Below are 144179 nucleotides of genomic sequence, written 5' to 3' on the forward strand. Positions count from 1 at the left end.
AAAGGAGGAAACGTTGATATGCTAGTTTTTAACGACTCAATTCGTCCTGGATAAGCATTATTAATATGTTTAAATACTTTTTTATGTATATTTTAGACAATTTAAAAAATTGTTTAAAATTGATTGTTAATCTTAAAAATTAAGCGGAATTCGCAATTATTTGCTTACGGTATTATCTATACGCGAAATTATCCGCCCATGTTTACCTTCTCAACATATGAAATGTGTATCGTACTCAGTGTTTGTACATCGGCCCATGTATGGCGTTGCCGGTTATTCTCCACCTCTTAGGTTTGCTTGTTCAAATCAGTAGGTATTAAGCGTACAGTGCTTGACAAACCCATAATGAGAGCTACAGTGATCAAATGCCCAAAATTAGTCATGCCGTCTAAGTGGACAATTCAAAAATTTCTTAGTAGACAGTAGTAAGAAAGTGACTAGAAATTATTATTAAGTACAATTTTGCAACAATTTATTAGTGAGATTGTATTCTATAAATATCTCTTGAAGACTGAAGAATGTATTAGATTGTTTTTACAACTACTACTAAGTCCAGACAACTAATTCGTATGCAAGTTATTTAGGTTCGTAGAAGTTTAATATTCTCAACTAAGTATCATTACCAGAGCTAAGTTTTATTATTGTTCGTGTTTAATAACAACTATATTTATTTATAAACATCAACATATTTCAGATAGGCACCTAAATTAACAAACTATTAAAATGTTATGTTATCTAATACTCATAACTAACGGCGTGGCATGTAAAGGTTAATATTGTAATGCGATTTGTTTCAAAAAGTATTATTGATCTCGTCGACGAGACTTGTGGCTAAACGTTTAAGAAATACATGATTAATAAGTTACTACAATATTCACTTTTTTCTGTTTAATGAATAAGCATTTAACATATATCAATATAAAAGATAAGTAACTTTTTGCAAAACTGCTCTAAATTGCTAAGTTTAAAAATAAGCTATTTTTTCATTGAGAATAGTAAAATATACACATCAATTTATCAAAAGTAAATGTAATAATTTTTTTTAGGGAATCAAAAATAAATCAACCAATTATGTCTTAACATTTTGACGCGATGTTTGAAGTTTTTAAATATTTTTGATATGCAAAGCATTCATTCAAATTTTGTTAATTATTTTGAATCTTAAAATAAACATACATTTTTTGTTACTTCTATTAAAAGTGAAATTATTTTACGAAAAAGAATGATTAAAAGAAATGTTCAGTTAAGGTCAATATTTGGTCCTATAAATAAGTGAGTCACGCAGAGAAAACCTACTAAAATGTTATTACGGTGACTCATACATCATCACACGATGTACCACCAACCCCCGAAAACACAATGCTTATTTTGTCTGACCAAATTAAAAGTAAAATTAGGCTACTTTACAAATAGTTCGGATATAAAGGCATCAAGTAACAATTGGTATTGTACTTCAGTTATTAAATAAAATGGTCGACTAGAATTGAGTGGTTATTAAATTTATTAGTCAAATAATTTTATATATAAAAAGAATATTTATTTTAATGATTTTATTAACTATTAAATTTAGAATTCGTAGAAATAATTTCATCAATTCATGTTAAGAGTTTAAATTTTATAGCGTGTTTTTAGACTGCCATACTATTAAAAAAGTTTTAAACAATTTGTAGGCTTTTAATCCTACAAAATAATTATAAATAGTTACATAATAAAAAAATAAAAGAGCCTTTTTAATTATAACCGATTTATTAATCATGGTGTTATCAATAAGGACTTGTCAGTTGGGTATCATAACGTCAATTGTAATATGCTAATTTGAAAAGATAAAAGTACGGCCATGGCCACCAAACAGTTCATGGGCTACATGTAATTTAATTCCACATAATGCATTACACATAAAAACTCTTAAATACACATACATCGTTGAACGAATAATAAAAGATATCTAATAAGAATTAGGATGACTAAAATATTTTAAATATAATTCATAAAGTTCTTATGGTACTTCATTGTCTTTTTTTAATGCTAAGCATAGATCAAGAATCATCTTTGGTCGTAAAATGAATATATTTATTTTAATTCCTTCATTACTTACCTTTTTAAGAACGCATTTAGGAATTGTGATAATCTATGGAAGATCTATAATTTTTCTTTTGCTCTCAATATTTGTAAAGCAATACGCAAACAATTACATGTTTTAATATTAATATGTTAAATATTTTCTCCACCCTAAATCAATCGCAAGAAAGAACACATTTATTCAATACACAACCTATAAATGCGGCTCTTTTAAAACGACACTAAAAAAAATTACTCTTAATACTTTTCGACTACATTATTAAAAATATAATTATAAAGTTTGCCGTTTTATTAATTCACAATTATGTAAATCCACAATAAAATTATCAATATTTAAAAACTGCCCTTGTTTTATATACTGTAAATTATATATATTCGAAAATATTTATTAATCCATGTTACAATATTATTGACAATATATATGTAATAGAAACAATATATTATTTAAAAGTAACTTTAGAAGTTAAGACTATTAATACGAATAATAATTGTATAAATTTAATTTTTTTGGATAATCATAATATAATTTTACTTATATACGATAAATATTAGAGTAGCAACTGGGGAAATATTTCACGTGTTCTCAGCGATGACATCATCACATACCAACATAAAAAAGATTTACTCATCGCCATTAGTTATCGATATTTCCTTGTAAAGTAAAAATAATATATAATTGTTTATTGTTGAACATTTTTATGACTGAGTAGAGAAAGACAAAATGTTTATTTTTTTTTTTAAATAATGATATATTTATTTTAATTTTTACAAAACAGGCTTTACGGCATAATAGAAAAAAATATTTGTTGAAATCCTTTCAATCTAACCTTACATCCCAACTAATAAAATACTATTTTTGTATAATTTCATATATTTTCTAAATGAATAATATAATTTTACATTATATACAGTAGGGAGTATAATTTTTCTTTTATTTTAATTTCGATTCGAAGCTGAGAAGATATTAATTTTACTATGATGTGTTTATTTTTTGCGTCTGTCACTACTTTTTTTCAGCTCACACTAAACCGATTTTTCTCAACGATACGTCAAAAGACCACAAATCGTATCCAGTTGAACACATTATACTCAAAAATTGAAAATTTTTTCTCATTCCCGAAAATGGTGGAAATCCCTCAAAAACTTACAGTTTTTTAAATTGATAAATTTCGAAATTTTTTCACTTTTTTTCCCTAAAATTTGCCATAATTTATTAAACAATGAACAAATCAAAATAATTATATTTTATATTGAAACCTTAAGTAATTCCCTTTTATTTGATATAATATTTTTGAAAATCTAACCCTTTACCTGCCCACAAGAGGGGATTCAAAATAGAAAATTTTTTTACAAAACTCAAATTTTTCTACTTAACTTTTGAAAATGTTCCGGAAATACTGCTTCTTTCAAACATATGTCAAATTAATGCTTATGTTACTTACTATAAATTAAAAAAAAAAAATTCGTCCCGCGCGACTTATCTTATATGTGCAAACGTCTGCGGTAGTTAAAAAAACATGTTATTTATGTGTTCAAATTTAATTTTTTTTTGCTTATTTTAAAATACCTTATAAAGGTTTGCCATAGTAATGAATCCGCCAATACATATAAAATTTATATGAATCTAACTTACATTAAATATAAATTTATACTTATTTTGCCTCTTCAAAGTTAAAAAAAGCTTTTTTAAATTTTTGAAAATTTGTATATAAGGTAGAACTTTTTCAAATTAATTATTGAAAATGTTCCAGTTATACTGCGTCTTTTAAATATATGTTAAAATAAAGTTTATTTTACGTACTAGAAGTTCAAAAAAATAAAAATTGTACCGACGACCTATTTTCTATGTGCAAATGGTAGTCGAAGTAGAACAAAAAATAGTTATTTTTGCTTTTGGAATAATCCACCAATTTCTTAAAATTGAACACTATCTACAGATTTGCATCAAAGCGTTTCTTATGATGATAGTGATTATAATCACTAACAGATATCATATAAACTTGTCTCAACTATACCACGTTCATACTGTGCCACGACCACACTATGTTATCATTTATTTTCCTGTACGAAGGGTCAAAGTTAATGGCGATTTTTGCGAATGGATCAGGTCGCTGATTATAATATAGCATTAGACTGACAAATTTTAACTATACTTAATTAATTTATACTTTTGTTCATTTTTTAGTTATCTTTTATAGTTTTTGTCTTTATAATTACGTAAAAAACTATAAAACATCGAATAGTAGTGACGTTCATAAATGTTGTATATTCTTATGATTTATAGTTATTTAGATTTTATATATTTCTAAACCCACAGTAAATAAAATATCAGAAAAGATAAGATCTATTTAATATCATTTAAAATGCTTGACAAAAATTTTTATGTATATATTTTTTGATTGTATTTTCATACAAAATTTTCTTGCAAATGTTTATTCAATTTTCCCGCATTGAAGTGGTATAAAATTCAATTTAAAAGTATGTTTATGTAATCTTTGGATAAAACAGGGAACTATGATTTGAATCCTTAAATTTTTTACTTTGCACCTTCAATAATAGTATCAGAACTATTTAGATATTAAATATAATAAATACAATCATAATTATGTTATTATTTAATAATTAAATAACATAGAATGATGAAAAATCAATTTTTGTTAGCATTAGAAATATAGAATTTTTTTTATTTTTAGTACTCAATTTTTAATAAAAAATTGTATGAATAAATATTTCTTTAATTAATCAATTAATTAAAATTGTATTTTAACTTTATAAAAAATGTATAATATTGTAGGATCTTCTAGAGGGATATCTAACATAAAAATAATTCACTTAGATTATTCCATTTTAAAATGCAATTTTGATTTACAACAGGTCCGAAAAATCTCAAGATCCCGCACCTTATTAGTTTTAATTTTATTTAATTAATTTTATCAAAGAGAAGTTTTTCTTTTTTGTTAATGATATTTTTGGACCAACACTGTGGCTAATAGTTCTATTATATAAAAAAATTTAAAAACCATGAATACTCAACACGAAAAAACACTTTTGCAGCTGTAAAATAGAAGTATAAAAAACATTTGATTGTCAGATTGCACGCTAGTGTAATTTCTGCATGATGTGTCTCTAAGGCTTATGAACATTTTCTAATATACTTCTAATTAACTTTAAAAAAGCAATAGTAACATTTTTTTAATGAAGCAATAACATACAGCTATTTAGATTTTAATAATCAAAATTAGAAAATTCAAATGTTTACATAAATTAAAAAAAACTAAAATTAAGTAATTTCACATTGTAATCATGATGATCAAGTACGGTTTTAAAATTTCTTTTTTATTTAAGTATGCATATTATTTCAACAGAAAAAAATACATATTTTTTGTTTTAATTAAAAATTAATGATTTGTAAAGTATAGAAACCGTATAAAAAAGTAATAACGACTCATATAAAATTTAATAGGAAAGTTTACAAACTAGAAATGAAAAGTATATTTAGTTTCAAACAGTTTTTAAAGTCTTCATTGCATTTTATTATTTTGGAACGTATCTATTTAATACTAATTATAAATTATCAAAATGTTTCTTGTTATACTTTTATACTTTAAATATTTTGGTAGGCTTAATTTTATTTTAACAAATTTTTTTTTAGATGAAACATAATTTTATGAAGTCTTTTATATTTAAATATAATAATAATTGTAAAAAATTAGTAAATGTACATAATCGGAAATTCAATAACACTTAATAGAATTTCCTAATCTGAGCATAATGAAAAATGAATGTAATTAAATTTAAAAAAATTGTTTTAAGCTCATTAAAGATTAAAATGTGGAGTAATTTGTAAGCTTATGGACCACATACGTCCCGTACAAAACAAGACGGTCACGGTATGATAGCTTACCATTCCCGTAGGTCGGTCAACCAGTGTCGTTCACCTTGATAATAACTTTAATAAACATACAAATTCGTAAAACTTCTCGTATTTCAATTAATTAACTTAACGAAAAACTTCTCAATTACTAAAGAATTAATGGTTGTATCGGTAGGTATATACCTTATAAACAGAAAATGTATTCTCTGTGAACGGTATTTATATTCTACTTTTATGACTTTATCAATTTTTTTAATATTTTATAGTCATTGTTGTAAGAAGCCAACCAATTTTTTAAAAGCGTTTGCTTAAAATGAAATATAATAATACATATTTATGCGTAGTATTACTTCAAAAATTGTGAGAATATTTAATATTCTTTTTGTATGTATGTAAATTATATAATTTATAAATATATTAGATATTATATTATTAATTATTAAATTATATAATATAAAAATAATAAAAATTTAGTACGTCTATCTAGGCATTATGAATTGTTGACATCTAGTTGGATGACCAATACGGCGATACATAAGGATTGTGTTACTTATTGTTATAATAATAACTATATAAATTCAAAACTTTATATTAGCAATTTTTTAAATGTATTTATTAAGTCATTCAGCGTTCTATATAATTTTGTATTTCCTTGTAGCTAATCTCAATTTATTTAAACAAAATCAACGATACTGCAATCACATACGTACATATTGTTGCGAATGGTAATTTATAAATAGTAGGGCAGTCAGCTGTAAACGTACATGTATTGAAATTATGTTGATTAAAACCGCTGGTGGGATAAATGACTTTTCCTGTTTAATGTGATAACAGTTAGAGCATGAGATATATGCATGCCGATATACAAAGATAAAAAATTCAAAGATTTAAATGAATTCAACAATCACTATTTTCTTATTTAAAAAAGAACATAACAAATTAAGAAAAAAATTTAAAAATTTGTTTTTTAAATATTTTAATATTTGATAAAGCTATTCTAAATTAATTTAAATCTGATTTTGAAATTTTATTTGTAAAACAAATGTTTTTGAAAATCTCTATTTTACTCTATTAACAGTGAAAAGATCCCAGATTTACTTTTACGTGGATATTGAAGGTAATATTTTTTCACCTATTTTGTACTTATTTTAAAAACAGTTTCATAGAAAAAATTTTTTTTTTTACTATCTTCTTCATTATTCATATATTTTTATTTAAATTAAAATTGACCCCAATTTTTTTTAATTAATTGGTCATTGAAAAATAATTTTTTTTTTTTGATGTGATTGAATAAGCATAGTAACAAACATAAAAAAATTAAGTTCATGTGATTAAAAATTTGGCACAATTTATTTTACTAATATTGGTAAAGTTTAGCTTGAAAAATTTTTCTGTGGAAAATAATAGTTTTATCCTCTATTTTATAAGTCTAATATATAGCAATTTTGTATATATATCCAAACTTATTCACTTATCATAAACCACTAAATTAATAGAAAAATAAAATCAATTTCAATAATTTTTTTATTAGTTTCTTTAATTCAATATTTTTCTCAATTTATCAATTATAAAAAACATTTTATGTTCATCCCTTATGCCTTATAAGGGCATCAACTTTAATTTCTTATGTATTAACATACATAAATAGTTAGCTTATTTAATAGATATGATATAATAAAGAAAATTACTGGTCGATAACAATTTTTTGATCTGTATTTCGGAAGATATTGTCATATTTATATCTAGGTGAGAGAGTATAGCCGATAAATGTCTAGTTAAAAAAATAGTAGCGCTCATTCTTCCCTTTTGTTTGTAATTCATTAAAATTAATTTTTCTGGACAAATCAGCTTACTAAATAGAAAAAGGTAATTTGCAACTGGAGTAGATGTTACTATCTTTATAACAACTAGACATTTCTCGGCCGTAATCTCTCTCTCGTTTTAAATATTACTTGTTCAAAACGTGACAACCTTTTTAACAGAATACTTAATTTTTCTTATTTTCTAGTCTTTGCACAAGACTATTAATGAGTTGTCCAGTTGCAAAAAAACGTATGACCGAATCTTATTTTTTTAATTTTCTTTTTTTTATTTAATAAGTTAATTCGTCTAAAAAACAAAATTTTGGACACGACCTTTTGCAATTGAAATACTAAATAAACGTTAAAAATTATTTTTAATGAATTATAAACATTAACTAACAAATAACAATACAAATTAAATTTATATAATTTAGTAAATATAAAATACATACAATTTTTTTAGGGTATTTATAAATTTTTCTGGGAAAATGTAATATTTGTGCATACTATTTTATTTTATTTTATAATAATATTTATGTATACATTATAAAAATATATAAAAATAAAAATAATTTATTAATTTTTTTATTAGTTTCTTTTAGTTCAATGTTTTTCTCGATGTATCTATTGTAAAAAAAAATGTTCTATTTATCCCCTATGCCTTACAAGGGTGTCAACTTTAATTTCTAATGTAGTAACATACATAATTAGTTAGCTAATTTAATAGATATGATATAATATAGAAAATGATTGGTCGATAACAATTTTTCGATTAGTATTTCAGAAGATATTGACATATTTATATATAGGTGAAAGAATATAGCCGGAAATGTCAAGTTATAAAAATAGTAGCGCCTACTCTTCACTTAGATGTAAATATCTACCAGTCATTTTCATAATTAGATCATCAAATAAGCTAATTAATTATTTATGTTACCATTTAAAAAATTATCAAATAATTGTAAAATTTTTGGTAAACGTTGAATTATTAAATAAAAAATGAAGATTAAATTATAATCTTATCTATATATATAATTAGACATTATTTTTTAGATTATTAAAAGTATCTGTCTTGAATACTGATATTTTTTATTGTTATTACAAATCTAACATGATTGTAAACATACATCTTTAAATCTCTCTCTAAAAAATCGTTATATAGATAGTGCATCTACATTATTTTTAATTTTTAATCATTTTTTTAACAATTGAATGTGGTATGAGAGTGTTTCAGATTTTCTAAAACTTGAGACAATATTTAAATAAATAGCTCTTTTATTATTTTTTATTGAAATTATGTCAAGTTTTAACACTTAAAGCTTAGAATTAATGACTTTTTATATTCATTTTAAAGCTATGAACTTCGTATTTTGAAGTGTAATAAATCAACTAGAATCAATTATTTTTTGGATTAAATTTAAATAATCAGTTTTCATATTATTAAATAATCACATAATATAATGAATATTATTCTAAAATAGACTAAAATTTATCATTTTGTAACTTCCTTATCAAATTCTGAAGCTAACTAATATTATCTAATCTATGATTATATATGCGTAAATAAAATGTAATACTTATTCATTTTTAATTATATGATATGAAAAATAATGCAAGTACGTATGTTACAAAATAAAATAAATCTCGACAAAATCGAAAAATTATTTTATAAATAGAATAGTAACGGTAAACTTCTGGATAGGATATATAATTAAGTTTTGATGGTATTTATATATTTTTAAAGATATATTACTGTATTTTTAGTAAATTTAAGAAGACTCCAATCAATTTAAAATTTTTGCTATATCACTCCAAAGAAATTTCATTTATTCTTCTTTTTCTTCGCCTTTACTCCAACTACTTGTGGTCGACCATTATTGACCTAAACCTTCACTTGACATGATCATCTACATCATCTAGGCACACATCAACAGTCTTCATAACGCATTTAATAACATCTTCTTTTTCCTTCAACATTCATTTCTATAACTGTTCTCACAGCTTTCGATTTCTCTCTCTTCATAACATGATTAAACCATCTAAGTCTATTTTCTCTCATCTTATCCACAATTGACGCTACAACTATACTCCCTCTTATATGTTTATTCCTTATCTTATCTTATCTAGTAACTCTATTATCAATACTTTTTATACATCTTACATAATGATAATCTTTAGACCATTTTTCTTTTACTTTTGCTAGTCTATAGATTTCTTTCTCGCCTTTCTTTGTTCCTAGCCAATCATATAACTCATACCTCATAACATAAACAATCATACCTCTTAAACTTCGCCTTACTTACTGCACACTTGGTTTATTTACACAATCGTTTATACTCCATCCAATATTCTCTCCTATTGCTCTTCTGCTATACTTTGAATTATTTTTTCTTACGCCCTATGATTTTTTAAACGTCCTCATCTCACTACCAGGTTTCCTGGAATTTTACTCCTACTCTCACCAATAATCTCCTTTGCAATATTCTTTACACAATTAGCAAATATAGTCCACACATCATTTATGTCTCCCTTGACATTTCACATCGTTCTCTTTTTTACCATTTTTATAAACTCTTTTTCTTTTCCTCTTTTAATTACCACAACCGGATCCTCAATACTATTTTCTTTCTGTTTTTGTATATTCTTTTTCTATTGCACCACAATTCCATTGCCATCAGTCCATGTTGTGAAGTTACACTCATTAGTTAACTTTACAATCTTTTACTCGCTTTACGCTCTCTCTCTTCCACATAAAATAATTAATCTGTGATCTATTATTCCCACTCTTATAAGTTGTATAATGTTCTTCTCTTAAATAAGTATTAACCACAGCAAGATCATACGCTACTGTGAAATTTAGTATTCTTTCTCCAGCCTCATTCTTCCCATTTAAACCATATCCTCCATGTACTCTTTCATATCCTCCCTCTCATTGCCTACATGTCCATTCATATCTCCACCTATCACCACATCCTCATCGCCAGGTAATTCTTGCATCACCTCATCCATCTCACTCCAAAATATTTCCTAGTTCCTTTTCATCACATGCTACTTGTGGTGCATAGGCACTTATTACATTCAACACTTTCCCCTCGAAAATTAATTTTAGGACTATAATCCTGTCACTTTTCCTAGCTACTTCATCTATTTTACTTTTCATATTCGCATCCATTATTATCCCTACACAATTCTTTGTATTAGACTTACCTGAGTATATCTCAGGTAATATAATATATATAACAAATATATTATTTTATAGCCCTCGCCTATTTCCCTTGCTTTCTCTACCTTCCACTTAGTTTCCCTCACACTACTAATGTTAATTTTTCTCCTCATCAATACTTATACTAATTGTCTACTTCTACTAGCTAATGTTCCAACACTCCACGTATGTATTCTTACTTTGTATCTGTCTTTTTCACCTATACACGATTCCAGCTAAGGAAGACTAGTGTATAAAATAGTTAGAGCCTAGCAGTCTCTGACTACTTTATTTCCTCTAGTCTGTTATGCCCACGTACATCCAGGATGGCACCGCCTATGTTCTGTTCAGGACTCCTCATACTTTTTGATAAAATTTTACACCGGCTGTTTACCTGACGCAACCTTATTAATCAAATCTTACGACAGCCAGAAGAGTGGCCGTGAAAGTATTCTTATCCCCTTCTACAGGGAAACTACAGAGAAGATTTAATAAAAATACTGTGTTTTTATCATTAAACTTTTTATAGAAAATTATAGATAATCAAATACTTAATTTTTTGATTTAATTACATAATTAATAATGTATAGACATATTTCTTTATAAAAATAAAATAAGTTTACGACTTAAAATACTATGAATATTTTTGAGATAATATTATTATAATTTGAACATAGAGCTTATTCTTTTAATTAAAATTTAAAAAATTGCACTACTAAAAAACTTTTGTGTAACAATTGAAATTTTGTAAATATCATAATAATTGCTAGATTATAAAAATAATATGAATATAAAGTTATATTATAAATATATGACATGTAAGTAAACTATTAATATCTGTTGAAATCGAATCAAAAATATTATTATAAGTGTAATTATTTAATTTTTTAAGCCTTTAAATTTTAGTGACTAAATTTGTAATATTTTAATAATTAAGTTTTGCTGTTATTGTATGTTTTCTTGCTTTATTGTGTTCGTTTGTATTCAGGAAATTGTTTTGCTCGGGAAATCAATGTTACGTCATTTTTATTAAATTTACATTGCATAAATTTAAAAAAATAAGACTGTATTTTTGATAAGGTTTTCCAACACTTCTATAAAAATCTTTGATAAACAATATACGTAATCATGATAATTTATGATCAAACAATTAAATTTTCTATGCGTATTCATACTTTTATTTGCATAAGACAGTATAACAGTAGTACTTATAAGTACAACTTTAATTACATTTTTAATAGAGATAAAAAACGAATTATTTATTATTTTAAACTACTTGCAAATTTCCCTAAAAATATTGAATGTTTAACCTTCAAATATGATTAAAATTGTCAAAAATATATAAGGATATGCATGCTTTCATACATTGTTAAGTGATTTTTATTAACAACTTACAATAATCATATAATTAAAAAAAATCATGATCATTCTTCATGGTATAATCATTATTTGGAGGAAAAAAACATAATATCACAACTATACTTATTAACATAATTAACCATAGGAAAATGACAAAAAATAACATAAAATAACGTTGTGTATTTATTAATGAAAACTCTGTAAATCTAAATAAATAATGGAATTATGTTTAAATAAAACTTTCTATATATTTAGAAAAAATAAAATAAATATTTGTGGGTGATTTCATATACAGAGTGAAGATCTAACTAGTAACTTTTATAATTTTTGATACAATTAACATTTTGTTATAAATGCTTTTAAGCAATTTATGTATTTTTAGATTACGTTAAAATCATATTTTTTAACATTTATTTTTCATAATATAAAAAATAATTTTTTTTTATAATTAAAAATTTAAAAATAGCTAGTTTTTATTATATTTTTACAAAAATGATATGTAGATAAATAAAAATTTTATGACAGGTTATTATTGATTTTTCGAGCTTGTTAATACCTACTTATTATGTTAAATGATTGTTAATAGTATAATTAGCGTATATAGATATGATTTGAGTATATTATGTGCTGGAATAGAGAAAAAATAATGATAATTTACAAAATGAGGTGAAATTTTGAATTTAATTCGGATTGAAGACTTGGTTAGTTAGCAAACCCAATTATAAGCTTGCACAAAAATGACCAATTACCTTAAACTCAACAAAGGGTCTGATAAATAAATGCTATTTACTTTTTTTTACTTATCTCAGGGGCGTACTACCTTAGTGATCAAGGGGGTAATCCTGGGCCGCTATGAATATGCCAATAAAATATTGGTATATGCAATAAATATCATAAACGAGTCAGCTATATCTAAAAAAAAAAATATGCAAAACAAATTATAAACATTTATTGTTAATTACAAATATGTATGTGTATGTACTGAATTTTTATACTTATAAAAATAAGAAGATGAATTTTTAATTCTAATATGAAATTATAATTACAAGACGTTTTTAGAGCTATACGGAAATTTATGGAGCGAATAATTTTTGTGCTTGAGCCGTTGGCCTCCTAGTCTGTTTCTGACTACTCTATTGTATTTATGAGTATAAATACAATAAAAAGTTGTTTATAGTATAATACATAAATATCATATATTAACTCTTTAATTTTTACATCAGAAATTGTCGTCGAGGGTATGGAAAACGAATAATTAGATTTTTATTAAAATCGGTTAAATGGTGTAAGAAGTTCCTTCACATTTTATTTAAGATATATATATATATATGTGTGTGTGTATGTAAAATGCACTGAAAAAACTTTAAGAGGAGAGAAAAGTTGGGTTAGCTATTTCAACAATTCAGAAAAATTATAAGTATTGGTATGCAAAAATATTTTGTAGGAAGAAGAAAATCAAATTTAGTTTCCAAAAAACATGTACAAAATGAGACACAGTTTACTATTCGCATATAATTAAAATCATGAAACTTTTTTAGATAAAAGTTCATCAATTTAATTGTTGTATTTTAAAAATTAGGTGTGTAGATAAATAAGATATACGTTTGAATCTTACGCATTAAAAATTAGTTATACGTCATTGTATTTTTTATCTGTGCATGTAATCTAATTTTCTCAAGTTTTAAATAATTATTAAGATAATTGATGGTAATTTATATGTAAATAGGTAATGTAAAAAGAGAGTATTAGATAAGTGATCCCGAAAACCATTAAGCGCTACATTATACTTAATTGGCATATAGTACACATTCAACGGTAACGAGTTAAAGACAAGAATTTGAATAATCAAGACATTCCAAAAAAATCTTTAAAAATGTACAAAATTACAGAATCCGAAAATTTGCTAACTGTTAATAAAATAATCGACTTAAGAAGTGACACTGTGACGCGACCTGATATAAAAATGCGTCAAGCTATGTTCGAAGCAGAAGTAGGTGACGATGGTTATGGAGAAGATCCAACTGTCAACAGTAAATATATTATTTTACATTTTGATATAACTAAGCAAAGAATTATTCTTATTAAATTTATTACATTACAGAAATTAATTCAACATTATTTGACAAATGAAATATCTTTTGTTCTTCCAAATAATTTTCATTTGATTATTTCTTTATATAGCAATTTCAAATCATGCTCGTTTATTACTATTTTACAAATTAAAGCGCTGTTTACATAAATTCAAATCATTCAAATTAGCATTAAAAGCATTGTGATTTATTTTTTAAATATTGCTGACCTAAACAACAATTAAAAACCTATACTTTTTAAGATAAAATATATTTATTTTGATATGAATAGAAGTTTTTATTTTACTTAACGATTGTTTGTTCTTATTACCAAATTAAATATTACAGGATTAGAAAATAGAGCAGCTCAATTGTTTCAGAAAGAAGCAGCAATATTTTTACCAAGTGGTTTAATGGGAAATTTAGTATCAAGTAATACATCTTATTCAATTATATTAACGTAAATTGTATTCAATATGGTAAAAATAGATGCGTCAATTCAATTTGTGTTTTATTATATATGTAATAGATTTTAAATAATATTTTTTAAATAAAAACATTTGAATTATAAATTAATTTGTGAGCCGAATGATATCTTAGTAAAACTAAAGCATTGACTAAAAAACACTATAACAATCCTTTTAAATCTTTATCAAAATTGATAGGTATCACTAGCATTTAATTTTCATAGTTTTGGGCTATTCAATTTATAATCCAGAAAAATTATTTTTAAATTAAAGGTAATAAATGAAAATATCTTTAGACTGTGTTTAAAAAATTTTAATTGTATTTAAGTTTTTAAGAATCTATCACATAGACAAATTTTTCAATCGATAAGTTTAAAATTTTATAAAAAATAAAAAATTGTTTTCTTGTCTGTCGTATTTCTATAATTTCTATTTTCAAGAGTTAGTTCGTTTTGAATTAAAAATCCATCCTAAATTAATAAATAATAATTAATATTATGACGAATAATGAAATGTTTGTTCGTTACATTATAGTGATAGTTCACTCTAAACACCGAGGGTCTGAAGTAATAGTGGGTAGTAAGAGTCATATTCTCTTATGGGAACAAGGTGGAGCGTCGCAAGTAATATAAGAAAAAAAATGCACTTTAAAATTGTAACTATTTTAAATTTAAATGATTTTTTTAGATTGGTAGCTTACAACTTCGCGAAGTAAAAAATTTACCCGATGGTACTTTTGATATATTAGACCTAAATGAGAAACTTAGGCCAGAAAGCCCAGACCCTCATGAACCTTATACATCAGTGGTGTGTATTGAAAATACACATAATACCTGTGGTGGGACTGTATTACCACTCAAGTGGATAGATGAGGTACACTTTTTGTATATTTTATTTTGTATCTGTAATATGAATCGTTTAGTTGCAATAAGACCTGTCTAAAATTTTTTTATTTTAATTTTGTTTTTCCTAGTTGTAAACTAATTTGTCCAAAAATAGCAAAATTAAAAAAAAAAGAAAGTTTTTCGATACATCCTTTTGAAACTTAGCGACTTATATGACAGATAATAGAATCTAAGATTATAATATAAAATTTCAAGTAAAGATAGGATTATATTCATCATTTATTGATTAAACTTAAATTTCGCCAAGGCTATATAAGTAATTGTTAATAATAATAGTTATACTTGTAATAATATACGTAATTTTTACATATTTAGTTCCTTTCCTTTAAAGGTTATACGATTTTTACTTTGTTTTTTATTTTTTCATACTTTTTTTTTAATTCATGTTGTCAAATTCATTTATAAAAATTATTGTTAAGAACTCTTTTAATAAAAAATGTCACTAATATAATCTACATATATATATATATATATATTATCTAAAGAATTCCTATGAGGCTGAAAGGTAAGTTCTATAAGACTGCAGTGAGACCAGCTATGGTGTATGGTTCAGAGTGTTGGGCGGCTGATAAGAAAGTAGAGCAGAGAATGATTGTAGCAGAGATGAGAATGCTTAAGTGGATGAGTGGAGTGACTGGAGAAGATAGGATAAGGAACGAGATTATAAGAGGAAATATAGGTGTAGTGTCAATCGTAGATAAGATGAGATAAAATAGACTTAGAGGGTTTGGTCATGTTATGAAAAGAGAGGAATTGGAAGTTGTAAGAACAATTAAAGAAATGTATGTTGAAGGAAGAAGAGGTAGAGGAAGATCAAAAGAGATGGAGGGATGTAATTGAATGCGATATGAGGACGGCTGATGTGAGAGTTGTGATGGTGGTTGACCCCAAGTAGTTGGAATAAAGGCGAGGACAAAGAAGATATATATTTTTTTATCTGCCTTTTACTTGACACTACTGCTATTATAAAAAATAATTTACATTACCTTAGATATTTTTTAAAAAAATATATTTTTTGTTTTTTAAATAAAGTTATCAAATAAATTAAAGAAAGAGAAAATACCTTTGCACATGGATGGTGCAAGAGTGTTTAACGCAGCTGTGAGTCTTGGAGTCCCTGTCAGTCGTATTGTGCGTGACTGCGATTCTGTGACTTTTTGCCTTAGTAAAGGCCTGGGTTCGCCTATAGGTGCAGTATTAGTTGGCAGTAAATCTTTTATTCAACAGTAAGTTGTAACATAATATTTTTATCAATACCTACACCCTAATTTTTATAAAAATTAATGTATAGAGCTAGGAGAACACGAAAAGTACTTGGTGGTGCTATGCGACAAGCTGGAGTAATTGCTGCAGCAGGCTTGTATGCATTAGAAAACTGTGTTGAAAGATTAGCAGATGATCATAGGCGTGCAAAATCAATTGCATGTGGTAAGTTAATTTGCATGTTATACAGTTTAAAATAGGAAATGAACATTTGATGATGTATATTCTTGCTAAGTAGTTCTAAAAAATAAAAATTTTACAGCAATTCAAGAAATTGCAAGTCCAAATTTTACTTGCAACTTAAATTTGGTTCAGTCTAACATGTTAATTATAAATATAAACGTATCAAAAGTAAATGTATCAGATTTCATTCAGAAACTTCTCCTGGTAAATAAGAATTGTGTGCTGAGTTAAGACAAGTAAATATTATAATGTTTTATTTTTATTTTAGATTGACAAAAATGAGTTATTAGACAGTAATTTGAATAAAACACATTCGACTATTGTTAAAGTGTCACAATTAAGTAGTGATAGTGTTCGAATAGTATTGCATAAAGATATATCTGAGCAAGATGTCAATATTGCAATAGAGAAATTAAAGTATGTTATAAGTAGGTTTTAAACTACATAAATAATTTACCAAAGTAGTTTTAATTTAGTAATAATATATAATTATATACATAATTTTTTTTATAGTTATATTGATAATCAAAATTAACTCTGTAAGATAATTAATAGTTTTTATAGACAATATAAAATAATTATATATAAGTACAAATAGTATTAAAGTATACATTTTGTAAATATTAATTCATTATACATATTTTTTTTATATAAGTGTTAAAGTATAATCATAATAATGGTAATATTTCATATTTTCAATTAAATAAAAATTATAAGATGTAAAAATACAAATTTTGCTTATTTATGTTAACTAGTTATAACATAGTTAAATCAATATTTTTATTTCATTTATGAACACCATTTAATATATTTATTGCTTTTAAATATTTTATTATAAAAATTATAAATACTGATTTAATTTTGTCATTTACTTACAATTTCATCAAACACCATAATTTTTTATTTTGTAAAATTTCATCTAACATTCTGGCATACGAAATAGTTACTATTAGTAATCAAAATATATTAATTGAAGTTTCTAGTAGTATTGATTTGAAACAATAATTAATAATAAACGAGTATTTTTTTTTTTTTAAATATATCACTTATGGAAAAAAAGTTGTTAAGTCTACTGTTTTCAGGTTCCAGATCATATGATTGTTTTTTGCTTAAGTGTTCAATAATAAATATTGGCCATATACACAATATACTTTTAATCAATGTGTAATTGTTTTTTTAGCTTCGATGCGTTTTTATATATTATTAACAAGTTTATTTTATCTTTGTCGTTTTTGTTCTATAAATTTTAATACAATACAAACTCTAATAATTAACTATTTATACATACAATAAAAACAATTACAGTCATAAATACAATTTGCTCAAAACTTTTGATAAGAGTCTAATCATTTTTTCCCTCTGTGAAAAATATTTTCATGTATTAAATAAAAAATGGGCAAATATGATGGTCTCATTAAAAACCAGTAAAATTACATCTGTTTCAATTGTCTCTTACTACCACAATAGAGATACATTAAATGATAAAAGCACACATATGATGAAGTTGTATGATGTAATAAAATATTTTAAGTTCAGTTTATTTAAATAACTGAAATTTATTAATTTAAACAGTGGCACAACCAGAAACATCTAGTGAAGAGGTACTACTTTTTTTTTGCACACCAAAAATGTTTTTATACTCTTTATTGATATGAAGAAAACACAAACTAAGAAATAAACAGGTTATCAGGACTAAAAAATTTAAATAGTGCTAATAATTTCTGGGGGTTTGGGTAATTCGATATAGATTAATTAATTATACTTAATAAAATAGGTATAAGAAAAATGTCTACAACCTTAATTATTTCAGTTATTAGCCTTGTTATTTATAAATAGTAATTTAAACTAAAATAAGAGTTCATAACTGATAATTTATTAAAAATATCAAGTTAAATATCAAATACAAGATAATACATAAATTCAACTATTATTTTGAATTTATTTAAATTTATAAAACACAATTTATACTCTTTTTGAAATAATATAAAGAATACAATATTTTAAGGCTAAAGCACATATAATTATTTATTTGTTTATTTATATTTTTAAATAATTAGTTCTATGGATTTGTTGGTGTAAGAAGATCAGCTGGTATTGTTGATTTGATCTCACCTATAAAAATAAAATTTGTAAATTACTAAATTAATAATTGTAGAAGGATTAATCAATTTAATAGCTAAATAGAATTTTAAATGTTTTGAAGTATTAACTATTTTATTAATATTTCAACTTTATCTCATATTTTTTATTAACTATACTTTTCTAGACAAAAGCTTAATTTAATACTATACAACTTCAATTTAAAGTTGTACACTAGGAAAATTAATGTTAAGTAGATTTCTGGTAGTTGTCTATACAAGGAAAAAAATAAATACTAACTATTATTATTTAAGAAAAGTGAACTATACTGGCTTTTATTAATGGTATTATTTAATTATTTTTCATTTTTTGAATAACTTACTGAATTGAATTTTTCTAGTTTTGAATTCTACTAGTTTTAACTGATATATATTTAACATTAATCATTACTTTTAGGATTCGGAAACTAGAATAGAGCAAGATAGTAATTAAAAAAATGTTTCGTACACTATTAGTTTTAATATATATAATAAATATTAAGATTAACTTAAAAAATGAAACATTTCTGTATATAAAATAAGTTATGAAACACATTTTTTTAAAGTGTCGATTATTTTTCTCTAAAAATGAAGTTGAGTTTAAGTTTTAACATTAATGCTGGAAACTTATAGCAAATCAACAAAAGTATACCAAAATTCATGTGAAAAAGAGACATGGTACAGGATTAGAACCCGTGTATCCAAGGAGTCGTAGAGAAAAACCCTATCACAGGATAACTGGACACTTATGATTCAGATCCTGTTACACTTCCATATAGGTTGATAATGTGATGTGTAAGTGATAGAAACATAATAACATGCCAGTTTTATTCTGTAATAATCCTATTGACCTTCCAGAAAATAAAATAAAAAACTGATAGAAGTTTCTAAAATTGACTTTTTATTTAATTTGATTATATCTAATTAAAAATTATATATTTAAAATAAGGTTTATTTTAAAGATAGAATTATGCTATCCTTAAAAATTTGACGCATTTCCAAACATAACCACAAAAGTATACACGTAGATTCAACATCACAAATCACTTAATTGAAAAACAAAAAAAATATTGAAAACACAGCACAGTGGGGACGTGGCATTGTTGGATCCATTATAGATTTAATCTGACAGTGATTAAAATCACTATTATAAGTAACACTTCGATGCAAATCTATAGATAATGTTTAATTCTAAGAAATTGGTGGATAGTTATAAAAGCAACATCCTCAATTATATCCAGATTAGTAATTCTTAGATTCAAAAATATAATATAAAATTATATATTATATAATTGTTATATTGAATTGTTTTCAAATTATTATTGATATTGATATTTAATATGTCAAAAGTAATAATAATTATTTCGTCCTTTAAAGTGATAGTTTATAAAAAAAAAAAAAGAAAATGAATTTACTACCATAACTTTCAGCTCAACTTGCAAGTTTGAAATTGACACATAATTAAATAGAAAAAAATGAAATTGTTAAGATTAATGTAGTCAGGAAATTTTATAATTATTATTTACAGTAAATTTATCAGAAAAGTTCGATTTTTTTTTTTATATTTTTATTGTAATAGATATAATACAAATAAATAATAGGCGAATTTTTAGTTTTAAAATAATATTGTAAATATATATTTTATTTTGAATATTAATTAACTTATTTATTATATATCATGATCTATTAAATGATAATTAAAAAAATAGCTGATTGATAACAACTTTTTGACCACAATTTTGGAAGTTATTGACATTTTTATACTTTGAGGATAGTAAGAGAATGGTTTTTCATTTTATAACAAAATCTAAAAACATTTTCCATTTTTGCCCACCTATATTATTAAATATAACTTAAATAACTTGTACTAAAGAGTAATTCAGTTTTATCAATCAAATTATTTAACTGAAAATATTACAAAGTACACAACATATAATGAAATATTTATAATAATTATAGTTTTACTTAATTTTTAATATTATAAGTTTCTAACTTACCAGCATCTTCATCTTCATTTTCTTCATTGTCTGAATCAAAAGTGTTATCAGGAATATCATACAAACGAATGAGTGGCTAAAAATAAAAATATACAATATTATTTAAATTAAATTATATGATATTCAATTAGAAAAATTATGTAGGAAATAAAACTTTTTTTTTGCAAAATATCTTTATTTGAAAAACATGATTTTATAATCCATAAAGCTCTATATTTTTAAGCCAAAAATTTGTATTAAATTTAGATTAGCTGGACTAAAATTAGTATATATTTATTTATATAAATATAATAATAATAATTCATACTAAAAAAACTATAATATTACCTTATTTGGATCCTTCATAATTAGATATTTGCCATCTTTTTGTTTCATACATAAATCTATAATACATCTTAATATTCCCCAAGCATTATCCATATTAAGATTGATTTGAGTGGCAAATTCAGTTGGTTTATATTGTTGGGTACCCAGTATCACATGTTTAGATGAATCTCTGACTTGAACACGACTTACATAACCAAATTTAATGTAGTCTGAGCCAGCTAGCAAGGCTTGCACAGTCCATTTAGCAAGCTTACAAGCATTATTACGCAATTCTGTAGCTAAAACACCCCCACGTTGTACATCTAACTTATGACGCCAATCTACACCTCCTGATAGCTATTTAGAATAAAATATTTTAGTAATTAAAATTTATGTTAGAAAAAAAAAATTACTTTTGAGTCCCATTCATTTAAAGCTTTTATAGTTAAAAATTGTAGTTCTCCATTAGGTGTTTGTAATACAGCATCATGTTCACATCTAGCTACAAGTACGATTCCATTGTCTAAATTCCATTTGCGATATCTGTATGCAACTGATGCTATTTCTCCTTCAGTCTCATCATCAGATACAAAAGGATTGGGTTCATCAAATTTATAACGTGATTCTCCCTATAAACAATATTAAAATATTTTATATATTATATAAGATAAATCAAATTTAATTTTTAAGATTAGGAACTTAGTACCAGAGTATGGTTTTTATATACTTACTGTTTTCAGCACTTGTTGTGAAAAGTTATGATTAATAAATGTAGCTTCTAATGCTAAGTTTCTGGGTGAATTTAAACTATTTGCATCTTCAGTTGGTGGCTCAACTGCTGTCTCATTGACAGTAAGTAAATCTGAAAATTTTAACTCATTACATACTGAAGATTTTTATTTAATAAAACTATCTTACCAAATTCGGTATTATCTCTTTTATCAAAAAACAATTTATCACCAACTTTTTCAATAACAATATCCCAACTGTAGTTAGATCGAGTGCAACACATAAGACATGCCAATATAGCATCAGTAGCATAAACATTTCCAACAGTTTTTACCAGCTATACAAATTATAAAATTATATTTTATAATATATTTTATTTTATAAAATTTTAAATGTTTATAGTTAAAACAGTATTTCACAGTATAAATTTCATCTTATTTATCAAAACCCTAAAGTATTTTTAAATTATTTCTTTTATCATAAAGATAAATGTATTTTCTACCAAGGAAATCCAAACTAAGCAATTGATTCTTGGAAATTTTTTTTTAAGAAATGCATTTTTTACTTTTTGAACAGTAATTGTATTTAAATTTTATTAAGCAAAATACAAAAAAATTATTAATAAAACAGTTCTCTACACTCCTTAAAAAAATGTTTTTGTCTTATTTTTAAAAAAATCATGAAATATCTATATAAGAGAAATTTTTATTTAATTAATAACATTTTAAAAGTTCATATTATTACTAGAGCTTGAATTTACATTGATTTATAAATTTCATTAACTTATTTCGAACATACCATTAGCTAGTATAGTTATTAGGTATTTAGCTTGAAAACTTATTAATAAATTACTACAGAGGTTATAGTTTTGGGTGGATAAGGGGGCTATCCCTCTTTAAAATTAAACATATTTCCTAATATACAGAGTAATAAACAATATTAAGACAAATCCAAATATTGATTTGTTAAAAGATTGCTGACTATTATATGTGTGTCTATAACATAGATGCATAAACTTGAGACCTTTTAAAATGGCATTAATAAAATTTATAAATGTACTTAAATCCAGATTATTGTCATTACTCAATATTATCATATAATTAATAATGATGTTATGTCATCACTCATGCTTAACATGATAGTATAATGTTAATTTAAATACATTTAGTTGAGTTTAGCTAATACTATGTAATAATTAGTCCATAAATAACTTAAGATAAGACATTTTAACATCTTTATATTCGTTTAATTGAATAATCATAAATTTTACTTTAATCATAAATAACTAAAAGATTTTAAAACAATTTTAAATTACATACTTTTCTTATAACGGGATCATCAGTAGTAGTAACAGTGTGAAAGAGTCTATCTACACGTTGCAATGGTTTTTCATTTTTCACATTAATTCTATCATATGTTTTATCATAATATTCCAAGGAACCACAGCATACTCTAAATTTGTTTTAATATGTAAGTATTGAAACCTAAATAATTTAATATTAGACTTACAGATCTTCTGGTTCTTTAATAGACGGTAATGATAATTTTGAAAATCTAACAAAGTCCATCTCTTCAATTGTATTCCAATCAGCACGGACAGTGACTGAAGCATCACGACTTTTCATTTGCATATTATTTTTATTAGATCTTCCACCTTGCTGTTTATTCCATCCTCTACGAGCATTAGGGTTTTTACGGTCTCTGAAGGATAACATAAATCACAATATTTACTAGTAAAATACTAAGCTGACAATCAGGAATTTTAATTTAACAATAGTTTATACATAACACTTTGAACAGAACCAAAAAATTTTGCATCATTTTTTGAACCATTTAAAAAACAATGTCAAATAAATAAATAAAAATAATTGATTTTATGATAGTAATTTAAATTTAGTAACAAATTAATGTAAATAAGTTGTTTTACTTCATTATAATAGAAAACTTTTATTTATTACCTTTGTAATTTATTTAACTTTCCAAGTGATTGGAATTGATTAGAACCACCAGGTAAACGAGATAATCCGCCACGACCACTTTGGCCGCGCAACAGACGACCTCCTTGTCGAAAATGACGACCTCTTTGATATGGCGGTTTTTGAACACGTGCAGTATCGACCAAATGAAAAGTATTTTCATCTTCTTCATGATAGTAAGCATATTGAGTACCACCTCCAAATTGTGATTGATATTTGTCTAAATAAAATTTAAACATTATACTATATAATAATATATAACAATCTTAGTACTTACTCAAATATTTTTTATCTTGGGATAATCCTGTCCAATCAGATATCTAAGGTAATTAATAAGTATTAATAATATAACTAATATAACAGTAAGTTAATAGTTCTTACTTTTCCAATGCGGTCGCCTTTAGAGAAAGGCTGATAAGGCATATCCTTAAACTGATCGGGCATTTCACATGGTCCCCAACCCGTAGGATTATTTTGTATTTCGGGTGGTATAAAATGAGGTACTTCTTCTGGCATTTTTTGTTTCTTTAATATTCTTTTAAAAGTTTAATGACGTTTTTCAAAAAAACTACCACGAACGCAAAGAAAGTGAAAACCGGATTCTTTAACAACACGGTCACTATTTTAGATAATAAACACTTTAACCTCAAAATTTATAATCACTCGTATTCAAATATGTGTAAAGTTTACTGGTATTCTGGTAACAACTAGATATGAACAACAGCTCATATGATAAAAACCACGGTTATGCTATATAAGAACGTTTATGTCATATAATTATACTGCTAGATTGAGTAACAAGACTAAAATTTAGTTTTATGTTTAATACAAAACTTGATACCGGTGTATGTGTATTTATTGAGTACCATAAAAACAAGGAAAATTAATACAAAGCATTGTACAATGACAATTTTTTTGGTTTTCAAGCGAACCTCAGAAGGTAATTATTATTATTATGTGTTTATTATTTTTATTTTATTAATATGATTTTTTTAGCTTTTCATCTTCACATCGAAGTTATTAATTTTTCTATGTTGTGATTATTTATTTATTATTTTTATGTCTATCGCCTTTTTTCTCACCTTTCATCGGACTTGTTTTTTTTAACGACACGTTGAAAGATCATAAATCGTATCTAATTTAAGACATTACCGTCAAAAATTGGAAAATTTTTTATTTTTTTCCGTAAATATTGAAAATCCCCGAAAACTTTGGTTTTTAAAATTAGTCAATTTTGAAATTTTTTTCTTTTTAAATTCATAACTTTTTGAAAAATAAACAAATCAAAATAATTTTTTTCATTTTATAAAATTTTTTGAGGGGTTTAAAAAAGCGACATTTTCAAAATTTAACTTTTGAAAATGTACCGAAAATTCTAACACCTTTAAAGAATATCTTAAATTTAAACTTATGTAACATAATTTATATTGAAAAAAAAAATTTACTTCTAAACTTATGTGTTCATGGTAAAAACGGTAATCGTATAAAAAAATTATTTAATTTTTTGAATTTTTATTTTTAATTTGAACTTTGTTGTATTGCTATAACTTTTTGTTATAAAAAGTTTATTGATTAATTTTAAAATCATACAATATACATCATTTTGAAAAAAAAATTAATCTCTAGATTTTATCTTCTAAGTGTAAACAGACATCAAAGTTAAAAAAAAAAGTACAATTTTTGTGTAAAACACTCTAATTTTAAAAAAATTAAATAATATGTCGTACAATAACTTAAATGGTTTTCATGAAATCAGTGTTAACTCCATTTGCGTATTAAGAAATGGGAGACTAATCCTCCTGATGTTTTTTCGAAAGTATTTATTTTGACTTACAACTTTTTTAGTTTCGATGCGAAGCTGAGAAGGTATTAAATTTACTATGATGTGTTTATTTTTTAATATCGTTTAAATAACATTAAAAAAAACAGTAGCACACTGTGGATGTGGCATAATTGGGACAAGTATAGATAATATACTGACAGTTATTAAATTCACTATCATATGAAACACATCAACGCAAATCTGTAGATAGTATTTAATTTTAAAAAATTGGAGTATTATTCAAAAGCAACATGATCTCATATTTCCTTATTAAAATTTTTATGATATATAAGTATATATATTCATATATAATATATGAATAAACATTTAATAAATTTATTCAACTTTGAGTGCCATTTGCACATCGAATATGGATCGTCGGGACAAATATTTTTTAAAATTTATTGTACGTAATATAAACTCTAATTTAAAATATATTTATAAGACGCAGTATTTCTCGAACATTTTTAAAAGTTAAGTTGAAAAAATTGACTTTTGTGAAAATGTTGTTATTTTGAATGTCTCTGTGGGCAGGTAAATAGTCAGGTTTTCAAAAAACCTGACTATTAATCTGAAATACGTTAGGTTTCTATATTCAAATTATTTCGATTTGTTCATTTTTGAAAAAGTTATGGCAGTTTTAAGAAAAATTTAAAAATTGTATATTTTTTTTGGAGTATTTCCCCATTTACAAGGAACGGGAAAAATTTGTTCAATTTTTAAGGACAATCTCTTCAATTAGATATGATTTGTGATGTTTTGACGTATCTTTGAAAGAAATCGGTTCGGTGAGAGCTGGGAAAAAGTGGCTACAGACATAAAAAAATTATAACTTTTTAATAATACTTTAGTTATGTACTATTCAATTTATATCCTTTTTAAGTCTGACCCTTTTCCTGTCTGTAGGACAGTTGTTGTTTATTATTTAAATTACCAGTAGGAACTGAGTTCTATTCCTACTGGACCCATATTTCTAAATAAAAAGTCCAATAAAAAAAATTGTATCTAATTGTAGAAATTATTTTTTTATAAAATGAGGCATTGTAAATTATAATAAATTAAAAGGGAAAATTATTAAAAAAAAAAATATCAATTTTTAATCGAACTTGTCTTATTTCACTCAATATTATTGGCGTTTTTTACAATTATCTCAAAATACTTATACATTTACACTTGTAAATTAAGTGTCAATTTAACTATATGAATATTTTGGATCTGTCTGAAAAAAAACTTAAATATCGGTAGTGATAAACATATTTTTTCTAATTCCAATAGTCACCTCTAAATATTAGCCATCGGATAATCATAACAAATAACAGTTGCTAAAAGAGTTGTTTTTTCATGTTTGTTTTTTTGTACTAACATATATTGGAGAACTTGAATATTTTTACCTATCAATTCATAGTTTAAGAATAAATACCTGAAAATCGTGTAAAATAGAATGATAGAAAATTTCTTACGGTTTTTATTGTTAAACAAGTAATATTTTTTTAGGCAATCATGAAAAGAGTATTATGAAACCTACAAAAATAAAGTTATTCTTAATAAGACCGGAAATGAAATAATTGTTTATTAGAATTCGTGAATAACGTGTTTATTACCATTTGTAGGACACACTGCCATTACCTAGAAATAAAATATATTTACTGCCTGATTTAATTTTTCTTGATTAGGTATGTATTCCAAGAATAAGTTTACAACAGCTGTTGAGTAGTCGAGTGTCAGCTTGACAGACAAACATGCGTTATTAACCAACAGGAGTTATTTACAAAATAATTTTGTTGTATTGTTATATTTAACAGTTCCATTGAGGTAATACAAATAAATTATTTCGCTGTTATTGAGCTGAATCCAACGTTAATTATTCCTAAGTATCACTATTTATTTGTAGGTATTTAATACCTAAGTAAATAATTTTCCAAGACAAATTTAAATTCTACAAAAATTAAGAAATATTAAATTATTATTTTTTCAAGAAAACCTAGTTTCTAAAATTAAAGTTACAAATAATTTTAAGTTAGACATTAAAATTCTAGATGATCATATTAATTTAAAATTCAAATGGCAGACGCTAGACAATTTTTCTTATAATTGAATTTTATAATGATTGAACTAAAAGGGTTCATATTTATACAATAAGAATTAAGTTCATGTTCAAGTTTATTTCGTAAAATTTGAACGCGTTCACTCTGAACAACTAGAAGGGAAACTTGAGGCTCGGCAAAAAACAATCCACCATATCTGAAATTTTGCAATTATGCCAGTAAATATATAAAATAATATGCGGAATAAAATATATTCCGCATATTATTAACTTTTATGTAGTATTTAGGAATATTATAATACTATTATTATACTAACTTAAATTTAAAAAAAAGTGTTGATATTTTGAAATTAATTAAAAAATAAATGTTCAGTGATACACAATATAAAAAAACGAGCAATTTTTCTACAAATTGCATCACGATTAATTTCAAGACATATCGGACGTGCTTCTTCATAATTCCATAGCTGAAGCATTGTCATAAGATTGACCCCGGCAATTTTGTAAATCTGAATTATTTTCTTTCATAAGTTCCATGACACCATCAATAATTTCTTAAGCATTATGCCCTTAAATATGTAAGAATTTGAAAAATCTTTCAGCAGGATTAAAACCTTCCATGAATCGACATACTACAGTATTATTAATTTGTTGAGTCGCTATAATCTCATTATTTCATCGTTAAGCTAATCCATGTTTGCATAAAAATTGTATAATACTTTATTATGACTCTCGTCAAAACCATTTACCAATTTTTCTTAATCAATTTTTTTTTTTTTAATTTAATTTCATTACGTCCTAAAATATTCAATCGATTTTTGACTGCTATAAATGAATTCAGAAGATTTTTCAAATTTTCATGTTCAAGAAGTTGATCTTTAGTGTTTTTCCAATTGTAAAAACCATTAATATTAAACTATGTACGAGAAGAAGTTGAAATCATTAATTTATACATTACATAATAAACCCAACTACAATGTAGATATCACACATTTGATATGCATTCCTTTTTTTTTAGAGGAGTATTATAGAACTTGGCCTTTTTTCTTAGTTATGTTTTTGTGATAATAAATAACTAACATTAAAAAAATACATTTTTAAATACACTACCTATTTGAAACTATTAATATTTATTGCTAAATTAAAAAAAATTATTTTTAAAAATTATTTGTATGTAGTATTCAAAATTGTAAGATACATTAAATGACAACACAACAATATTGATCGCTATTAAATATTAAAAGTATTGTATAATTCACAAGATAATATGAAATCTGCAGTGTCATATAAAAATAAATGTTAACACAAACACAGTCAAACGTTTATTATTATTTTATTGTGTTCACCAAATGTTTTAATTACATTCTGTTGTGTTTACTTTAGGTCCCATATGTTAGAGATGCATTATAAAAATTATTTTATGAAGTTTAAATTTTTGTTTTTTAAACATTTTCTATAAATGAGATTAAAACTTTTTTTTGGTATCATCTTTTGGGGCTCCCAAAAATGCGGGTCACGGAACAATTGCCCTTAATACCCTCCTATCCGGTTTTGCTTCTGTGAGTGCGGAATTTCTATTTACAAGCAGTCTTTTGATCTGTATAAATTTGTTGAAAGCTTTAAGTTTTCTTAGGTTACACGGAACATAATGACGCTTTATCTTAAGTAGAAATAAATTATAATTATATTAATTTTCCAATATTCGGGTAATTAAATTTATAATCTAAAGTAAAACATTAAAATTGTTCACATAAATAAAAAACTGCAAATATTTGCAATTTAATTTAGAAATCTCTTGATATATTATTACAACTAAATCAGTATTTATGGAATTACTTAAAAAGGTTAGTCTAATCAATTTTATATAAAAAAATATTAAAAATAAATAAGTGTACATAATGATAAAATTAATCCTTTCAGCTTCGTATCAACATTAAAAGTTTCGGCAGGTTCATTAAATGTTTAATACCATCCGTATTTGTCACCTTTCGCGTATAAAATGCTTGAAAGTGCCAAGGAAATGGCGAATTTTATTTACATTTATAAATTAATATTTTAATTATTGACCAAATATTGATTTTAGCTTCAATGTGAAGCTGAGAAGGTATTAATTTTACTATGCCTTTTATTTTTTAATTTTTTTATTTTTGTGTCTGTTATCACTTTTTCTCAGCCTCAGCTATCACCGAACCAATTTCTTTCAACGATACGTCATAAGATCACAAATCGTATTTAGTCGAAGACATTACCCTCAAAAATTGAATAAATTTCCCTCGTTCCCCGTAAATCTCCAAAAACATTACAAATTTAAAAATCGCTAATTTTCGAAATTTTTTGTCTTACCTTTAATTTAATGTCTTTACCTATCATTTAATATATTTTTTTTTATAAATTTGACCTTTTATCTGCCCACAGGGGGGATTAAAAATGACAATTTTTCACAAAAAATTAACATTTTTAACTTAACTTTTGAAAGTGTTCCGAAAATACTGACACTTTTATATATACCTTGAATTAAAGCTTATGTAATATACTTTATTATGAAAAAAAAAAAAAAATTCGATTTTTTTTTGTCTTCACGGTGAAATTGGCTACCATATGCTAATTTTTGTGTTAAAATTCTCGATTTTATATTTTACATTTTTAACTTTAAAATGCTATAATTTATTGAAAAGTGTAAGGATCAATACAATTTTTTTATGAGAAATAATATTTATATCCCTCTTTTATTCGACATACTTTTTTTTTTAAATAACACCATTTCTCTTTATATATATTATATATTATAAATATATATAGATATTTATTTATTCATATATTATACTTATAAATCATAAAACTTGTAATCCGGAAATAAATAAGGAAATAGGAGATCATGTAGCTTTTGAAATAATCCATCAATTTTTCAAAATTCAACTCTATCTACAGATTTGATAGAGATTTTAAACTTTTTTTATGATAGTGATATTTATCACTGTCAGATATCATTATACTTCCTCACTGTGCTGTGTTTTTTTTTATTATTAGCTCACAAAATAATTAAAATTAGACGAATTACTGCCTATCCAATTACTATTTAATAATATCCTTAACTATATTAACCTATTTTTGAGATTATTCTACTAGAACCAATAATGTGCTGATCAACTTTAAAGTTCTATTGTGCTGTTATTTAGTTGAACAAAAAAATTTAAATAGCAATACAAGCCAAAATGATTTATTAAAATAACTTTCTGCTTAGAGTCGCCAATTATCTTTTGGTAACATTGAATATTTTTTGTTCTCCTAATGGATAACCTCATATTTTAGTGTCGAAAGTCAAAACCTTTTACACCTTTTAACACTTGAAAATTTAAAAAATCAGCAACTTGTTATATATTTTAGTAGCTATAGAATAAACGTAGAATATTGCTTAGACGAGAATTACTTGTTGTATTTTCTTTGTCTAAATATTCAGGAACACGTTGAGATAAATGTTAAAACTCTGCTTAGCTCTTGTTGATTCTATTTATTGTATAAGATATTTTATACAAGTTATAAAAAATTTATTGCACTAATTTATTTTTTATATATTTTAATTATACAATTGGAAAAACTGATTTATAATGATTTAGTAAAATTTATTAATAGTAATAAATTATAATAATATATCGTAAAAATTTCCTTTTACACATATGATTTTTAAAATTAGATGTAAATTTTATTAAATATTTAAAAAGTATGTTTATACTTTATTTATTCTATTCGTAAACACATATGGCTCTATCATCAGAATATGTCTCGTATTAAAAATAATGTACTTATTATTTATATATTTTCTATGTTATGTATAAATTAAAGAAAAATATCAATATTCCCGAGGTTTTATTCAATAAATGAAACGATATTTTACAAATATTTATAAATAATTGCGTGTACATTTAAATCTTCATAATAAATGTATTTTTAATGCAAATGGTAGGTTAATATACGTTTTAATTTGATTGCAGAAGACACGCAATTCTTCTTTTTGAAAATGGTTGTCGGTAGATAACGGTCGGCTTCGATCAGCGCTTATTTAAAAATCATTATTGAAGAAATAATTATATTCATTGTATGTTGTTTGTGCTTCTAACAATGAATATCCGAGAAAAAGTAGGCGTTTTCATTAAAAAGCTTACACCTAATCATTATCGCGATGTTTAATTAGTATAAGCTTTATTATTTATGAATTTCTAAAATTTGATAAAACAAAACTTGTGAAATATAGATTAATTTTAATTGCATACTTGATACATAGGATTAAAAGCTGAAGTACTATAGAAGTGCTTGAAGTGTTTATAATTTGTATACATTGTCAAATTATTATGGATGATATTCTATAACTAAAAAATTCTCGTTGCTATGGTTTAATAGTAGAAATTTTATTGTATTGAAACAATATTTTTTAAATAAATTTTGAAGATGACCGAGAAATATTTCTGTGGTTTAATGCAAGAAAGATTATCATTAATTTTTTCTATAAATTTTATTTGTATTATCACTAGAAGTCCCAAAAACTTAGCATTAGACAAATAATCTCAATTTTCTAAAACATGCAACTTGGGTTATTATTACACCAAGCTATTCTCTTATTACTTGTACACTTTAGGAGGTGCAAAGTTTCTCAAATTTCACTTTAAGAATATCATATTTTACTGAAACAGAGTATTAATAATAGGTTGGATCTGTATATTAATTTTAAATTAAAACTAAGTATAAAAATTTGGACCATTTCTTTAATATATTTTAAGTACTTAATTTTAAATAAAATGTTCAATAAGTTGATCAGATAAAAAACTGGATTATTCTCAACATTGTACTATATATTAGAGCTAATTAGATTTATATTTAATATTATACAGTTACATTTAATACTACAGCGGATTATAATTTTTAACATATAATCAAATGAGGTCCCCCTCAATTATACGGGTGGATATTTTTTTCTGGAAACTATTCAGCTTGTTTTTTATATATCTACTATTTTATACTGCTAAGAGATTCGTTCAAACATAAAATTGAACATTTTGTTCAATAAATATATTCATATTGTACACACGTAAGCTTTATTATTTCTGTAATGATACCATAGTGGTCGGACATTGTTACCCGTTCTTGGTATTACCGGTTAGGTTTTAGGATATAGACGTGTAATCTGAATAACGCATCGCATTCGTAAAATACTTGAATTAATAACGTCAAACTTTATCATAAAAATGTATAAAGTCCTTCATAAGGGACTCAAAGATCCTTTGTATACAGAGGTTTCACGTTTTACACTGTTTAATAAAATCGTTCGAGTCCAAAGAAATAGTTTTTACGAAATTGTCGAATTATACCACAATATAGGACGGTTCGTGATGTTTTGAAAAGTATAATAACTTTTGATCCATTTTTTAATTTTTTTTACAAAAATAATTAGTGGATTGATAACAACTTTAGTATAGGTAATTATTGAATTGCAAGCATTTTAATAGATAGAGTTGGTATGTAGCACAGGTAGGTACATCTCATACTATTGTATATATATTCCGCTTGTACTACACACCCACTCTATGTACTATAATGTCTAATATGTACTAATAAGTCAACAAATACTTTAAAAATTAAATGTTAATCTACATATTTTTATGAAAAAATCATTATTAAGAAAAAAAATGGGAGTTAGTGTAGTTAATAGAACACATTGTATAAGCAAAATAATTTTTTATTGAACTCAATATCATTTAAATGAGTGACAAAAATATTCATAGGTTTCCGTACAATGAATAAAAGATAGATAATCAACGATTCCTGGAAAAGGTGCAGCTGTTTAATGAAATTTAAATATCCGGTTATTTTCTTCTTTGATCATACATTATTATAATCATAAAAAGTATTATAGAATTGTGTTATACAATATACTAAATTGAATTGTACCGTTCGCTTAAAATTTTTTACTCTGCTTCGAAATTATAAACTCTGTGGTTTGAATTTCGGTATAAAAATTTAATGTATAGTATTACATGAGTTTGCTATAAAATAGTTAAAAATGTGAGGTAGAGTTTGGTAAATAATTTTGATATGTTTTTATTTAAAACTATAAATTACACATGAAATAAATACGTGATTTAAGAATGAACATTTTAAATAAACATGTTAAATTTTTTCTGTGTTAATCTATATACCTATACACATAGTTTCTATTAAACTTATAAGTCAAAAAATAATGGAAAAACGATTAGAAGTTACATCTATTTGGAGAAATAATACTTTAAATTAAAAAAATATATATATTGTCATGTAAATATATATTTTTCAAAGAAGACAAAAAAAAATTAATTTATTATTATATATGTTTTTTAAATTGCGCCTTAAAACTTAAGGAGTAATTAGGTACAACCTAGAATGGTATATTGATATGCACTGCAACAAAGTAGTAAGTAGTGTGGGAGCTTGATGGCTAAGTTCCCTAACCCCTTTATAACTATTTAGGTAATAATGGACACTATCTTCATATCCAATAAGAAGAAAAAACCTTATTCCAACCTTGTGTACAGAAGATGTAAGATCTAAGACTGTATAAGACCACAAAATATTTTTTTCTGNTGAAGATCAATACAATTTCTTTATATTTATTTTGAGTTAAAATTTATTTTTTATTTTAACAATTTTAATTTATAAATATTAAAACACGAAATTCGATTTCTTCGTAAATAAAAAATATTAATTTTTTCTCATTAAAATTTTATATGAAATATTGGCAATTGTATAATTTTGTAGAAATAAACACTAATTTTAAAGGTATTAAATTGCCCCTCCCTCCTGGTAAATGATGTTACAAATCTATTAGAGAACCTGAAAATTTAGTTCATATTGCGTCTATGAGTATTTTTAATTAAAATAATAATAATAATATAATAACAAAATGTTATAAATCTAGGTTAAACCCATATATTTTTCGAAATCATTAAATTATTGGTATGTGCACGAGTTTTATTAATAAGCATTAATACATTTGACAAAATAAGTACACTTTTGTTTTAACAGTTATCTAATATTATAATAAGTTTTTATAAATACACGATTTACATTTGGAGTTCAGGAATTTTCAAATAATGTGGAATAATATGTTTTTTTTTTTAATATTAATATAATTACATTTTATTGTTAATAATACCTTATATTTAAACTATGTAGTCTTTATGTCCTTCCCAGTGCACTGAGGAGAACTTGAATTAATTTTCTCCTACTACAATATTTTTATAAATCTGTGCATGTGACTTTTAGGAGGAAAGATTAAAAACTAGCCACCTACCAAAACTTCACATCGATGAGACAAAAGATAAAAGTTATCATTTTACTTTAGTAGCACGTCCCGAACCAAAATCCTGTACATGCTTATACACTTATATGATGTTATATGAATTATATTATTAAGTAATAATACAATTGTTTTTAGTGAAAAACTAAATTTGAGTTACGAGAGGTTACTTTCAGAACACTAAATTATAATTTATTCTGTATATAATAACCTATTAAAAACAAAAAAAATATAATACCCAGTTTCAATGGAAATCTACGATAGTAGGATTCCGCCTTGGTAGACTTCACTACAGATGGAAACAACTGCAGCATTATTAATAAATGACCTTATCTTATTATGACCTCGAGTTGAAGAAATGGGCTACCAATTTAATAGCCATTTGTAACAATTTGCCACAAGGTTATTGTTTGCTGGATGAATCTAATTTTGACAACAGCAATTCAAGTTTTCTTAAAATTCTCAGTATTATATCGGATCTTTGTTGGTTATGTGTTACGGTAAAATAATCATTCTATTAATGTAGTTTATTCTAAAATAGGTGTTATATCTACTATTTTCAGATTGTTTGACCCATTGGCTCTATTAGCTCCTGTTCTAATTTATGCCAAATGTATAATGCAGATAAATGAGAAAAAAACTGTCATAGGGTCGATTCTCTACCACCTGAAATCCAAACTGGATAACTCTGTTTTATTGAGGAATTACCAAAATTGGTCGAGGTGAAGGTGCCACAGGGACTTAAGGATCCGACTAATTCAAGTGTTACATTTAGTGGGATAATGAAAATGCATCATCTAGTGGTTATAGAGCAGTAGTCTATTTACATACTGTTGATGCCAATGGCAATGCTCGGCTTCATTGGCCAATCATAGGAGAGACTATTTCTAGAATAGAATTATATGCGACCCTTTGCTATCTAAATGGATGGTTAGATTGTATAATATTTGATCAATGCGAAAAATAGTAGTAATAATGTAAAAAAATATATAATAAGACGTCGTATTTATATAATATTGTATATAGTTGTCAGTCAACAACCGTTTTTTCATATCCAAAAGGGGACCAGGGAAGAAGAAAAAAAAATTGTTTTAATTGTTTGTCTATCCACCTTAGTACTGTACCTGTATAAAATTGCTTTTATCTAAACTTACTCTTTTCAAAAATTGGGCGATATAAATATTTGTATAAAAATCTATTTTGTAAGATCACTTTTTATTAAAAAATATGTTCATAAGTGCATTCCAAATTTTCGATTAATATAAATATGAATCAATTTTTTTTTAACGAAATATTAACGACAGTGTATTTATTTTTTTAATTTCGAAATGTGAATTTGAGAACATTATTATTTAAAAGAAATTTTCCAAACACTTATTATAATCACTTGGAGTAAGTCTGAAGAGTATGGCGGATAAGAAGAAAAAAATATCCCAATGAAAAATTTAAGTAGATCAATCGTCGTTTTTTTTTATGAAAGATTTTTACTAAGCAAAAGCACAATTTCGACAACATTTCATGTCATTTGTTTTGAAAAATTCTTCAAAACTTCACAATATCTGACAGCATTAATCGTCCCTCCTTAAGAAACAAATATAACATCTTGTTTTATCCTAAAAAATTGGGACCATTTGACAGCAGGAAGATCCTAATAATATAAAATATCGGCTTTTTTTGGAAAAGCATCTCCTTTTTTTGCCAAACCATGTTCTGCAGTGGCATATTTAGAGGGGTATAGGGGTACGTACCCCGCCCTATTGATCGAGTCATATAAATATTTTATCAAGCAATGATGATGTATAATATCATTAGAAAAAGTTATTTTTGGTTATCGATAATAACAAAAGTTTATGAAATGTTAGTCGTTATAGTTGTTTTGTGGAGCAAAATTTGACGCCCGCACAGTTGTCCCGTAAATGTTATCACCTATTTTTTAAGTATTTATTACGTAGAGATATACACTGTACGAAAAGAAATAATTGTATTAATAAAAATAAATTCAAAACAAATAACAAATTTTTTTACAAAAAAGTCTAAATTATGTATTTAATATGTATTAACTAAAATTATGAGCAAACAAATAGGTAGTTTTATGGTACCTTATTATTGAACATTTTTTGTGCCTCCATTTTAAATTTCTAAATATGCCATTGATGCTTTGTATTTTTGTTTTTGAGTCGTACTGTAGATCAACACTATTTTTCGATGCATTTCTATAGGACTCTACCTTTTTCTTATAGAAATAGGATGATGGAGCGCAATTCAACGGTGACATAATAAGAGAATAATAAGCCCTCCATGATTGATGGTAAAAAAACTATTCTGACTGATTATTATACTTAAAATAATATTCCTTTAAATTTTGAACTACGGAATAAATGTTTGGATTTAACAAGTTAGGGAAACTTACTTTTTGCACAACTTTATTATAAGACTTCGAAGATTTATCATTTTTACTAAAATTTTTAATTTTTCGAAACTGTAAAACAACGAAATTTTTTACAAGGTATACTAATTTGAAATTAACATACATGGTTTTTCAAGTAATACGTGATATTAAAAAAAACGTTGGGTAATCCACAGACGTGGCTTTTATAAACAACTTTTTTTGGATATTTTATTTTGGATCTACATGAAAAAATTAACTCTTCAAATTAAATTGAATTTACAAGTCACGTTTAAAGTTATGTGCGTGTCATTCTACTTATACATTTAATAATTGTGTAAAAAATAATACTTTACTTCAGTTTAAAACCATTACTTCAATTTTTATACACTTTTACATCTTATATTGTGTATAACATCAAATTCTTGGTGTAATGCTAATGGTTAATTAGATCATAAAGATTTAAACCATATTGTATAATAAATTGTTAACTTAATATACTATCCAAGAACAGGAGATGTTTAACAATGCAGGGACGTGGGAAGCAAAATCCTTGTAGAAAACCGCAATATTTTATATTCGCTTCAAGATTAAATCATAAATATACCATTATAACTACTAAGAAAAATATAAAAATTAATATTCTTTAACTTAATTGTTTTTTGACATTAACAAACAAGAACATTTTTTAATAACTATAAAAAATGTAAGAGCATATACTAACAGTTGTTTTTTATTGATTAATATTTTTTTACTTTTTATAAAATTCTATCTAAAAAACTTATGATGAAGTAGTACTAAAGAATTAATTAAATATTAAAAAATATTTTTCCTATTATTGAAAAGAAAATTTAATTTTATAAGAAAAGACTAAAGAAATTTATCATATTATTAAATCTATTCTACATTTAAAATATATGAGTCCATAATGAAGGAATCTGAATAGTTATTAATATAGTTTTCTTCGAATAGGGCGCGTAAGAGATTTTAATCTAGAAATGTAAAAGTTTCTTCATGAATGCAAATTCTGAATAATTTTGTGCGAAAATGAAGAAATTCTTACTGGCACTGAATGAAACTCCAATAAACTTTTGTTTTGTAGACAGGATCTCATGAATATGCTGACATTTATTAGTATTTATATGCGCATTTCATGGTCATTTATTATATCTGTCACTTATATAAAATAATAGGAAATAAAATATACTACATAAGAATTTTTTAATTACAATCCGATTATGCTTAAGAAAGGCACATACATCATCGATATTAAAATCCCATTATTAACAGAAAAAAAATCTTGTTTTGAAAATTTACCCAATACTGTACATTAAAAATAATCTACTCAATAACAGGTTTACAAGAAACGTTAGGGGGTAAATTAATTTTATTTATATCAAGACATTTTAGTTTTGTTGCTAAGGTTTTTATTTTGCAATGATGTTTATTTTTGTCGTGCATTTATTTTCATAAAACTGTGGCGATGACAATTTTTGTATGAATAATTTTAATGTAGCTAGTTGTAATGATTAATTAAGTAGAGAGTGTTTATTATAGTTTAAGAAACTGTTTTTAATTTCAGGATTCTGAGTAGCCTCAATAACCTTCATATTAAATATAAATATATTTGAGTCATATTGATTTTTGAATTTGGAAGGTTTTTATTTTTTTTTTTTATAACAGAATTTTTTTTTGAACTATTTACCTCTCAAAAAAAAAAATAAAGTGTTTACCTTACTTGCCATATTTAAAGTTTCAATGTAACCCTGACATCAGGGCATGTTTAGTGTGTTAGGTTATGTGAAATTTTAACCGTTGGTTCGTTTGTTAATTTATGAATTTATCTGTGTCCAATATTGGTTCATTAATAGGCAAAGACAAATCTAATCCATAAATTTGTTTGGTATAAATGAACATTTCAATAATTTATAATAAACAGAATAATTATATTTGCCAAATGAAGAGTACACGCATGAATACATTAATAAGTATTAGTGGAATTGATTGACGCGAGGAAATACCTATGATATAATGTAAAATAATATAGTGATATTATAAACGAGATTCAAATGAAGAGGTTATAACAAATTTTACATAAAAAATTAATTCATCAAATAAGTTTTGTGAAGCTGTTTATAATTATAACTGTCGTAACCGTAATCATAATTTGAGGAAATTCTATTGTATCAATCGAACAATTTTAAAGACATACAAATCATGAAATAAACAAAAGTTATGGTTATTGGTAAATTTGAGAAATGAATAGTGATAAGAATAACATAACTCTCACTTCACCTCCAGTAAACAATAAAAACGTTAAAACTTCCGAAATACTGGTTCAAAAATTGTTATCGACAAGTCTTTTTCTTAAGCAGATCACTCTCTATTGTATGAACTTGTTAATTACGTCTATTACCATTTTAAATAATACGTTAATATAGTTAGAAGGAAAAAGAAATGGACACTAAAATGATTTAATCATTCAAAAAATAAATAATAATTAAATAATTCAAAAGATTTTTTTTTTTAATTACTAGGTATTTTCGTAATTGTATTTATCATACAAAAATAATTATTTTGTTAATATTTTAATTCTATTTATTTAGTATACAATAAATAATAGTGAATTAAGCAATAACAAACATTCCTAAAAAATTATGTGTACTATGGCTTATAAATATTTTAGTATAAAGTTTCAATTAGGTTTTATAATGACTTTTTTTTAAATATATATACAAAATTATCAGATAACAGTCGGGATTATGAACTATGTGGACCCCGGGGCGCTCGTGTCCCTTTGATCCTGGATAACAGATATACTTAAAAAAATATTAATAACTAGATTTTATACAACAAGAAAATCTTATAATATATACAAATTACTATTAAATAATTTTAACTTGTAAAATGTTATTGATAGAAAACAATAGATAGATAACACTTTTTTGTTGATTAGAACAAATAATACTTGGAAAGTAATATAGATATCACAGTTAAATTGATTCAAGTTAATTAACTATGATAATGAAATTCTATAGAAATGAAAAGAATGATTTGAATCATTAACGGATCGCTGCCAATTAACAACTAAATGCTGGTAAAGAGTCTATTCTCGTTTAAATCCAGGTGTTTAGTTTATGTGCTTTATTCATTAATTCCTTCTCGCGGGATGGATCTTCATAAATATTAACATATACACAAAGCACCGGGAAATACATATTTTATCTCCTCATTAATATTTAATTTAGTTGTACAGATAAAGTATACAAATAGACAGTGAAGTACGTTTGCGCAGCGTCAAGAATACAAAAAAGGGTCAGAAAAGGATAATTGTAATATTTTACAAACTCAACAATTCTATTCAATTCGGGAAATAATACACCAGAGAGATTAGATTCAAGTGTACCACAATGCGGTATAAGTGTACTTTACAATAGAAATGCCAATAAAAACAAATTCCATCTAAAATCGATTTTTTTCGCCTTGTAAATTACATTTTCCTGGTGTAATTTTCTATTGCACGAGAATATATTTCTGCGATTTTAGAGTAGGTAATAGAGTAGTCTAGACTAATTGAATTATATAAATCTGTGTTCAATTCAGTATATTTTGTGTGTACATGATACCATTTGACTATATGTGTTAAATAACAGATTTAAATAACTTAGATTTAAGTACAAGAATAAAAAGCTTGTCATTCAAAAAAGAATTGTTCAAATCTTTTATAAAGGATAAGATTAAGCATAAATATTACGAGTTATCAATGTTTAATAGGTTTTTACATGTTGTATAAAGTCAATGAGTAAGTAAATGAATAAATGCCGTGCAATACTTAAGATGTTAGTTAATTGAATATGTCAATTGCACAGTTTTGTTACTTGTATCCACACTTAAGAAAACTGAGAACTTCCGCTTAGGCGAAGGACTTTTTAGAGTATTAAATCGAATACTTCAATGGCTGTATTAAACTTTATATAATATTTATCTTTTCGAAGAACTTTCGCTTTTGTGCAATAGAATTTACTCAAAATCGATTTACTTCTTCGCATTAATCATCACAAAAGTAAACCTATACAATTCAAACGCGAAAACTCTATTAACTCTCTATCCAGCAAATTCAATATATTCTAAAAAATAGATAAACTTCTAAAATGTCTACAGGTATCTTTTACCTAAAGACTTTCTTAGATAATATGTTATTTGTAGTATGTTTTAGCTTCCAAATTTTATTCTTTAATAACAATATGGAAAAATATAAAATGCAAGATCTGGAAGTTGCTTTCATATTATTGCTAAAAATTTCTACATAAAACTTTTCAGTAAAAAATTCACGTTTAGAAGTAATTTATAAAGAAAGACTTTTTAGTTTGAACTTAAAGTAAATATAATAATACATTGTCAGCTAAATAATCTAACTTTATCTGACACCTGTCACAAGAAACAGATGTTCATATGAGTTTACGGGAAGTTAAAGATATTTATAAATGTAGAAACCGTGTAAGGCAAATACAAAAACTACAACAGTTTTTCAGTTATGATTTCACCATTAATTACAAGTATTTTCATCTGCAAATTCCAATAAAAAAACGTCAAAGAATAATACATAGCATTAACATTTTCGAGATAATAGTTTATTTACCAAATCCCTCAAATATTAACTACTGACACATATTCCATTTCATAAACAGATTCAAATTGAATTAAAAATATATCTTTAACATCTTTAAATCATTTTCATTAGAGTAGAATCCTGATTTTCATTTCCCTCCCCAGGTTCATCTCTTCGTTATACGTAATTAGGTAAATAAAAGATTCGTAATTCTTCACTATATTCGTTATATATATATATATATCTTAAAAGTATTCATTTAGTTTTTAAGTTATCGTTAAAAATAATTTTTAAATGTATTTAGCTGTCCATTAGATTATATTACAAAAATATTATTTTTGTCCTTATTAATAAATTCAAAAACTTAAAGTTTATACAATCTTTAAAAGTTGTAAACCAACTTCAACAACTAAGAGCAAAAAAAAAAAAACGATGAAACGTGAAAAATAAATATACGTCTCTGTAGAGCATCTCTAATGATAGCCGTCTCTCGTTTCTAAAGTGAAAAAAAAACACCAGTTTCTCTGAGATAAAACTTAATAAGTTTCTTTACTTTAAATCAACTGTGTTGATTCCTTTATTATTATACTCTCATTATGGTTAGCAAGAAAAAGTTTAGATAAAAATTAGCCTCATTAATTATTTGTATTTTGGTGTAATTTGGATGAAAAATATACGTTTTAAAAGTAAATGAAAATTATGCATCATTCGTAATAAAGATACTAAAAAACTTTTTTTGTCATTAAAAATAATACGCAATATATTTGATCTACTGGGAATTACTCCTCACTTGCGACACATTATTTAAAATAACACTAGACGTGTTTTTCACGAGAAAGTATAATTATATACTTAGGTTTATTTTTTACAATTATACGCAAAAAAAAAATAAATAATAAACACTAGTAACGTTTTTATAAAGGGAGATAACCCTCTTTAGTTAATATTAATTGATAACTAGTTTTTTTTATCAAAAACATTAATAATAATAAAAAATTCCACACAGGTGTAGATTTGGGCTATATTTTAATAAACTCACAAATCTAGCCTACTTTGTGGATTTCCTAGCATCTAGACTGTATCATTACATACATTAAGTTTATTTCAACATATTAAACTGCAATTATTTAATTATTTTTTTCAGGCTAAAAGGCATTTAAAGACAATATTTTTTTATTTGTGTAATATTATGATTAAACATATATATATATATATATATATGTATTATTTACACTCATTTATAATTTACAGGAATTGTAACCCATCAATATAATGGGTGATCTACTGTTGCTTGTTCGTGAGTCGCAAAAAAGTATGTCAATTAGAGTTCTGCGAAAAGGGATGACTGTTATTTATGTGAAAAAAAAACATCTGTTATGTAGAAACGATCATCAAGCCGGACATGCCAAACTACTTAGTTTAGATGCGTATTGTTTATAACAGAAGTAAAATATTGAAAACTTATTAAAATATAATAATTTCAACAAAATAGACTATTACATTATATTTACTTATCTTAAAATATTTATTTTCATATTTAAGATGATAAGAACAACAAATTACCGTTTATCCAATAATAATAATAATAATAATAATAAATAGGAATAATAAAATGTGTGCAATTAAAATTAATTTATAACATGATATATATAAAAAAATGAAAACAAAACATTGAAAATATTGTGTGCATACGTAATACTAATAAATTCAATAACATAATTAACACTAGGTAGTCTAATTGTTGTTATTGGTATTGCCTAAAGATATTAAATATTCTACAATAGTATTAAATTATACATATTAATATGAAAGACTAATCTTTCAGACTTAATGAAAATAAAGAAAACGTTTTCTTTATAATTGCATGCCAATAATATCGACAAAAATATTCTAAGAGTATTAAAAAAGTTTCATAAAATCGATGACAATAGGTACCTAATAACTACAACACTAATTTATATAAAATAATTTAATAGAATAGAATATAATGTAAGAAATTATTAATTGAAAAAATAAATTATTACATAATCACAGGCTATACGGATATTGTATTAAATATTCAATCAGTTCATTCGGTAGTGATGTAGGAGTGATGGTGATCAGACACTTGTGTCTATTAATCACTAAACGAGCCAAGTGCTTCAGGGACGGGAACCCTTTAGCATCAGTCTTAATCATCGGTATTTGAAGATTCATCCAGGAGAAACATTGTCCTCGCCGATTAGTCCACGCGGGATACGGAAGCACTCGACGAGATGTATCGATACGGGACAGTCTTACGTAGTAGTCAATTAGTTCTATAGGACACCGAAACTTTGGAACTTGCAGGCCACCGGACAGTCTAGGCATTGAATCCAACCCGAACACGCCGTCCGAATACGTGAATCGGACGCTCAATTGTCCTTCGTCAGCCGTTTGAATATCCATTGTAAAAAGGTAGCCGGGGTGCTTGGAATCGCGCACGTAGAATCCTCCGGCAGGCATTTTAGTCAAAGAGTTGCTGGCTCGTGCTTGCGATTCAGCTCCTTCGTAATACCAACCGGACGCCCGCAACTTGTCCACGGCTGCAGAAAGGACCCGTAGATCTCGGACACCTACATCCACTCCCCCTGTGGTGGACGGAGAATTCCGATGGTATCTGTCGGATGGTGCGTGGCCACGGCCGCCAGGTTTACGCGACCTGGACGATACTATTCGGCCGCCTGCGAGAGTCAGTTTGGATCGTTCTCGAGACAGGGCATGGTTCATATACATTTGGTATAACACTTGGTTGCGCTGTTCGAATGCCCATCGATCCCATAAACGGATCCAGCATGCTTGCAACCATAGCGATTTGTCTAAATCGACCGAAGCGGCGTTGTCATCCCGCAGTTGATCACCACTGCCGACACGACATACTGTATTTAACATTTCGCCATGACTTGCCGCTATCAGTCTGTGTAGTACTTAGTCGAGCTGTCGAAACTAAAAAAAAAAGACAATAAATCGTAAGTAAAAAATTGTTATCAAACGTAAAACAACATTATCTTTTCAAACAAGTCATTTTCATACGTAAATAATATAAGGGAAGTCCCGAACAAAATGAATAATAGTTACAATTTGTTAGGTGAAAATTGTTAGTTCAAGTACTTTTTTTCGGCGGATTAAAACATGTCTCGAGAGGGCAAAAGTTTTGAAGAATTATTAATTAAAAATATATTATAATTTGATTTTTGATGTCATAAATTGTTAAAAGAAAACAATACTTGAGTATTGATTATTCTAATCGAGAGTGAGGAAGTGAAGCTTCTTTGTGTGTAAAAGATAAAAAAAAAAAAATGTTTAGTAGTTTTTATGAATCATGTACATTTTGTTAAAATAAATTGAAATCACTTTACTGAGGTAGTAAAATAAATGATTTTATTTTATTTTTTTTAATGTTTTAATATATTACAGATGAATATAAAATTAAATTTAAGAGCACAATTTCAAATTTAAGATCATTTTACAAAATTGTTACTTATTAAAAGATGTTTGATAACAATATTTCGTACTTTTTTTTGCTCTTAAACTTAATATAACCGCTTGCCATGGCTTTCCATACACTCAAAAAAAAAATATGTATACAAGTAGCACGTCCGAAAACTTTTAAAAGATTACTGTAGATACATTATAATCATGTTTAATTTAAGAATACAGTTTTAATGAGTATTAAACCAGAGTTACGTATTTATAACGNTGATAACAATATTTCGTACTTTTTTTTGCTCTTAAACTTAATATAACCGCTTGCCATGGCTTTCCATACACTCAAAAAAAAAAATATGTATACAAGTAGCACGTCCGAAAACTTTTAAAAGATTACTGTAGATACATTTTAATCATGTTTAATTTAAGAATACAGCTTTAATGAGTATTAAATCAGAGTTTCGTATTTATAACAAAAATTTTAACAGAATTTTCAGACGAAAAGATAATGAAATTAAAAAAAAATATATCACTTACTAAAATCAGTAAGTAGTCTTTAACATCCACTTAAAAAAAAATGACCGAAGCCCATAATTAAAGCTGAATTTTATGAGCTCTTGAATCTGACTACAAGGACGTCTCATTGACCGAGATATGTCAATAGGAAATGGTATGGTGACATATACCGAGAAACACTTATTGAATAATATTATATTTTAGTCGGTCGACTGCACGTGGTGCTGACCATAAAGTGTATAAACTGAAGAATGGAAAAGAACACCAGGGGAAATTATAAGAGTTTTCCATTGTGCGAAGCGAGTACATTGAATATCGTTTGTTCTTCTTTTCCGAATTTGGTCATCTGACTTACATAATTTTATTATTTTATCAATAGTATGCACTAAATGCAAACGATTAGGGTCTTTGTTTCGAAGAATTCGCATCGGCGTTACTATGTCAATTTACTACATCAAACATGAGAGTAAAAAATAAATAGCCGAAAATCGTTTGTTTATGTGTATTGCACTGAAAACTAATAAAACATAGTTGACCGAAATAAATAAATTACCAGCGAAAATGTGTCGGCGTGTATTACCTAAACGATTGGTTGACTTTATGTATCTCTTCTCCGTATACTCGTGTGTTATACGAAACGACCTTAAAGAAAAAATAATATTAATTTGATACTCGGAAAAGACGTTTTTCTTTCGATTTATTTAATCATACGAACATCTCGAGGATCAATGTCTTGAACAATCGAAAACGTATAAATGTATTGATTGAACCAGATTGTGTGGCGGCTGTGCGATTTATGGCAATGAATTGTCGAGCGTATTCACTGGAAAACTAAAAGCTACTTCTCGGTATGGGCCCGTCGAGGNGCTACTTCTCGGTATGGGCGCGTCGAGGAAAAAAAAGCAAATAATAAAAGCGAGACAAAAGGAGACAGGGAGGAAACGATATGGAAAACGTTTTTTAATGATATTAATTTTAACGTTATGATAATCCATGTTCACCACCGGTTACGATAACGAATCACGATTTGTTCTTTTTGTTTATTTAATATATTACAGTCCACCGTATAAATGGAGCGAAATATAATGATGGCATGTACACTATTCATATGCTAAATGGGAGTCACAGAAACACCGGAACAATACGAGCTCCGTTCATTATCGAATCCATTATTATCATCTCGCTCATAACACAATCGGTATAATTCCCAGAACGGTATAACGACGCTATTAACTGAAAACATTTTTTTTTTTTTTTTAACGCCGTTCATTATTTATAATATCGAATCGAAACGATAATGATGACTCTGCCCGCTAATCTATTCCTAATTATTCTGCGGCCCGCACTTTTCTCGACATCATAAAAAAATAATAACGTTCTTTATTACTTATACATATTTTATTATAGCCCAGTCGATGAACACGAAATGCCATCGCCTCGACCCGGATGCGATCGTGAAAAATTTAATAATAGAAATAAGCACTGAAAATCATTGTAAAATAACCCACACAAAAGACATAATCAGTCAAGTAACGATAAAATAAATTCATTCACTTCGTGTACATTGATGAGGGAGAGGCAGAATATGAGGGTGCACGAAAAAAGATCCGAATGGATTCGTGGAATAGCTAATGGAAATTAACAACCCTACTTATGGGCAAACGTATAATTTTAGAAGATGGTCAATGCCGGGGAAATTAAAGAGAGTTGTTCGGTGTAAATTATAATTTCCAAGTATTTTGCTTGGAAAAGCGAAGCTAAACGATGATAATGTGAACCCGAACACCAGGAGATCCTAAATGGGGTAGTAAAAAATATATATATATTGAAGCTTTGAATAGTTGGCGATTTCATTTAATGCGTTCTAGAAATTCAAATTACACACCAAACTCCTATCGCTGACTGAGAACATTTTCTACTACTCCACACGATGACACTATTTTCACATCATTAATGTAATTTCTAATACGCGCTAAAAGTTTCCGTCAATGCTCATCAACGTTATTTTCGGCAAAAAATTTATTAAAATATACACGACGACGACGAGACGAATTATAAATAAACCGAAACAAAATGCAAACATTAAACGGTATTGTTAAGCGGAATCAACAATCACATTTTTAGTTCTAGGAAAAAGAATCGTAAAAAAACACTGCGTTGTTAAGAAAAAAATAGCGGATTAAAACAAAGCTAAAGTTAGTTGTAAAATTAATAGTTCTCGGATTAAAAGGGCATTTCAAAAGATTTTATAAATAAATTAGTTAAAAAATAAACTGACAACGAAAATTAACTCACGTACAAATTATTTTACCAAATTTGTACGACTCGGAATCGGATATTAAAAAAAAAAACACAACTGGAAAGCTGTTCACATTTGGCTGTGACAGGTTTAGTAGCATATCCCAATTACGTAATCGTATAAATCGGATTTAGATAGAAAAAATTGGGACAACGTGCGTTTGAAAGGGTTTTGCTCTTTCTCAGAAATCTTGGTAAAAAATTCGTATAGAAGTAATTATACTGTTCGGACTAGCATTAAATAATGTTAATAACATAAAATAACATCTTACTCTTATGGCAATATTTTATTAAAAAAAAAAGTAATTTCAAACATAAAACACACTGTTCTGGCGGCGAATGCCGTAAAGTAGAAACTCTCTCGTGATTGGGTTACTCTCCTAGAAAATTTTCCCGGAAACCATGTACACCTATTTAGGCGATGTACACAGGCAATAGCAGCGAGTGATGAGAATAAAAAAAGGCTTTTTAACAAAATGTTTAAGCTTATTGCTAATTTGCATTGTTGTCGCATCAACAGTTAATAATATTAGCCGGAAAATCAAAGGATAATACGACGACGATGGTCTTGAATGCAAGTCAAGATGTACAAAAGTTTTGCGACCTCAAACACAAAAATAGTTTTCGCAGAACTGAACGTATCGCGTAATAATTAAAAAAGTTTCTTGGATAGGGTTTCAGCCAACATACAAACGCAATTCAAATCACAACAACACAATAAAAACAACTATGTTTGGCCGCGACTTAAAAAAATGTGTAAAAACCGATGTGATTAAAGTGATGAAGACGACGTTATAGAGGCGCAATTGATGTAGAAAAACGTCATAATATTCATAGAGTATACTTAAGACGACACAAAAAAAATTAGAAATAGTGAAATTTGGCAACGGACCATGTGAAATTCATGTCGTGACGTCGACTTGGTATTTCTCTTTTAAACGTACAATTTATAGGCGTTCGGGCAGTGGGAAAGTAACGAGTTGAAAATTAATTGTAATTAACAAGCGATGCTCAAGTGTCGGCAGCTCGAATCGTACTCATTGCAACATAAAAAATAGCAATTAATATCGTTGACTATCTAAAATAAACTACTAATTGTTAACTTAAATAACTATCGACCTTCTAAATTGGAAGGTCAAGAGTTTATATAATTTAAAATTAAAATTATATTAAAAATATTAATTTAAAACTAAAAAAAATATTCAACCACAAAAAAATTACTAAAAAATCGCGGATACACATGTCGGGAACAATGTTACTATTATCAACGTTAAACAAATACTGACTGTAGTATGATTTAAGTAGTTCAACATTTATAATGGTAACATTGATCCAGGGTTATCAATATTTATTGGAACTCCCAATAAAACATAAAAAAGGAGTATTTTGACTACTACAAACACATATACATAAAATTAGTTAATATTTCCACATGCCCATCTTTAATACTTGATAATTACTTTAAAAAAGTATTTTGAAAAATAGTTTGATGGTAAAGCTACAACTTATACTTCTCAACGACCGAAATTTGACAAAATAATTAACTATTACATTAAATCAAGACTCCCTACAAACATTTTAAAACCACATATATATTGAAACAATATTTAGGATTATGAATACACTCCAAACATTTCTTCATTTTATATGTGGTATTTTTATATTTTATTTTTAATTATTTTTATTCCGCGTAAGATTTTTCGTCCGTTTATTTGTTACAGCCAATCTATTTGATAATAATTTCAAAAATTCAATTACAATTTAGTATACAAAATTTAATGACAATCCAAAAATAAACATCTAAAACTTTTAGTGAACAAAGAAGAATTAATCTGTTTTCAATAGAAAATTAATAATTGAGTTTGTTATTAATCTAATTCAATATGTTGATATAGATAGATATTTTTAATCCAATTATAAAGTCGACCGAATTCTATACAATAAGATACAAAATAATTTGCTTGCAAACTAATGATCATAGCAACCCCTCAATAAAACTTGAAAAAATTCCAGAATGAAGCTCTTAATTAGTACTTTCAATGACATTAATAACGAGGTTTGTTAAGGAAAACTAAGGATTAAAAAAAAAATCGGATTTAATTATAATAGAAAAGGAATATTAGTTAAAAATACTGTTTCATAAACCTAATTTCATGAAGCCTGAATAAAAAAAAAAAAAAAACGTTAACGAGAAATAATTTAGATAAATAATACGGAGTTAGTTATATTATTGAGCACTCGAATGATAATGGGTCATATTCATTAACAATTCCGAGAAAGACGATGAATATTATTTTTTTAGAAAATTAAAAAACTAATCATAGTACTTTACGGTCGAAGCGGTTCTAAGTAAAAAATCTCTTCCGCCGATGTTGTGTTTTTCAATAAATATGTTTAAACACCTTTAAATAATAGTAAATAATTATAAACTATTGTCGACGCAAATATTGAACAATCAACGAGCTATTTTTGTTTTTGTCCCGAGAATTGTATAAATAAATAAATTGTAGTCATCAATTTACATTGTAATTGCATTAATGATGATGTCGAGTCCAGTTCATTAGCAACGTTATTATTGTCATGATATGTCAACTGTGTCACATTATTATTAATATAACAAACGACTGAACAACAACAACAACGTTTCTAGTCTATAATTATTAATTATAATATTGAAATAATGAACTTGGAATAGATATCTAGAACACAATACACAATCAACGGAATAAAGCCTATGTATGTTTTATAGCCTATATACGTCAGCTACGGGACCAACATTAATTACTTCTATTAATATGCTGAGTTGATGTGGAGTTGCAAATATAATTACAATGGTTAATTGTAAATGGATGGTATTAATTTAAAATGCTTTAATCAAGCCGGTATATTACAAATTACACAATGAATCTACCGTGAATCGTATCTGGAATAAAGTGCAAAATAACGTCGTTTAAACCAAATTATGATTATTATAAAAATATTCACAGTGCCAAGTTTATAAAAATAATGAATCAAACCGTAAGGTAGAAAATTGTGCGAAACAACTAAAGTGAACATAAGGGCATATTTTACATGAACTAATTGACAGTAAATTTACATAGTTGTAAGAGAGTGTGCGTCGATACGTAATAAATGTACCGAGGGCTATATGGATTTTAATTTTTATAGAAGAAAACTACTATAAGGTTTTTTTTTTTATGCTCTAAAATCAATAACGATTGCTATTCTTATGGTCTCTACCGAAGTTGAAAATATACAACTCGCATACATTCAGATATGAAAATTACCGAGAAACGCTCTAGTCATTATTTTACTCTCTAACGCAATCCGATAGAGCTTGGGAAAAGTTCAGGGGATTTAAACTGACGTTAAAATTGAAATTTAACCTCCCTAAATTTCCGTTATTTTGACATCGAATAAACGTATGAAATATGGGTTTTATTTAATTGGATTTAATTTCATACCTACACACGATAGAGAACAATTAACATACGCTTGATTATTATGAATTTGACAATTTGAAAATAGCAATAACGCCAAGGCCACAAACACAATACAAAATAGATAACCACTTTATTGTTAAATTGGTATTCGCGTTAATCTATTCTCTAACGTAAAGACATAAACTTAATAACAAATATAGTACACAATAAATTTTCTGCGAAGTTTAGATAGATGAAAATAATAGATTTGCTAATTTAAGGAGTTAAATATCCACTAGATTGGTACACGTAAACAGAATAATAGACAACGAAATTGCTTAAAAGTTTTCATTAAGATCATTATAAAAGGCACCAGCGGAACGCGTAAAACTAAAAACGTTGTTTTTCGCCGAAAAAGAAGAATTTTTGTATTCTGCCATTCATTTTGAATTTTTAATAAAGGTTTATGTAAATGTTACATTGAAGTCTACTTCTCCGGAATCAAATGTTGAACTCACGTGTATTTTAATAAGCAACGCCTACACTATGTTTACAGATCACGTCAATGAATACCAATTAAACAAACCATAGCCGCCACTAGTAGACCAATTATTTTTTTTAAATACACAATTCTCCCAATTGTATAATAATTATAGCTTAAATTACCTTCAAAGAGTTAACGTCATTAACAGTCCAAAACTTGCTTTGGATTATGAATTACTATAGTATTGACTTTTATTCGATTGACCTTTTGTCCTATAAAACACCATAATGAACAATTCATACACTACATTACAATGTAAGTAGGGTATCATGAAAATATAATTATTCACGTGTAGGGACGCCGAGCAACTTTATTACTAAATTATACGCATATTATGGATAATGGGTAAACATGTATTATTGTAAGTATCAATATATTTTATTTTAAGTAAATTACCCAAACGTAATACTCAGCTAGCCAATAAACACGAGTTAGGAGGTGTTTATAGTATTATAAATTATACTAGTTATTAAGAGTCCCAAAATGATACTTAAATGAAAGCACAGTCTTTTGAAACATATAGTTAAATATGCAATAGTAAACAAAATATAATATAATATGAAAAATATTAGATAATGTTGGATTCTATTGGAAGATGTATGTTCATTAAAAAAAAAATTCGTAAATATGTCACGGTAGATGATAATTTTATAAAGCAATCAACCGAAAATAACGAATAATACTATAGAGTGACGGTTGTTTCAAATAAAAAGTGTGTCATTCATATGAAACCAAGAAGTACAAAAAAATAATAATAATACCAAGAATTTCTTTTGACAACTATTTGTGCATAATACACATAACATGAAAATTCTTGAGAAGTACTGTTATTAGTTTAAAAAATAAAACAACACTTATGAATAACACATAAATATTTGAAAACAAAAAACTGAATGAATTTAAAATTAAAATTATAATCAAATTTGATAAATGATTTACAATTTATTTGATATTTTTATTTTTTACAGTTATTAGAAAAATAACATAGACAAAATATAATGATAAACGGTTCGATTTATTAAAAGTACTGCCCTCCTTCCATTATTTGACTAAATGATTTTTTTGTGATATACAGTTTAAAATTTGATTTGTATTTATGAACCATATTAAATATCAAGTTTGTTGTAAGAAAAAATATTTTTGAAGTTTAAGTTTTTTGCGGATAAATTTTGTAAGGTTAATGGGAACCTATAGTTTTCTTTAAATATTAAATAGACTGGATGGAATAAAATTTTTACTAATCGATAATCAGTTGTGAAAACTAGTTTTTAAATTAGTTATATTTTTAGTTATAGGCGGCGAGAAGGGTGTGCAGTATATATTTTTATGTTCGCTATATGATAAAAAGAGAGCGTCACTAAACACTACTTCGCGTTCGTCTCTTTTCTACATTTTTGAATACTATTATGTTATTAATTAAAATTACTATACTGGTTATAAACCTGTTAACATTTTATTAAATTTGCTCTACATTTAATTTTTAATTATTGTAAAAAAAGAATTATAGGTTCATATTTAACTTTCAAAAATTACCCCTAAAGTATTAATCCCCAGAAAATGTTTTTCTTACAACAAGCTTGATATTTACTACGGTTTAGAAACATAAATCTAAATTTAATGAAAAAATCATTAATTAAAGAAAAATAGGGTGTAGTGATCTTCTAAGCAAATCACACTATATCAACTATTGTTATACAGAGAAATTAAGGCCCCCCCCCTAAAAATTAATCCTGAATAGTTGCCTGTTAGGTCTTAATAAAATTTTTTAAGAAATTGAGAGAAGTAGCTATTGAAAAACAAGAAGAGATTTAGACTTTTCGTAGTCATCTACAATCTGCTACGATCACGAGTTTTTCATTTTAGAAAATGACAATTAATTGAGTGAAAACTTTCATTGGTCACTGTGAAACCGTTACGCGACAACGACTGTGTTAATAGATCTATTAACGTCGTGTTTTGATTTGATAAACACCGACAATTTGTGGAACAAAAGAGAAAAAGAAGGTAATATTTTAATAGACACTGTGATAGACAAGCGGAACATTATAATAAATCACAATTCTATGGAGCTGACGCACAGTTAAAAAAAAAAATTCATAATAGTTTTAGTGCGATTAGTAGAAAAAACATTGATAACGATTCATGTTAATTCGTTTTATTTTTCTAGATTAACTAATTCGATCACTATTAAGTAACCTATTTAAAGACCTGAGATTCACGTCGAACGTTTTATTTACTAAGAATTCATTAATACTGGCGCAACACTCATCAACACACCAACGTGCGTTTCGTTTTACGATTGGATATTTGAAAGTCTAAAAAATGCTCTTGTAATCATTCGGTTGGTTCGACCGAGTTGACATTGAAACAATTAACCACATCGCCTGACCCAGCAAATAGTAAATTTAAAAAAGCGTACAATAATCTAGAGAAGAACAATTTGTCTAACTCGTCGCATTCCACTAAAACTTTGTTGCGACGACTTTGACTGGGCATAGGTAGAAAACTCCACGAGGCCAATAAGTTACAAATTGATTGCAATAAGACATCGGAACCGCTTTATTGTTCTTTTCCAGTAAGACTGCTCCATTTAATTGCTTTCGGACATTCAATAAGACGTATTAATAATTTAAAGATGGTAATTTCACACACACAGGCAATCCCTTAGATATTTAACTTGAATAATTCAGTCATCGGTATAATTTTCTAACACAAAACCCGCATTTTGTATAACAACGCAATGATATTTCCAACAAAAGACTTACTGGTATGATATTCCGTATTTAAATCAACATAATCCTTTGGGGAAGTATTTGCTACACACTGCCACTATTAAGAGTAAAATAAAATAAACACGTTAATTCGAGTTTTTACTAAGTCATTAAAAAGATCACAGATTCAAAAAAATTAACGATTTAACAAGGCCGGCTTGTTACGAGCCAAACGCACACTCCAAAACCGCGAGCCGGCGGAGTACTGAAGGCAACGACGCCGACACACGAACAGCGCTCAACTAATACTGTGCGCGTTCAGTCGACTGTAAAATTCCGTAGGGATCCGTTAATCGTGGAAGGGAACAATATCGCGACCGATTCGAATAAGCTCGAGAGTTTTCGCTTATCAATTATCGCGTGCTGTGATCCGGCGGTGCCTGATCACCATCATCGGAGCGCGGCGCGGGCGCTTTGGTGTCTGCCGTACGCGTCGGTACAACCAGTAACATTCGTAGCGCCGTGGTGGACTCGTGGAAATGATAATGGCGGAGGTGATTGTAGTGGTGGGACGGAGGTGTGACGGCGAGTGGTGGTCGTTGTCGCAGCCGCTGCCGTCTGTATAGTTTATATGCATATGCCCATATGTCTGTGTATCTGTCGTGTGTATTTATACGACGACTATTCCCGGAACTCCTACGCACGCTCAGGAGACCTTCAGCATCTATTCTCGGAACTCTCGACCGCCCGTCGGCGCTGGCCCCTTACCACCACTCCGCTTGTCGGTGTCACGGTAGTCTGATGTTCCATTATTAATGCTCCGCTAGACTATTTAATAATATTAAAATATCGTGTACCATGTGAAAAGAAAAAAAGGCGGCCCAGGTGCTGTGAACATTCGCCGGGTGCGTGTGCCGTTGCAACGTGTAACCCCAGGACCGTCAGCTGTCTGAGAACAAACATGGGGAATATCGTGGGTAGCACTGGATTCAACTCGTTACGGGAAAGAATAGATTGCCGAGTAGGAGATGTGGGTGGAAGGTCGGCTGATTATCTTCGAACAGCCGCCGCCGTTCCTCATAACGAGCAGAACAAACAAAAAATTTATCCCGATCCAGGAATCAAGACAAAGTCACTGATTGTCCCATTAAACTATTTGCATATTCCTTGAAAATATAAAAATATATCTTTTTGAATAATAGTCGGCCTTATCGCGTCAGTGAACTTTTACATTATTTGAAATTACATTTTAAACACAGACCAAAATCCTTTTAGCAAAATATAAGCTTTTAAAGGATATTCCAGTAACCTTGTTTAGTACGCGAGCAAAATATAAAGATACGACCTACGTAAACTCTTACGAAAGTACGAGAGAAACAATACTTGATGCGTTAGTTATAAAAAATATATGAAAAAAAAAAATGATTCAAGAGCGAGGCTAAAAGTTTTTTTAGTGTTAAACTTAAAGCGAACAATAATACAAAAAAAAAAAAGAAGAAAAATGTTCAAAGTGAACTTAGTAGTAAAATTTACGGTAAATTAAATAAAATTTCTTAACGATTAGTTTTACTTTAAAAGTCGTCACTCGTTTAGATTTTCAAATTAAGATTAGTCAAAACAAAACCTTCATTGTATGCGAAGCCATCACAAAGCGAAAAATATGAAAAAAATTGTTTTTATCGACCGAGTAATTTTTTTTTTAATTGTGATAATTTTTTATTTTTATTAGCATATTTTAACATAAAACAACTGTGAAGTAAAGGGTGTGAAAACTCTACGCTCAATCTTGGGATGACTTTGATTATATGATCTTATTATATAACTGAACGAAGAAAAAAACACATTGTTGAAAAAATGAGGGTTGTTGTTACAATTTAAACACAACTTCGTAAAACAGCGTATAAATTTTGTAAATTGTTTATTTATGCTTTAAACAGATTTTTTTTTTAAAGAAGTATTCTTACAGTCCTGGAAAAATTACTTAGTATCCTACGATTTTCAACATTTTTTTTTCACTCGATCATGTGACTCCAGGAAAATTATTGGCAAAGATCAGAAAATTTTTGACGCTTACATGTGTTTTAAAATTTCGACAGCTTTCGAAAAACACGTTTGCTGACATTTTTGAACCCAACCCAACCAGCTTTTTGCGACTTAAAGTCTGAAATTTTTACCAAAGATATTTATGCAATAAAAAAAAATTCAATATGTTCATTTTGGAATGTTCTGTGTGCGTTTGTTTTTTAATTCCATGTGCATGTGTATAAGGGGCGTCCGAAAACGTATGAGTATGGTAATTTTACAAGGAGTTAATAAAATATTCATAATTCATTATAATCGTTTCTATGTTTTTATAATGATTTATTCCGGAATATCATTATAATGTTGTCTGCGTATGATTATTTTTCCATACTGGTTTATAGTGTTTAACTATTATCTTGGNGTTTTTATAATGATTTATTCCGGAATATCATTATAATGTTGTCTGCGTATGATTATTTTTCCATACTGGTTTATAGTGTTTAATTATTATCTTGATTTTTTTATATTATTTATTTATTTCATTTTTTCACACAATTATTTTGGGGCGTTAATCCAATATAACAATTTATAACACATAAGTTTAACAATAAAAAATTAATGGCAATGACGGTGGGACGGTTGTGGTCGAATCGGTAACGCGTCAGGACCTGATGCACACCGTCTCGGGTTCGAGACTCGGTCAAGGGAACTTCCATTTGTTGAACGAAACCATCAGTTTAGTGATTGGCCGTGGACTTAACCCCACCCATCCTGTAATATACATGGTTAAGAAACTTCCTCTTAGGGAAGGCCGCCCTCAAAGGGTTGTAAAATGTAAAAAATAAAAAACATTATTTAATGAAAATCATTTCAATATACAAGTAGTTCATAAAGTAAGGAAACGGGTCAATTATTATAAGTATACGTGGTGATTACAATCATTGTAACTACCATAAATTATGACTTATATATTTTTTGGATGTATTTTTAAGTTATTACAAATTTTCAAGTTATTTTAATAAATAAATATATGGGTGTACAGTAAGTAAGGAAACGGGTTTCTATTGTACTTAATGTTTGTAACAACTGACATGTTTGCTTACTTACTAAACACTCTGTATAAGAATTGTGGGAATGATATTTAACCACCAAGAAATCTAATTCGTTACTGTTAATTGGACTTGTATCTTTTTTTCAAATATAATCAAGTTAGTAAGATCTTACAGATAGCGTATTCGTGAGTTGGCTCTAACAAATTTAATGTTGGGTACGTCATTTTTGCTAGTAGTTATTTATTTTTTGAATATGTATTTATTTTTAAATGTAACTTCTTTTTAAGTATTTTTAATTAAGAAATATTTTAGACGATTAAAAAAAGTACGAATAATTAAAAAAAAAAATGTTTAACAAAGAGTAATTTATAAGCTCATTAAAGTTAAATTAAGTTATGATTTAATAGTACCTTACAATACATTTCGTTAGTGCACGCGACTGACAATACGATGGTGTTTTGTTTGTTTTTAAAATATTCCCTAAAAAACCTTAGTTAAAAATATGGTAGTAGCTACTATTCATGAATTATTTATATATGCATAAGAAAAAAGGTCGTAAGATACTTTGCACGACGTGTACATACATAATATAAAGCTGGTTTTCTTGGTACTCAGATTTAAAATTCAAATTCTCTGCTATGTAGTGTACATCAATTATTTATATAGGGTCACCGAATGTACTCGTCTGTATTGAACTACCCATTTTATTTAAAAAGAACTAATTGCCATTGTTATTATTTTTAACGAAAACGGTTATAAATATTTATTGGAGCATAAATCTTTTAAACAAGTGCATTCTTTAGACGCCAATTAACTGCATCGCAGTAGTTTGATTTCCGAAAAATCGAGATCAACTTTCGTACTGAAGACTAACCGGCGTCAGCTGGCAGATACACTAAAACAAATAGTTATTTTGCAAATACTAATATTATTACTATAACGAGGACCGCTGAATGAAATGTTCAAGACTTGGTATTTAACATTAACGTTCTACTGACGATAGAAACTTCCGAATGATGTGGTTGAACATTTTGCCAGATTTTATGTAAACACAAACTTCAAGGTAATCGCGAGAAAACCCTTAAGATATTTGAAATTTACATACGAAAGTACTTGTATATGAAAATTGTGACGCGAGTACGTTGATAACGAATAAGTTTTCATTAGATTCAAAGTACGCGTGAAAAATGTGTACAGTTTGCAAGTTTTAAAAACGAACATTTCCTCTGATTTATTATTTGAATAATCACAATAACTTAAAACCTCCGGAGAACCGGTAAAATAATTCAAAGCCAACATTTTAATGTCGAACAATCGAATTTTGTTTTGAATTTTATGTAGAGTTCTATGAACACTGTTCACCACGCACCATGTATAATAGACAATGAGCTATTTTCTAGGTACGCCTGTTGTAAATACAACTTGGATATTTCAAATCTGATTCATGAATTCCGCTGAAAAGGTTTCAACAAGTTGAGTTCGTGAACTATTAGAGTCAAGGCCTGACGAGCACCACCACCTCGGCGATGCATTAGGACATCATTAACATTTGAAAACGTTTTTTAGTAGAGACATTCGTATATTTTAACGGTTAGATCTTTTGTGCGCCGAACGCAATATAATGATCTCTTGGTCTCGAGAAAGTGCATTCACCTTTTATTGTTCCGGTTTTTTTTTATCTAGGAATAATCGTCTGACTGACCAAAATGAATACTAAGAAGTAGGAGTAATAAAATATTTAATCAATAAACAATGTTTTAACAACTAATATAACCACTAATTTAATCTAATAAATTCATATATAATTTCAATATTATACAAAAAAACGTACAACAGACGCATTTGAGTAATTTTCATATTTACTGTAAAAGTACCCAAACACGAGCAAAATGCATTGAAAAAATAAACTCTATTAATTGTTTCTCTTAGGAAATGAATCGTTCAAATAAGAGGAATTCTAAGAATAAGTGAATTTAGGTGTTAATAAAGAAAAATTTTACCATGAAATACATTAACTCAATTAGCTAAAAGTTATGCTAAGAACATGAGTTTTTTATTTTTGTGACATATAATTGTATAATAATATTTTATTATAATTTTAATCGAAAATATTTAAAAATAGTGACTCATATAAATCTTTTTGGGTATTTTTATATTTGTGTTGAACTATACTCATATGCGCGTATGTATAAGTGTATTGATTAAACGCCTAGAAATGAAAATATATAAAAATTAGCCCCCTAAAATTTCATAGCACGGCGGATTTTTATTATTTTATGTCCAATTTTTTTAACCAAATGATTACAAATTTACTTAATTTTTAAAAGTATTTTTTTTTTTTAAATTCTTTTTGAGCCGGAAAAAAATAAAAATTCGTTTGATTGAATAACTGCAATTTTCAATCATTTCTTTTTTTGACATTATTACTAATTTATAAAAACGAGTATTTATGTGTATTTTTTATGATACAGTTGAAATATTCCGAACTAAACTCTTAATAGTTGTATCCTAAAGTTTTTAAATAATTAGTAATAATATAAAAAATTAGTGGTGATAGAAAAAATCAAATTGCAAATTTGAAATTGGCATGAAAAATTGATTAATAAGAGTATATTTTTGACTCTGATGAAAGTTTTTGCAGACATTTGTTCATAATTAACAACAAGTTATTATCTAAAGAGTTTTGTGTCAAAATTTTTAATTTTTATACACGTTTGCCATAAAAATAATAACTACTTAATAATATTTTATAAATTCTCCGAAAAAATTACAATACTAAATTATTAAATATCAATCTCATACTAATTTAATTGCTATAATAAATATTTATTCATATTTTATACTTCTAAATCAAAAAACTAATAATCAGAAATAATAAAGGAAATAGGGTTTCATTTTGCTTTTGGTATAATCCACTAATTCCTTAAAATTAGACTATCTACAGATTTGCTTCAAATCGTTTTTTATAATAATGATTTTAATTACTATCAGATATCATCTATACTTGTCACAACTTTGCCACGTCCACACTGTGCTACCGTTTTTTATTTTATCGGTGTCCTTTAGATAATCGAATAGCGTCATATCATTATCGATTATGAAATAAATTTACTGTTAACTAATTTCAATTCGAATAAAACTTATATCATTTTAGATTATATAATTTTACATGATATTGTATTTAAAAAATACATCTTTCTCGTTCAATTATAACTATGAACAATAAATGTAAACTACAATGAATAATATTCATAGGAAATACCATTATAACTGTTATTAGTTTCTTAATTTTTTCTTAGAATTGAATTTATGAAATAGGCTGCATTGTACTCTGAACGCATTTCTAGGAGTATAACTAGAAGTCAAACTGTCAAGAATAAGTAAATAAGTTTAAAATATACTAATGATTATTAAACACTAACGCGATTATGAATTACGGCGTTCATTGGTGTTATTTTCTATTTCAAGTTATTCATTTTGACATTGTCTAATGATCTTAATTCTATGAATAAAAGTGATAGACATTCATTAAACAGTAGTAATGGGTATAAAAGTACTGGTAACGGCATTAGATTTGAATAACAAATTCTAGCAGACTAAAGTTTCATTTAATGAAACAAAAAAAAAGTGAGAGTTTTAATTAGTTTATTTAAGATTTAGATATATTTTATGATGTTTTTGTGTGTTAATTTATAAATATCTTTTAACATAAAACGTATTTAAGATAACAGTATCAATAAAAATGACAAGTTTGTTTGGCATTTTTCATACTGTAGTTATCCAATTTCAATAAATATACATTTAACGTTTTACTGTTATCGTTATAGTAATGTGGACACATGATCAATCCAACATTTGTTAATATTAACCTCGGATTTGTAGGATCAAACACAGTTTTTACATAATTTATAAATGGTCGAATTAACTGTTATGCGCCTAAGACCTTATAGATAAAAGATAAATTACGAATTTTCCTTGGTATTTATACTGTTTACAGAGTTTGCAAAGTGAACATTATCTTGGTCGTAAATAAATTTCTTTATTACTACAATTAGAGATTAATAAAACGTTTTACTGCATATAATACCTACGCTATATAACAAATGTGTTCAGTTAAAAAATAATTAAATTATATGAAATATATTCATTATAACGTTTATTATGGTATTGCATAATAATTAGACTTGAAACTACGAAGTGTCATTAGATAATTATTGGATGTTTATCATGATGGACGTTTTATTTTTTACGATGAAGGGCATAGTTTAACTTTTTTATAGGTTCTGGATTATATTATACCGGGTCATATGGGTGAAATATAAAATTGGAATAACTTACGTTACCAACTCGAAATTAAAGTTAAACATTAGATAATAATATTCAATAATATTTGTAATTAACATATTATGATTTGAAACAATTCCTCAATGAAGTATACCTGAAATCTTTGAAACATAAGTTAAATGAGGATTTAATATTTTTGAAGTTTTAGTATAATACAACATTTTTTATTTGGTAAATTTTTGCGAATTTAAAATCTTAGCAAAATTTAAAAAGTTAACATAAACTGTATATTAAGTAATCCGAACAATTCATCGAAATGATTGCAATGCTTAGATTTTTAAAAATAGTCGGCTTATAAATGTGTTAAAGCTTTCATAAATTATTGTAATACTTAGACTATTTACAAATATGTTTAATAATAATAGTCAGTTTGTCAATAGTCACAAAAATGTTTAAAGGATGTTATAATTTGTTTAGCTTTTTAAGATCTATTAAGGTCATGTGACCTCATTCACAGAAGAGGTTTCTTATTATTTATACTACAGATAAGTGGTTAGTCTGTTGTTGAAAAGAGGGATGTTGACTCTAATTACTATGCTGATCTCAAACTTAGTTAACGAGATCGCTCATGACAAGGCTCGAGACTTGGCAGTGTGAATCAGTCACTGCCGATTCAACCACACTGCTCCTGTTTTTTTAGTTTATTACCTAAAATATGAAAGTCTGTAATTTATATAATTTATTTGAAAATGCAAAAACATAAAAATATACATATAGATTAAACATAATACACATAAAATATTATAAAAGTATATTCATATAACAATATATAATTTAGAGTGATATCAATCAAATTTATATTCAATATAAATCATAGTGGTTTTTTAATTATATTAGATTTATTATAATGTATACTTTATTCAACTCTGTGGTTAATATACAATAATGTGTAGAGGAGAATGTTATCTGGAATGTGTTAAAAAAATTATAGATAAATTTCTTTGGGACGGTTTGTTTTTTGCAATCAAAATTTCCGTAAGACATTAAAAATTGTAATTATTTTTTTCTCTTTTTTCAAATATATCTAAAAATAACGTATCATTTTGGAATATAACTATAGACTCAGGCACGTAGATATGGGTGGGCCTGGTCCCCCTTAGATTTAATGTGACCCATGGCCGGCCCTCCCAAATTTAAAATTCAATTATTTTTACGAATTATCAAAAACGTGCTAGGCCTTATATACATTGAAATTATTATTAATTTGTAATTACTATTGGGTAATACAGTTATTATTATGGCTGTATTTTCATTTTTATATTCATAGAAAACGTTATTGGAAAAAGATAACGTTCTAGACGCAATAATAAATGGAATAGCAGTTACTCCAAACGTGGTTGTAGGTAAATTTTTTTTAACTCTGGTCCAACAAATGATAACAAACTACCAAGTATCTGTATTGATTAGAATCTAGTTGATTACAAAATTCTATAGAGTAATATTCTATGAAAATTTTTTTGATAAATTTTATCTTTAATATGTTTTTTTTTTATAATTTAGTAGTTGCAATAGGTAATTTATTTGTTTTTGTTAATTTGTTATTTGCGTGCTCTAAATAATAGTAATAAAAAAATGACTATAAAAGGCACGAGTTGTTTTTAATTTAAAATAAAATAAATTTTACATTGTTTATAATTTATATTTATTTTAAAAATTATTTATAACTTATTTGTTATTAGTATTTAGGTATAAATTATTTTTTCTTAATAGCTTAAAAGTTGAAAAATTAAATCAGCTTATGTTCACATCATTATTTTATTTATTTTTCACAATATAAAAAAATCATCCCGATAGTGAAGATGAAAGTATTATTTTTTTTTAATTATAGGTACTATCAATTTTTTATAATACTGTAATAATTAGTATACTTTACACGAAAACAATTTGTTTTTAACCAACCAGTGGTAAAATTTTGAATTTGTAAGATTCATAGTATGGGATACTGTCTAAGGAGGAGTGGAGGGAGCCCCCCACAAGATTTTCATGGGAAACAAATTATGGAAAATGATACAAGGGCTCAAAACTGTTGGCCCCTCCAATAAACATTTTCTGGCTACGTGCCTGTATAGACCTAGTTTAATACATAACTAATTTATTAGTAATGTATTAGCCTGAGTTTATTTATTAGCTTCGATGCGAAGTTGAAAAGGTATTAACTTTACTGTGATGTGTTTTTTTTTATCCCTTACCACTTATTCTCAGGTCTCAGTGGTCCGATATTGATGTACAATACGTCAAACAAATTGTTTTTAGTCCCAGATATTACCCTCGAAAATTATCATCATAAGTAAAAAAAATATTTATTAAGTATTGCATTAATCCCTTTAATTTTTATTTTAGATTTCGACTATTTTAATAAACCACCCCCTCCAAATGAGAAAATTCTTAAAATTCAACTAAAATTAATCTATTATTGTAATTTTTTTTGTTCAGAGATGATCTACCACCTCATCACACCATACTTACGTTTTTAAATTTTACATAGAAATTAATAATATTTCTTTTGAAATGATTAATTACTGTATGAATTTTTACGAACAAAAAAAAGATTTCTTTAATTCCTCCAATGAAAAACTTTATATCCGCTTTTAAACAAGATACTAAATATGTTATTTAAAAAATATGTGTTTATGATTTAAAAATTTATAAACAAATTCATAAGGAAAATAATTTTTAACGAGCAACAAAACAATTTTTTATATTTTTGGTGTAAGATAAGGATAGCAGTAATTATAATGATATTAAACTACAGATATGTTACTATATATATTCAAATATATGAATTCATCTAATCAAATTTAATAGCTTTCTTTATGAACTTATTAAAGTTTACGACATATTGATAAATGGTATTAGATAATAATAATAATATTTATTAAGATTTATTTGAAAACATTTTTTTTTACTAGTATTTTTCGTTGAGACTTATTTATTCCTAGGATTTAATTTCCGTTTATGAGTACAAGATAATTGAACATAGGAGATTCAATTTCGACTTATTTCCGGTCTTGTAAGTTTTAGTTGAGTGATTATGTTTCAATAAATATTCAGTCACAGGAGATTATCAACTTTTTGAAATGTAATGTTTTTTAAGNAACAAATTGTTTTTAGTCCCAGATATTACCCTCGAAAATTATCATCATAAGTAAAAAAAATATTTATTAAGTATTGCATTAATCCCTTTAATTTTTATTTTAGATTTAGACTATTTTAATAAACCACCCCCTCCAAATGAGAAAATTCTTAAAATTCAACTAAAATTAATCTATTATTGTAATTTTTTTTGTTCAGAGATGATCTACCACCTCATCACACCATACTTACGTTTTTAAATTTTACATAGAAATTAATAATATTTCTTTTGAAATGATTAATTACTATATGAATTTTTACGAACAAAAAAAATATTTCTTTAATTCCTCCCATGAAAATCTTTATATCCGCTTTTAAACAAGATACTAAATATGTTATTTAAAAAATATGTGTTTATGATTTAAAAATTTATAAACAAATTCATAAGGAAAATAATTTTTAACAAGCAACAAAACAATTTTTTATATTTTTGGTGTAAGATAAGGATTGCAGTAATTATAATGACATTAAACTACAGATATGTTACTATATATACTCAAATATATGAATTCATTTAATCAAATTTAATAGTTTTCTTTATGAACTTATTAAAGTCTACGACATATTGATAAATGGTATTAGTTAATAATAATAATATTTATTAAGATTTATTTGAAAACATTTTTTTTTACTAGTATTTTTCGTTGAGACTTATTTATTCCTAGGATTTAATTTCCGTTTATGAGTACAAGATAATTGAACATAGGAGATTCAATTTCGACTTATTTCCGGTCTTGTAAGTTTTAGTTGAGTGATTATGTTTCAATAAATATTCAGTCACAGGAGATTATCAACTTTTTGAAATGTAATGTTTTTTAAGAATTCTTTAAACCTGAACCCTATGTGTTCATTTTGTTTGTCCTACATAACATTTATTACAACTTTCACGTTGTATTTGATATATTTCTTGTGGCTTAACATTTATTGACACATAATCACTCCATTAAAACTATAAAACTAATTAAAAACGTAATTATAGTATTTAATAATAAGAATAATTTAATTAATTGGGATCTTGACTCACTACAATATTCATTATTAAACTTTTGTAAACTGTCAAAATGTGACAATCNTTTTTATATTTAAAGAGAACAAACGTAGAAACGTTTCAGACTATATGATAACATCAAGTGATTAGGTCATTAGGGTTATATAAGAGACTATATTTCGGTTAGGATGTCATGTGTTTAGCGCTAATGATAGTAAAATTGTTCCCTAAATATGCAAATGCGATTTTTTTCGTAATTTTTGTGTCTTTTTGAGTTAAATATTTTTACATATTTTAATTTTAAATAATATTAGCTAGAAGTGATCAATTCACGTTTATATATTTTAATATTAATAAAAAAAAAAAAAGAAATTAAACAATATTTTTATTTTTTTGTATTTTATGTGTCAATATCATTTGTACAAAAAATAAAAATATATTTTTATTATTATGACAGTTAATTAGATTAGTTTAATCAGAAAATTATAATATTCGTAGAAAAATTTGAAAATGGCAATTTTTTAAAATACATTGCAAAACTGTCAAATGTTTTGCAGTTAACAAAAATGTTGATACTCGTGTTAAACAGAATTTTTTTTTTAATTTGTTACATAAAAAATGTTTTTTTCTAATTTCTTCTATTCAATAATATTATATTAATTTAATTTTAAATTTATATGATATCAATTTATATGATTTCATATTAATGTTTTTATCATTTAATAATAATCTTATCTAAAATGAAAATTTAGTCAGATTCATGAACATTACGCTGAGAAAATATGTCCCTTATTTCTTCTTTTTCGCTTTCATTTAAGTTTGATTCATTGGAATTTTCTAAAATTAAATTTAAAAATAATATTAAATCATATTTATATGATTATACTTGTTTCATATATTTATTTAGCGAGAATAAGTAATAATTATTAAATCATTGGTTTTTCAATTATTGAATACTTGCAGTTAATATATCATTCTGTTCATATATTTATGCATAAATACTTAAATGCGAAGGATACTAGTGGATATAATCTCTAGTATTCAGTATTTCATTTACCAGCGATTTAATAATAATTCTTATTCTTATTAAATAAATACAATGAATATAACTACATAAATGAATAATATTCTCGAACAGTAGAAATTAAGTCTAATATTACCAACGGCCGTTAGTATTTAGGTTAACCTAAATATAAAATATAATAATCCCGAATTAAAATACTGAATTATATGGAAGGAGTTAAATTCGTTTGTATTTTAATTAATAACAATTCTTTTCAATCAAAATAACACGTATTTATGGGTTGTGTGTCGTTATCACACTAAAATGTTCTCTACCGCTCTTGTCTAATATATTTCTTGGCGTTAACTTCGATAAGAATATGTGAGCGACAAGCTTTAGCTTCTGAACAATAAAATATTTTAAAGGTTCAATAAGCTACTGTTAGTGCACATTAGTCACTGTTTATACTGACAACTGACGAGTACTTCGATTGTGTGTTTATTATACTGTTGACGACATACCAATAACTCATAAAATTAATCACACGAGCGTATTAGCTGTTAATACTTTTATCGATAATAATGACGTTGTATAGATAAACGGAATTATTTACGTACGTAGGTATTTACGAGAATTACAATAACCGAATGACAAGAGATCCGTCTTAATTAACTTTTTTTTCAAACGCATATGTTTTATTGTAATCCCATACCCTCCTATCTAGTCGATTCGCGGAATAACTACCTATCATAATTACAGACCGCGTGATCGGTCGATCCTCGAGACGTTTAGATTCCGTGAATCTTTCTACTTAATACGTAGAAAGCAATTTCAATATTAGAATTCAATTACAACTTTAAATGTTATTATCCGAGTTGCGTAATTCGACAAAAGCAAGAGACGGCTGTTCGAACGACTCTAAATAATTTTTACCGAGAAAACACCAACAGGCGTATCCGCAGTGTACACGGAGAAGTTTTAAAAATATTAAAAATAGTGTCTGTAATGGACGAGCGTATAAAGTGGATTTAGATCACTGTAGGGGGCGGGTTAATGGCTTTCGAATAAATTATACGGGCCGCCGGCAGTAGTTTTAATCGTTTGATTTAAATAATTCTTTTAAATAAAATGCCCGTTCAATGACCTTGGTACTTTCGTCGAACACGATGTACCAATTTTCGAAAACGTGTTGGTACTCGTTTAACAACTTTAACAACACGCACTCGCTAACAACCGAATTAACATACTATTATTATTATGAACTCGATAGTTGACATTAAATACTTGATGTTTTTACCATGCAAACTTTTTGAATCGCACTTGCTGTAGGTGAAAGGTAGTTGATCGCGAATTCCAAGAATTGATTCTAACACTGTACTTTCGTTTAAATTATATGAATTATATTATTGTAAATCCGTTCGGAAACAAAACGCGTGTCAGGATAAAGTAATCTGCAACCATAAAATCACAGAGCAATATCGATTAAAAAACCATTACTCTCGTTATGATCGACATTGAATACTAGACGTAGTCTTTCTACAGTGCACTTGTTAGCGTTTCATAGAAGTGACGTAAATTTACCCAATTTTTAGGAGAGTTATAAACTGACTCCCAATAAAAGGTTAATTTTCTCGGAAAATAAATGGAGTCTCAGATTTTAATTGGGAAAATTTTAAATTCTGTCCCGTTCCTACAACGTTTAGGTAGGAGTATGATAAATGACAATGATGCAAAAGCGACTGTTTATTTGTACACTTGTACATACATCGTAACATTGAAAAAGTTAAGACCTTAGAAGTTGTAGTTAAGCTCCATAGAGTCTTAACTGTTTTTATAAAAACAAAAATGTACACTTATGTAAAATGACCTTTCTATAGATGTAATTTTTTTTAAACCGACAAAAATACTAAATACCTGCGACATTTGAACATGGTAAAAATTGTGTCAACATTTTTATCTTTTCTCTTTAAAAATTGATAGTCAATTCTATGTTTTTCTTATTATTGAATTAAAGCCTTCAAGTCTTAGCGTTCAATGATAGTGATTTTAATCACCGTAAAATATCAATCTAAACTCGCCCTAACTATACTGAAAGTCTCCACTTTACCATGTTCTCGACTGTGTCAGGTGCCAATACAAGGGAGAGTCATAGGAGCGATGATGTCCTAAAATTTGAATTATTTTCTAAAAAGGTCCTTTTTTAAAAAATATTTTAACAGAAATGGTGATATGGGCCCCTACAAAATTTCAAAAATTCGTATCGATCCGCCCTGGACTGTGCTGAGTTTTTAATATTGGAAAACAATTTACACGTGACCTTTTAATTTTGGGAATCTACTTACATAAGACTAGGCAAGTTATTGATTATTTTCAATTTGTTAAAATTAAGTTATTTGAAAAGGTAACGAGTTAATAGTTAAAGATAATCCAATATTTAAAAAAATAAAACAAGTTAAAAGTTAAATTCGTACAATCTTATTAACTTAATGAGTTAAGTTAATCCAAGTGCTAGCAAAAGTATCATATTAATTACGTTTTAACGTAAAATCTAAAACTACGCTAAGTTAAAAAGTTTAACTTGACTTTAATTTATTAATTGGTTTATAGCAAGGCTTGAGTTTTTCATTAGTACGGGATTAAAACCACGATTCAGTTTACTTAAGAAAGAAGTAGAAATTCAGTCATTTACATAGTCATGCAAATGACTCCTTAAGAAAAAAGCGCATTGATCGCGAGCAAATTTAATAAAAAAAAAAAAACAAATTCTGCGAGTAAAGTTGTCCAGAAATAGCGTCATTTGGTTGGGTTTGTAGATTTTACAATATTGTCAACTAGTAACCCACTCCATTAATTTATAGAGTTTAACTATCGTTGCGCAGATCCGAAATCAAGAAGGTGAAATTTTGATTCGACGTTTATTAGTCGAAACGTATTTGAGCTCAGGTAGAATGAAGAGATGCGAGTTATTATCTATTTTAAAATTGAGGAGTGTTTAATTTTTAACTGTCTCCGAATAATATTATATACTAATTCAGACCTGTTTTGAATTACAAATTATGTACACTACTCAAACGTATATAATTTATCAATAAATTGAGTATAGCCAGTCAGAGTGACCAAGTTTATGTATATTAATTCAATAATAATAATATTCAATCTATTAATGTCTATGTGACAGGAATAAAAGGAAAATTGAGTTCATTTTTGTGACTCGTACTGTGTATAAATTTATATTTTTTGTAAGAGAACCCATATCGCCACTTTTTTAAATCTTATACATGTTTTTACAAAAAGAAATTAACTCGGCTTATGTTAATTTTTAATCAAATATTAATTACTAAGTTAAAAGACTGACATTTTTTTCAGTGTATAGAAAAGACTTCTTTAATGAACATGCTCACGTTCATTTTTAGTGAATGCCATTTGATTTTTTTCAAATAGAACATAAACGTGAACGACGTTTATATTCTCGATGAATTTGAACAGTTTTAAACCGTATTAAACAGTGAACAATAATATTGTACATTTTATTAGTTCATGATAAATTAGCATTATGGAAACGAATAAAATAAAAAAGTTTATTTAAGTAATAAAAATACACCCTTTATATGATTAGATAGTGTATTGACTAAAGTTTGAGTCAATACTTTTGGTTAAAGATAAAGCTCAGGCTCTATTATCATGCACGACCGAGTGTTCATGTAATTATTATTGCGAAGAGATAAAACCATCCACAACGAAATATATACGTAGCGAAGATATAACATTTTTTCGTTTGGCGGAATACATGAACATTTTTCTTATGCTCATCTCCAAACAAAACTTTAATTATGTTATTTAACGTATGACTTTTTTGTGTAGATAAAAATGTAATTAAAATTCAGTCGTTTATGTTAATAAATAATTTTGTAGACTGCAAGTAAACTATTTATAAATATACAATTAAAATATTTAAATGAACCACATTTTGAGCGCGAACGTGTATGTGATCATTTGACACACTTTTTTTGCCAAACATTAAAAAAAAAAGTAAATTTGAGTGAACAATCTTTTTTTTTTAGGCATTGAATGTGAATATGATCAAGTTAAATTTCTTAAATGCCTTATTAGTCAACCCCCTAGTCGTGTTTTTTTTTTTTTTTGACATTTTATGCACCTCAACTAGTTATTATTGTTGACAAATGTAAAGAAATGTATATGAGACATTTTATTTCAAAATTGTTTGAAAAAGGTTCAAAACTTTAATAATAAAATCCTATTGATGTAATCAGTATTTTTTAAGTGAGTTCCTTTAAAGATCCTCTCTTCTAACACGCTCTCGTATTAATTAATATTATACTATGTATTGTAAGTTTTATAATTGGAGGGTTACGTATGACATGGCCGTCGAGGAACGACAACCGACCTTTGAGAATGTATTGGAACTCATTAGCCGAAGAAAATTTCTATTATAGTTATTTAATAACTACTGCGTCAAGTAGATAAAGATATTGTATGATATTATCAGCCCTTTCTACGGAGGCACTTAATTAAAATGAATTTTCGCAGCCCTTACATTGTGATAACAAAATAAATTATTTTGCTATCATTTTAAATACTTTAGCAAATTTAGAGAGTTATTAACTTAATAGGTCTTATATTTTACCTGATGTGATATACACACTCAATAATGTTAATTATTTATGAAGTATATATGTTATAACATACCTGCTTGTATTTTTGCATTTGCCTAAGTAATAAAATTAATATATATTTTTTTTTTTAATATAATATATTAAATCAAATCTTTCAATAACATTACTCGCTGCTACAATATATTCATATTTTAATTTCGTTTTCGTTTTCGTATTTTGAGTTATAAAATATTTCTTTTAGGGAAGTTTTTAATAATTCTAATCTAAAAACAGTTCTGAATAAATTATAATTATGTAATAATAATTTTTAAATTATTGAACTTATTTATTGATCAAAACTCATATGCTGTTCAAAAAAAATTCTTAAAACTTTATAATGAAGTTCAATGTATAAAAAAACTAAGTTAAAAATATTGTTTAATCTGGATAAAATGGAAAGATTACAAAAAACTTGAAACAAATAGTATTTTCCTGAATTCGAGGGATTACATTAATTCGACCATTTTATATACCTGTATACATAAGAAATTAAATAAAATCCAAGAACTCAATTGAATGATTCTTAGAATTGGTACAACGTTGGAGTAATATCAGTAGTTGGAATAAGGTTTTCGTCCGGTTGGAGAATTAGTCTCTTGTACGCCTTGTGGTGAGGCGGTGATTGGAAATGTCTAGGGAAATTATTCTACGAATATCCGTCATAATTGAATCTCACCCATCTGCCACCTCACACCATTCTGTTTGGTTTGGAGACTTACGAGGGCGTTAGAACTATCGGTCATTAACCTCAACACAAGTAGGAACTATTTGCCTTTAAAAATTTTACACATTTTACCTAAAAGTCGAACGACTATAATATCCAAATAGTTAATTAATTTTAACAGATATACAATTATCATCATTATAATCATTTTTAGGCAAGATGAAAAAGGGTTTGTTTCTAGGTAGAGATAAAAGTAATTCAATCTAAAAAACTACATGTTTTTATAATTTTTTAATTACAGATTTTACTTGACCCGAGTGTAAAAAACCGCAATTCTATTCCAGATTATATATTTATGTGAAGTTTTTAGCATATTGCTGTATCCACTCAATAGATAATTAAAAGTTTAAAAAGTTGTTTCTGGTTTGTCATGTACAACTTATTGTACATGACATGCATACTGTATTTACGTGGAATTAAAATGCACATATTTAATGAAATTATGTTTATCATTGGGGAAATAACACGTACATACTCTGAGTAACTTTAATTATTAATCTCAATTTATGTAATTAGATCACAGATACATTTTGGTCTATAGTTCATCGCTGTTTTCAACACTATATATTTTTTCATCCTGAAGACGATTATCGTAACAGTGTTTTTGTTGAAGTAAAAGCCATTTAGTTAAAGCCCTTAATAAATTATTAAATATATTAAAAATAAAAATGATTCTATATAAGTTTTAATACTTGAACATCTGGCCTATATCTACTATCGTTGTTACGAATGTAGTATCATTTTATTCACACAGTGTATAGATTTTTAAGCCGGTAAAAGTATGTTTTGAAAAATTTTAATGTATATATAGTGATGACAATGTAATTATTATTATTCTATTAATTAGAATGATTTTTGTTAGCTAAGGTTTGAATGGCTTAGGTTTCTTGACTTGGAGACCACTATGCCCTTAACACGTAGGATATTTTTGGTATATGGAGCGAATACCGAAATGGCAAGTGTGTTATCCCTTATCGTTAAATTTAGTAGTAGAGTATTAATTCAAGAGTTCTTATTCTAGTGGAATATTTATAAGAAAAAAATTTACTAATCCCATTCAAGCGAAAAATATGAATTTTCGCAAGTAAATGTTTTTGTATTAGGAATATCTGACTCTCACATCCTTCTTTGTATTTAATGCTCAATAATTGAATTGGAGATAAGGCTTTTTACTTGTTAAAATTATATTATATTCAAACCATATTTGGCAACATAAAATGACAGCTTTTAATAGTATATTTACAGATTAGTTATTATTCCAATGAATAAAATAGATTTTGATAAAAAACTGGGGTTTATAAGAGAAATAGCCATTATTTTGATATTGCCCCAGATATTTCATTTAGAAATTTTCATAAAAAAGCGCTTTCCTTTCGATTTTATTCGACCACTCATGATAGACTAACTATTCTCCTTCTTATTGCAAGACCTATTTTGGACTTGAAATAGATTTTAAAGTATGCCCTTAAATCACAACATTGTCGACCTAGTTATTTTCTGTTAATAGCTCCATCACTTTGGTTTTATTATCATTTACATTCAGCCCTATGGTTTTTGTTTCTTTAATGAGGGCTGTGGTGCTCTGCGTCACACTCTCTCTGTCGATGTCGATACTATATTTATCCCTTTGTATACTTCATACGACTTTCTCCAGTGCAATATTGAATAGTAGTGGCGAAAAAGCGTCACCTTGCTTTAAGCCTGTTACCACTTGAAATTCTTTAGATAGTACGTTGTCGACTCTCACTTGATACATTGTACCATTCATGCATACTTTTGCCAGAGAAATAATCTTATTTGGAATTCCGAATTCGTACATTATATTATAAAGACTTTCCCGATGGATGCTATCATATGCCTTTTTGAAGTTGACAAATACCTGTCACATATTTTGCCTATATTCAAACTTTTTTTCTATAATTTGACTAAACACCGACAGCTTGAATTCCCTTTTTGAAATCCGGATTGGTACTCCCTTATACATTCATCTGTAAAGGGTTGTAATCTTCTTAGTAATATCTTTGAGAACATCTTATAAGCCGTGTTCAGCAGTGATATTCCTCTATAGTTGTTATAATTAAGTTTGTCACATTTCTTGTGTAGCGTTACATTCTTCTGGGAGTTCCTCGTCGTTCCATATTTTTGACATAACTCATATATTGATTGATGTAGTGCTTCCCCACCATATTTTATTAGTTCGGCCGGTATTCCATCTGTTCTAGGCGCTTTTCAGTTCTTCAGTCTGTTGATAGCTTTTTTTACTTCGTGCATGGATACATCGTTTATCTCCTGTTCCACCCTATGATCTATTTATACTGCTACTGGTCTCACTGGTACTTCACTACAAAGCAGTTTCTCAAAGTAATTTATTCATCTTATTACTTTCTCAATTGGGTCTATTAAAATGTTGTCATCAATATCCTTGACAGCTTTTAGATTCGGGTTAAATTGTTTGTACGTTTTAATCTTTACTAAAAAGTTCCTTATTCTACCTTGTGTGTGGTTCTATTTTGTCTCACGCAATAGTTCATTAATTTAGTTTCTTTTTTCCCTCTGCATGATCCGTTTACATGCTCTCCGTTCTGCTTCATAATTTTCTTCGCTTAACGGGATCTTAAGCTGGGAGTATCTTTGGGGAGTTTCACTTTTTTTTTCTACGGCCTTCCTACAATCACTATTAAACCATTTACTCTCTCGTTTTTTTGGTTCACCTTGTGTGCTGTGAGCTGCCGCTTCGAGTATGGTCTTTTTTATAATACTCCAGTTCATTTGTCTCTCCTTTAATTTAACTGTAATATATATTTTTCTTTTTTCTTCATCTTTGAGTTCTTCAATGTTGAATTTTGGTGTTTTTTATAAATACCTACTTGCTCTTTGTAGTATGAGACGGAAATTGCATATTACTTGGAAATGATCCGTATCACAGTCTGCATTTTTGTAACTTCTCACATCTGTTCATCTTAATACAATCTCAATATAAATCTGTTTTATTTCACTGGGTTCCTAGTCATGCTGATATTTTAGGAAATTAAGTAGTAGACCTTTTTTCTAATTTTACCTCACCTTTCTTTACTCCTTTGAGTTATAACATTCACGTTCTACTTTTTTGCACGTCTTTCAATAGACTATCATTAAAGATTTTGTTCTTTACATGATAACATAGTTTTATGTGACATTCCCAATCTCCTTTTTTATTTCATCATCCTAAGTTATAATAGAACTTCTCTATTTAACTAATTTGCCTCTCACAATATTCGTCATCATTCTACATATAATGTATAAAACTTGATAATCATCTCGTATAATTAGTATATTATATTTAGTTGATCAGCTAAATATTATATTAATAATAATATTACTAATTATAATTAATAGTAGGCTACACAATATTTTTAAAAATTTATATAAAAAAAAAGGCTATAATAAATTGATGATATTATGATTTATGGATATTTAAGTAACATACAATTGATTTAAATATTTCTAAATGAACAGCAATTTAAATAACTTACGTTTAAAGTGTACTTGACCTCCTACGAGGTGAATATTGTAGTGCAGTTGAAAGGTTTTTAAACTCTTAACAGCACAGATTCGAAGAACTACTGACTCAAATATTGACTACATGACTCATAACTTTATATAGTAAAATAGAGGTCTACTACAGTAAATTGTACATTAAATAGTGAATATTCATTAAGAGTACTGGAATTATATCTTAAGAGCCTAATTACAAATTATTTATCAGGTTTTTATAGGATTTCCTCTTTTACATTAAACCAATAATTATTTAAAATAAAAATTAATCTTTTTTTAGTGGGTAATGTCTTAAGTAATTATGATTTAATTTTATTATGTTTGCCTCCAAAAAACATATTTTACTTCATTATAGATTTTTTTTTATAATAGTTTCAAATTAAATTATATTTACATTTTTTCACTGAAAATTGTTGAATAGCATTTTAAAATAAATAATTACCTTTTTTATACTTATTTTAAAATTTTTATTTTCTATTTTTATAATAAATTTATCAAATCTTAGTAGAGGTAATGCTCTCTATGATATAATAAGTTAACTATTAGACTAATTGAGATCAGATTAGATAATTATCACTGTAGTGTTATTAAAAAAAATTATTTGAATATTCGTGGAGCCATGTTTTATTATTTTGAGGATACATAAAAAATTTACTAGAAATATTTTTTGAAAAATAAATAAATTCTTGATTTTGATAAGTTTTGTGTTATGTAATCACAATGATGAAAAAAATTATAAAGAATTCTTTAATTAATAATTTGGATATTTTTCTTACTGTTAGTACCTATTTGATTATTCTGTTTTATTTAATGTTATTTAGTCAATATTTAAAATATTTATTTACAATATTGTATGTAAAACCAATGATGTTTTTATGACAATGGTGATGTGGCAGTTACATTCTTCTTTAACTGACAAAAAACGTGATGAAACTAATATTAATTTCATTGGAATACGTGAAGGAAAAGTTTATTTATCTAAGTTTTCGAAGGCAAAATTCTTATTTTCTATGACCTTACCTTATATTATTATAAAAATTATTATCTCTAAAATTTTTAAATTAAAAATATGACTAAAAAAATATTGTATTACTATTAACTATTTTAATATGTACTATGGACTAAAAATAATTGAACTTTTAAATTTCACGTTTGGTTCCCTTTTAGTATAATATGGAGTATACATTTTCTAAAAGATTATCACAGTTAACAGAAAAGCAACTTGAATTAATGAAAAAAAAATTACCCCAAAAAAAACCAATCAAAGGAGTAGACAATATCATATTAGTAGCATCGGGCAAAGGTGGTGTTGGTAAATCTACAGTTTCTGGTAATTTTATAAGATTATTTTTAAATTAGAATATTTTTTAAAATTTATATTGTTTTAGTGAACCTCGCAACTGCTTTAAAATGTATAGCTCCTGATAAGGAAATTGGTTTATTAGATGCAGATGTTTTCGGACCATGTATACCACTTATGATGAATTTACAAGAAACACCTTTGCTAAACGATCGTATGTAATATTTATCTCATAAAACTCATTTTGAATTTTTTAAAACATAGTAAACTAAGACTAAATATTAGCTTTGTTATTTTAATTTCCTTTTGTTTAAAAAGTCAGAACTCTTAATATCAACTTAAATATCACAAACTATCATTTTTTATATTTGTTGTAGAAAATTTAATGATACCTCTTGTGAACTATGGAGTAAAATGGTAAATTAATCAAATTAATCAATTAGAAACAGATCTAATATTCCTGGTTATAGTATGTCAATGGGTAACCTGATTACAAATAATTCAGCAGCAATTTGGCGTGGATTAATGGTTATGAGTGCAATTGAAAAATTGATTAGAGGTGTCGATTGGGACCATACTGATTATTTAATAGTTGATACACCACCTGGTACTGGAGATACTCATCTATCACTTGCTCAAAATCTTCCTTTAAAAGGTACATAGATATCCAATAACTTTTGATCCAATAATCATTTTGCTGTACATTTTTTTAAAAAATTGTTTGCATTTTTAAACTGTCATAAACATATTTTTAATTATTTGTCTCTACTATGTATTTTTTTCTTAAAAATATTATTAAAAGTTATTGGATTTGTCATATCTTTGTAACTCATACTGAGTATACAGAGTGATTTATTAATTATACTCTTCATTTTTTAAATATTGATTTTTTCATAAAAATGTTTAAATTTAAATTTAATTTATTTTTATGGACTTTAGTAAATATTAAGTTTATTGTAGTGGAAATCTATTTTTTTTTTCTATTAAATAGAAAATGGTCTAAATAAAATTATTAATAATCGATAATCAGTTTTGTATTATTCATTTTTGAACTATTAGTACTATTAGCAACTATAAAGCTTTAGAGAAGGTGATTAGCAGGGTAGTGTTTAGCAACACTCTATTTTTACCATAACGCACGGATAAAAGTTTTTCCATACTGCTCACCTTATTTGCCTATAGTTAAAAATTATAATAACTCAAAAAGTAATAATACAATACTAGTTATTGATCTATCAACATTTATTTAGATCATTCTTTATTTAATGGTAAAATAATAGTAGATTCCTATTTAACTTTCGAAAATTACTTCTAAAATCTATCCTTAGAAATAATTTTTTCTTACAATAAATTTGATATTTATAATAATTTATTGTAAACTAAATTTTAATCTGTACATTTTTATGAAAAAATCATTATTTAATACAAAATAGGGGTAGTATGTTTAATAAGTCACTTTGTATATATAACAATGTTATAATAATAATTGTATTGGCTTTCTGGGTTTAGGAGTTTTGGTTGTTACAACTGGTCAGAAAGCTGCAGTCGATGTTACCACCAGAGGTATATCAATGTTTAGAAAATTGAATGTACCTATTATTGGACTTATAGATAATATGAGTGGATTGAAATGTACTAACTGTTCCCATATTAACAAATTATTTAGTAATACTATTCAAGAATTTGCTTTGAATGAAGGTAGTTTTATTCACTTATATTTATGTTCAAAGAATATTTATGTTTTATCTATGTATATCTAGGTATCAATTCATTGTTTTCTATACCTATGGAACAATCTATTATTGATTCTTGTGACAGTGGACAACCTGTTGTCATTTCTCATCCCAAATCAAAACAAGTAAATTTTTATTTAGAACCATTATATACTTATTGTGTTGCTGCTATATATATGTGCCACTTATGAATTTTTTGGTTACAGGCTGAAATATTTAAGACAATTGCTCAGTTTATCATAGATTGTGAAATTAATTGTATAAATAAAAAACCTGTTAATTAAGTTTATATTTTAAATTTTCAGATTAAAAATGTTTAAAAAAATTTATTTCATTTTTTTTTTTTTGTACTAGATTCTTTGTTAATAAGATATAGTGTTCAGTAAGTAAGAGATTGGGTTTATATTGTTCTCATTTGTAACAATACACTTGTTTCCCTTATTACTGAACACTATATATTTATGATAAGAGTAACTTCTGGATAGATAATTATAGTTAGTACCATTTAGTTGTACATTGTTCATATTTTAGTTAGATAATTATTAAGAATACTAAAGTGTAATTTTTTAACATAAACCTCATGATTAATTAAATATAATAATGTAGATAATTTTTTTTTGTTTTTAATTTCCATTTTTTTGTAAATTTAATAATCGTAAATAATTTAAGGAAACCCTTATAAAGCGTAAGGAGTTAATAAATAATTTACTTCATGACTTTAGAAAAGTATGTAATTAAAATACAAAAAAAAGTTAACAATATTATCATTTTTAATTTAGTAAGTGGTTAAAAGAATGATTAAGGAATCTTATTAAATATTTATATGTTATTTTTCATCCACTGCTTTTATAGAAGTTGATCATGTTTTTTTAAAAATAGTGGTGGTCCACTGTTAAGTTTAAAATTTATAAAACAGTATAATTTGTTGGTTGTGTGAGTAAATTATAACAAATCTATATTATATATATATATATATATTGTTTAGACTTATAAATTAGACTATAAAATAAGTCTGACATAACATTTTGTAAAAAAAAATATTTTTAAATAATAAAAATTAAAAATATTTGATATTTAGAACATTTTCTGAAATTTTACTGAGAGACGTGTACTTTAAACTTTTATTGTATAAAAATTTATGCTAGAATCATTCTAGCAATAAATGGGAATAATAAGTGTACTATTATCATTTATATATATATATATATATATTCAATTGATATTTATGTAGTATCAGTTGTATAGAAAATTTAAAATGTACCTCATTAATTTAAGACAAAGAGTACATATAGCTTTTGTAAAAAGATTTACAACATTTGGGACAAGATTTTTCTATACAATAATATATTTTTTAATACTTTATATATTTTCTATACAACTAAAATCATAGTTTTATTTCCAATTGTTATTTGAATACTGAAAATATTGAAATACTTAATACTGTTATATTAAGTATTTAAGTATAAATAACAAAACCTTGAAAATAAAATAGATTAGTTAAATTAAATTGTGAAAAAAAAAACTTAAAATTCAAGTGACTTTATTATGAAAATAATAAAAGCATCGATGGTTAAAATTCACAAGCAAAAGCAAATAAATAAATATATTATCATTCTCTTTGTTTACACTAATTTTCTAAATAAAAATAAAAATAAAAATAAAAAACAAATAATAGAATTACATATGTTATTAATGAAGTAGTTTTAATAAAAATCAAAAACGAATTTCGAAAAATTAAAATAAAAAATTCATTTTAGTTAAAGTTTTTAACACTCACAATAATAAAATAGTTTCATCTATGTAATGTTTATAATATAAAAGTTTCATTTATATTGCAAGTAAAACAATAATTTATAATATCTTAAGCTAAAAAATAGTTAGGTAAATATATTTATCATAATATAGAACTCTTTTAGTAGCTGTGTGCTTAATATACTAAAAATATTTAGTTTTGGAAAAGTGTTTTAGTGAATTCAATATAATCTAGTGCCCCAGTAATTGGTCGTTCAGTTTTAGAATCAACATATGGTTTCATACGGTTTACACAATAATCGGCCATGTCTTTAGTAAGATTCTAAAAAAAAGAAAATTTAAATATAAAAATGATTCATTAATTGATAAATTACATTAATTTTCTATTTAATATTTTATATCTTACAGCATATAACTCTTCTTTTGTGACATATGGTCGATCACCCGCTGTGATAGCTCTAAATGCATTTTCAATTTCTTCTGAACTTTGTACATTTTCTGTTTCTTTACTGATCATAAATGCCATATATTCTTGCAGTGATACATAGCCATCACGATTAGGGTCAACAACATCTTAAATAATATTTAGTAATGTCATTATCTATTATTAACTAAAATCACCAAATTTTTTACCTAAAATAGCTTCAAATTCTGGGTCTGGTTGTCCTTCTTCTACCATAGGTAAATCATAACCTAAAGCCCTTAGACAAGACTTAAATTCAGTCTTGTTTAATCTACCAGAACGATCTTTATCAAAGTGTTTAAACATCATTGAAAATTCTTTCAAGGCATCCTCACTGACTCCCGATTGGTTCCTTGCCTGAATTTGCTGTTCAAGGTTATGTTGCATTCGCATACCCAATTGATCTAATTGATCCCATTGCTGTGCTAGACCTACAGTGCTATGTTCAGTATATCTATTATCTAAAATCAAGTGTTCTTCAAGAATAGCACCAAGGTCTTCAATTTTTTTCAAATCTGATCGACGTGATCGAACTTCAGTAGCTTTTCGCTGAAGTTAAAAAATTAATTTAGTAAAAATATTTAAATAAACATAAAATATTTTATAATACTTTGATAGCTTCCAGTTGTTGCTCTAAAGATCCAGATCCTTCCATCATTGATGTTCTTAAAAATTGAAAATATACAGAAAAATTACATCATAAATAAAATAATAATAATAATAATTTTTTTATAATTCATAGTTAACTAAATTACCTAGTTTCAGTAAGCCATTGGTGGAATGTGTTAGCATGTTTTGCAAATTCTTTTCTTAATGTATCATTTTCATCTTGTCTTTGGGCTTCTTTAGTCAATTCAATATCTCGTTCTTTAATGATTTTTTGTAAATTACGCCATGTATCTTCTAAAGCTTCCATTGTAAACCATGTATATGGATTAGGACCCACATTAAAACTTTTGATTTGATGGTCTAAAGCAGCTAAAGCTTCAAAATCTGCTTGAGCTGATGTCAAAGAAGCCTAAGATAAAAATAAATACATTTTAATAGCTATTTTTATATAATATAAAATTAATCAAAATAATTACTTGGAATTGTGCATGAGCTTCTCGTAAAGCCTTTATTTCTTCAATAGAATTGCAGCGAACTGGATCTGTCAAATCTTCTTCAGCATTTTCAAACCATGAATTGAATGCAGATGCTTTCTTTGCAAATGTTAAATAGAGTTCTTCAATTTGGCGGAATTGATTTTGCATACGTAACAACTGTTGTTTTCTACCATCTGAATCGCCCAACAGTTTTTGCCATCTATATTAAGAATTTATTTAAGGTAAGATTTTTATATCTCATTTAATGTAACCTAAAATTATTTAATGATAAATTACCTAGCAATTACATCAGCATGTCTTTTTAATATTGCTTCAGATTGATCATGATTAGCAGCAATTAATTGATCTTTAAGAGAAGTAATGTTCTGTATTCCCTCATGTTCAAATGCATGAAGGCCTAAAATTTTTAAGTCATAATTATTATTTATTAAATAATACCTAAAAAGGCTATTGGTATAAATAATATACATAAAATTAAAAAGTAAAATAAATACACGTACAAAATAATTTATACAACTAAGATAAGTATAACTTGATTTTTAACATAGCTAAAGAATCATAAGGAAAACAAAAATTAGGAATAAAATGACATAAACATAACAAAATGGTTTAATTTTTTTTAGACTAAAATTTTACTTATGTTTAAGTAGATAAAATATGAATTTGTAGAAAGATCATAAAATCAGTCTGGTTTAAAATATAAAACTAATTTGTAATTAAATAACTTATGAAATTTAATAAAAATTGTATTAGTAATTAATTTTATCATATTTTTAAATATGGTTAACAATATTTTGTCACACCTGCATCAAATGTTTCTTGTTTAGTCAATAATGTTTGAACTGTGGACAAATCTCTACCATACTCTTCGGACCGTACATGAGTTTCTTTATCAGCAATCCATGACTCTACTACATCAGCTTTCCACATGAATTGCAAATAAGCTGAATTATCCATTAGCTTGGATTTTCGTTTAGCAGCCAAAGCAGATAAATTGTCCAACTTTATCTAAAAGCAAAAATAATTAATATTTTGATTAAAAAAAAAAATTGTTTCATAATTAATTTTTACTTGAAGTTGTTGGCAACGCTGCATAATACTATCTGCATGATGATTCTTGGAATCAGCAAGATCCATACCGCCATGGCTGATTTCTTCACATCTATCACGATGAACAGCAAAGTCAGTTTCAAAAGCATCATGCTTTTTCAAAAGCCCTTGAACTGCTGCCATAGTATCACCAAAATCTTCAACTGATAATAATTGGTGTTTTTCGCTGTAAAGTAAGAAAAATGTATTTGAGTTTTTTCACTACACCATTATATTATATAGTAAATTATTTACCTAATCCATGCTTCCTCTTCTTCAACTTTAGCTAAAAATTGTTGGTATGTTAATGATTCATCTAATTTTTTGCCTCTTGTTGAGGCCATTTGTTTCAATTCATCCCAAGCTTGGTTAAGTAATTTTAATCGCTATTTTTATGAATTAAAATTAATTTAAATTTTAATATGGTTTTAACTTTTTGATATTAATAAGCATTTTGCTCTTACTTGCTCTATCTCAGGAACACCTAAATTAGAAACATCCATTAACTTTTCACCAGCTTCTTGAACTGACTGAATAGCTGGTTCATGTGATGCCAATTCTGCTTCAAGTCGTTTGTGTTTCTTTTTTAAATTTTGAACACCTGTTAAATCTCGACCATAATCATCAGAGCCAACTAGTAGTTTTTTTTCTCTAAAAATAAAAAATAATTTTTTGTAGGAAACTTTTTATGTAGCACAATACAACAATAATATTTAATATAATTCAAATATAATTATCACTCACTTTATCCAAGATTCTTCATCAGCAATGTCTCTGAAGAACTGATGTAGAGTATTAGCTTCATTTAAACGAGCTTGTCGATGGGCAGCTAAATTCCTAATACGCTCATACCTTTCATTAATAGAACTACGCCGTTCTTGAATACTTCCAGTTTCAAATTGTCCACTTTCAATTAGAGAGTCAGCTTGTCCATTCATATCTGATATTTAAATATTATTTACTAATTCATACATATATAGCTTAAGATTACTTTTTATCAATTTATGAAGTTTTGCCATGATAAAATCAGAAAATGAAACTTAATTAAATTGAGAATGATTTTTAAGAAAACCAACTTCATTATTAATTGTAATAACACAAAATATTTTCCTGTGAAAGGGGTTAAGAATATTTTCATGGCCCCTTTTCTACCAGTCGTAAGAAAAATAAAGTTTTTGATACCAGCTGGACAACTTGTGTGGTAACTGTTTCACTAGTCATGTGTACAGGCTTACCTAATGATTGTAGTTCCAACAATGTAGGGACATCATCACTCAACTCTAGGCTGAATTTGTGAATAAGGGAGAGAGATAGATACATATTAAAAATAGTTACAAGGAATGTTAGAACATTAAGTGGTAGAAAATATTTAAGGGGAGGAAAATTAATATTTGTTGTGTGCAGAAAACTAAGTGAAAGGGAGAGAAAGAAAGGAAAATAGGTGAGGTTTATAAAATAATAAATTCAGTTAAGACCAATTTAATGGATGAAGAGATGAAAAATAAAGTAAAAGTAGTTAAGAAAAGTGATACAATTAATCATAAAATTAATTTTTGAGGAAAGTGTTGCATATAACAAGTGCCCATGAGAGGATATGAATGAGTACACATAGGGTATAGATTTAGTGGGAAGAATGAAGCTGGAGAAAGAATTCTGGATTTTACAGTATTGTATGATCTTGTTGGAGTTAATAGTTATTTTAGAAAGAGGGAAGAACATTATATAACTTATAAGAGTGGGAGTGCTAGATCATAGATTGATTATTTTATGTGAAAGAGAAAGTACATAAAGCAAGTAAAAGATTGTAAAGTTATCACAGGAGTGTAACTTCACAACATAGACTAATGGTAATAGAGTTGTGGTGAAGTGGAAAGAGAGTATGCAAAAACAGAAAGAAAATAGGAGGAGAATCAAGGGTCCAGTGGTGAAAATTGAAAGGGGAAAATGAAAAAGAGTTTTGAAAGCCGGTTGGGTTAACTGCAAAGAAGATTACAAGTGAAAGCAAGAGTAGAATGCCAGGAAAAAAGGAAACCGGGTGATGTGAAAAAGACATTCAGAAAATCATAAAGAGTAAAAAAAAGTAATTCAAAATATAACAGAAGAGCAAAAGGAGAGATTATTATAAAAAGAAGATTATTATTATTTAAAGTTACTCCTCCTACATAAGAGTGTGTGAGGAGTAATAGAAGAGTTTAGGGTAATATTAGGAGTGCACTAAGGTTCTGCTATAAGCCCTTACTTATTTTCTATAATGATGGATGAAATTACTAAAGAAATACAAGGAGGGTACCATGGTGCATGTTTTTCGCTGATGATTTAGTGTTAATAGGGGGGAAATTAATCAAAGGCTAGAGGTGTGGAAATCAGCTCTTAAAGGTAAGGAATTAAAAATAAGTAGGAGTAAGACAGAGTATATAGAGTACAAGTTTGACAAAGGAGAATACGAGGTAGGTGAAATGAGATCAGTGACATTAAGTGAGGATGTGATAGAAAATGTGGAAAGTTATAAGTATTTATGATCAGTTATGCAAGAAAATGGTGTTATTGACGTGGATGTAAGACACAGAATTAAGTGCGTGTGGGTAAAGTAAAGAAAAACGTCTGGTGTGTTATGCGATAAGAGAATCCCAATAAGGCTAAATAGAAAGTTCTATAAGACTAGTGAGACCAGCTATGATGTATGGTTCAGAATGTTGAGCGGTTGACAAAAGAGTAGAGCAGAGAATGAGTGTAGTAGAGATGAAAATGCTTGGATGAGTGATGTGACTAGAGAAGATATAATAAGAAATGACCATATAAGAGGTAGTATAGATGTAATATCAATTGTGCATACGATGAGAGAAAATAGACTTAGATGGTTTGGTCATGTTATGAAGAGAAAGAAATGCAAAGCTGTGAGAACAGTTATGGAAATGAATGTAGAAAGAAGAGGTAGAGGAAGACTAAAAGAGATGGAGGAATGTTATTAAATGAGATATGAGAACAGAATGATTGTGCATATATGATGTGGGAGATTGTGTCATATGGAAGTTTAGTATAAAAGTAGCTGACACCAAGTAGTTGGGATAATGACAAGGAAAAAGAAGAAAAATAGCACAAAATATATGAAGGTAAGTTCAGTAGACTTATTTAAAAACAAAAAATATTATAAAGTTGTTATGCAGGGTCAATAATTTAATAGTAGTAGGGAGATGGAATTATATATTAATTATAACTAAGATTATTTTATACCTCTTATGCGGTCTTCATGAGCTTGGATATCAGCTTCAACAAGTTGATGCTTTTTAATTAAATTTTGAACAGATGCCAAATCTTTTCCAGAATCTTCTGAAGTTAAAAGAGATTCGACTTCACCAAGCCAGAAGTCCAAGTCCTTAACAGCTGCAATGTAAGTACGTTGTTTATTTGCTTCTTTTAATTTTAAAGATTTTTCAGTAGTTTTTTGAGTTAAGTATTCCCATTGATCAGCAATAGAGCCTAATCTTGACTGAAAATTAATGAATTTAGTAATTGAAATTAAAAAAATATATTTCTATACTTTAAATACCTGGACAGCTTCTTCAGATCCAGCACATTGATGTTTATCAATTAAATTTTGTCCCATACCTAATACACTTTGAATACGATCAGCATTAGCAGCTAACTCTGCTTCAAATGCTTGGTGCTTTTGATGTTTAGATTGAATGTTTGCAGGATCTTTGTAACTTTCTTCAGTTGCCAATTGAAGTTTCTCAGCTATCCAATTTTCAATTTCATCTGCATCTCTACTGAATTGTTGTAATGTTTGTGATTCTCCAAGTTTAGATCTCTTTTCAATTAAAGCTTCTTTCAAATGACGCCATCTATTTAATACTTGTTGTCTTTTTTCATCAATTGGAGTAGCAGCATAGTGCTGTGCAGCCATAAGTTGATCTGCTAATGTTTGTAATGCAGCAATTTTCTCTTCCTAAACATAAATTATTAATTATAAAAACTATTTAAATTAATAGATAAAATTATTTACATGGGCATTAATAGCTTTATCAAAATCTTCATGTTTTTTAATTAAAGCCTCGACATTATCTCCTTTTGAATCAACTTCCTCTGAAGCAAGAAAAGCTTCACGAGCTGACATCCAATTTTCAGCTTGTTCACAATCTCTATAGAACAATTGCAGTTCCAAACACTGATCTAACTTCATACGACGGTTAATCCATGCTCTGATAATATAATATTATAGGGTTAATAAATATATTAAATAAAAATATTTAATTATAATTCTACGACATACTCTTCTAACTCTTGTCTTGCTTCAGTCATGCTTTCAAGTTTTTCTTGGATTTCTACACTAGCATAATGTTGAGATTGAAGTAACTGTTGACCAAACATCTCAAATGTTTGAAATGTACCAGTACGTGCATCAATTTCTGTGCGATGTTCCTTTAAAAATATATTTTTTCATTATTAACAATTTTTATAAAAATACATGATAAATATACATATAAAAGTGAACAAGTGAAAATAAAATATTCATAAAACAGATAATAATTGTTCAATTATATTTATATACAGTGATTGTTTAATTATGACTTACGTAATATCTTTAAAAATATAAAATATAAAAAATTTTTTTTTCAGAAGTTAATAGTATTTTTAATTTTATAATAATTATAAAACTTAAACTACTATTAACTTTTTTTTTTTTTAATTATTTTCAAGAAATTTGTTTCTATCCCTTTTCTTTAAATTTCAACTTTAGTTTTATAAATGGAAACACATATGGTTTAACAAACTTAACAACTAGAAAATTATGTAAGGTAATTATAAGGTAAGACCTTTTGGGATAGAATTTTAAAAGATATTAGCATTTCAAATCTAGACCAGAAGGAGTAGTAAGGTTCTAGAGATAAAAAAACTGACACATGTTTCACTTTCAGTCTTTATTTAAAAATAACTTCAGAAATACTGGTCAAAAAGTTGTTTTTGACTAGTCATTTTCTTAGATAGATAATTATCTAGTTTGTAAGTTGGTTAAACATACTAAACAGAAATATGTTTCTGTTGGAAAAACTTAGGTTGATAAAATTTTAAAGGGGAAAGTGGGGATGGAAACAAATTTATTTTGAAAATTATAGAACATAAGATACTATTAAATTCAATATAATTAAATATTGTGCGAGTCATAGTTAAACAATCTCCCTGTATGCTAGTAAAAATTAGTAATAAAATTCAAACAAGTTTAAGTTTGCAAGTGAAATTAATAGCCTAAAATATTTTATTAGTATACATAAATTATTATTTATAAAAACTCAAAATTATAAACATTTAAGACAAAATCTGTTATTTAAAATTGTTTGGTTAAGAAATAAAAGAAGTAAATAATTATATTAATTTGTTAGGACTAAAACTGCTGTTAAATAATAGAAAATTTACTTCTACTAAATGATTTCATCAAACTTTAAGCTTATAAAAATATTTTTTAAAATTTAATATAATAAAAAAAAAAATTTCTTTTAGGTATCAGTTCAAATAAAAATACTTTTATTATAAAAATCTCAACAAAATGTTTTTTCTATAATAAATTTTTATTTATTTACATATAAATTTAACTAATAATGTTTAATAATCTTATAATGTAGTATTATAATAAGTTGTTCAAAATTTTAAATAATTTTTGAATTATATCATTAAAAAAGTGTTAAAAATAAGTATAATCTTTTATGTGAGAACAAAACACAAAAAAATTCAAAGTGTCAAAGAAGAAGTGCAAATTTCAGTGGCATTTAATCAAAACCAATACTTTTCTCTATACCTGAGCTATACCATAACGATAGTCTATTTCTGCTCTCAAACTCTACAAAAACCATATGAGAAAATAATATGTAAATAGTTTAAATAAATAATTTGATAATAATTGCAAACTGACATATTTTTAAAAATAAAAATAAATAAATATAATAAGAACTAGTAATATTAGTTACAGTAACTGAAAAATCTACCTGATGACGTTCTAATAATGCTTCAGCACCTGTAACATCTGAAGCTAGTTCATCGCTGGAAACTAATCCCATCATTGAATTAATCCATGACATTAAGTCACGATAATCAGCCAAAAATCTTTGTAAATCATAAGAGTCCAAAAGTTTTTCTTTTCTTGAATTAGCTTTTACAGTTAGTTGTGTCCATTCTTCATTTATTTCTTTTTGTTTCATGTAAGTATTATCTCGAGATTCAGGATGAGTGTTCATTAAACGGTTAGCAGTTTCATCTAATTGGCGAATCTAGTAAGCCAATATTAATATTTCAATTAATGTTATTATGTAATATCTACAAAATATTAAACTACCTTATCTTGTAAAGCAGCTAAATCTCGTTCAAGGCCTTCGTGTTTACGTTGCAAAGCTTGTACACTTCTTAAATCTTTTCCAAGATCATCATTATTAAGAGCGTCATCTTTTTCTCGAATCCAATCACGAGTTTCATCAACATCTCTATGGAATCTTTGTACTTCGTGAGCTGAACCTAATTGTGTAGCTCGGGCTTGAGTAAGTTGTTGAAGTGATGTCCATTTTTCATTCAAGTCCTTAATAAATATTTAAATAGTTAATATAAAAATAATTATTTTACAGTTGAAATCATAATTAAGTATACTGACCTGAATTTGAGTATTGATTTTTAATGCTGCTTCTGTTTGACCTAAACTCATCAATTGCATGGCTATTTCGTTCATTTCCGCTAAACGTACTTCATTGGCTTTTAAATCTGATTGGAAATCATCAAATTTCTTTTGCATTACTTCCACTTGTTCTAAATCTTCTCCGACATCTTGAACTTGTGCATGGTTTTCCTATAGACAAGAAATATTTTCAATAAATTTTATTAATAAGTAAATTATAAATCTATATTTAAAACAAACCTTGTCTTTAATCCAAGTTGCTAACTCAGCAGCTTCTCTCACCAATACATACGCTTTAACAGTTTCAGCAAGTTTAGTTTGACGTTCTTTAGCCAAATTCAGTAATCTATTATACTGGGCTTCAATTTGTGCTTGTCTAGCAGCAATTGATCCACCAGTAGCTAAATGTTGCTGAGATGCACTTAAACCAGATACTTCAAGACGTTTAACATATGGAGCAGGCACAAATCCTTGACGATCATTTACTTCTACTTTCCACCATTCCTAATAATTTAAATTTTATATAGAAAATGTTTAAAAATTCCTAAATTTTAAATTATTATAAGTATATACTTTGTTATTAGAATTTAATAGAATCAAAACATCTCCTTTTTTCATTGAAACTTCTCTTGGAGATTTTTCAGTATAATCAAATAGAGCCATAACACATTCTTTTCCACTTACATCAACAACAGGCGTTTCTTGTTGCTAAAAATAATCAATTAAATTTAATTTAATTACATAAAATACTATATTTTTATAAATTACCCTGCAAGCAGCAGCTTGTTCAGAAAGTGATTCAACTGTTGTCTTAAATGCTTCTAAATCAGACAATAATGCTTCATGTTTTTTTAACAATGCTTCAGAAGAGTCTTCATCTCTTCCATAATCTTGACTTAGAACCATTGGTTCTTTTTCTTTAACCCAAGATTCTGCTTCATTAGCGTCAGCAAAGTACTGATGCGCTTGAAGAGAATCTTCTAAGTCTTGTTTACGCTGAAATCAATAAAACAATTCAATTAAAGCTCTTTATATTGTAAACTTAAAAAAAAGAATAACATTAATACCTGTAAGGCTTTTTCTTTAAGATGATTCCAATGTTTATTAAGATGAGCTAAGCGTTGTTTAATATCTTCAGATGCAAAGTGTTTACCATCTATCATTTCTTGACCAGCTTGTGTTACGCTTACTATTCGAGATTCATGGTTATTAATTTCAGCTACAACAGCTTGATGTTTTTTCATTAAATTTTGAACACCAATTAAGTCTCGACCTAAAAAAAATATATTAAAAAAAAGTATTTTTTTTTTAAACAAATAAAATATCTTAATAAATAAATTATGAAAACTAAAATGGCTCAATAAGAATCTTTACCCTAATAATGTAAAGTTTTTAAATAATTAACTTAACTGTAATTTTATTTAAATTATAATTTATATTTATATCTACCTCTATTAGTTGAAGCAGCAACTGGTTCTTTTTCACGAATCCAAGCTTCTTCATCTTCAATATCTCTAAATAATTGTTGTGCAAGCAATGAATCAGCCAAACGCTGTCTTCGTGTTTCCATTGGATGTTTCAATGATGAATAACGATCACATAAAGCCCCCTACATTAAATATTAATTAACAGATTATAAAATTATATACAAATGAAAATAATTTATAAATTAAAATAGATTAATTTTATTAAAGATAATAACCTGCTTAGCACGTATATTATTAGCATCAAAGTGACCTGAATCAACAAACTGATCTGCTGTAATTTTGACACCTTCAATTCTATCTTGATGTGATGCTACATCAGCTTCTAACAAAGTATGTTTTTTTTGAAGATTTTGAACACTAGTTAGATCCTTAAAAATTGATAATGAAAAGATATTTTAATTTAAAAAGTAAAATTTAATAAATTTACTTTTCCATAATCTTCACTGTGTAATTGCCCTTCAACTTCAGACAACCATAGTTCAATATCTTCCACAGTACGATTAAATTGTTGCTGTTGCGCTGCTTCACGTAACTTTGAGCCTTTTTGACCAGAGGCAGTCACTAAATTTTCCCAAAGATGAACAATTTCATCCATTTTTGTTTGAATACGATCTGTCAAAATGAAATTAGCTTTAAATGTATTTCTAATTATACATCATTAATAAAATTACTTAAAGCATAGTGTTTTGACTCAATGAGCTCATGACCAGTAGAGGTTATTTCTTCCATGCGTGATTTATTAGCATTTAATTCTTGTTCAAAATTTTGATGTTTCTGTACTTTACCATTAAGGTTAGTTGGATCCTATAAGCATTTATTATATATTAGAAATGATATATTAAGATTTGAGCAGTAATAAAAACTAACAAGGTAGCTATCATCATTAGCAAATTTAAGTTTTTCATTGATCCATCCTTTAGTTTCATCACAATCTCTTTCAAATTGTTGAAGTCTGTATGAATCTTCTAAAACACTACGTCTTTGAGAAGATTTTTCAAGTAAAGCAGTACGTCTTTCTAATAACTAAATTTAAAAATATAATTTATCATTAACTCTTTTTAACGTTTTAAGTAGAATAAATATTTTTAAAAATATTAACTGATTCTCGTCGCTGTGCAACATCTTCTGTGGCATAATGTTGTTCTTCAATCAATTTAGTAGCAAACTCATCAAGAGCTTTAATTTTTTCTTCTTGAGCTGCTAAAGATTTTTCAAAATCTTCGTGTTTTTTAATTAAAGCTTCAACACTGTCTAATGAGTCACCCAAATCTTCATTGGATAAAAATGCCTATTCAATTTTTAATTCAATAAAAATATAATATATTTGAACATTTTTAAATTAACACATTTAAATTCTTTTACCTCTTGCTTGGCCATCCATGTATCAGCTTGTTCAGTGTCACGGTAGAATAATTGTAAGTCCATACATTGTTCATATAATATACGACGTTCTTCCCATAAAGCTAGTAATGAATTTTTTTCACTGGCTAAATTATTTAAATTTTCACTCACTGTAGAAGAAATATTTTCTCCTTTCAAAATATGTTCACCAGACTCCATTGCCATTCGAAAACTATCTTCTCGGGCATCAATTTCTCCCTAATTTAGGAAGATTATAAAGTAGTCGTATAATAACAAATAATAAAATAGTAATTATTAATAAAAAAGTAAAATAAAATAAATACAAATTATTAAAATCATCAATTTATTAATAATTTCATAAAATTATCGAACTAAAACAACTATTTTACTAACTTTATGTTCTTGATGTCTTTCTAATAAAGCTTCAGCACCAGCAACGTCTTTAGCTAATTCATCTGCATATATTATTGCTTTCATGTCATTGATCCAAGAAGTTAAATCACGATAATCAGCTAAAAACCTTTGGAGTAAGTAAGATTCATCTAATTTTTGTTTTCGCTCTTTAGCTTTAGCAGTAAGTTGTTCCCAGTAAGCAACAATTTCTCCCCTTTTGTTATGTATTTGTGTACTATGGTCAGCATGAATTCCACATAAACGATCTGCCTCTTGTCCTAATATTGATACTTTATCTTCTAAAGCTGCTAAATCTCTTTCAACTCCTTCGTGTTTTCTCTAAAATTAAAATTAATAAACAATAAATATAAATAAATAATTTTGGTTGAATATTTTTAAACCTGAAGTGTTTGAACACTAGCTAAATCTCTGCCATAATCTTCAGAAGATAAAATACCATCTTTTTCAGATATCCAAGCAACTGTTTCATCTGCATCACGATTAAATCTTTGAATTTCATGGGCCCCAAATAACCGTTCTTGTCTCATAAGTGTTAGTTGTTTGAGTCTTGTCCATGATTCGTTTAATTCCTTTAATAATTAGTTAGTAAGATATTTATACACTTTAATTGGTAAAACTCAAATAAGAACCTCTTTCTTCTTAAGAATAGTTTCTCTTTCAGGATGACCTTCTAATACTAATTTAGATGCTAAATCATTGACTTCAGTTACACGATATTCTTGTGATGTCATATCTTTTTGAAATTCATCAAATTTACGTTGTAAAACTTCTACATGTTCTAAATCAGCACCAAATTCATCCGTAGTTACAAAGGTTTCCTAAAAATACAAAAAACAATTCAACAAATAATAATTATTTGATATTGAAGTTACTAATAGTCATAATAATAGTTTGCTTGCCTTGTCATTAATCCAAAACATAACCTCATCACATTGTCTCAAAAATTGAACTAAAACAAGTGCTTGTTGTAATTTCACCCCTTTTTCAGCTAGTTTTGACAATAATAAATCCCAATCCTTATGTAATTGTTCTACAAAAATATATTAATAAAAATACTTAACAATTAGTATTTAAAATAAGCTAATAGACTAAATGTTACTGATATAATTGTATAAAAATATTATTAATTTACCAAGTCTCTGTTGAATTTCAGATGAAGCAAAATGGTTTTGATTAATCATTCCCATTCCGGTATTATCTAAGACAACAATAGCATTGCTATGAGCTGCTACTTCAGCTTCAAATGCTTGATGTTTTTGAATTTTAGCCTAGAAATTAAAAATAGATCATTACTTAAGTGTGAATAATATAAATATATTGTATAAAAATACATATATTAATAGTAACAACAAACCTGTAAATTTGTAGGATCTTTATAACTTTCATCAGATGCAGCTTGGGTTTTTTCAAGTATCCATGATTCCAACTCATCAGCATCACGTTTGAAATACTAAATTAAATTGATCAACAATTTATTAAATTTACTTAAAAATTATGAAATATAAGTACAATAGAATTTTAATATATTATTTCACCTGGAATCTTCTAGAGTCTTCAAGCTTTTCCCTTTTCAAACGTGCTTCAGCTTTAAATTCACTATATCGACCCAATACTTGTAAACGACGATTTTGAATATCCTCTGCTGTCTCAAGGATTGTTACTTCTTTTGGTATTAAAGGATCCATTTTGAGTTATTCTAAAAAAAATTAAATAATATTTAAGAATTAAAAATGTATGACACATTGAATTGTTTATATTATCTTTTGTAAAATCTTTACATTAAAAAAATAATAGAAAATTAAATGTTAAATATATAACATATAATTAATATGAATATCAATTCATGTAAGGTTATCTAAATAACTTGATGTATTTTATAGATTTGATAATAAAGATGGAACTTTGGAATAAGGTCACAAACTATATTTCAAACACAACAAATATGTACTAATATTACAATTGATCTTCAAAACGAAAAATCCAATTTTAATTCAATAGAAATAATTTGATAAAAGAGGATTCATTAATTTTAATTCACTAGTCATGTATTTAAAGTTATTTTAATTTAACAACTACAGTTGGTTACTTCAGATAGTAAAAATAAAATACAAACATACATTATTTAAAAGTATAAAAAATTTAAAATTCAAAATTAAATTTAATTAACTAGTGCAAAGTAAAACTTAATTTGTCAAACATATGCAGTTTATTAATTTAAGTAATCATAAATTATAATTTTTATTATAACTACTCAATTATTAGTTGTACTAAAAATAGTTTCCTAACCTTCATAGTCCTACACTTAAAAAATATGCCAGTTAGATGACTAAACAAATATTTTTCAATTAATTTTTAAATATTAAATAATTTATTGCTTAATAAATATGAATATAAATATCATCTAGAAAAAAATATAAAAATTATTTATTTTTACAAAAACTAATCACAAAATTAGCAAAATAGCCCTAGTATATAACAAATATCAGAAGTAAACAATCTCTTCACAATATCAAATTTGAAAATGGATATAAAATTTTTCTCTTTTGAATCAAAGCTTAATTAAAAATATTATTGGGTGTGGTTATAAAAATAGTACACTTAGCTGTCATTCAAATAAATATAAATAAATGTACATAGAAATTTAAACTAACCTCGTTTGCAATATATCGCTTACGAGTTGTGTTGTGTTTTAAATACGAATTCTCATTTCATGCACACAATTTGAATTTACTGACACAAATAATAGCAATACACTATTTAAGAAAAATGATATTAAGTATATTGGTAAACAAATTCCGCTCAATATACTATAACCCAGAGCGAATCGGTCATTTGGAATGCGAAGAGTACCGGGGGGTGCCAGATGAAAACCCCCTCCTACATAGTATGACTAATGCATAAGAATACCAAAACCAGTGCAACCAAATTGTTAAATATTTTTATTAGACTGGTTTTCAATTTGACAGTGATTCAAATATTAATCTATTTCAAAATTCTGCCTTGTAATTTTATGACAGTTAAAATTTGTTGAAATCATAAAATAAATTTATTTCTATTAAAAATTTGTTTTGAATAAAACTATTTTATCTTTTATTTTTGAATGTCAATATAGCAAATATTTTGACTTATAAGTGGACACACCTATCTAAAATCAAAAAATATTGCCTCCTTATGTTATCATAATTCAAAACAATCAACAACAAAAAACTCCACAATTTTTAATAAGTGTAATCAACGGATTGCTGTAATTGTACATGTTTTAATTAATGCAACTGTGCTGTTATTAGGTTTTTAAAAACTCATCTTAAAATGTATTAACACTCTTATTCATACTTCTAAAATTTTTTTTAGTTAAATACCATAATGAGTAATCAAAGTTCGGCTGCAAAAGTAATTAAATTTTTTCTTTGAGTTTATCTCTTACTTAAATATTGGATTTGATAAATAGTTATTTTTTAATAAAATTTAGGTAGGTGAAATATTCAGTGCAGCAGGTACAGCTTTTAGTAGATTAGGTGAATTAACATTGACACTACAACCAACAAATGACACCCCTACACCAAACAGGTAATTATATTTAATATTAGTTTTAACAATAATACTTCATTAATTTCTTATTAAATATTTTATAATAATTAACAATATTTTAACTTTAGTAAGTGGACAGATGAAGATATTGAAATGTTGCAAAATGCAGTAAAAAAGTTTACTGAAGATTTAGCTGTAATATGTGACCAAATCAAACAACGCACAGTGTAATTATGTTGTAATTAATTATTTTAAACAATTGTTGATTTTTTTTAATACTAAGTAATTAATATGTATTGTTATTTGGTCATTTAACAATAGGAAAGTGATATTTTCTAATTTAATTTTATATATTTTATTGCTTTTGTTATGTTAATTTTATTGTAATATTTGTGTGATATTAAATTTCATTTTTAAGAAAATAGTAGTGTCTTACATTTGTCTTTCTTCCAACTTATAAATTAAACTTTCTAGATCACAAATTCATTCAACATTGAAAAGGAAATCATATGAAAGCAGAAATATGAATCCTACAGCAATTTCAAGATCTCATTTAACTCATATTTCATCACCAATTACAACAAATATAATAAACACAAAATGCAATTCTGCTGAAGTGACTCTAAACATGTTAAATGCTCCTCAAGAACATGGCTCTGGTTCTGATGATTTGTCTAATGACACTATACGACATAATTTTAATTGTGATATTGATATGAAGTAAAATAACCTAAATGTATAAATTTTATGATTGAAATTAAGTTATTGTAAAATTATTAATAGTTTAAATTACTAATTTGATGCTTGTGTTCATTGGTCTCTTATTTATTTTTACCAACTTATTATTATTTTATACTTGTATAAAATTAGACTTTTATTTTTATACTTAATTTAATTTATACATACTATTTGTTTTTATGTCTAAGCTTTAACCTGTAGACATTGAATTATATAGTAATTATTAAGATTTTGTAAGAACGTAATAATTATGTAATAAGAATTGTTTTTATTAATATCCTTAAATTTTTTATGTATTATGATACGAGTCTTAATAATTTTTATATTTAGACATTAAATCAAAGTTAAGAATGTAAATTTTAATTGCTATCATACATCATTAACATAATATTTATTTAAAAATCAAACATTGCTTAAAAAAACGTTTAATATATTTCAAGTTATTTTTCTCAAAGAAGCTAGATTTATATCTTAGTCAACGGAAATAAAGTGAATTTTAATTAAATTAGGAATTATCCATAATTAGTTTAGCCTAATGGCATAATTAAGTAATGATTGTTTATTCAATAAATAATTCATTATATTCTTATTTACTTCACTTGTTATTCAAATAATATTTTAGTTACTTCTATTACAGTTCAAGACAAGTTATATTATTTAGTTCATGACTTACTGTGTCAAAAATTTAGTAAAATATTAGTCTATAAAATTAAATAATTAAAAATATTAATACGAGTATAGAATAAATAATATTGTTTGTGTGAAAAATTTTAATTTAATAAAATTAATTTTTTTTTAAATATTTTTAAGAAGACAGTGACCATCAAATGATTTTTGGAAAGGAATAAAAGTCATGTATAATAAGCAACTTCAGTGAAATCTATAACCTCACACCTAGAACTCTTTTTTTTTTTTTTTTTTTTCATGTCTATCATTCAAAATTATTCAAAAAGGCTTTGTCAATGAGAGGAGATATATTCCCTCGTTTGACAACTAATCGAAAGTGGCCAAAAAGAATTGTATGAAAAATGATTCACAAGTCCGAAATTTTCTTCTGACTACTTGTCTAATATTAATCTTCAGTTAATATTATTACGATCCACTAGCGTATTACAAAGGGGAGATATGGATGTCAAATCCTATAAAAAATAATTATATGACAAAGATTTTTTTTCTTGGGAGAAGGCAAGTTAACGGTAGCAGTTATTGTCACACAAACCACTTTTTGGAAATCGTGCTTAATATATTAAATCTATTACAGTAAAAATAATTTTTTTATATTTGAATTAATTGTTAGATTTTTTGAAGAAATCCACGGCTATCATATAATGGCCAATGGTGGAGTAATGAGGGAATCGTAGTCCCTAAGTTTTTTAAGCTTCCTTAAATTTAGTGCTACTAATAAATCATGTGATTTTGATTTTTAAAAATGTTTTCTTCTAATTCGATTACAAAAATCTTAAAATTATTATAAATTACAAAATGTGTCAGACTTGATATAATTATTACTTTGTTCATACCCTTTTTTTTTTTTAATAATTATTGCCTACGTTATAATCATAGACTACGTTTAAAGTATACTTTTAATTATTTATCATTAATACAAAAAAAAAATTGATGTCAATTCATCTATATATTTGTAACATCGAGTTACAAATATTTAAATATATAAAATGGGTATGGAACACGGCTGAAGTATACATACAACAGTATGAACTGCAATAACCTAGACTACATGCCCTCTATATATTACAATATTTGTAATTCAATGAGTATTTTTCCTAAAATTGTCATCGACCCACCAAAATTTTTGATAAAAAAAAATGTTAAAAATAGCTATTTTGAATTTTAAAAAATTTGAAAAAAAAATTTTGTTATTAGTAATAAATAATTTAAAATTTGCTTTAAACGTAGTTTAGTAATAAATTATTATTAAACATATAAAAAGAGCGATGAATGTACACTTGGGTGATATGGGAACGAAGCTCCCTACGCTTATTTATATGAAAAATATTAACTTCCATTAAATTTGAATTTTTTTCGCCTATGTTATTGAATTTAGATACTTAAAGACTTTGTGATGATTATTTCAGAACTTAAAAAGGCTCTATAATATGTTTAAGTTGAAATTTTCCAAAAACTGAGGAATTTCCAATAATTGGTGCTGTTACCTTAATGAAAATTTTTCTTATTTATACCTCCTGGACAAAATCCTTGAATTTTGAAAAATGAGTTTACGTGTACTAACTTGTACATCAACACTGAGATAGGAAAATAGAACCCGAGATTTTTACATAAGGTGCCTTCGATGACCTTTTTTTACCTCATCAACTTTCTTTAGACTTTTACTCTTTAAAAAATACTCCTCGGTGACACATTTACGAAAGAAATCTAAATCCCAAGTTATAAAGGATTAGAGATAGTTTTTATAAAAAGTGCTCTCTAAAAGACGCCTTTTTTGAGCGCCATCTTTGTATTTAAAGCCAATTTAAAATTATTTAAGAAATTAAATGAACTTAACACAGAAAACAATTTGTATATTGTTATTAGTTGCGAAATCATAGTATTATAATTACCTAGAAATGACTATATTTGTCATAAAATATAGCTCCAAATAAAAGGGGCCTATCGAGATATTCTTGGTAGCCCTTCTAGCCTATCCAGGCCTATTGCACACCCTTAGCGCCTACTTATAATTTCCCTAAAATAAACTTAACAGTAGACTTGTTGTGTTTATCATACAGTATAAACAATCCTCATTTAAACATTTTGTTTTGGACCGCATTGAAGTGTCCCACGTTTATATAACTGAATTATACATAGTGATCTATAAACCTTCTTATTAATAAAAAATAAAAATGATAAAACATACATAATTAACTAGCGTATTTAGTAAATAATGATCTAATTAAAAAATACAACAGTTTGATAACAACAACTTTTAGATCGATATTTCAGAAATAATTAATATTTTTTATAAGTAGGCAAGAGAAATGGGCCGAATAATGTCTATTGATAAAAATAGAAACACCTGCGCCTCACCTCTAATCATTACTTTATATAGTTAATAATTTTATTGAAATATCTAAATAATTAAACTTTAAAGGAAAAAATAAACTCTTAAGTAGTAAAGCTTGTATGTAAGTACCATAGAATATATGTAGATACATTAGTAACTTCATCGACATAATTTACAGTAGAGCCCAACACGGTGTTGGGATAATCCAATCCGAAATTTTGTCTATCCCGAAGTCGAATTAGATTGGATTCGACCAGAACTTTTCTACTTGGTTGGACCATCGAACTTTTGAAAAAATTATAAAATTGGATCCGGTCAAGTTCGGACTAACCATAATGTTTTTTGGATTTGATCGGGGTAACAAAATTTTATAACAAATTTGTGTGATCCGAAAATCGACCAAATCCTTTAAAATATTTAATTGGATCGGATCAAGTTCGGGTCTGTCGTAAAATTATTTGGGATTGAAACGAACTATCACATTAACTAGGACAGCCCGAAAATAAGGTTAGGTCAAATAAAATTGAGTAACACAAAAATACTTTAAAAAAATTTCAGGGATGTTACACAGACAATCAAAAAATGTTTATCGACACTCCCGGTTTATTACTGAAGAATCGTAATAATATAACTAGATATAAAATGAGCATTTTAACTAAAATATTGAAGGAGGTGAACGCCTGTTTTAACATTTTTGCACAATGATGATAATAGAATCACCACTATGCAGGAAGTGTTAACCAGATGAAAAAGACTCATTTCATTTTTTGTGTGAATGTGATGTTCTGTGATTCGTTTGGAAGTTTTTCCCTAAAAAACAGGATATAAAAAACCCTAAAACCCAACAAGATACTTATCTCAACAGATAAACAGAACTCTTTGAATGTATCCATATAGAGAGGATCGCTTAATAAGACACTATACATGTATAGAGTAAGGTATACTAAACAATCACAACAAAACATCGGTGGAAAAACTTAGATGAAGAAGCTGAATTACTATAAATCGGTGTGTAGTACGCACAATGACCTACAAATCTGAGTTCATGGTCAGTTGTTTCCCACTTTTATAATAACTAAAACTAAATCTAAACTTGGGTTGCTGATTTTTCTCCACTGTATGTTTAGGTAGCTCACTAAAAATTTCATAAATAGTTAAAATACATATAGATGCAGAAAAAAATTATTGGATATCAAAGACACGTGTATACTACGATTGAGACTTGGCTATTGCACTTAATACTTGGCACAATTGTTTATACAATCATTATTATGGTAAAAGTATAAATTTCGTAAAGTATTGAAATAAAATTGTAAAATTTTCTTTATATTTTGGTGTATATTAATTCACTAAAAACAATATTTTTAAGTGCTTATTATTACACTTAAAATAACAATTTTTATTATTATACATTATGAGACCCGAGCATAATACAAAATATATGATCATTATATTTATATAATGTATTTATAGGTCTTCTGCATTTTTTAAACTACACCTAAAACTTTTTCATATGTTTCATTGTTTTAAAAAAAATTCAAGTTATAAAAATGTATGTAACTCAATGAGTACTAATCCTAATGTTAATAAAATAAAAAATGGCTGATCATAATGACTAGTTTATTTAATATGTAATTAAAATACAAAGAACTTCGCACAATGAGGTCGCGCACAGTAGGATCGAAGCATAGTTAGGCGAGTATAAATGATGCCTGACAGTGATTCACATCATTATTATAAAAAAACGCTTCGACGCGAATCTGTTAAAGTTATCAATAATTTGTAATTTTGTAATTTTATAATGGCGATGTTCTAAAATTTCAATAAAATATTAAAAGCTTGTTAAATTATTTGTTACAATTTTTATCACATAATATGCATTAAAAATTCATATAGCCATAGGAACATTTCCAAAAATTGAAAATAACGTAATTTTTTCTTGTAAAAATTATGATTTTTTTACTTTAACGTCTAATTTTTCATAGCAGAACAATTGTCAGGAAAATTTTTTTTTTTAATTTTGTAGTATACTTAAAGATTTTTAATTTGATTTCGGTTATATGTTATCAGTTGTGTCCGGTTCATTTTTAAAAATACAGTTGAAAATTTTCTTTTTAACATGCGTGGGTTGTCTGTTTCAAACCCTTTCTGTAGATAGATTTTTTATTGGATTGCCATAAGAAGGATAGAGCAAATGAACCAAAAGAAAACTTATTGTCTCTATTATTGTCATATACTGGTATACCAGTATACTTAACTAAAATTTTATTAGGATTAGTGTTTTTTTAAAAAATTATATAGCAGTATTAAAATACAGAAGAAATATTTTGTAAATGTATTTTTACGGTAGCGTAATTTTATGGTTATTTTTAAAATTGAAGGGATTTTTTCAATTTTTAGCGACAATAAGTTAAAATCAGATTGTTTTGACGTATTAATCATTAAAATTGATCTAGTGAATGCTGAGAATTTTCATGGAAGTACATAAAAAATACACAAAGACATCACAAAATTAATATCTTCTCAGCTCCGTATGAAAGTTAAAAATTAGTTTAATTTTTATCAATTTTCTTGTAATAAGGTTTTTTAAGTTTTTTTACTTTTACTCCAAAAAGTGCACTTTCATCTGAAACATTTTTCTTAGTGTACTTATCTTTATTTTAGCTTCAAGATTAAGCATTATAGGTATTTATATCTTAAAAAATTATAAAGACATATTTAAATTCCTTTCTATTTGAGTTTTAAAAACAAGATTTTTATATTTCAATGTCTCGTTTTTACTCATTTATTTGTCAAAAATGAAGGATTCCACTTAGATATAACGTTATAATATTGCTGAAACATTGTTTATTACAATTGACAAAATTCTGGATTTGGACATGAATTTTATCTAGTTAACTTAATAGAGTCAAAAATTTGATAACTTTTAAAATTTAATATGACATATATTGAGTATAGGAAAGTTTAAATAAAAAAGTAAAATTAATTAAATTCAAAAATAATAAGTTAAATTAGACGGTGCACGGGTAAAGTCTATTTCTTTTCGATGTGAAGTTGTAAAAGTTTTCCCTTAAGTGCATTAATGATTGACAAACAGCAAAAAATCATTGTATAAACTATGTGCACTAAATGGGAGAATAAAATTTAACATCGGGAGTGCTGGTTCATTTGGTTGGTAACCCTTGTGTACGTATTGTATAATATGCACATGCAACGATCCTGGGAAACGCCTAGTGTATAATATTCCCTCCCATCTACGACGGGGGACCAGGGGTGATGGGTGTTAGAAGTGGTTAGGTACACACCCGTGGGTGTGGGGTCACTCAGGGTATAGACATCGGCGAAAGGGCGACTCAAGCAGCATGCAATGTGTGACGTTGACCGCCTCCACGCCTCCGCCCACCAGTTTCTCGTGGTAGTGTTATTTTTTAGAAAGTGATTCAAGCTGTTACAAACCAATACTATCTAACAGTGGTTTTCAATCTACATTAAACAGAATACAGCCCGTTAAAATTACTGTATTCCCTTAATTTTAATTTACGATGATTTCTTATACCATGTAAACCTATAGTTATATCAGTTATTTTAAATTACTAGTAGTCATAACTAATGTAGCGATACTTAGTAATACCTATAATTTTTTTAGTAGCTTTACAAATTATATAACTTTCTTATGTTAAGGGATTGATGTACAAATTAATTCAAGATATAATTTTAAACTTATAAAATCTTTTTATTATTTCTCAATAACAAAAAACTAAAGAATAATTTTTAACTCACTGTTCATATTAAAAAAACTCAACTAGAACATAACAAAAGTTTTAAAGAATATTGGGAACCAATGTATGATGATGTTGATAGGAATCTGCTGTTTTTCGGTCGTGGCAAGGTGAATGCGCGTGTGCGAGTTGCGTTCGTCAACAGAATTACCAACATAATAATTAGGTTCCGGGTGTGGTTGTCTATAAAGTCGATTTTGAACAATTTCTTTTGTTTTATTAAATCAACTTACTAGATTTAAAAAAAATTTATTTCTGTATTCAATATTTTTTGTTAAAAATGTGACGAAATGTGTTATAAAATGGTTATACAATACGTATTATACCATAAATACCGTAACGCTTTATTATCGTAGAGGCCGCCTTTTACGCGTCCTAGTATCGGTCGGTAGGGTAGGGCGAGCGAGGCCTACTGCCAATCGGCGACATTTGGGTTTGGTCCGCAATATCTGGCTCCGCTTTTCGACGCCGCCTTACATCGTTTCTTGTATGTAGTTTTAGAAATTATAACAATAATAAAAATATAAAATATTTTTAATTGTTTGTTTTTTTTATTACTATCGTGGGCCTTCTTACTATCGTTGTCACCTAAGTACGCAAATTGAGTTGCTAGGTTCGTTTTTAATAATTCATATCGATAATGTCACGATGGCAATGTTTGTGTGCTATTTTGTAGCATCATCGTTTTTCCTACGGCTATACGTAAGTAAGTCGCACTAAGATAATAATCAACGTTACAAGCTATACAATTGCCGTCGATATGGACTCTGAGCAAAACGTCGAGATAAAAGAATCAATTAGCGATGGTGAAGAAGGCAATTCGCCTTGTAAGAGCCCCAAGGTAAATTCAAAATTTAGTAACTTAAAATTTATAAATTTGTTAAAGCGCGCCAATTTTGCGCAAAGTATTCCCCATTCTGGTGGGCTAAACATATCCTAATTAATTGGAGGGAGGAGCTATGTTTTTTATTTACGCTCAACTGTGTATGGGGCTGGGAAAATGACCAGAGGGGCGATATTTAAGGATGGGACAAAAACATGACGCATATTTGCTTAGGATATGGCTTATAGGGTACAATGATTATAATATCATTCATAAATTGGTTTAATTGTTTAAATAGTTATTAAAAACTTTCATCAATTGTTAGTTTCATTTTGCATTTCATATTTTCCTGATAACATTAGTTTTTTTGTATTATCATAGTAATGATATAATAAATTAGTATGCAAAGAAAACAATTTTTTAAATTTGATAAGTTTAGAGATATGTTTATTTCCCATTCCCCTCCACAAATGAAAATTTTAATTTCAACATTTTGAAGCAAATATTTGTAGTATGATTAAAAACGTACATTAGATAAGTTGAATTTTATGTTCTCTGTTATTTTATTTACACTGAACCAACATAGTAATGTTATTATAATATATGTATATACATATATTATTTGCATCATATGAAATATACTTGACATCATTAGAGCAAAACTTTTTTGATTTATATTTATGACACTAAAAAGTTTTATTATTGATGAGATATACAAAAAACTTCTTATTATATTTAATATGATAATTTTGTATTATAAAGTTTTTTAAATATCTTATAATATTAATGATTAAAAACATTTAACATTTTTTAAAATCTTTAGCTTTTTCTCCAAATCTTAAATTAATTTTATGTTGAACCTAGTTGTTTATCCATTATATTGAATAAGAAATTCTATTTCTTATTATAAGTTAAACATTTTTAATTGTATTATTTGCCTTTTACTTGGATAATATCCTGTTTATATTTAATATTGATCAAATACATATTGTTAATTTTTTATAAAAAATAAAATTATAAGATTTTATAAAAGATAGCTTTTTGTTTTTGCTAAAATAATGTACAATGTACATAATAAATATGCATGGTAGTATAGGCTGTGTCCATTTGAACTACACTAACATACATAGTATTAAAACTGTTATCGACCCATCAAAAAATTGTGTAGATTAAATATAAAAAAGGCTTAAAAAAATTTTAATTTAATTATTTTTTAATTAAGACAAATGTTATACATTGTTTATTAATAATAGTGTGTTTTATAATAATAATAATAATAATAATAATAAAATTAATGTGAATTGTGATTTGGATAATAAGATATATGACTTAAAATTTTTATATCCTCTAATACTTCTGGATAACTATTTTTAAATTTTAGTTTTTTTAAAGGGAAATAAGTTATTTCTCATAATTAAGTATAATGAAATTTATAATCATTTATAAAAAAAATGTTTATTATTTGATTATTTATTTTGATACTGCTTTTAACAGTTTTTGTTGCTGAATTAAAAAAGGTATGCAAATATAGGTAAAAATTGTAATAATCTTTATTTTAATAATTTTATGTTATTTCAATGTTTTTTAAACATTAAATATTTTTATGTACTATTAAAAATTATACAATCGTTAAAAATAAATTAAATGATTATTATTATAATTGCATAGATTTAAAATTAAATAACTGTTTGCATTTATACTTTAAGGTATAAGCTGATGTGAGTATTAAACTATTTAATATGATTTTATATTTTGTTTAATATTTATAATATAAAATTGAGAATTTTTTTTATTAATAATTGTTTCTGCTTAATTTCAAATAGAACATGTTTATTTAATAGCCATTTTTAATTTTTTTATTAGGAGTATAATAATTAAGATTTTACTGTCTAATTAAATATAATTTTCTTGACCTAAAAGTATAATTGAAAAAGTTTTTAAAAAAATCGAATAAAACAATGAGATCTAGGTATTTATAATACATATAAATTTATTGCTTAATAAATACTTTTCATAATTATAATTAATTTAAATATTTATTAAATAATTTAAAAAATTACTTCAAATATAATTTTGTTGAATGTAAGGATAGAACAAAAGGTTTTTTTAGCGAGTTTTCTAAAATCATTTGACTCTTGTTCGAAACATTGAACTAAAAAACTTTAAAGTTTAAAATATAATTTCAGGAACAGCAACAAGATCAACATCCAACTATTGTTCAAGTTCATGGTGGTCAACCACAAATAATTACGTTGGCAAATTTACAAAACTTATTGCCTATTCAACAAGTTCAGCAACTAACACAAAATCAACCTAATCAGGGAATCAAAACAATAACATCAAATGGAACTATTCAACCTATCTTTTCGGTTCAAGGATTACCTGGCCAATTTGTTCAGGTCAATATTTAATTTTTTTCCAAATTTTTATAATTATTAATTTTACTTAATAATAAAGTAAATTTTATTTATTTATATTTATATTTTTTTTGCAGCAAAATAATCAAACCATAACTGTTGATGGACAGGAAGCATTATTTATCCCGGGAAATTCAAATGGCCAAGGAGCTCCTACAATATTTACTCCAACAGGACAAATAGTGAGACCTCTTCAAACCATTCAGTTACAATCTGGTAAAATAGTATTTTATGTTTGTTCTCACTAATAATTTAAAAAAATCTCGTGTTCTTAAATAAATACCAAAAAGAGCTATCATTCACCTAACATATATTTATAAATCTATAATATACACAAATTATTTTCCAAAACAATGAAAAAAGGTGCAAGTAATCATGTTGCTGAAACCTGGCAAGCCTCTAAAACAACTTTCTTCATATAGGCTAATATCACTCTTCCTGTGTATGGCTAAACTTTTAGAGAAGCTTCTTTTAAAACACCTACAACTTTTAATAGAAGAAAAAAAACTTATACCTGATCATGAATTTGGTTGTAGAAACAAACATGCTACCATAGACCAAATTCATTGTTATAAAGGTAACAAGTAACGCACTCAAAGAAATAAATTATTATTGTAGAGTATTCCTTGACATAGCCCAAGCTTTCAATAAAATCTGGCACAAAGATTTGCTAGTAAAATTATATAAACAACTACCAAAATCATGATGTATACTTCTTGAGTCCTATTTGACTAAAGGACAGTTCTGCTTCATACATAAAAAAGCTTTAAGTGATTGTAAAAATATAGTAGCTGGAGTTTCACCAGGTAGTGTATTGGGCCTTATATTGTATCTACTCTACACAGCCGATTTTCCAACTAACACTAACTCAACAACCACTATGTTTGTAAATGATACTGTAATATTAACTACTCATAAAGATCATTGGATAGGTACTGATCAAATTCGAAGAACCATAACAATATTTCTACTTGGTTGAAATGTTGTAAGATCAAGGTTAACAATGAAATTTCAGTTCACGTTAATTTTACATTATGTAAAACCTGTGACATTCCAATATTTCTAAATCAACAAATAATCCCACAAAATGATTCAGCCAAATATCTAAAAATGCACCTTGACTGCTACCTTAACTCAAAACACCATGTATGTATGTCAGAAAAGACTGCAGATATAAGATAAACTTCCTAAACTTTATTGGTTAATTGAAAACTATTTTGAGCTATCACTAGAAAACACATTTATTATATATATAGAGGTTGTAAAACCCGTCTGGGCTAATGGAATTCAATTATTGGGTTGTGTTGGTAAGTTCAACATAAAAGTTATATAACACTGTCAAAATATCGCACTTTGTATGATCGTCACGGCTTACAGACTAGATAGAAATGTCGATAAGATATAATATTGCTAACTGTAGCAGATGAAGTCTTGGTTTGCATGTAGGTATATAACAAGGTTGGAACACCAAAAAAACCTGGTTTCAATCCAATTATTGGACAATTCCAATAACCTAAGACATTTAAAACGTATCAATCTATATGACTTGGTTTAAATTTATAAATAATTATTTTACAATTTAAATATTATTTTATTAGTACTAGACTAAGTTAGGAATCACTTCACTAGAAGTGTAAATCCTATTCATGTTGTATTTGTATGTATATGTATTAATTAATATACTTGTGTATTTATTAATTGTATATTTATAAAAAACATTTAATTGTATTGATTAATATTCATGATTGTTTCAATAAAAAGTGTTTTATGGTTATTTAAAAAAAAAAAAATGTTATAAGTTGATTGAGTTAATAATTTTATAAATTTTTAGGCCAAAATATATCAGTACGACCATCTAATATGCCACAAGTAGTACAGCTACCATCTGTTCAGCAAACTATTCCAGTTCAAGTGCCCATTTCTTCTAATGGACAAACTTTATATCAGACTGTTCATTTACCTATTCAGTCATTTGGATCGTCAATACCTAATATAATACAAGCCAACCAGGGTCAATTAATGCAAATCCCACAACTGACACAAATGGCTCAAACACCACAAATGGCACAAATTGTTACTGGAAATGGTCAAATTCAAACTGTTCAATTAGCATCGCCAATTGGCAATGGCCAACAAATTCAAATTGTTAATACATCCAACACCACAAATAATCAATATCAAAATAGTAATACACCAGCTTCCTCACCAAATGTTATGCATGTAAGTTTAATTATTAATATCATTACATATGTTTTAATGGCATATCATTACAGTATAAATAAATCTTCTATTTATTTTTTCTAGTCTAATTCATCACCAAATTCATCTACAAGCAGTAATGACAGTAGTCCACAGCAACAACCAGTTACAATACAAACTCAAACTGGACAAACTTTACAACTTATACCTCAACAGTTAACTATTGGAAGTAAGTACTGAACTTCTTTCATTAAAATCTTATTTAAATAATATTTTTATATTTGTAGATAATCCCCAACAGTTAACTGTGATACCTGCAAATAATCTTCCTCAGTTTTTGCAAAGTAATAATGGTGTTACTATCCGAGGAAACAACATAGTTCAAGTAATTATACTTTATAATGATTGTTTTATTAAACTATTATTTGACTACAAATACATACAAATTAAACTAGAAAATGAGTTATTAGTGCTTGCTGCGAAAGCTAAATAAGATTTCTCAAGAATACATAGCTGTAATCTGCCTGTGTCATTTTTATTATTAATTTTAAATACTGAAATGATTGTTTGTCATTACTTAGTAGTGAAAAATAGATTGTTGATTTTTAAAAATTGTTTTGTTAGAAAATAGTAAAATATTTAATTCAAATTAAAGAAACTTAATATATAATTAATAAGTTATTAGATATAAAAAATATTTCATGATAGATAACTAACAATATTATTTTTATTTTTCGATTAAATAAGCGATGCATGATAATAGAATAATAACCCTTTATATTCTAATGATTGATAATTTATAATTAAGAGATTGTTCTGTATAATAATATTATATCACTATTAGACATTATGTCTAGTATATTATTATAATTAAATAAAAATATGAATTTTATTTTTGAAGATTCCAAACACACAAAGTACAAATCAACCTCAAACTGTAAATATACCTGGAATTGGAACAGTGCAAATAATATCATCGTTTGGGGGGCAGCAGAGTACATCTAATTCTACTCAACAATTACCTCCTGGATTACAAAATATACAAGTTATCAATACTTGTAAGCATTTGTTAAATCTTTATTCATAAATTATACTATTTTAAATTATAATTTCCTAAAATGTAGCATCTGGTCAACCATTAGAAAATTTAGATCAAAAATGGCAAATAATTCCTATTAATGGAGCAGTTTTTCAAGATGGAAGTACTGGTACAGAATATGATTCTCCGGGTGAAGAAAAACCACGTACACGAAGAGTTGCTTGTACATGTCCAAATTGTTGTGATGGTGAAAAAAGGTAAGTTTAAATAATTTACTGCTGATACTCAAAAGTGAACTTAAATAAAAATTGATACTATAGAAATGGTGCTGGTAAAAGAGTACACATATGTCATGTGCCAGGCTGTAATAAAATGTATGGGAAAACTTCTCATTTAAGAGCTCATTTGAGATGGCATACTGGAGAGAGACCTTTTATATGCAATTGGCAGCACTGTGGGAAGAGATTTACTAGATCAGATGAACTTCAAGTATTTCATATTTTCAATCATATTTTTAATGAGGTTACTAATAATATTATTAAACCCAATAATTATATTTTAGAGGCACAATAGAACACACACTGGAGAAAAAAGATTTCAATGTAATGAATGTCCTAAACGATTCATGCGCAGTGATCATTTACAAAAACACGTTAGAACTCATCAAAAACAAAAATTATTGGTATAAGAACTTTATTATTTACATAATTTTTTTATACAAAATAATGTGCTATAAGTGTTATGATAAAAATTAATAATCAACTTGTATCTAATATTATTAAAAATACTTAACTTAAAGCCACAAAAATATTCTAAATAAAAACACATAAATATATATTTTTAAAACCAAGTTATTATCATGAGTAAAACAAATGTTTTCAGGATATCAGGCATATCCACTAGAAAAACTTATTATACAAATAGATATAACTCGTATATAGTTCTGCTCTAGGTTTTTGTGTTTACTGAACAGTTTTAAATATGTCTATTATTGCACTGGAACCTTCAAAATAAGTATTTTTTGTTTCGTTGTTGGCTATATAATTGCTTGTGTATTTTCTTCATTTTTTCTCTATTTTTATGAAATTTGCTCTTATTTCTTTATCAAATTTTGTTATTTTATGTAAAATTATAATCTGATAAACTACTGGTTTTTATACATTAACTTCCATCTCACTCAATTGGATAGTAATAAAAATGTTTATAAATAAATAAATCAGAAATAACTTTCTAGTTAACGTCTCTGTTCTAGTTAAGGAAAGAAAGTATTTTAAAGGAACATATTTTGAATAATAGTTTCCCAATGATTGATTTTAGGATGCTAACAATGGAAACATGTCAAAACAAGACTCTGAAGTTAATGGTGATGAAATGGGATTGGAACCTAAACAACATCATATGAACAATATAATTTTAGATCAAGATGATGATGATAGTTCATCTTCTTGTGAAAACAAAATGATAATTTTGCATGATGAAAATGTTTAGTTAATATGACTACATTATACAATAAAAAGCACATTTTTATTAACTCTTTCTTAATTTATTGTTTTTAACTTTCTGTTGTACATTTTTGTTTTATAAACCCACTATAATATTGTATAGCTCCATATATCATATTTTAATTTATGACATTATCATCTGTACAAATTTATGTATAAAGTATTATTTAAGTTTAATAAACTGCTAAGATAATTATTGTTACCCTTCCTAACCTAATAATTATTTGTTATTAACAAAATCATTGTTAATCCATTATATACAATAGCTTTTAAAATTTAAACTTTAATGTAAAATAATTTTTGTATTATTTTAACTTTTTCTTAGATATTGTATTCCATGCATATTAATCAAAATAAAATTAGATTTTAATTTTAAAAGATTAGAAAAATTATAGTAGTGTAATATTTATAAATAGATAAATTAACCAATAAAAACTTTAATGCTTTTTTTTTTTAAATAAACTAATCTTCAATTTTTTAGTTAAATTTGAATTGTGAAAACTGCAATTAATAAAGTGAATTATTAGCAATTTTTAAAGAAGCTTAAAGCGAAAAATTGTTAGGAATTTTTTTTATTTTTTATCAGTCTTCAAAATATTCTTTCTAATCTTACTAATAATCGTTTATAACTGAATATGTGAATATATAGCTATAAATTATATTTTCTAAATTTACTCTTTAAATTTGAATAAAAATTTTACTTTAAGAATTGTATAATTAGTATAAACATAGGTTTATCTTTATTGTATAATTTATTAAACATAGAAAAATAAATAAAAATATTCTTATTTATTCGAGCTAATACATATTTTATCAAAAAATTGTTAGGACTGCCATAAATTTGGAAAATCAGATATTTTGATTAAAGTACCTAGAATTTCATTAAAATTATTTTGCAGTATATGGAATATCTGTAAATATATAACTTCAGTTATAATAGTTTTGATATTTTTATATAATTATTTTAATATAATTAAACATAAAAGTATTATAATTTAATGACATATAATAGGTGAAATTTATAATTTTTGTGATAATGCTTTTTTATTTCCATGTGTACACTTATTCATTTTGGTGACTTGTGTTCTTTAATCTATTTCAGGCTATACACAAATTATTTTCAAATGAAACTAGTGTATTAATTTCAAAACTTGAATGATGAAANGTGTTCTTTAATCTATTTCAGGCTATACACAAATTATTTTCAAATGAAACTAGTGTATTAATTTCAAAACTTGAATGATGAAATTCTAATAATGATTACAATTATCTGTGGAAAATATTTGTGGGTTCTATTCACTATTTTTTTCTTATTGTGAATAGATATAAAATAACTAATTATTTTATTATTCTACGTATCTATAATTGGTCTTACTAAAGGAAGGGGTAGGTCTGTGATATATGGCAACCTGATTTCAATTTGGCGGGTAACAAAAGGGTATGCCTGCACCTCTAATTTTTCTAATTAATTATGATTTCAAAATTTAGAAAAATAATTTAATAAGAAACAAATAATTTTAACCCATTCAATTACTTTAAGCTTCGATACGAATCTAAGAAGGTATTAATTTTACTATGATGTGTTTTTAGCTTCGATGTAAAGCTGAAGAGGTATTAATTTTACTATGATGTGGCTTTTTTGTGTCTGTTACCATTTTTTCTCAGCTCTCACCGAACCGATTTCTTTCAACAATTCGTCAAAAGATCACAAATTGTTATTAGTTGAAGACATTACCCTCAAAATTTGAAAAAATTTCCCTCGTTCCTCGTAAATGGGAGAAATCTCCAAAAAAAATAACAAATATAAAAATCGGTAAATTTTGACATTTTTTCAATTTTTTTTTACTTAAGATTAACTTAAGCTATAACATTTTAAAAATAGCCAAATCAATATAATTTTTTTTTTTTAGATGTATGATGTCTTTACCATTCATTTGGTATATTTTTTTATAAATCTGACCTTTTACCTGCCATAGGGGGGAATTTAAAATGACAACTTTTTCACAAAAAATTAACTTTTGAAAGTGTTCCGAAAAGTTTGACACTTATATATATATATATTAAATTAAAGCTAATGTAATGTATTCTATTATGGAAAAAAAAAATTTGGACTTTATTTTGTCTTTACGGTGAAAATGGCTACCATATGCTATTATTGTGTTAAAATTTTTCGATTTTATATTTTAAATTTTAAAATGCTATAACTTTTTAAAAAATGTATGGATCAATACAATTTTTTTATGAGAAATAATATTTATATTCCTCTTTCATTCGAAATACTTTTTTTTTTAATAAAACCATTTCCCTTTAAACATTTATTCATATATTATACTTATAAATCATAAAACTTGTATTTTCAATCAACTTTAAAAATTAAACACTGTCTATAGATTCGCATCGAAGCGTTTTTTATGATAGTGATTTTAATCACTGTCAGATATTATACTTGAACTAACTATACCACGTCCCCACAGTCCCGGTTTTTTGTTTTATGTATACACAGAGTGGTTTCATAATTATGTCTCGTGCAATACTTAAAAATAATAAGGAATAAAATTCAGTTTTTTTTTGTCAATAATTTTAATATTTAGGATTGAGACTATATAATTTTTTAATAAACATGATGTTTTATCCTAAAACTTAAACTCTATTAAACAATATTTTGTTACAAGTTATTATCACTTAATGTTATAAGATAAAATATCCATTTGTGAAATCAAAAGATCATTTATGAATTGATATATTTTAAGCAGAGGCATACTTAAGGGAGTCACGATAGGGAGCGATCGCTTCCTAGTCTAATTTTCAATATTTTTTAAAGCTGAAATTTACGAAATATGATTCTAAAGACATTTTTTTTGTCATCACTTTGCTCTTTAGCATGTTTACCAAGGTAAAAAATATGAATCATTTCTCCTAAAATGAGCTCTAAAAACATCCCTGGTTTTAAGCAGTATTTTAGAGTTCTTAAAACAGGGGAGTATATAAAAATAAAAGATTATCTTTTCTTTCAAAATTGTTTTAGTTACAAAGTTTAACAATCATTTGGTGATTTTACTCTTAGTTGGGGAAAGATTATAAAAATATCAAGTTTCAGAAAAACTTATATTCGTCCGTTAGAAGACGAAAGAGACAATTGAAAAACAGTACTAGGCAAGGTAAGGAGAAGTTCTCATTATTATAACTTCCGATTTTAAATCCATAAAAGTCAACAAGTCATAGAAAATAAACCTCGTAACTCCACCTTACTATAAATGATCGTCTCATTTGTAGGGTATTTCGTTAAATAAACAAACATATATATGAGTTTTCAGTAAATAAGGAAACGGCTTTCGATTGTTCTCATTGTTTGTATCAATTAACCTGTTTCCTTACTTACTGAACATTGTATATTTTGTTCCAGTTATCAAATTCAAGATTAATAACATTTATTAATAAAAAAAATCATTCATTCCAATAAGTGATTATCAACCTGTCATTTTCTTAATTAGATCATTTTCTATTTTATAAATATTTTACTAACTTGTAAGCTACTTAAATATATATGTTGCCATTAAAAAATATACAGTTGACGCGCCCTATAGGATACGATGCCAAAAAGTAATTAAATAAACCTATAAATAAAAAAAAATGTTTTTCAATTTTTACAATCTTCTTGGCTATTGTATGGGTTATAATAAATTAATAAATCTGTAAATATAACTTACATGTATAATTATAATAAAATTAATAATATTAAAGAAACATTATTAAACATAATCACAAAGGCTAAAATGAAAAGGTATAATATTTAATAAATATCTCAGTGCTATCTATTCATATGTATTGTTCATACTTAAAAGATTTTTAAGAAAATTGTTTTTTTTGTCATATAATAGACATCCACGCATACATAAATATTTACGGAAAGTCACACTTTTGTTGTTGAACAATCATCTACCTGACAAATTTACGTCATACTATACAAGTTTAAAAATGTGCTGTCGTGTAAGTTCTTTTTAAACAATGATTATCACATTTCGATTAAATATATATGTATATTATTATATTCAGTGTTAAATATATGTTAGTCATCATATTAGTTCTTGACTGTATGGAATAATGTGTTGAGTGTTTTATACTTTTTATTTAAATTTTCTTATACATTTTGTTTAGAATTTGAAGTCAATTTTCAACAGTGTTCGAGGTAATATTAAATTGCTAAGAATCTTATTGATATTTAGTATTGAAATAATTATATGTAATGATATATCAACCGAATAATTAGACTGTGTTAGAAATTATTTTGATTGAAAAATTTCTTTTTGGCTATAAAAATTAACTTATACTAAAATTAAATAAAAAACCTATGAAATTCTAGTTATTTAAACTTTTTATCTATAGTACTGTATTAAAACAATTGAGTGCACCTTTAGAAAATTAAAAAAAAATATATTGTTATTTACAACGACGTATTTTTTATGAGCTTTATTATAATTGTATAATTTCTAGCCTCATTATATGTTTTTAATATTTTGGTACGTGCTATTTAAATTTTAATCTCTGGAGGGTAATGTGTGGGCAAATTGATGAAATTGTTGGCGTTTTAATCGAAAATAAAATTGTTTTTATTTTGCGGAAATTTCATGAGTTACAATTCATAATTAAACTATTAAACACTCGTGTAGGTTACAATGTATTTAATTATTAGTCCATAAATAACATTTATATATTATAAATTGATTTATATGAAAATATATTAAATCATTTTAATAATAAATATTAAATGAAATTTTGATGTACTTTAAAATTTATATACTGCTTTATGCTTAATTTTTAAGCAACATAAATTTAAATAATTTGTTTAACTATAAATTATAGACTTGAATACTCATTAATTATGTTCTTTAAAAATATTTTGGTGAATTATTTTAATAAAATAATAAGTCATCTGATACTATAATAATTAAAAATTTTTTTGTTAAAATTTTTGATTATACCATATCTTATAGCATTAAGTAAGAAATTATATTTTTTATCTAGCAATAGATTTATGGAAGAATTTTTATCATAAATTGACTTGCTTTATCTCAGCTCATAAAAAAAATTCCATCAACAAATATATTGCTTTAATAAAATCAATGTAGCCTAACAACTGATTTAATATGAACAAATATACTGACTTATATATTGATTATTACAATAATAATAAATAAGGTATTATTATATAGCTATAAAATTATTTTGATTATATGTTTAAAATTGAATATAAATAATTAAAAATATTAGTTGACTATTTTTCATCGAATCTTAACTAGATAATTAAGTTTATTTGTGAGGACTTTAACAACTATAGCTCCATGCAAACACACTATTAAAGTTATTGTAAATTATTAAAAATTATTTGTAAAACAATTGCATATTTTAGTTTTATTCAGAACATTGTAATCAATTATTAATATTATGTATTAAAAAAAAAATGTTCATGTCTTATTACATACTAATTTAATATTAACACGTTACTATTAAAAAATTATACCTTTTACTGTCTAAAAATGTTTTTTGAAGTCTCAAATACAACCCCACTATTTAACTCACTATTAAATAATAAATACTTATTGACAAATGTGCAAAATTGTTTAAAACCTGCCTAATAAAATCAATACTTAAAAATACAATATTTCACATGAGGTCAAGAAATCTTATTAAGATATTCAAATTATACTATTGACTTTTAAACTTTTTATAAAAAATTAATTTTTTTTAATAATAATATTAAAACTATAAGATAAGACTTAAAATATTGGAAGGGTTGTGCTAAACATAAAGTATGACAAATATTTTATTGGTGCTGACAAATATTTAAAGGGTTTTTCAATAGGGACGCTACAAAAGTTTTTTTAAATAAATCAAAAACGGTTTTGGATATCAATGAAATTCTTTATTCATGTGAAAGTACATTCGATGCCATTATGTATGGCCACCACGGGCACACACACTTGCAGAAGTCCAGACGCTGAACCCAATTTTCGACGGTTTTCAAGCATAAATCGGCCGATACTGCTGCAATCTCACGTTCGATATTCGTACGAAGTTCATCAATCGTCGCTGGCTTGTTGGCATAGACCATAGACTTGACGTAGCCCCACAGGAAATAGTCTAACGGCGTCAAATCGCACGACCGAGGCGGCCAATTGACTGGGCCATTTCGTGAGATAACACGTTCACCAAACTTGGTTTTCAATAAATCGATTGTGACATTCGCTGTGTGGCTTGTGGCGCCGTCCTGTTGAAACCACATATTGTCCAAGTCCATATCATCCAATTCGGGCCAAAAATATTCGGTTATCATTGAGCGGTAGCGATTCCCATTCACAGTAACGTGCCGGTCTTGATCATCACGGAAGAAGTACGGCCCAATGACGCCGCCGGCCCATAAACCACACCAAACCGTAATTTTTTCGGGATGCAATGGTGACTCATGGAGTACGTGTGGATTGCTGCCTGACCAATAACGCATATTTTGCTTATTGACGAAGCCATTCAGCCAGAAATGAGCCTCATCGCTGAAGATGATTTTTCGATGAAAATCCGGATCATTTTCAAGTTGTTGCTCAGCCCAATCACGAACATACGACGCTTCTGGTGGTCAAGCGGCTTCAGTTTTTGCGTCAATTTGATCTTGTAAGGATGTAGGCCAAGATCTTTTCGCAAAATTCGCCACAACGACGTCACAGATACGCCCAACTCTTGAGAACGACGTGTGAGAGACTGATTTGGGTCTTCCTCAATTGATGCGCTAGCGGCAGCAATATTCTCGACACTACGGGCACTTCTTTGTCTCACTGGCACGGGAACATTTTGTACTGTGCCTGTGGATTCAAATTTTTCCACTAGACGCTCAATTGTTGATCTGGCAGGACGATTATGACGACCATAAATTGCACGTAGCGCTCTTAAAGTTGAGGCCACTGACTCCGAATTTCGGTAGTAAATTTTAATAATTTCGACTCATTGTTGGATCGTATATCTTTCCATGATGAAATGGCAAACCTTACTGAAGAGAAATGTCAAGAGAGCGGGAAAAAATATAGCGTCGTTTGCTATCCCTATCGGTTTACTTTTGTAGCGTCCCTATTGAAAAACCCTTTATAAGGAACATTTAAAAGTAAATAAATAAATCTTTTATATTGTTTTATTTTAAAGCTTATATCGATTCTCTCATGTTAATATATAAATAGTATAACCTGAATATATTTTAAAGAAGAAATACTTTAAAGAGTAAAAATAACGGAAAAATAGAAAAAGATACTGGAAAACCGATACAATACAAAAATGTAGGCAATGATAAATTCTATTGAGTTTGACAAGTGATACGTTTATTTAAGGCCAAAGAATCCTTTATACGTCCCGAGTATCTAAAGAAATTAATAGTAATCAATAACTCATATTCAATAAAATACTAAAATTTTTATTAAAAACAATTTTCTATGTATTTTAAGCATTAAAATATCGATGAATGGCTAATAGTAATCCAAAATCGTTTGGCATACTTAAAATAAAATAGTTTATCGTCACTTAAAAGAAAAGTTAAGAATTTAGTGTTTTGAATAACAAAAACGAAACATCTTTTTATATAATAGAACAAGGAAAAAAACGCTTTCCTGGGAAAATTACTTAGCCTGATCAGATTTTCAAATTTTTTTTTTCTACAAAAGTACTCGGTCACTAGACTCCAAGAAAATTATTGGCAAAGGTCGGAAAATTTTTGCTGCTCGCCCGCGAGCGTTTTAAAATTTCAACCGTTTTAGAAAAAAACGCTCGCTGACGCCAGCGCATTTTACGACTTAAGGTTTCAAATTTTCACCAGACCCGCCCAATGACATTTCTGAGATATGATAAATAAATCAATTCAATTCGTTCATTTTTCATCGTTTTTCGACTTTTTTTTTGAAGTCTATGCTCATGGTTTTAATAGGGTATTGACTCATTTCTGCGCATATGTTTATTGTGAACCTTAATTTGTGTATTTTTATGACGATTTAACTTTTTATTCAATTCATAATTAATATATGTTATTGTTGACATATATAAATTGGTTATTTTAGTTACTAACTATCATTTTTTTGATATTATGTTTGTTATTTTTATATATTTTTATGTTTAGTTTATTAAGTATACTTTTATTAAGATACTTTCTGTCGATTACTTTAAATATTTTTATAATACAAACTTGTTGATATATTTTATCATGTTTATTGATATATATATATATATATCATTTGTATATAACTTTTGCTTTATAGTGAGCTTAATGTTCAATTGTACTATTTTCGCTTTGAACTTTTTTTTTTATATCCACGCAGAGTTTATATTAGGACACTCTTTTGCATTTGTGCATAGCACTATAATTTATATATTTTATCAAGGAATGTTATATGTTATGTATAAATAAGTTGTACATAAATTTCAAGACGGTTATAATTATATAAGTTTGTACATTTATTATCAGAACAGTACAGTATAAATAATCTTATTTTTCTCATATATGATATATGAGTCGATGATTTATCGTAAAAATTGGGATTGATCTATGACAACTATGCTGTCCAACGTCAAATCACAGTATTTTTATCAAAATTAATTTTTTTACTTAGTTCTACGTATAATAACCTGCCGAGTTTTTTTTACAATTATTCTATAATATACACACAATTATTATAATTAGAATATTAATATATTTTTTTATATCACGGGTGTATTTATGGGAAATATGGGCACCGCTTGAATCAGCGCCATCAATATTTTTTTAATTATCTTCTAAGAAATAAGGACCTAATAACCTTTTTTTTTATCATCACTTTGATTTTTAGTAAAAAAATTCTATAGCATGTCTAACAAAGTAAAAAAATATTAAATACCCTCCTAAAATAATTTCTGCATACGCCTAAGGGTAATACTTCATTAACAAATGTCAGCCATATACCCAATACATTTTAATATATTCTCTTTTTGAATTTTCCTGATTTTAATAATTACATTTTTAATATATTTTTGTTACACTGATTCTGATGTAATATTTTTTCTGCAAAACACTTATCGTACCTGGACTAGCGGGTACTCCTACGAAAATCAGTGGTCTACTACGACGACGGCCAGAAGAGGCGTACGCGCCGTAGCCTCGTAAGGTTTGTAGGGCCTCAGGTCTGGGACAGAGCCACAGCTAGGCAAAGCCTAGTATTATATTATATTGACTAAGGATTTATAGTTAGTAGCTTATTAAAACTGATTCTTTAATATATTATTGTATCTTTTCATAAAAATAGTCATGAAATAAAGTTAAAACTAATTGTATTGAAAGTATATCGCATATCAAAATGTAATAGTAAAATAGTATAGTTTGCTAGTAGTGTACTAGTAGCTAGTGACGTAATTAGAACATCATATAAATCACTTTGATTTATTAAAAATGCTATCCCTCATTTTTTCTATTAAATAAAAATAATTTCATGAAAATGTAAACATAAAATTCAATTTATTTTTATTAACCATATTAAATATCATGTTTAATATAAGAAAAAAATATTTCTAAGGGTAGATTTTAGGATAAATTTCGAAAATTAAATGGGGAACCTATAATTATATTTTTACTATTAAAATGTGAATGAATTGAATTAAATTTGGACTGGTCGATAACTAATTTTGCATTATGAGTTTCCAACTTTAAATATGTTTTTATCGTAGGTAAGAGTAGTACGCAATGTAGAATTCTATATTGTACGTTATAACAAAAATAGAGTGTTACTAAACACTACCCTGTTTCTCAGTATGACTCAAAATGTGTAGTGCCTTTCATAATATAATTTTTAAATAGAATAAGTAAGTTTTTAAGTTTTTATTAATTTACTATAGTTAAATTTTAAGCATGATAGGCGTTTAGTGGATCCTTCAGTCCACTTCCTTTGCGCTGATGATTAGCTGTATACAATAATTGGACGCTTTTGACAAATGATAGATTTAAATAATTTTAATAATTTAGTAATATTTGAAAAAAAAATTAACATTTTTAAAATAATTGTTCAAAATTTTTAAATGTTTGAAAGTTCATCTTTTGATACTGAGGAATTATTTTCTTAAAGAATATATATCATAAACTGGTTGGTCATAAACAGTTTTGGACGAATTTTCATCTAGATAATTCGAATATTTTTGAAAAATGATTTTCAAGTATTCAACATATTCAAGTAAAAATAATGTTTACCAATAATATTTAAATTAGATTTATTTTGATAATAATGCATTTTTATTCAAATAAATATGCTTGAAAATTATTTGCATAAAATTTTATTCAAATTATGATATTTTATTTAGATGATTATTTAAATAAAATTTTATGCAAATAATGCTCTACTCTAGTTATAAATATAGGTTTAAAATATCATAACTAGCTTTACTTGACCTTATATAATACCACTGTGCCAGTTTATTGATAAATTAAACTTTATTTTACATATATTTTAGTTATTGATTGTTATATTGTAACCTATAATTTAAAATAATTATATTTCACATATCCTAAAGAAGTTGAAAACATAATAAAGGGTAACTAAGAATTTCTTTAATATTTTAAATAATATCATCCCTTAGCAGGTAGGTCAGGGCAAAACGATCGTCCTATTGTGTGACCTAATATCTAAACGGCTACAAAATCTATGCTTCAAATAGTTTAGTGTCATTGCTGCTTGTCAAAGTGTTGACGTTAAATTTAAGTTGAAGTGTAAATGGATAACATTTTTTTTGACAAATTAATATAATTTATTATTCGAGCTATTTGGTAATTTTGGAGTGTGAAGTATTTTTTCTAAAGGTAAAATAGATTTTTATAAAATGCAAGAATCATTTTTGTTTATCATTAGTTACATTTGTTTTTGAAAGGTTTTAAGAAATTTAGGATAAATACACAATAATAAATATATATATATATATATATATATATATATATGTATTTACATTAGAATATAAACATTATTGTACTTCGTGTACATATTTTGAACCTTTCAGTTTAACTAATTAAATAAAAGAGTTAATTAAAAATTTTATTAACCCAGAATTAATCCTACATCCCTGACTTTTTAATTTCCCAACAATTCAATCACAAGAAGAAAAGAGAGTGATAGACGTTACTACATAGTAGTGACGTAAACGAGATAGCCCTTTTTGGAATTTAGTTTAAGCGAACTTCACTTAAGTAGATGTTGAGTACCTCGGTTTTATTTAAGAAAAGTCTTAGAAAAATTCAGATGTCTAAGAGTAATGCTTATGTACAGGACCGTATTTTGCATAGGTAGACAAGGCTCTTGGAATTTTAGAGGGCCATCTTGATACGTTAGATCTTTGTTGATACGGAATTTTCACGAGGATCTAGACCCTCCTCCATTGATTTAAAATTATAGTATATGGGAAATTATAATTATAATCAAACAGATCTCTCCTATAGTTAATTCCTTAATTTCATCTTAGAAGGTAAAGAATTGGAATCACTCCCCACGACAAACGTGCTTAGATTAATATAATCAATAATTTTGAATATAAGTAAAATTATTTTTTTTTACTTGTTACTTTTTTGTAATGCAATATGTCAGTTTTAAAAATTTTAGGTACGGCCAAGTAATATAATCATTATTGTATTAAATAAAATTCTCTAAATTAGTTTTGAAAATAAACGTTGATGCAATTATTATTTATTAATTAAATATTAATTTTTGAGATTTAATATTTATAATTTTAGTAATTATAATTATAATTTAAAAGTATATTATAGTATGCTCTTTATTATGTTTTTTCGAGCGTCTGTCCAAAGTTAAAAATTCTATTGTAATTTTATAATTCAATGATGAATTATAAAATCATATTTGATATCCGATCAATTCATTGCTAAAATTCAATTTTATAAAAGTAAAAATATATTTTTAAAATAAGTGAAGAATTTTTTACTTGATAACTATAAATGCTACTTAAAGATTAAAATTGACAATATTAATGGAAACATTTAAGATAGCCCCTACACATTCTATAAATACTAAATTCGAACCACGTAAATTTAATGGATAAAAAAAAAATGGTAATAGTATTATCTTTTAAAATGTCACTATTTTAATGGTCATATAATAATAATAACCATTTTACTGGTTATTATTTGCCAATAAAACATTAACATACTTCAAATGACATCTATATGCCAACGACCAAAGTTATAACGATATAATTTATATCTCATTTACAATTTATTGGTCGTATTGAAAGGACGTATTTATCTTACATATCGTGTACGTTCGTAGTTACCCACTTATTTTTAGAGTATGTTTTACTAGTTTTTAAACCAGATTTTCGCTTTTTCGGCACATTTACGATGCTCATCGGGGCTCTGGGTGCAATTCTGACCCAATCTGGTATTCAGTATCACTTTCCACTGCGCCGTAAAAGTACTTTGCAAACTTCCAACCCACAAATAATTCGTGTAAATCTGGTGAGAGCAATCAAGGTTGTAAATTTTCAACCAGCCCTTTATACATAGCATAAATCCAACGGTAAATCTATTTATAATGATCCCAATCTCAAACTAGTACCATGTATTGCAAATCACCCGAAGTAATCGTTGTGACGTTGCTCCCCCTAAGTCTCATTTGTAGAAGAATCCTCTCCTACCCTTGATCCAATCCTTTCTTTAATTCTCACCCTTTTGATCCTCATACTTCCCTGTTTACACATAGTGAAATTTCCTATGCAATCTATTCGCGTAAATCGTCCGCCTCTGGTTTGGATGGAGTTTCCTCTTTAGTTCTAAAACATCTTCCTTCTCATTGCCTTGAACGTATTTTAGCCAGTCTCAATTCTTTATGGTTCCAAAGTGTTATTCTTGATTATTGGCGTTAATTTAACGTCATACCTGTACAACTTAACATCCATCGCATTTTGTTCATTTTCACTCTGTAAAGTAGTCAAATATATTTTCAAGAAGGCTTGATTGGTTTTTTGAAAAAAATAACTGTCTTTCCCCTAACTTATACGGGTTTCGAAGAGATCATGACACTATGGAGTGTTTATCTACTGTCACGGCCTGTATTTACAAAACATTTTGTGATAAATCCTATTGTCTTGCTGTTTTTGTAGACATTAAAGGAGCTTTCGATTCTGTGCACATTTCGCGTCTCTTCACATCGTTTTCTTACGTTCCTTTTCCTTCCAATTTAATATTAAATCACACATCCTACCACGGCCTCCCACAGGTTAGCTGCCTTAGTCTTCTACTTTTTAATAATTACATGTGCAAAGTAAGCCTTTCCCTCACCTCTAGTGGAACTTTTTCACTTTTCAATTCCAACGATATTGTCTTTTTCTCTCCTTATATATCCATTCATAATACCTTTAACTCTCTTAATAACTCACTTACCCTTCTCTCTAACTCTCTCTAAATGCAATATTATAAAACTGCCCAATAAAAATCCAATTAATAATTTTCACTAGAAAAGACTTACCGTCATTTCCGTTATAATTAATCTTGATGAAATAACTATCCGCCATTTGATTACGTCACTTATCTAGTCTTCAAACTGGACCTTAAGCTGAGATGAGCTTTTCATTTCTATTTCATTCTTTCGACCGTTACCCACTGTGCAAATTTCTTACGCTGTATTACCAGAACATCTTAGGGATTTCATCCCTACATGATAATGCAGCTCTATTTTCCTTATCTTTTCTTTGATTGTCTTGCCCTAATTAACAGCAGAAATACACTGTTTAGCCTCTTAGCAGCCTACAATACTAATTCTCATCTCGTAGCTAATACTCTTAATTCCCGTTCTCCCATTATATTATTTCCATCATATTTTCCCTGAGGTGTTTAGGATTTGTCATCTAACTTGTAATTAATTTTTTTATTAATTTTTTTTCTCTTCTTCCATTATTTCAAATAAAAAGTTTAATTTAATAATATTTTAGTTTGTACATTAAAAGCTCTGTTAACAATAATTTTAAATAATGTTTAATATCTCTCTATTTTAGAGTTTACTAACAATTATTGTCGTATCTGTTATAACATAGTATAGTTACTGTTATACTTTTTAATTTTTTTTTATTTATAATTGTTGAGCTGTTAATTATTTTAATAAAGGCTTTAAAAAAAATCATTTATAACTGAGACTTTAATGTGAATTCATCATTCGACACTTACTTTCTTACTCTTTTCTACTGTAGTATATTATTATTATTATCGTTTATTTCTCCTTGTCCATTGTCAATTATTATTTTTATTTTCTTTGACTACTGTTAATTATTTTTAAATGACTGACTTCAAAATAGAACATACATATAAGAAGAGAGAGATACTAAGAAAAACTATTGCGAAATGTCTATTTTATTTTTTTGAAAAATATGGAGTTAATATTATAAAAAAATTTGGAGATGTGAGCAATATAAAAATAACTAATAACCTTCTGATTGTTATAGCTAAAAATAAAATTTAAATAAAATTCAAACGAAGTATAAAATTATAGTACGGCGATAAGTCTATCATCCGTCGTATGTACAAGTTGTGTTATATATTTTCTTTATTCATAATTTGATATGGATAACCCTGAATTTATCTAAGAGCTTTGCCAATAGAGTACAATTTGAGGCATAAAAATTGTTTACTTAATTAAAAAAAAAAGAATACAGTTAATTTTATTATTTATAAAAATACATATAGTACTCAGTCCATTATTAATAACAAAACAAAATTAAGAAACATCAAAATAATAATATCATAATACATTATATGAAAATAATGTATTAAATTCATTTGAAAAAATGTTTATTAAAATTAGAATTTTTTTTTTTTGTTCGTTAGTATTCTAATGGGGTTTTTTTTATAATTAAAATCTAAATAAAACGTGTAAAAATAATAATTTATATTAATTTTGGCGATCTTTATATTGATACTTAAAAAAGAAAATTAGGAAATACTAATTTTATTTTAATATATGTTCCTTCATGAGAAAATATTGAGTACACCACTGACTGTAGCAAAAAAAAATTATTAATTTTCTCAATAAATATTTTTTTAAATTTTATTAACAAGATATATTTATAAATACATTTCTTTAATTTTATACTTATTAAAAGCTATAATTACTCGTTATTTGCTAGTAAAATACTTCTTTTTTTTTTGTGTAATTACTTTAAAAATGGTAACTTAACTTAAAAGTAAGATAAAGTCATCGAGATAAAAATTTATGCATAAGTAAAAACTTTTTAAAATTATTTTTCAATTTTTATTTTAATTACCATTGTATACAATCAGGGGTGTCAATAATATTTATGGGATTTGTGTTAATATTTAGTATTAACATTTTAGAAAATGTTATTAAGATTAAAGTTCAATTCTTATATAGAACAAAATTTATTATCAATTGTTATAAACTAAATAAGACCCTAAAACTGATTGATTAATATGGACTTAAATTTTATATAAAACATTTTAAAGTTGGTATGAGCTATATATATATAAGTATTATATATATATACTATATATAAATAAGTACATATTCACAGGGATGTCGATCGCAACCCAAACTCTCTGGAAATATTATACTAATATAACAATGAATATAAAATAATATATATAAAATAAGAATCGTGAAAAATAGTAGTGCTGACCTAAAATAATGATTTAATTTATTACTCTTAAAACTTACTCACCTATGCCTGAAGGGTTTTAGTCAACCCCCGAATACTAAGAATATACTATAGACGGTCTTATATCAAATGCCAGATGTGATAAAATTATTTGTTTAATTGATTTAAAAAATCCAAATTGTTATAAAATATTCTCATTATTAGTATATGAAAGGGTTATCTAACTCGTTAAATATTTAAAAATTACAGCACACTAACTTTCAAACCTTCTTAATAAAAATCATAATAAAATATTTTAATACTATTCAATATAATATAATATAATTTGTAGCTGGTCACATAAATAAATTTATAATTATCAATAAAACATAATTATAAAAATAATTTATTTTTAAATGAAACAAATTTGTCGAATAACATCTTATATTTATACTGTATTAAGTTATCATTTAAAAGCTATTTAAAAAAATTGTAGAATTGTAAAGTTTTCTTAGATTGACTGCAGTACATATACATAAAAACAATTCAGTTTAACTTAGTTTTATATCCAACTTTTAAATGACTTAGTCAATAATTCTCCGAGTTATCAAGAAGTTATAAATTTATTGTCATAATTTAAATATAGTTCCATCAAATTGATTATAATAAAATTATTACCCATTATTTTAACGCATTATGTTAAAATAATTATTAAATAATGCATATTTTTGGAAAATTAATCTTAGGTTTTCAAATAAAATTTTTGTTTGATAATTATTATAAGTTTTTACTAAAATCAATCAATTTTACTCACTAATATGATTTTTTTAAAGCAAAATGACGTTTAAAAAAGACGGTCTCATAAAGGACTTATGGCCCAATATTCGGTTAATACAGTTATCTGGTTTGTTTATATCCGAATATTATGAAGATTATTCTGGATTAACTGTATTGATGAGAAAAATCTACAGCTGGATCACTACAGTTCTCATATACTCTCAATATTTATTCATTGTAATATTCATGTTCACGAAATCGTACGACTCTGATCAATTGGCAGCTGGTGTAGTAACCACATTATTTTTTGCTCATTCTATGATCAAATACATGTACTTCAGCACAGGAACAAAATCATTTTATAGAACGCTAGGTTGTTGGAATAACACCTCTCCACATCCACTCTTTGCTGAATCTCATTCCAGGTAAATATTAATTATAATTTAATAATGGTCCGAATCATTTTTATTAAAACTCATGTTTGTCAACAAATTTTTTATAATGTAATAAAAATTTAAACTAAAATTATATTCTAGAGTATTTTGAAAAACAAGTTAAAAAAACAGTTCTATAATTCATAGCAAATGGACATTCATATAAATTTCTATGTTTACATTATAATTGACCAGAGTTTTGCACAGAGATAAACTTCATACACAATTTAAAAACAATGTACTGAAAATTTGTGATTTGTTTTTGGAAAAAAAAATGATTCAACCAAGTTTAAGTTCTAAATAAAATAAATTTTCTAAGGGATCCTTTTATACATAAAAATATCCTTTTTGTTTAAGTTCAATGAAAAATCGGAGCGTATTTAGTTTTATTCATGTTTTGAGCTAAAATTTTGATTTTCATGTTTATAAAGAAGATAAACAATAAAAAAATATAAATTACTATGAAAAATACAGGTACGAAATCTACCTAGTCACGTATTTTATTAATATTTTGCATTTTTACAATATTTGTGATAATTATTTTATCATCAAAATAACCATGAGATGGGAAATAAAAAAGTTATATTTTATCGTTCTAATTGTTTAATTTAAATGTAAAGAATTATTTCAAAAAGTTTTGACTTTTATTGTTTAGGTTTCATTCGATATCCTTAGCACGAATGCGTCAGTTATTAGTGATTGTATCAATAGTAACTATTTTCGCCACTATCAGTTGGACAACTATAACATTTTTCGACGATAATGTTTGGGATGTTCCTAATCCGGAAACATTCAATGAGACAATGGCTGTTCAAGTACCAAAATTGATGTTACGCTCGTGGTACCCTTGGGATGCCAGTCATGGAATTGGTTATATAGTAGCTTTTGTTTATCAGGTAAATATATAGAAGTGTACATATGAAAAGATGGAGGTTATATCTCCCGATATATGAATAATATTTCGTTATACCGATGAGAAAAATCGAGTTTTTTTATAGGCCTTTCCATTTTTGGGTAAAATGTATTAATTAAATGTCATGCAAATTAAATAGTTGTTATTTGACATGTAACAATTTTTTAAAGAAATTTACTCAGATATGTTTCATTATTATATTCTTTCATTTAGTTCTATTGGATATTTATAACACTAACTCATGCCAACTTATGTGAAGTTTTATTTTCATCATTTTTAATACACGCATGTGAACAATTAAAACATCTAAAAGAAATCCTTAGTCCATTGATAGAATTGAGTTCAGCACTTGATACAGTTGCTCCAAATCAATCAGACATATTTCGTGCTTCTTCGGCTAAGAGTATTGAAGGTTTTGGTAAGTATTTTATAAATTAATATTTTAAAATTAAAAACTTTAATTTTAAAGTGTATGTTTACATTTTTTTTAAATTGAGAACTAAAATTATATTTAAAAAAACGGTATTGGGTTCGTGGCATAATTTGAACAAGTATAGATGATATCTGATAGTGATTAAAACCACTATCATAAGAAACGCTTCGATGCAAATCCATACATAGTGTATAATTTTAAGAAATTGGTGATTTCTTCCAAAAGTAACATATACTACTATTTCCTTAATTATATTCTGATTATTATTCTTTTATCGATAAATTGAATATATAAATAAATACTTAGTAATTTATAGTTTTATTTATAGTAATTAATCTTAGTATGAGATTGATATTCAATAATTTAATAATAGAAATTTTACCAAGAAATTATAAAGTAGTTGTACATTTCATTACTTTTATATCAAATGTCTATACAAATTGAAGTGCTTAATGTAAAACTTTTCAGAAAATAATTAAACATAATTTGGTCTAAATTGGTCTACAACAAATTTTCGTCAGTGACATTAATGTAATTTTTATAAACCCAACTAAACCCAACTATACAAAAATTGTGATCTTTTGACGTAACGTTGAAAGAAATTGGTCCGGTGAGAGCTGAGGAAAAGTGGCGACAGTTATAAAAAAACCACATCATAGAATAATAGTATAATTATTAGTTTGGCATCGAAGCAAACCTTTTCAGATGTTTTTTTTTTTTTAATTGTTAGTCATAAAATATTACGTTTGAAAAGGTTAATTTATTTTTCAGACTTTTAATTTTTTTATAACCATTAATAACTTACGTAGAATACTGTCAAATGTTTAAAATGTATATAATCTTATATCTTAAATTATAAAATGTACATTTTCTGAAGCTAATCAATTAATTATTAAATCTACAAAAAATATTGATGAAAAAGGATGTTTGTCTAAATAAAAATACTTGATACTTACTTTATTCTTTCAATGTTATTAATTAGTCATGAGATAATAATTTATTAATTGTTCATAATTCTAATTTTGAACCACAATTTCTAAACGGTTTAAGAAATTATTAACAAAGTATTGTAAACTATTTAATTTTCAGAACAGGATTACAAAACTTCATATACCAATGAAATAACTGAATATGGTAATCTAACTAAAAGAAACACTGAAACAAATGGTAAAGGACCAAACAACTTGACTAGTAACCAAGAAGTTTTAGTAAGATCAGCTATTAAGTATTGGGTAGAACGGCATAAGCACGTTGTAAAGTAATTAGTCATTAAATTATTTAAATACTATTGTTTAAAATCGTTGGATTTCTAATTTTAAATAGATATGTAGGATTAATAACAGATTGCTACGGTTCAGCTCTACTAATGCACATGTTAGTGAGTACTGTGATTCTGACTATTCTTGCATACCAAGCGACAAAGGTAAATTACCAAAACTCTAATTAGTAATTCAGGAATACCATTTAAATTTTAAAACGGTCATGTGTGATGAATTTACACTTTTATTGATGATTAATTTGATTTAATTATAACTTTTTTCAAATATATATTTTATAATAAGTTAATATATTGTTTATTTTGTCGATACAAATATAAAATTAAATCTGGTCAAAAAATATGTAAAAATCTGAAATTATAAATTTACCTGTACTTTACCCCAATGGGCTTCTCTTTAGTATTTACACTATTTTTTTATAATGCTTATACAGTGCCCATTTTTAGTTAAATTAATTAATTTAATGTAAATAAATATCACTAATTATTATTACTGTTAGTTATAGGGTATCATTTGTATTTTTGTAAAAATACATATAAATTTGAAAAATTTTATATATTATAATAAATATTTAATAGTCATCTATATATTTTATAGATTAATGGAATAAATGTATTTGCTCTCTCAACGATTGGCTATATTTTGTACTCATTTGCTCACATTTTTATGTTCTGCATACATGGAAACGAATTGATTGAAGAAGTATGTGAAATAATATTTCGATAAAAATTATAATCACAAGACTTTTTAAACAAAAGTTTATAACATTATAATACATTACTAAACTTTTTACAGAGTTCATCTGTCATGGAAGCAGCTTATAGCTGTCATTGGTATGATGGATCGGAAGAAGCTAAAACGTTTGTTCAAATCGTATGTCAGCAGTGTCAAAAACCTTTAATTGTTTCCGGTGCAAAGTTTTTCAACGTTTCCTTGGACTTATTTGCTTCGGTAATGCTATAAATTGAAAATAAGAGTTTCACATAATGACATATATAGACAATTTGAATATCATTGTAATCATGGAGAGAAGTAACGTGTCATATCCCCCACGACAAATATAATTATATGTTGAGGATACAATTTTTTTGGTTTAAGGGGGAGGGCGAATTGAAAAACGTTCTTATGTATATCCCCTAAGACGAAAACCTAATAACGCCACTAAGTTGGAGGGAAAGGCGTCACAATTATCTGTTTTGTAATTGTGGCATAATAAAACTTAATACGAATCTAGAGAAAATTATTTAATAGAGCAGAGTTATAGGCTATTCTTATTAAACTGTCCATAAGTCTTTATTTAAGATTTATTTACAAAACTGAGATATATTCAATTGTAAAAAATATCAATCTCTCAAAAAATTAGCCACTAGTATCATACATTTTACAAACATTTAAATTTTGTTACATCTTATTTTAAACAATAGTTTTATAATAATCGTTTCATTATAATTAGAAGATACGCCTTTAGATATTTTGTACGTGATTTATACTAAGTTTATTCACAATAAATTATAATTTAAATTTAATATTGATATTGACAATTTTATCAGGTATTGGGTGCAGCTGTAACATATTTCATGGTGTTGGTGCAGCTCAAATAATTCATTATAGTTCAATGAAATTGATATTAGTTTATATGATTTTATCAACTGATCATACGAATATTTTTCGATTAAGATTATTATTCAATTTGATAGTATAAAATTGTAATAAAATTCGTTAATTAAAATATAAATTTACATAAATTAATATTAATTTTAAAAGTAAACTTTTTTCTTGTTTTTGAATTATCTATTAATAGACTTTATAGCTGTTTTAATCGTATTATATAATATTATTATTACAATAAATATTATGTGTACATTTAAATGATTATATAGAATTTAACACTTAGACTTATTTGTACAATATTACAAAAAAATTTAGTTAAGTTTTTTTGAATGAATTAAATAATTATAAAAATATAAATTTTATTATTTGGTTATCAATTTTACTATTAAGAACACATTAAGTTAAAATAAAAATATGAATAATAACAATTATTTTATTGAAGTTAATTAATTCTGAATACATTTCTTACCTTCATTTTTCATCAATATTTAACATAAAAAAGTAATTCCTAACAAAATTGTATTGTGTCTACTACTTTACATTCGTACTATTATATTTTTATTGCATTTAAAATTAATGTTTTTGCTCAAATTTTATTTTTTATTGTGATCTTTGAATTCAAATTTAGAGTGTTCCTGTCTCAACGAACTTTTTAAAAGTGGATTATTAGTATCGAATAAATCGTACTTTACCAGTGATATTACGTTTATTAAAATATTTTTAATTCTTCAGGTAATTACCTTAAACATTAAAAAGAATAGACGCGCAAATGAAATAATAAAACAACAGCGTAAATAATTTTGATTTCATTATAATTATTAGTGTAATTTTGAAATTTGAAGTATTTTTATCGAAATTAAATATGTTGGGTACCTTTTTTAGACTTTTGAACACATAAGTTTCGACACGTTATCAACAGATTAAAAATACCTAATAGTTATTATAAAATACTTCAATTCTTTATTATTTCTACATGTAAAAAAACCCACCAACGAATTTTTTTATTTAAAGCGAATTTGACTGAGAACTTTAAAGTAAATCAAACTCAATATCACCGAATTTTTTTTTTAAAAATGTACGTACATTTTTTTGTGTTACTTTTTTATAATTATTATTGTAAGTGTCTGTTTCAAAAAAATTCTGAATTAAATATAATTAATGAGCAATATTCTCTGTCTATTGTATTCATATCTGCTATATTGAATATTTTTAGTACAAGTTAACCATTCACTATTTATATTGCAGTTTTATTTGAAAAAATTGAATGTAAAATTTTTTTTTAATTATTTATTTTGACAAGTATGAATGAAATATATTTTTTTAGTTTGTTAGTCATCTGATTTACACATTATTTAAATTTCTTAAAGTATTTCGGCTATTTTTATATTATAAAAATTACTTCTTCAAGATTTTATATGAACAAAAGTTTAGCTACACAGATTACAATATGATAAAGCTGTTTTGATTAAAAAGCTAAAAGATCTCTCAAAAGATATCTGAAAAACTTAACATAATAAATTGAAACTTCAGAGATAGTAAATGAGAGGGAAGAAACGCGTGTTGAATAAACGTCAATAGAAATTGGAGAAGCCAAATGAATAATTTGTATAGAGAAAAATGTTACTACAGAAACTCTAATAATATTCAAAAACACAACATAAATTGTAAACAAAATTATAATGATTCGTTCATTATTATTAAATAATTTTCGAATAAATACAAGCTGATTTAAAGAATAACCAATAACGATTGAAGCTATAAAAATTACATTTGTTTTTAAAAAGATGATAACTCAAGAAATAATTTAGTAATAACTTTAAAGAAAATATTATTTGAATCAATGTTGTACATTTTTATTTATAATATAACAGTTAGTTAGTTAATTGAAATCGACATTATACAACATCAATTAGTATGTTATTCGCACTTAATTATATAAATCATATGTTGACTTAATTATATTATAAATCATTTATAGATAAATGAAAAAAAATATATTTAGTTTTATTTATATCAAAAAATTAAAAAGATAATTTTTATGATCATTTATTTAAAACTTTATATTTATAACACAAGGCCTAAAAAAATATATTTTTAACCGATAAAATTTTAGGTTTTTATATATATTTTTAAATATGTATGTATTAAACTAGTATCGATAGTAATTTTTTTCTTGACTTTTAATTGTTTGTATTACATGCATTATAGATCTTTATCAAAATAATTTATGAAGTCCAAGGTATGTATATACGATTTCAATAGGTCTATTCAGTTAATTTTAATCCAAAAATTATTTCATTGTGATGAATTTTTTGTTTCTTTGCAAAGCTTATTGATAATATTTCTCATGTATATCCCTCCCTTTCACATAAGAATCCCCAACTAGCTACTCATGTTTTATATTAGCTTAAATATTTTTGAAGTTGCTAAATTCAAGTTTAATATCAGATTTTAATAATTTACTTGAATAAGATGGCAAAAATTGTATACATTTTAAATATGTACTGTGCATTTTAGTGATAACAGTTTACAATGTCTAACGATAAATTTAACATTGAACATTTCCAATATAATTTATATCATAAACACTAAATATTATATTATTAAAATTGTGTCGACGCGATCTTGTTTTAAATTGATATGATTTGTAGCTTAAATAGGTAAGATTAATAATATTTTTAACATGTTTATGATAATTCATGACGATGAGATCACTAAAGTACACGACTAAATTTGATTGTAAGTAATGCGTCTATAAACGCAGCAGCTAAATTAATAATATAATTATAATCTTTTAATAAAATTATATTTAATATGTATTTAATAATAAAGATATTTCAAGTTTCTAACTTATTATTATACAAGGTGATTTTTTATCATTAATCACTTAATTAATCGAAAAATAAAAATAATAATATTAATTTTGTATTGGTTTCTTTTAGTTATATATTTTTCAAAATTCATCAGTCATGAAGTAATTATTATTTATTGAATAATTATATATTTAAAAAAATGTTTAATAAGTTTTTGATTAATTTAGTGGTTCATGATAAAAGAATCACTCTCTATTTACTTATTTATATAATTATACATTACATTGTATTGTTTAGATATAAAATCAAAATAACAATATTGTCACATTTAATATAATATTTGTTATTTATAAAAAAAAAATTCATTGATTGTACTAAGTACAAAATGTAACCGATGTGTTATCATAACCATCAACAAAAAAAATATAATTTTTTTCAACCATTTGTTAGTTTTTCTAAAAAAAAAAATAGGAAATCAGTTGGAATATTTGTTCTTGAAAAGCCGTGTTAATATTTTTATAGTGACTTATTATGATTAAAATGTCAAAGACATAGATTTCGGTGACATGATCCCATTAAACGTGTCCTTGAAATTGGCGATTCAATAGGTAATGTAAAGACAAAGCGTCTTACGCAAACGAGACTATATTTAGATTATTCTTCTGTAATTATTTGTTTAACTCTTTTAAAAAAAATTATAAATGGTTGCTGACAGTGATGGCTTAATGTGTATGAAACGTGAGGTTATATTAACTAATGCATTGTATGGTGTATTTATAAAAATACATAGTATTTAAAAAAGTATAGTAGAGCTTCAATAAAGTAAAGACGAAGTATTTTTTAGATTAGTATTTGTTGATATCTAACAGTAGCTAAAATCACTGCCGTAAAACGCTTTAATGCGCATAACACATTAACATCATCCCAGTAGTTTATGGTATCATCGTTATGTGTATTGTAAACAAGTACAAGTATGTTTAAAAAAAATTTGAAAAATAACATTTAATTTTAAGTACTTCTAAACATTATTAGTCGTAGACTAATAAAATATCTGGACATTTGTTATCTAGACAACAAAAGACTTATCTTAGATGACGTTTAAATAAACATTTATAAATTCTTCTAGCTAAGATAAAAGATAATATTATTTTAATTTAGATAATTATCTAGAGTTTCCTAACATTGTTCACAGAGGGCACATAAAGCAAGCTTTAATTTGAAATAATTTAGAATGATTTATGTATTTTGTTACTATACAATATATTACAAAGTTAGCCATTTTATCGAAAATTGTATGATTTAATAATCGATGACTCCAAGAAATCGTAATTAAGGATAGTTTTCCTATTTCCATCTTATAGTACATTGTATTAGCATTAATATAATGTAGGTTTTAAGAAGGTAGATATTTTAAACATTACAAAAAATTAAAATTAAAAAATGTTGTTATGATTTTCAAGCCCCTATAGAACCTTGGCTAATGATTGGATTAAAAAAAAAACACAACATTAAATTAGGGATAGCAAAAATATATAATTTAATATTTTAAAATTAAAATACATGCCAGCCACTTTGTTCGGTTACATTGAATTATTTATTTATTAAATATTACATCATACAATAAATTGTTACTTTAAGTACCTGCTGTGGTCCTGTTTACCAATAATTGATTCTCAACAAAATCAATGCAAACGACCCGGGTAAACAAGTTACAATTATTGTAAATAAGTAAACCAAACATTAGCTATTATAATTATTGTAATTGTTCATTTTTTTTATAATTTTTCACTTTTGGTTTATGAGAACACTATTATCTAATGATTATATACTTTGTCTCAAACGATAAACAGGTTTTCCCTGCATTAATTTAAATTTTACATTTAATTACGATGGAATTTTAATTAAACAATATAAAATGCACCAAAGCGAATTAAAATGTTTAATGTCTATTTTTCCAATAATATGTAAAGTAAAAATCATAAAGGCATTAAGTTTTACTAACACTTCATCATATATTTGCTGAGATGAAAAATTTTATATTTCAACAAAACAACAAATAAATTAACATCAATAACTTTGTAACCCTCAAGATTTTAATAAGTTTCAAAGTTATTTCGTTAAATTTTATGTTGTTATTTAATGAAATCATTCCGATACTTACTTAATCATTTTCATTTGACACAACTCAGGAGAGAGTAGTTTGCAAATAAAGTGTATTTTTATGGTCGAATATATTTTTACTGTTTCACAACATAAATAAGAAGTCATTGCGAAATTATCATGAAAAACAAATGAAGGAGAAAGAAGGCAGAATGTCAGTTTGAAAAAAACAACTAGACCGAATGGCCGAATGATGAGATTTTTAACACGTTTGTTTTAATAGCGTTTCAAGGGCTTTTACATTGTCAATAAAATTACACACTAATAAGTTTGGAATTCATTATCTTATGGCCGGAAGGTTGGGTAACATTATTACTTCAAACAATAACAAAGCAATAGGAAATGTACTAAAATAGGTATCAAATGTTTGTACAATAATCTGATGTTTCCAATGCATTAAAAATCTACAACACTAAAAAAAAAACAATTCAATAGAGAAAACTATTAAGGTAATATCGTGTCAATCTCATTTAAATTTCAAGACACTACAGATCCAAAAATTATGATGTTGTAACAAGCAATATATTAGAAACACATGAGAATTATAATGATTCCATAATTATTTAATGGATCCATTAGACAAATATTTATGATTGATTGTCTTCTAACAAGTCGTTAACTTTTTCATGTAGGTTTTAAAATTACTATCTGATTTACAGCTTTTTTGCCCGAATCCTTTTTCTGAATAAATATCAATTTTCAAAACTTTATTAGATTTTATTTATTATTAAGATCAAGTAACCGCAGAAAATTATTATGGATTTTTTAAATATGAAATTCTTTTTAAAATACAAGCAATTTTTCAAGACTTCTAAAAAATTCCAAATCTATTGATCACCTCAATAAGCGACAAACATGACTTTTGAAACCATTGCAAGGTGAAAAATGTTTAAAATTTATATTATAGTGTTTAAACACAATAAAGTCCATCCTATGTCGTTATAAAGCAATAGTCATTATTGACCTTAGTCATCAATTATATGTTATCACTTAAAAATAGCATATTTTTAGTGTAACTGCTACAGAAACAAGTATATTTTCAAAAACATTTTTGAAATTAGTTTCATTAAACATATTTTACTTTGCTTTGTCGATTATTCATTCAGCATATATCAATTATTACAACTTAAATTAAACATTCTTAAAGAATAAGTTTGAGGTTTATTTGAAAGTTTCGATGCGTTAGTAGCTTAGAATGGAATTATACACAAACTGTTACTGGTGCTTAATGATCAAGTATAAAAAAATGTTATTCCAATTGTATAGTCGAAGGTCAAATTGTCAATTACATTAACAATTAAATCACTCTCTAAGGAGTTCGATGTGATTCAAGTTGAAAGTTTTACAATTGTTTGACTCTTTTTTTATGCGTTTAGTACGTTTTTTGTACTTATAAGTAATTTTATAATTTCGTTTATTACTGGTAATTTATGAATTATCTTTATTGTTGTTTGTTCTTTATTCATTTTGTTTAATTTTTGTATTTTTTTTAATTGTATAAAATATAACATTATTCTTTCAATTTAATATATTATTATATTTTTCTTTTCAAAAGTAAATAGTGTCTTACGTTTTATAATTTCCATAAAACAATTTAATTATTCTAGAATGGATATATTTTTAATTATTTTAATACTTATTCTTAGGAATACATGTTTAACAACCAGATTCGATGAGGAAGGGTCTACAATATTCTTCAAAAATGTTTTTATTAGACAAAACTACCAGTTTTGTATAAACAATTTTGGTTGTCATCTTAATCCAAATATAAATGAATTTGAAAAGACACAATGAACAACAAAGTTAATTCACAAAATTACCTCGTAATTATTACTTGAAAAATAATGTTTTTGGCACTGTAGTTTTCACATTATGCGAAAAAAAAGTTTTTCTAAACACGGAGATAACGAGCGTTTAATTCATTGGCTGCTCATATCTATACTACGGTACGGTGAAATATTTCACTAAAATTTGAGACCTCCCACGCAATATGGGCCTTAAAAAGGGGTTTAGTTATAGTTCATTCAACTTAATCATACGCTGCCGAACATATTAATAGTCGTCCAGGCTGCCTAAGGGCTAACACGAGTGGCAACTGGATTAGACGAACAACTGTATATAAAGAAGAAGAATTTAGGGTCGTCGCCACTCCTAAAGTGTACATACCAGCTCATGTCTAAAAGAATATTTTATATTGAAAAACAAGTATTAATCAACAATAGTTGTTAAATTATGGTTCATTTAAAAAACCACTGGGAATTGTCCACTTTATTAGATTTTCAGTATCGATAACGAGTCAGTATTTTCTGTTCAATTATTAATATTGTTATTATTATTATGTAGAAATAATTACCAGTCTTCCGAACCCAGTGGACAATTGTGGTTTAATTAATGCGCTGGAAACCACATTTCGTAATGTCGAAATCCGGTCGGCATGGTCGTAAGAAAATACTTAATTACCACTTAATATTATCGAGATAATATCATATTGTTGCTAACGTATTTTCTAGACCGCATTAAAAAATATTATTATTATTCATTGACCATTGTTTGTTTTGAGTTTCAGTCGGCGGATGACGACACGCGATGACACTGACACAATCGGTGCGGTTCTTGGGATTTCCTTGTGCCTCCTCCGCACTGTGATTCATTTGGGGGGATCCCCTCGCAATAGAAACCCGTCCCAGAATGAGCGAGTGCGCACGCGTCGGCCAACCATCGTACGCGGATGCTGCACCGCAGACGGCGGCGACGGTCTCGAGCCACGCCAGCGGAGCGGTAGGAGGGAGAGCCGGGCGTTTGACCGCCAGAAGGCACAACTCGGCGGCGGCGGCGAAGCAGCTGACCCGGCCGTTATGCCCGACGCCGTTCAGTAATGCCAGTGCGTTGGACCGAGCCAGCGCTCGCATTTTAGCGCAATAGTACGCACACGTTATTTTGACTATATGACATTATCGCAGTAGCGTTTATCACGGTGACAACTACAGAATTCAAATAAATACGTGTTTCTCGTGTGTGTTTTGTCGCTTTTACCGACAATTGATTGAAACGATATTGTTAGTTGATTTTTCCACATGTTCTTGGCCGCACGCCGTGGTGACGCCTCACCGCCGCATCAACTATGAGTTGTCACGCCAATGCACTGGATCGTTTTGTCGACGACGGATTATCGTCCAAACCCATTAGTAATTGGTGAGTAGTTTGTATTTATTAGAAATCTTTTGCACCGCTTCGTTTATTATCATTACTGATATTATGCACGTGTCGTTATTAAATCGGCGTGCGAACGCCAGTGAAAGTAATGAGTTGCCGTCATGGCACTGACAGTGTTTGTTGTTTTCAGCGGGTCAGTGTTTGTTGATTGTTAACAATTTTATTCCGTCGTTAATAATAATTTACATTCCCCCCCCTCCCCCGCGTTCAAGACAAATCGCGAGTTTAATGTTAATTAGTTCCGGATAATTATTCCGTTAAACGATTTGACTATCCGACACATTTTTCCGCCGCACCGACATTCATTTCCTTAGAATAATGCGATTGATGTTTGACGAATGCACACGCAATAGTATTGTACGCTAAGGTCGATCTTTATCTACACTGATTAATTGTCACCTCGGTGCCGGTACAACAACAATAACAAACATAAATCACACCACAAAAGCATTAGTGAGAGCAGAGTTTGTTTTTTGTCATACGTGTTGCAACAAGTGCACAGGTGGAACTGAAGACGACAGCGACGGTGAAAAGTGTGTTGGCCTACACAAAACGGTTTCGCCGTTTATCATTACACCCCATACGCCTACTCGGACGGCAAATTATCGCGTCATGTCGGACTCGACTTACCACAAGCGCGACAATTTCTGCATGCCGTCACTTCGTATTTGGCTCGAAAGAATCGCAACGACCGTGGAAACAGAAAACAGCTAATTGTCTTCAGTGTAATCGCAATGCGAATGAGCGCGTTTAGAAAGCCGAGGAAAAAAATAATTTCTTGTAATTGTTGTTCAACAACAGCACCGTTTTTTAGCAATGGGATAACATCAGCACGACAAATCGAACGAGTGTAGCGACTCGACGAAACCAGGGTTGTTAAAAAAACATGTTCTGAAAAAATAACTCGTTTAAAACGTGTGACCGATGTAAATTGGTGTTGCAAACACTGATTACAACTCGAGCAATGATCTGCCTGTTCTAAAGCTTCCACATCCAGAGATTATAGTTTATTTATTATGTTACAATAAACTTTTAACTACTCGTGACGTCAAAACCTAAGGACGAGACAGAATTGTTGTTGAACATCTCCCGATAATATTTCAATATTCGGGTAAATTAACGGACGTTTAATATGAACGTGACGTCACGTTATCGACTTTTACTGTCCCAGACGACGCCTTTATTGAAGTGTGTTGTTGAAAAGCTTTGAACAATAACGATCCTAGACGGTTCAGGTTTTGGTGCTAATATTTCCATAATTCCATTTGAAATGACCGGACGAAATCATAATCAACTGTTGTACATAACGCCCCTCGTTTTTCGCCAAAACCGATAGCGGACTGTCCGTGTGTGTTCCCATTGAATATTATCTCGCTATTTATCATGGGCATCTGCTTACAAGTGCGCGTTATCGGATGCGACGAGCGCAAAACGCCAATCTCCTTGGCACCGAAACAAAGTCGATGTTATTGACAATCTCGTGGTACTGAACGCGCTCATATTTGGTACACTCGTTAACACACATGTTCGACCACCGTGTTATTCGCATTTTTCTGTACTGTTCTTCTTTCTCTGGAAGGTGAATGC

At 26.5% G+C, this 144179-nt stretch overlaps 9 protein-coding genes and 1 long non-coding RNA gene across 21 annotated transcripts in view; 7 read left to right on the top strand and 3 right to left on the bottom strand.

The window, feature by feature from the left end:
* Positions 1-340: 340 nt before the first annotated feature.
* Positions 341-17791, top strand: LOC126893967 (uncharacterized). 2 transcript variants are annotated; one of them, XM_050664551.1, is made up of 9 exons: positions 341-584; positions 14043-14346; positions 14734-14817; positions 15387-15475; positions 15540-15725; positions 16790-16983; positions 17049-17185; positions 17283-17407; positions 17472-17791. In XM_050664551.1, exons 2-9 carry the CDS (start codon positions 14190-14192, stop codon positions 17640-17642), a joined length of 1143 nt encoding a protein of 380 aa, XP_050520508.1. In that variant the 5' UTR covers positions 341-584; positions 14043-14189; the 3' UTR covers positions 17643-17791. The 2 variants fall into 2 exon arrangements, with proteins under 2 accessions (XP_050520508.1, XP_050520507.1); XM_050664550.1 differs by lacking the exon at positions 341-584 and adding an exon at positions 6894-7070.
* A 1263-nt stretch (positions 17792-19054) lies between these two features.
* On the bottom strand, positions 19055-24972 carry LOC126893964 (eukaryotic translation initiation factor 3 subunit D). 2 transcript variants are annotated; one of them, XR_007701297.1, is made up of 12 exons: positions 24710-24972; positions 24606-24648; positions 24311-24548; positions 23862-24053; positions 23672-23804; positions 22542-22689; positions 22355-22485; positions 22037-22252; positions 21645-21980; positions 21318-21393; positions 19665-19748; positions 19055-19315 (listed from the first exon to the last, which is right to left on the bottom strand). XR_007701297.1 is itself a non-coding variant. In XM_050664545.1 (11 exons), exons 1-11 carry the CDS (start codon positions 24842-24844, stop codon positions 19263-19265), a joined length of 1701 nt encoding a protein of 566 aa, XP_050520502.1. In that variant the 5' UTR covers positions 24845-24972; the 3' UTR covers positions 19055-19262. The 2 variants fall into 2 exon arrangements, 1 of the variants encoding a protein (XP_050520502.1); XM_050664545.1 differs by lacking the exon at positions 19665-19748.
* Positions 24973-25063: 91 nt separating this feature from the next.
* On the top strand, positions 25064-44114 carry LOC126893974 (uncharacterized). Its single transcript, XR_007701298.1, has 2 exons — positions 25064-25268; positions 43765-44114. It is a non-coding gene; the product is annotated as an uncharacterized LOC126893974 (long non-coding RNA).
* A 112-nt stretch (positions 44115-44226) lies between these two features.
* On the bottom strand, positions 44227-58814 carry LOC126893970 (suppressor of cytokine signaling 2-like). Of its 6 annotated transcripts, none has more exons than XM_050664560.1 (4): positions 55506-55961; positions 47057-47118; positions 46498-46993; positions 44227-45477 (listed from the first exon to the last, which is right to left on the bottom strand). In XM_050664560.1, exon 4 carries the CDS (start codon positions 45421-45423, stop codon positions 44542-44544), a length of 882 nt encoding a protein of 293 aa, XP_050520517.1. In that variant the 5' UTR covers positions 45424-45477; positions 46498-46993; positions 47057-47118; positions 55506-55961; the 3' UTR covers positions 44227-44541. The 6 variants fall into 6 exon arrangements, with proteins under 6 accessions (XP_050520517.1, XP_050520514.1, XP_050520516.1 ...); XM_050664557.1 differs by lacking the exon at positions 55506-55961 and adding an exon at positions 47192-47335; XM_050664559.1 differs by having other exon boundaries at positions 46498-47118.
* Positions 58815-77530: 18716 nt separating this feature from the next.
* Positions 77531-80567, top strand: LOC126893969 (iron-sulfur protein NUBPL). The gene is made up of 8 exons (XM_050664555.1): positions 77531-77700; positions 78091-78253; positions 78312-78437; positions 78601-78640; positions 78694-78878; positions 79733-79921; positions 79984-80081; positions 80163-80567. The coding sequence occupies exons 1-8, from the start codon at positions 77644-77646 to the stop codon at positions 80238-80240; spliced, it is 936 nt and encodes a 311-aa protein (XP_050520512.1). The 5' UTR covers positions 77531-77643; the 3' UTR covers positions 80241-80567.
* A 912-nt stretch (positions 80568-81479) lies between these two features.
* Positions 81480-97123, bottom strand: LOC126893961 (spectrin alpha chain). 2 transcript variants are annotated; one of them, XM_050664539.1, is made up of 39 exons: positions 96936-97123; positions 95820-95980; positions 95639-95734; positions 95417-95552; positions 95184-95314; positions 94914-95102; positions 94665-94853; positions 94264-94602; positions 93871-94107; positions 93608-93796; positions 93376-93531; positions 93180-93312; positions 92936-93120; positions 92724-92876; positions 92471-92630; positions 92089-92294; positions 91790-92017; positions 91595-91729; positions 91262-91525; positions 91001-91192; positions 90692-90928; positions 90345-90626; positions 90158-90199; positions 88637-88785; positions 88370-88565; positions 87914-88312; positions 87598-87853; positions 85111-85306; positions 84831-85017; positions 84622-84752; positions 84349-84553; positions 84081-84285; positions 83554-83674; positions 83257-83476; positions 82927-83189; positions 82782-82836; positions 82342-82720; positions 82115-82281; positions 81480-82030 (listed from the first exon to the last, which is right to left on the bottom strand). In XM_050664539.1, the coding sequence occupies exons 2-39, from the start codon at positions 95967-95969 to the stop codon at positions 81902-81904; spliced, it is 7287 nt and encodes a 2428-aa protein (XP_050520496.1). In that variant the 5' UTR covers positions 95970-95980; positions 96936-97123; the 3' UTR covers positions 81480-81901. The 2 variants fall into 2 exon arrangements, with proteins under 2 accessions (XP_050520496.1, XP_050520497.1); XM_050664540.1 differs by lacking the exon at positions 90158-90199.
* Positions 97124-97462: 339 nt separating this feature from the next.
* On the top strand, positions 97463-98625 carry LOC126894878 (chromatin complexes subunit BAP18). Its single transcript, XM_050666182.1, has 4 exons — positions 97463-97674; positions 97754-97851; positions 97941-98039; positions 98287-98625. The coding sequence occupies exons 1-4, from the start codon at positions 97648-97650 to the stop codon at positions 98534-98536; spliced, it is 474 nt and encodes a 157-aa protein (XP_050522139.1). The 5' UTR covers positions 97463-97647; the 3' UTR covers positions 98537-98625.
* Positions 98626-105758: 7133 nt separating this feature from the next.
* On the top strand, positions 105759-113560 carry LOC126910287 (specificity protein transcription factor 3-like). Its single transcript, XM_050692723.1, has 11 exons — positions 105759-106189; positions 108358-108570; positions 108666-108804; positions 110420-110808; positions 110893-111016; positions 111075-111172; positions 111689-111845; positions 111912-112083; positions 112147-112315; positions 112389-112508; positions 113144-113560. Exons 1-11 carry the CDS (start codon positions 106109-106111, stop codon positions 113312-113314), a joined length of 1833 nt encoding a protein of 610 aa, XP_050548680.1. The 5' UTR covers positions 105759-106108; the 3' UTR covers positions 113315-113560.
* A 3425-nt stretch (positions 113561-116985) lies between these two features.
* Positions 116986-134635, top strand: LOC126910437 (odorant receptor coreceptor). 3 transcript variants are annotated; one of them, XM_050693006.1, is made up of 11 exons: positions 116986-117109; positions 117207-117315; positions 117484-117514; positions 129795-130163; positions 130828-131068; positions 131299-131503; positions 132608-132776; positions 132842-132941; positions 133393-133497; positions 133591-133746; positions 134346-134635. In XM_050693006.1, exons 4-11 carry the CDS (start codon positions 129799-129801, stop codon positions 134394-134396), a joined length of 1392 nt encoding a protein of 463 aa, XP_050548963.1. In that variant the 5' UTR covers positions 116986-117109; positions 117207-117315; positions 117484-117514; positions 129795-129798; the 3' UTR covers positions 134397-134635. The 3 variants fall into 3 exon arrangements, with proteins under 3 accessions (XP_050548963.1, XP_050548962.1, XP_050548961.1); XM_050693005.1 differs by lacking the exons at positions 116986-117109; positions 117207-117315 and having other exon boundaries at positions 117401-117514; XM_050693004.1 differs by lacking the exons at positions 116986-117109; positions 117207-117315; positions 117484-117514 and adding an exon at positions 124025-124174 and having other exon boundaries at positions 134346-134634.
* Positions 134636-142234: 7599 nt separating this feature from the next.
* Positions 142235-144179, top strand: part of LOC126903259 (beta-3 adrenergic receptor) — a 17514-nt gene continuing 15569 nt past the window's right edge. Inside the window, exon 1 of one of the 2 annotated variants that reach the window (XM_050681374.1) lies at positions 142235-142571. The gene's annotated coding sequence lies outside the window, so the exon portion shown is untranslated. The remainder of the gene's footprint in view (positions 142572-144179) is intronic. The other variant, XM_050681358.1, reaches the window with a different exon arrangement.

This window comes from Daktulosphaira vitifoliae, unplaced genomic scaffold, assembly GCF_025091365.1.
Source record: "Daktulosphaira vitifoliae isolate Bord-2020 unplaced genomic scaffold, ASM2509136v1 Scaffold_1, whole genome shotgun sequence".
NCBI classification, from domain to species: Eukaryota; Metazoa; Arthropoda; class Insecta; order Hemiptera; family Phylloxeridae; genus Daktulosphaira; species Daktulosphaira vitifoliae.

Excerpts from the sequence above, each read along its gene's own strand:
- LOC126910437 (XM_050693006.1), top strand. The coding sequence starts at position 129,799 with ATGACGTTTAAAAAAGACGGTCTCATAAAGGACTTATGGCCCAATATT. Across the intron at positions 132,777-132,841 it reads CGGCATAAGCACGTTGTAAA|ATATGTAGGATTAATAACAG; the intron begins GTAATTAGTCAT and ends AATTTTAAATAG. Across the intron at positions 132,942-133,392 it reads TTGCATACCAAGCGACAAAG|ATTAATGGAATAAATGTATT; the intron begins GTAAATTACCAA and ends TATATTTTATAG.
- LOC126893970 (XM_050664561.1), bottom strand. The coding sequence starts at position 45,423 with ATGTTAAATACAGTATGTCGTGTCGGCAGTGGTGATCAACTGCGGGAT.
- LOC126893969 (XM_050664555.1), top strand. The coding sequence starts at position 77,644 with ATGATGAAAAAAATTATAAAGAATTCTTTAATTAATAATTTGGATATT. Across the intron at positions 78,641-78,693 it reads GTGAACTATGGAGTAAAATG|TATGTCAATGGGTAACCTGA; the intron begins GTAAATTAATCA and ends TCCTGGTTATAG. Across the intron at positions 78,879-79,732 it reads TCAAAATCTTCCTTTAAAAG|GAGTTTTGGTTGTTACAACT; the intron begins GTACATAGATAT and ends TTCTGGGTTTAG.
- LOC126893961 (XM_050664539.1), bottom strand. The coding sequence starts at position 95,969 with ATGGATCCTTTAATACCAAAAGAAGTAACAATCCTTGAGACAGCAGAG. Across the intron at positions 95,103-95,183 it reads TGTTTTGGATTAATGACAAG|GAAACCTTTGTAACTACGGA; the intron begins GCAAGCAAACTA and ends TTGTATTTTTAG. Across the intron at positions 93,532-93,607 it reads TTGCACAGCGACGAGAATCA|TTATTAGAAAGACGTACTGC; the intron begins GTTAATATTTTT and ends TTTTAAATTTAG.
- LOC126893967 (XM_050664551.1), top strand. The coding sequence starts at position 14,190 with ATGTACAAAATTACAGAATCCGAAAATTTGCTAACTGTTAATAAAATA. Across the intron at positions 14,818-15,386 it reads AATGGGAAATTTAGTATCAA|TGATAGTTCACTCTAAACAC; the intron begins GTAATACATCTT and ends GTTACATTATAG. Across the intron at positions 15,476-15,539 it reads AACAAGGTGGAGCGTCGCAA|ATTGGTAGCTTACAACTTCG; the intron begins GTAATATAAGAA and ends TGATTTTTTTAG.
- LOC126894878 (XM_050666182.1), top strand. The coding sequence starts at position 97,648 with ATGAGTAATCAAAGTTCGGCTGCAAAA. Across the intron at positions 97,852-97,940 it reads GACACCCCTACACCAAACAG|TAAGTGGACAGATGAAGATA; the intron begins GTAATTATATTT and ends TTTTAACTTTAG. Across the intron at positions 98,040-98,286 it reads CAAATCAAACAACGCACAGT|ATCACAAATTCATTCAACAT; the intron begins GTAATTATGTTG and ends TAAACTTTCTAG.
- LOC126893964 (XM_050664545.1), bottom strand. The coding sequence starts at position 24,844 with ATGCCAGAAGAAGTACCTCATTTTATACCACCCGAAATACAAAATAAT. Across the intron at positions 24,649-24,709 it reads AAGGCGACCGCATTGGAAAA|ATATCTGATTGGACAGGATT; the intron begins GTAAGAACTATT and ends TAATTACCTTAG. Across the intron at positions 22,690-23,671 it reads ATGATCCCGTTATAAGAAAA|CTGGTAAAAACTGTTGGAAA; the intron begins GTATGTAATTTA and ends TAATTTGTATAG.
- LOC126910287 (XM_050692723.1), top strand. The coding sequence starts at position 106,109 with ATGGACTCTGAGCAAAACGTCGAGATAAAAGAATCAATTAGCGATGGT. Across the intron at positions 111,173-111,688 it reads GAGGAAACAACATAGTTCAA|ATTCCAAACACACAAAGTAC; the intron begins GTAATTATACTT and ends TTATTTTTGAAG. Across the intron at positions 112,316-112,388 it reads CTAGATCAGATGAACTTCAA|AGGCACAATAGAACACACAC; the intron begins GTATTTCATATT and ends ATTATATTTTAG.